Source organism: Chionomys nivalis, chromosome 3, assembly GCF_950005125.1.
Source record: "Chionomys nivalis chromosome 3, mChiNiv1.1, whole genome shotgun sequence".
NCBI classification, from domain to species: domain Eukaryota; kingdom Metazoa; phylum Chordata; class Mammalia; order Rodentia; family Cricetidae; genus Chionomys; species Chionomys nivalis.
Window position 1 is genome coordinate 125,336,754 of NC_080088.1, and position 103,105 is coordinate 125,439,858.

General features: G+C 44.6%; 1 protein-coding gene across 1 annotated transcript; it reads left to right on the forward strand.

Annotated features, from left to right (window-relative positions):
• Window positions 1-19,223: 19,223 nt before the first annotated feature.
• Pitpnb (phosphatidylinositol transfer protein beta) lies at window positions 19,224-72,414 on the forward strand. The gene is made up of 11 exons (XM_057765190.1): window positions 19,224-19,292; window positions 23,359-23,389; window positions 25,988-26,133; window positions 34,069-34,160; window positions 34,775-34,782; window positions 35,412-35,486; window positions 36,418-36,501; window positions 52,315-52,392; window positions 63,967-64,077; window positions 66,668-66,790; window positions 70,628-72,414. The coding sequence occupies exons 1-11, from the start codon at window positions 19,273-19,275 to the stop codon at window positions 70,676-70,678; spliced, it is 819 nt and encodes a 272-aa protein (XP_057621173.1). The 5' UTR covers window positions 19,224-19,272; the 3' UTR covers window positions 70,679-72,414.
• The last annotated feature ends 30,691 nt before the right edge of the window (window positions 72,415-103,105 follow it).

Genomic DNA, 103,105 nt, shown 5'->3' on the forward strand with positions numbered 1-103,105 from the left:
GGAGTTTTGTTTGAGACAGTGTAGGAGAAAGCTTTCTTTCTGGGCCGTCCACTGAGGAGGAAGGTTGGCTCGGTGCTTTCTCTGCCTCTCTGAGCTAGCTGGTTTTCACCACAGCATCTGGCTCTCAAGATTTCATTGATAAAATTGAACTAAGACTTAGATTAAAACAGAAGCCTGGGGATCAGGATGTAAAGCACCTGCCCGTCGATAATGGACTAGCTTTCTAAAGTGTAAGCAAGCCCCTAATCAAATGCTTTCTTCCAGAACAGTGCCCTGGTCATGGTGTTTCCTCACAGCAAAGACACCCTGACTATTTCTGGGAATATAGGTGTGTACCACCACACTCAGCTCTCAATATGTCAAACCAAATACATTTAGAAAAGTTTTGGATTTTGACCTGGTGTTTTTTTTTTCCATATGACTCAAAACAGATGATAGAAAAAGACAAATGAGGTGGCATTAAACTACCAGCTTCTACACAGAGAAACAGGCAATAGAGAGAAAAGACATCTCATCTCTCTACCCAATGGGAACGGGAGACGATACTTACATAACACACATCTGATAAGAGACTAATACAGAAAACATAAAACAGACCAAACAACTCAGTCAGAAGTCATCAAAGGGCCTGAATATACATGTCTCTGAAAAGAGGCAGACAGGGGCTAGCAGCAACGTGAAAGAACACTCGGCAGCATCTGACCCCATGAGAAGGCAGCTACCCTCTGATGCTTTGCACACTTGCTCATTCAGCCAGAGGGACCAGACGGAGGAAATGGGACTCTCATGCTGCACAGAACTCAGGACACAGCAAAGACAACTCTATGACTCTATGACGTATCCCATTTCTAAGCACAACCAAAGCAGAGGAATCGTTATGCTGGCATGCATACTTCCGCATTCAGGGCAGCATTATGTACAATGGACAAAACACTGAATCAAGGTAAGTGTTCATCCACCAATGAATGGATGAAGACAATATACTTCATGATACATAATAAAACCTTATGCAGCCTCTAAAAAGAAAAGATTTTTGTCATCTGCAATGACACAGGTAAGCCTGTAGTTATGTTGAGCAAAACAAGTTTGGCAGAGAGTCAAATATAGACCTCTCCCTTATCCTGGGGGAGGGATAGCAAATCAAGGACTAGAATATCAAGGCAGTTTGGCTGGTGATGAATACACAGGATAAAGGGATGGTTGATGCACTTGGTATAGAACCTCACTCATTACATTATACAGAATAGCACTCAATCTAAAACTTAGGAATTATTGACTTGTGGACTTTTCCATTTACTATTTTGGTCTTTGAGCCAGGTAGTGATGGCATATGCCTTTAATACCAGCGCTTGGGAGGCAGAGGCAGGCAGATCTCTGTAAGTTTGAGGCCAGCTTGCTCCACAGAGTGAATTTCAGGACAGCCAGAGCTACATAATGAGATGTGTCTCAAAAAACAAAAACAAAAACTAAAGGATGACTTTGGCTGACCTCAGGCAAATGAAATGATAGGAGACGGAAACTCAAGATGAGTGGTGGCCACCCTGCAGGACCTCATACACACAAGCTCTAAACTAGCAAGGCCATCCTCAACAGCTATAGTCTGCTAACAATCCCAGGTACGATGACTATTCTGGGTTGCTTGTTCGACTGCATCTGGAATTAACTAAAAATTCAAGTCACTAAAGGGATTTTTCTTTACTCCTTCACTTACTTGTTTCATCTGATGTAGGAAAACCCATCTTAAATGCAGATCACTTGAGGTGGGAGGAGCCATCCTAAATCTAAGCCACATATTCTGGTAGTAGTATAAAGGAGATGGAAGAAGGAAGCACTTGCTCTTTGCTTGGTTGCCCTCATTCTCACTGGTAAGCTCATTCCCTCAGCGGCATTAGAGTTTACTTCTTCAGGATTCTGACATAGACTGATGACCAGCTGAGACATCCAGCCTCAGAGACTTCTCTACTGAATTCTGGGACTTTCCATTGTTAGACAGCCATTGTTGGGTTAAATGGATCACAACCTGTGAGCTACTCTAATACCCTAGACAGACAGATGATGATGACAGATAGATAGATAGATAGATAGATAGATGATAGATAGATAGATAGATAGATAGATAGATAGATAGATAGATAGATAGATGATAGATGATACATAGATGATAGATAGATAGATAGATGATAGATAGATAGACAGACAGACAGACAGACAGACAGACAGACAGATTCATTCGATCAGATGTGTCCCAGGAGAAACCAAAAGGGCAAACTAAGCAGAAAATTAGTGCAAAATAGAGAATACTTTCATTAAAAAATTATGTTTGTGTGAATGTGCCACAGTGTGTGTGTCTGTGTGTGTGTGTCTGTGTGTGTGCGTGTGTCTGTGTGTGTGTGTCTGTGTGTGTGTGTGTGTGTAGGTCAAAGGACAATTTCTAGTAGTCAGTCAGTTCTCTCCTTCTAACATGGGGCTCATGGGGCTCAAAATCAGGCTTTGATGACAAGCACCTTTAGACCTGCTGAGCCAATCTCATCCACCACAATAACATTTATTAGTATCTGGAGAAAGAACTCCAAGTGAGCAGCCAGATATTGGCACTTCTTTTGTGAGTGCCTGTGCCTGGGGGGGGGGGTGCAAATGGAGGCCAGAGGACAGTCACAGGTGTTGCACCTCTGTAACTGTTCACCTTGGTTTCTGTGAGTCAGGATCTGGTTGGCCTGAAACTATATAAACCAATAGAAACCAGGACAGCCTCCTACTTACAAGATCTAACTTTTGCCTCCTGAGTGCTGGGATTACCTTGCTCATTGGTTTGGGGTTCATTTACTCAGCAAGAATGGGTAGCCATCCCTAGGCTGCCCCAGGGGTCCTCCTGTTGCTGCCTCCTCCACACCGGGGTTATAGTTCACACCGCCACACCTGGCCTTACATCAGTAGTGGGGACTCGATCTGGATCCACATGCTTGCTTGCGTAGCAAGCACGTTACAAACTGAGCTGTCTCTCTAGCCCAGCATTCCTTTTGATTTTGAATTTATTTATTTGTGTGTGGACAAACATGTAAGTGTGTGTGCACATGCCACTGCATATGTGTGGAAATCAGAGGACAATCTGTGGGAACTGGCTCTCTCTCCACCATGTCAGTCCCAGGGAGCAAGAAATTTTACCCACTGAACCATCTCATTGGAACATCAGGGTTTTTTTGTTTTTTTGTTTGTTTGTTTAGTTTATTGGTTGGTTGGTTGGTTTTGGTTTTTGGTTTTTGGAGACAGGGTATCTCTGTAGCTTTGGAGTCTGTCCTGGAACTAGCTATTGTAGACCAGGTTGGCTTCAAATCACAGAGATCCACCTGCCTCTGCCTCCCCAGTGCTGGGATTAAAAGCAGGTGCCACCACTGCCTGGCTCCTTATCAGTTTTTAAAATTATGATGTAGATATGACTGAGTTAAGATTGGTCTTCAGATAGGTAGATACAGGAAGCTTAAAGGTTGTAAGAATATTTACTCTGAAACAACCCACTGTTCTGAGTCACATCAGCACAGAAGCAAGTACTCGCAGTATGAAAGGGGAATTCTGAGCCTGACTTAAAGACATGTCAGAAGTTTGCCATTCGCACCCACAGCAACAACACTAGATTGTGCCAGATTTTATAAAGCAGTGCATATTTTCACTGGCCATGACCATGCATTACCAAAAATAAGAGACAGGACGGCTCTCTCCTGTGTCTCCTTCCCTCCTCACCTGCTCCTGAATTTCCTACCTTCACAGATTTCTTGGGGTGCCCTGGTGCCCAGCGAAGCTGCGGTTGATTTGCCCATCCTAGCAACTCTGGATAACTTTTACATGGGCACACTGAAAAGCATTTACTCTGAAATCTCTCCTCGTCACTCTTTAACCTTATAAGCGAACTATTTAAAAAAAAATCTAGCAGAGAAATCAGGAAACTTTTAAATTATGAATGATCAGGAAGGGGGGGATTCAAAAGTCGTTCTACTACTCCAGTCTGACAAACCTTCCCTCTAGCACCCAGACTGGGGAGTGTACGAGCAGAGTCTCTGCAAGTGTAAACAGAAAATGCAATTACATTTTATTGCAAGAAATTTGGAAAACATATTTTTAACAAAGTTAGCTATTGAAAAGTGTTGCCTGAGGCTGCCTGTGAGCAGCTCTTCCCACCAGTGTGAGGTTTAATGGGAGTGGCGCATTGACAAGCAGCACCAAAATGGCATCTTAATTACTAGCCACGTTTTCTGAGGCTACGAGAAAGTAAATGGAAAGAGAAATTAGTTTTACAAATGGCTTCATATATCTTTATGTTATGCCCCCTCTATCAAGTCACAGATGGTTATCTTGAACTTCCTAATATTATAGGCAATTTTCTTTTCCTTGGGCACACCCAAATCCACCACCACTCTCAATTATGTCTGTTTTTTGAATCATTGATATTAGCTAAAGCTGTTTCTCATAATGATTTAAAACTTACTGACCACATGACGTATTCTTTTCCTTGTTAGGTTCTATATATAAAGAAAACTTAAGATTGGTTGAAAGTCCTGGGTCTGCAAGAATGCAGTATACTTGTTGCATGACCCTGTGCAGGTCTTGGCCTGACCTAACTCTAGTGCCTAGTCCAGCACTGTGGTCAAATTTAAGAGCCAGAGTCAGGGGACAAAGGCCATTACTGTTTGTCATGTGATGTTGTTCACATCTTCCTTAAAAGAGAGATGAGGAGTCTGTAAAAAGCCAACAGAATTTTACTTTCACATGGCCAAAAACCCCCTATCAGAAGAACGACCCCACTAGATGTTCTGTCTTCTTTTGCAGGCTCCAGTCTACATCATGTATTGAAGTTTGGAGCCTATCCTGGAACTCGTTCTGTAGACCAGGCTGGCCTTGAACTCACAGAGATCCTTCTGTCTCTGCCTCCCGAGTGAGTGCTGGGATTAAAGATGTGTGCATCACCGCCTGGGACTTTCTCATCTCACAGAACAGACTTGAGGGGGAAAAGCAGTACACAGCAAGGAGAGAAATGCTACAGAAGTGAGCACAGAGGGAGCCTGCTCCAGGTGCTCTTGTTCTACACAGTTGCATGAACCTATCTGAACTCTGTGCTGCCCTCTAGTGGAAGGGTAAGAAGTTTCAGCTCTGCCAACTTCACTATTAAAAGGTAGATACTTTTTACGAGTTATTTTAAAATTCTGTGCCTGCTTTGACCATTGTAACCCTGCTCCCTCAACTTTTCCAAGATCTACCTAACGTGTGAGAAAAGAACAACAAAAACCCTTCAAGATCAATCTTTGTTGCCCAAATAGTCTTGGATAGCCTTCCTCTGGAGTATGGTCGACTTCCACAGGCCATCAACTGACAATAGCTTCCTGGCTAAGGGTGGGACCCTATGCCCAGCTCCCTTCTCCGTGCTGGAATTTGGCTGGGCTTGGCTTGTACAGGCCTTGCTCATGCTGTCAGAGCTGCTTTGAGGCCATATGTGCAGCTGCCATGTTGTGTTCAAAAGCCCTGTTTCTTATAGTCCTACATTAAAGAACAATGGCCCCAACAGGCTCATATATTTGAATGCTTAGTCACCAGGGAGTGGCTGGCTCTATTTGAAAGGATTAGAAAGATTAAGAGGTGTGGTCTTGTAGCAGGAAGTGTGTCACTGTGTTGGCTTTGAGGATTCAAAAGCCCATGCCAAGCCCAGTTTTTTTCTTTGCCTATACATCAGAATGTAGCTCTCAGTCACTGCTCCACCATCTGCCTGCCTTCCTGCATGATGACAATGGACTATACTTCCAAAACTGTTAAGTAAGCCCCCAATAAATGCTTTGTCTTAAACAGTTGTGGCCTACAGAAATGTCTTTGGAGCATTTTCTCAATTAATGAGAAATGTGGGAGGGCCCAGCCCACTGTGGGCAGTGTCACCCCTGGACTGGGAGTACTGGGAGGTACCAGAAAGAAACCAGATATGAGCCCGGGAGCAAGCCAGTAAGCATCCTTCCGCATGATCCTTGCTGCAGTTCCTACCCTGACTTCCCTCAATGACAGACTATGACCAGGAAGTATAAGATAAAGTAAGCCCTTTGATGTCATTATCTCTCTTCATAGTACCTTCTCTATCCTGTCCTGTCCCCCCTTTCCTCACCCAATTTAACCCTTGCTGTTGTGCCATTTTCCTTCAGCCTTTCAGGACTCTACATCCTATTAGAGAGACACCTCATCATCCGTGGTCACTACTGTCCTATTCACAATAGTCAGGAAAAAGAAACACCCTAGATGCCATAAACTGATGAACTCCAAACAAAGCAGGCAACACTGCCACTAGCATGGAGGAAGGCCTGTTAGGACACAAGCAGAAACTGGACGAGATATTTTTCTGTAGCTGTGACAAGATAACAGAGATAACAATTTAAAAGAGGGACTGAGACCACAAACAACAACAAAATAAATGACTATACCCAACACACACTTTTCAATAACTTTAAATAATAATGGCTTTAATTGGCCATCAAAAGATACAGGCTAGCAGACTAGATTGTGATGTAAAGCCTGTCTTTCTTTTGTCTACAAGAAACACACCTTAGTGTTAAGTCAGGAGCTTAGTGTTAAGTGTTAACCCCGACCCCTGGCATCCATCCCAGGCCCCTGGCCAGGGAGTTGCATTGGTCTGGACTCCAAATCCCAGCATACCATTCCCAGAGGGTATTTAAGTGGGTTCCCAGAGGAGGAACACCAGGTTCCGGGTTTGCATGTGCTCCTTGCTTTCCTATCTCCCCGCCACGCTCTTGGTCACCTGAGAGCATTGTATTTAATAAAACATAGGCATTTTTAAACGGTTTAATCTGACCTAATTGGATTTCTTTATGCCAGCAGAGTGGCTTCTCTTAGGATTTTTTTCATAACACTTAGCTTTAAATAGAGGAACCAACTTGAAATGAAAGAATGAAAAAAATTACTCCAAGCAGATGAGACCAGGAAGCAAGCAGGTATTCCTATCCTGATATCTGACTTCAAATTAATCAAAAAAGATTTAAAAAAAAAAACCTTCATTCTAATAAGGGGGACAATTAACCAAGAAGACATTATAATGCTAAATATATATGCACCAAACTCTAGTGCATCCAATTTCATTAAAAGCATACAAGTGGAATTCAAAGCAATAGTGGATGATTTCAATACCTTACTTTCTCCAATAGATAAGTCAACAGGACAACGAAAATATTAGAATTAAATCCCCAAGTGGCTGCATCAGTAGAAATGTTGTAGGTCCCCAAGCAGCGGCAGTGGGCAGTGGATCCCGAGAGCAGCCAGTCCCAGGCAGGTTAGATAGCATACATGGAATTATTTCAGAATTTCTGAACTTGTCAAGATTCATTATGTGTCCCATGTTTTGGAAAGCAGTCCAGAACCATGAGTAGGATGTATATTTGTAGAGATACCTGGTAGACTCATTTGCTATATTGTATTATTAAATTCTAATATTAATTACTTTAACCTGTTGAGCCTAAACTTCTGCCTTTTTATTATAAAAAGAGATGGGAATGTAATGATCTCCCCTGTCAGCTGAGGCAAGCTGATCTTCAGCTTCCAGGCTGAGTCCCTTCCTTTTCCATCTCCCTCTCAAAGAGGCAGCTTCTGACTCTCCCTTCTCCCCACTTCTCCCCTTCCCCTTCTGTTTCTCTCTCTCCTCCTCCTCTCTCTGCTCTTCTCCCTTCTCCCCTTCCCTTTCATAACCCACTAAATAAATATCCAACCTCACTCTGCATGGCGTGCCTATCCATGTTTCTGTCTCTTGCCCACTGTGTGGCTCCCTGAGACCAACCACTGTCGGAGACTCACAGCATGGCTTGTGGCGTGCCCATCTGTCTCTCCTCACAGGACTGGCTACCCTGTCAAAGTCTCTCACCCGCTGGGGCTGGAGCTCCCTGCCTGGGACTTGTTGCCCCTCATGACCCACTGCAACCACTTGGGGAACTGTACTGTCCCTGGCTGCTCTCGGGACCCACTGCCCACTGCCTGCCCTTGCTTGGGGACCTGCAGCATGGTCTCATGGCCCGCTGCCCCCCTGCGCCCCACGGGGAATCTGCAGCATTTTATTTTAACCATTACAACCATAACACTTAAAGTCAACAGCAAACAAATTTCTAGCAAGTAACAACTCATGGAGAATAAACATGAATGATAAAGAAATCAAGAAAGAAGTTTTTTGCCTGGGTGGTGTTGGCAGGGCTTTAATTACAGTACTAGTAAGGCAGAGACAGGCAGATCTCTGAGTTCGAGGCAAGCCTGGTCTACAGAATGAGTTCCAGGACAGACAGAGAAACCACGTCTTGGGGAAAAAAAAAAAAAAAGCAAAACAAAATCAACTTACAAAAACCAGCATCTTTTCTTTTTTTTAATATTTATTTATTTATTATGTATACAATATTCTGTCTGTGTGTATGCCTGCAGGCCAGAAGAGGGCACCAGACCCCATTACAGATGGTTGTGAGCCACCATGTGGTTGCTGGGAATTTAACTCAGGACCTTTGGAAGAGTAGGCAATGCTCTTAACCACTGAGCCATCTCTCCAGCCCCCCAGCATCTTTTCTATACAACAACAAACACACTGAGAAAGAGATCATGGACACAGAAAGAAAATATCTTGGTATAAACATAAACAAGGTGAAATACCACTATAATAAAAACTTTAAATATTGGAAGAGATTCATGAAGACACTAGAAAATGGAAAGACACCCCACACTCACAGATTAGCAGAATTAATGCCAAAATGACCAGTCTACAAAAGCAATTTATATATTTCATGCAACCCCAATAAAAAAAAACACCACAACAACCTTCACAGATACAGAAAACATTCTAAAATTATTATAAAAATACAAAGATCTCAGATAGTCTAAAGGATTAACATTCCAGACCTCAGGATATAACACATATCCATTTGGCACAGGCACAAAAACAGACAGGAGAGCAATGGGACATAGCAGAAGAGCCAAGCATGAGTACACCTAGTATAGCTGTCTGATATTTGACTCGCATGTCAAATACACATACTAGTGAAAAGACAGCATCTTCAACAAACTTTGCTGAGGAAACTGTGTATCCACATACTGGAGGATAAAATAGACCTGTATCTATCACCTTGCACAAAAATTAGCTCCAAAGGGATCAAAGACTTCATTGAGAAACTCAAAACATAGACAGTCCCTACGGGATATAGGTGTAGGAAGGACTTTCTGCATAGAACTCCATTTGCCCAGGAATTAAAGCCAACAATTAACAAGTGATACTTCACATCAAAAAGCGTCTATATAGCTGAAGAAACAGTTAGCTGAGTGAAGAGGAAAGTCACAGAGCAAGAGAATCTTTGGCTGGCTATATATCTGATGGAAGATTGAAATCCAAGATATGTAAAGAGTTTTAAAATATCAAGAAAACAATTCGATAAGGAAAAAAAAGAGTTCTCAAAATAAGAAATAAAACTCGCTAAGAAATACACGTGTTCATCATCCTTAATAATTAGGGAAATGCAAAAGAAAATAAATCTGAGATTTCATCTCACCCCTAGTCAGAATAGTAAAGATATCAAAATAAGAGACAACAAATGATGTGAGTTGTGGGGAGGAGGCCCTGCTGGTGGGGAAGTGGCTAGTGCAGCCACTCTGGATATCAGTATGGGAAACCCTCAAAAAACTAAAACAAAATCTAACATATGACTTGACTGTGCTACTTCTTGTCATGTGCCAAAAGGACTCAACATCCTAGTCCACAGACACTTGCTAAGCCATGTTCATTGCTGCTCTATTCACAACAGTCAGGAAATGGAAACACCCTATATGTCTTTCAACTGGTAAATGGATGAATAAAATATACATATACACATACAGATACAGATACACACACACATACATATACATATACACATATATATATACACATACATATACACATACACATACATATACACATACACATCACATACACATACATATACACATACGTATACACATACGTATACATATACACATATATACATGCATATACATATACACATACATATACACATACACATACATATATATACATACATATACATATACACATACATATACACATACACATACATATACACATACATATACACATACACACATATACATATACACATACATATACATATACACATACATATACACATACACATATACACATACATATACATATACACATATACACATATACACATACATATACATATACACATACACATACATATACATAGTGGACTAGTATTCAGAAGTAAAGAAAAAGAAAAAGCATGAGGATTGCAGGTAAATGAATGAGCTTGAGAAATATATTAAATGAAGGAACCCAGACCCGGAAGGACAAAAGTCACATGTTATCTCTCACCTGTGGTTTCTAGATTCATAAATAACCTGGAGTAATAACAGAACAGGGAAGTGAAAAGGGACCAGAGGAAAGGGAGGGAGTTCTACAGAGTAGAACAGCAGGAGGATACTGGATATATGAAGGGGTAAATGGAAAAAACAGGGAGAAGGCTTTAGTTGGGAAGGGAGGACAATATAGGAAAGGGAAGGAGGAGGGGCAAAAATAAACCCTAAGAATGTTTGAAGAAGATATTTACCTAACGTTACATATAATACACATATGTGGCTTAAATGAAATTACCTCAGTTAGGGTGATAATACTTCCCCAAGAAGTATTAGACTGACTAATAAAATCCCCAGTACAGGGCATCCGTAACCTTTTGAGTTGCTGGTCAGGGGAGTCCAAGAGACTCTCAATACAATATAGCCTATTGCTTTGCCCTTGGTTGCCTCCTAGAAGTTGAAGGTAAGCTTCTATTGCTGAAGACATCATGCACTTAGCTGGAACTGACCCAAAAGCTTCCTCTCCAGCACTAACTTTCACAGTGGTGGAATGTGGCATGCAAGCTGCTAAAGCCAGGAGGAAAGCAATCAACAGATTTGCCCAACTGGGGCATCTATGAACCACAACAATGACCTATAGTCAGACATTTCTCTCCTGCCTGCCAGTTCCCAAATAACCAATAGAGAGGCTGAATATTATTTATAAATGTTCAGCTGGTATCTCAGGCTTGTCGCTAACTAGCTCTTACACTTAAATTAATCCACCTTTAAAAAAAAAATCTATGTTTAGCCATGTGGCTTGGTACCTTTATTAGCATGGTGCATTCACCTCCTATATCGTCTGTGTCTGGCTGGCGACTCCTGACTCTTCCTTCTCCTTCCCATCATCCTTAGTTTGGTAACCCTGCCCATACTTCCTGCCTGGCTACTGACCAATCAGTGAGATATCCCTAAATATGCAACATCTTGGCAGTAACTGTAATGGCTATATTTGGTTCAACTTGACTACACCTACCAAGTGAAAATAAAAGATGCTAGCTTTGACTGGGGCATGGAAGAGAAAAAGACTCTTCAACAGGTCCAGGCTGCTCTTTCACTTGGACTGTATGATTCAGCAGACCTGGTGGTACATGAGGTGGCAGTGGCAGACAAGAATGCTATTAGGAGCCTTTGGCAGATCCCTATAGAGGAATCATGGAGGAGACCTTGGGATTTAGGAACAAGCATTTACCATGCTGCAGGCAGCTACTCTCCCTTAGACACAGCTATTGGCTTGTTATGGGCCTTAGTAGAAACTAAATATTTGACAATAAGCCACAAAGTTGACATGTGACCTGAGATGCCCATAATGAGCTAGGTATTATCTGAACCACCAAGCCATAAATTAAGATGTGCAAAGCAGCAATCCACTATCAAATAAAAATGGCATATATGTGCTCATGCCTGAGCAGATCCTGAAGGCAAAAGCAAGTTATATGAAGAAGGTACCTAGAGTGCTTATGGCTTCTGCTCCTGTTATAACACTGCTGCCAAGCACGCATCTATAGCTTTAGGGGTGTGCCGTATGATAAGGAAGAGATTGTGAGGGTCTGGTTTACTGATGGTTGTACACGTTTTGCAGGCACCATCCAGAAGTGGACAGCTGCAGCATTACAATCTCTGGGACAACCCTGAAAGATGCTACTAAAGTGGGCAGAACTTTGGACAGTACATGTGGTTGTAAATTTTGCTTAGAAGGATAGATGGCCAGATCTGTGATTGTTTACTGATTCATAGTCTGTAGGTAACCAGTGGATTGGCTAGATGGTCAGGAATTTGGAAATAGTATAAGTGAAAAATCAGTGAGAAAGACATCTGGAGAAGAAGTATGTGGATAGATCTCTCTGGATAGGCAAAGAATGAGAAGAAAACCTGTATCCCATGTAAATAATTATCAAAAGGCGACTTCCGCAGAAGAGGAGTTCAGTAATTAAGTGGATAGGATGGCCCACTGTGTGGGCAGTCAGTTCTTCTCCAGCCTTCCCTGCCATCGCCCAGTGGGCCGAAAAACAAAGTGGCCATGGTGGCAGTGATGAAGATCACGCATTCAGATCATGGACTTCCCCTCACTACGGCTGATCTGGCTACAACTGTTGTAGAGTGCCAGACCTGCCAACAGCAGAAACCAACCCTATGACACTATTCTCCAGGGTGACTAGCCAGTGACCTGGTGGCAGGTTGACTACACTGGACCACTTCTTCCATGGAAATGACAACTCTTTGTCCTTACTGGAGTAGATATTCATTTTGGTTATTGGTTTGCCTTCCTACATGTAATGCTTCTGCCAAAACCATCATCCACGAAATTACAAAATTTCTTACACACTATCATAGTATTTCACATGCACTGCTTCTGACCAAGGAATTCTCTTCACAGCCAGAGAAGTTTAACAAATGGGCCCATGTTCATGAAATCCACTGGTCTAACCATGTTTCTTATCACCCTGAAGCAAATGGCCTTATAGAATAACATAATAGCACAACTATGTTATAGAATAACATAAAGACACAATAAATGCCAAGGGGGTCAGTGGCCTGGAGGGCTAGGGCAGGGTTCTCCAGAAGGCAGTACATACTTTCAATCAATGTATTGGCATTATTTCTCTCACAGCAGAATCCACAAGTCTGGGAATCAGGAGATGGGAAGGGAATGGTTTTACTGTCATCATCTATAATAGTCAAGCTTCTAGTCATGTTAGTTAGGTATTCTAAATATATAGAGATATATTTCAGTTAGATTGGTAATCTTCAAACCTTTCAAAGATCTACGGAGATACATTTCAGTTAGATGGTAATATTCAAACCTTTCAAAGACCTATGGAATGTGGCATTTAAATGTTTTAAGAATTTAGGACTTTTCATGACAGTGAGACACATCTGCTCCTAGCAGCACCAATTGCTTCAAGAGGAAAATGGGCATCAAAGAGACTCCTTATGGAGTTTGGGACAAGAAACTGACCCACAGAGAAATGACGGCTGAACTTGCCTAAAGGTGAGACTGTCCTTCAGGGTTCCTGCTTCATGAAAGAGTCTGCAAGAAATTCTGCAGTACACAGAAGAAAGTGACTGACAAACTGCCAATACAGGTGAAACTGTCTTTGGAATTTCTTGCTTCGTGAAAAAGTTTGCTGGATGCTCTGGGCCTATGGGCTAAAGATGGATGCCCCAACGTTACAGAAGAACTTTGGATGACTGTCCAGGTAGTGAGATGTCTCTGTCAATTCTAGAGTTTTGGAAGTTGCTTACAATGAACTTATTGTTTACTTAGGTAATATTATATCCTTCTGGAGTCTTTGGTGGAGTTGAAGAATTGATAGTTATAGTTTTCCTTAGTTACAATAAAAAGTAGATATAAATATTGTAACTGTAATTATTGCTTGATACCTATTTTGTTATATGTAATTTTACTATGTTAAATTTAAAACCTTCATTTTCATTTAAACAGAAAAGGGGAGGTGATGTGGGATTCCCCTCTGTATGCTGTAAATAAATAAAGTGCCTTGGCCTGTTGATAGGGCAGAACTTAGGTGGGGAAAACTAAACTAAATGCTGGGAGAAAGGAGGTAGAGTAAGGAAGACAGACATGCCAAAACTTTGCCGGGAAGCCACTGCCATGTGGCAATACACAGATTAATGGAGATTGGTTAAATTAATATGTGAGAGTTAGCCACTGACTCTGGTTTCTGAGTCAGAGTGGGTTTCTTTGGCCCTTTCTCCCTACAGCACTGTCCTTTGAGGGACATTTTTTAGTATCTCAAAATTTAACATGATATATAATAACCACTGATATTATCTTAATTGATGTTACATTACATGAGAAGCTAGAGATAATGGGCCAAGTGGTGATTTAATTAATACAGTGTCTGTGTGGTTATTTTGGGAGTCTGGGCAGCCGGGAAATGAATAAGCAGTGTCTTACAACATATCTTGTGTTACCATGTCCTGTGATTAAAGTCAATGGGAACAACAACAGCTCAATCCAGGCAGGACGACAAAAGGCATAGACTCTTCAGGAATGATGGTATGGACCACTCCTCCAGGAAAAGAACCAAGACCTGCTGAGGTGTTTGCCGAGGACAGGGGAAATACAGAATAGTAGAGGCAGGAAGTTATAAATATCTTCTAAGGCCACGTGACCAGTTGCAGAAACAAGGATTCAAATTGACATTAGTTACTGTCATATTTTGTTAAGAATGTGTTTGTGTAGATATTTGTGTGTTCTCTTTCCTTAATTCCCTTATCATGTAATGTAACATCAATTAAGATAATATCAGTGGTTATTATATATCATGTTAAATTTTGAGATACTAAAAAATGTCCCTCAAAGGACAGTGCTGTAGGGAGAAAGGGCCAAAGAAACCCACTCTGACTCAGAAACCAGAGTCAGTGGAAAAAATACCCTGGCTCTGAGACCTGAGCCAGTGAAAGAAATACTTTAGCCCTGAACCCAATACCAAAGAAATATACCCTGACCCTGAAACCAGTACCAAAGAAACACACTTTGGCCCTAGAATCAGAGCCAGTGAAAGAAATATGCCCTGGCCCCAAAACTAGAGCAAAAAAGCTAAAAAAAAAAAACAGTGAAAGAAATACAGTTTGGCCCTGAAACCAGAGCCAAATCCACCCCCGATCAACTAATCAGAAGACCAACCAATCCCTGGGCAGAGATCTAGCCAATCTGAGGTCAAAGGACTGAAATCTGACCAATTCCCACCCTGAAAATCTTCTCCCTGGAAAACTCCTCCCCTGAGAAGCCCTGCATAAGCCCTGGGCTGTTCAGGCTGCTGCTCTTCTTCCCCTGCAGAGGCAGCCACTCTCCTGGATTCTTCCCTTCCAATAAATCTCTTGAATGAGGTTTGGGTGAAGACTTTCTTTTACTGGAGCAGAGTGGAGCAGGACTGTAACACTTTCTCTGGGGAAGCCTTCCCCTAACAGACCAGAGGTTTTTGGGGGGCCTAGCTGGGGGAGCCCTCTCCTGCTGGAGCAGAGCTGTTACACTGGAGAAGCCTTTCCTTAGAGCAGGCCTGTAAGCTACTATGCTTACTGTGATGTGTGCTATTCCCTGGCTCCCAACTGCCAGAACTCTTCCACCTGAGCTGTAACACTCAGTATTCCCTGCCCCCCGACTGCCAGGATAGTTTTCCATCCAAGCTGTAGCTCTTAGTTCTCCTTGGCTCCCAACTGCCATGATCCCATTCCATCTGAATCACAATGCTTACAACTGCCACCTGTTCTAAAATATATAATGCATTTGTGGATGTATGTGGATAGTTATACTGTATTAGGCATAATTATGACTTGGTCGTTTTCATTTGGAAATTAAGCATGGCATAAGGAGATGTGATTGTGTGTCAAGTTGACAAGGGGCGAACTTGTGATGGCTATTTTTGGTTATCAACATTATTACACCTGGAATTAACTAAAAACCCAAGTCTCTGGACACACCTGTGAGGGATTTTAGTTAAATCGATCATTTAGCTAACTGTTCTTTGCCTGTCTGCTCTGGCTCTCCCTTCAATGTCATTAGATTCCAACACGGACTAAAGGCCAGCTGAGACATTCAGTCTCATAGTCTGAACAACTACTGGGAACTTTCCACTAGGAGACAGCCATCATTGGACTAGCTAGACCACAGCTGGTAAGCCACTGTAATCAAACCAATATATATGTATACATATATACACACGCATCCACACATATATTCTACCATTTCTGTTCCTTTAGAAAATCCCAACTAACACAGTGACCAACAGCTGTCTAATTGGATAAAAGGCCTGATTAACAGGAGGGAAATTATGCCTGGTACAGGAAACATAGCCAACTACATGCGGCTAGTGAAGCCATGGATATCAGAGGAGACTCTACAATTGCCATTTTACTAAATTAGCATAATCCCTAACTACGTTATACTTATCCTTATACCCGCAGATAAGTGTATACCTCACCCCTTTTCAAAAACCCTCTTGCAGCAGCAGGAGACCATTGCAGAGAACACTGGCCATGGGTGCCCAGCCACAACTGATATGCCAACAACACAGTTCTTGCACTTAAATGCTCAGCCATGAGATGGTGCCTTCTCCTAAATCTCAACATGGCCTCCTAAACAAGACCTGAACAATTCCAATGACATCTGACATCCCACACTTACGCAGAAAATCTCACCCCCACCCCTAGATGAAGATCTATGAGCAATTAACAACTGCACTCCAGACAGAAGCAAGGGGAGAATTAGTCTTCCCTAGGGATGAGCCCTGACTGACTATCCAAATACTGAGTGGTCAACCCTAGCAACTTAAACATGCAGGCAACATTGAATTAACTAACAAGTTGCATTTATTTATACACCCATTCATTTATATGTATGTGTGATAATAATGGCTAAGGAATGAAAAGCCAGGGAGCTGGAGAGATGACTCAGCAAGTAATAGCACTGACTGCTCTTCCAGAGGACTTGGGTTCAATTCTCAGCACCCATGGCAGCTAACAACTGACTCTACACCAAGATCTGACACTCTCACACAGACATACATGGAGGCAAAATACTAATGCAAATGAAATAAAAATAAATAAATTATTTTTTAAAAAAGAATGGAAAGCCCTGGTTTTTAGAAGCAAAGGTGTGGTCAGACATGGGAGGGATAAACGAGGGTGGGGAGAAATGATGTTATTCTATTAAGAGTTGTATGAAATTCCCAAAGAATAAACAAAAACATTAATAATTAAAAAAAAATATATGTGTATGCTTGTATTACACAAGTCTGAGATTTCAGATGCTCAGAGCTGGAGTTACAGGTGGTTGTGAGCTACCTGATGTGGGTGGTCTTCTGGATGAGCAGGAAGCAACTTAACATCTCTCTAGCCCCTTCCTGGCTTTATATTTTAATTTACTGTTGCCAATCACTGGAAGATTTTATATGGTTCACATTTAAAAGACATCAATTGCCATATGGTATGTAATTTTGTTTTTGTTGCAGTGTTGAAGACTGAACTCACCACTTCTGGCACGCTAGGCAAGTGCTCTATAGACAGAGTTACCTCCTTAGCCATTTCATATCTCATTCTCATTCCCTAAAGCAAATCTGCTGCAGATGGTAATCACCTATTTTGGGTTGTGTAAATTGAGTCTCTAAAAGGTTCTTTACCTAAGGGCTCTTTAAGTCAAAGAGCCAGGATTCGGTTCCAGGTCTTCTATTCCAAAGTCCAATCCAGTTTCTCAGATTGGTACGATGGATCCTACTGCTTGGGGCTATTTCCAGTTTTCATAAAAATATTCTCAAGATCATCCAGGAAGGAAAAAAGTATGGTTTGACAGAGTAAGCAAGGTGACTAACATGTGCATTAACATGAAATGCCTATAATGTCTAAAGTTCACCAGTTCCCTGGGAGTCCCACCAAAAGGCCCCTGGATCCCAAGTTATGAATCTCAGCGAGTGGAGATAGGTAGAAGTTTGACAGGTTATGTCCAAGCGCAGTATTCAAGCAACTGTTCAAAACTGGTCAGAGTTGTGTTACATCTGTGTTACTAGTGCACAAAGCCCATGCTGGGCACACTGTGTTCAGGAATCTTTGGATTAGTCTCAGAAAAATCTACCTTTCATTCTTACTGTAATTAACTCTCCTCCTGGAAAGTACATATTGGTAAAACCAATACCTGAGGGGGGCTGGTAGAATTCGCCTAATCCAACTGGGTCTCTATTGTGTAAAAGTTGCATTTGTTGAGGATTAAATGTTTGGCTAGGGGTTTTGTTGAAGGAGCTGCAGGCCACTTCCTGTCACCCAGCTCCCGGCCGCCTGGCTAGCTTATGCCCCAAAATAACAACACACAAACTGTATTCTTTTAAACACTGCTTGGCCCATTAGCTCTAGCCCTTACTGGCTAATTCTCATATCCCAATCAACCCATCACTAATAATCTGTGTAGCACCAGTCTTACTAGGAAAGATTCAGCATGTCTGCCCTGGGGAGCAGCTGCATGGCGTCTAAGCTCACTTCCTCTTCCTCCCAGCATTCTGTCCTGTTTATTCCACCCACCTAAAGACTGACCTATCAAATGGGCCAAGGCAGTTTCTTTATTAGCCAATGACCTTCCTCCATCAGGGTTAAGCTATTAAAAACAATGGTTGTTCTAGCATACCCAGGTTTGGTTCGCAGCACCCGCATGGTATTTGACAACTGTCTGCAACTCTTGTTCTACGCGTATCCAGCGCCCTCTTATGGCCTCAATAGGCATCAGATATACGCACATGAAGCAGACATAAAAGCAGGCAAAGCAGCCACACACTTTTTAAAGTTGGCACAAGAGACCAACACTTCTGGGTTAAAACACTGGTCTGGGTTTCTAGAACACCGTCCTGCTAAATCTGAGGCTGCAAAACCTGGTGTCATCGGCTTCCACGCCTGTGTGAAGCCTCTAAAGTGCACGATGGAAGTGAGATGTCTGTCAGAGGAGATCTTCCTCTGGAAGCAGCAAGGAGATGCCAAGCCAGTCACAGCACAACGCCGTCTGGGACCCCGACTGGAGAACACACACGAAAACGCCCGAGCAGCGGCCTGGTGGACGTCAGACAACGCAGCCCCAGCGCTCGCATAGTCTACGCAAGCGCGGCCCACACCTCACGTGCGCGCCAACGGGCCGCGCAGCCGCAGTGGAGGCCTCGTGCGCTGAGGGTGGGGCGTGGACTAGGCGGAGTTAGCCCCCCGGCGCTCTGACGCAATGGCCTGCGGCGGAAGGGTGCTGACACGCATGCGCAACCAGAGCTCGGACCATTGGGAGGCCGGGCTGCGCATGCGTGCTGAGAGGCCCGGTGGCGGCGGTGGAGGCGGCGGAGGCAACTGTGAGGGTGTTCCCGGAAGATGGTGCTGATTAAGGAATTGTGAGTGGGTCGGTGGGCTGGAGTGAGGCTCCGGGACGCGAGCTGAGGAGGGTCGGTTGGCTCAGTGTGGGGGGCACTCCCGGGACGCTGCGAACCCCTTACTGGAGCCCCGAGGCCCTGTGCGGAGACGCCGCCCTCCGTAGTCCGCGCTTGGCTCAGCGGCGCGGCCGGAGCTCCCGTGAGAGCCGGGAGTGCCCGCAGAGGGGTCGCCCGGAAGTTTATGCCAGAACGCTGGCAGACTCAGTGTACCTGACCCCTAGCACATCGCCCTGCCATCAATCTCTGGCTCCGCACCTCTAAAATGAGGCGACACTGGCCCCACCTGCTTCACCGGGCTAGATGCGGCGTTAAACACATGGTGTGGCAAACGAAGATATCTCCAGGTGCATCGGACTGGTTCCATGATTTTGTTGAAAGTTGTAGCTTCCCCTTTCCTAGAGCCGTGAACATTACAGGAAACCGGTGGCAGGGAATATTCAGCTGTCACCTGAATCAGTGTTCCTTGTGCAATTAGGGATTTCAATGTGACCCATTTTGTTGGTGCTCTTCACCCGCCCCACCACTTTCATTTCAAATTCTTTTTTTTTTTTTTTTTTTTTTTTTGGTTTTTCGAGACATGGTTTCTCTGTGGCTTTAAAGGCCCTAATTTAGCTGTGTAGGCAGCTTATCTGTATTAATGTCAGCTTTGTGTAAACAAACAAAAAATCACTAACACAGTGCCTCTACTTAACACAGCCCAGATTCTATTTTCTGCTCATCTACATTTCCTCTTGCCCATCCCAGCATCACAAGATCCCCTTATTCTTTTGTTGCTCTGCATATAGGCTTAACTCAGGGCCAGTCTGTTTTCTTTTCTGCTTTTTCCTCAAATTAGCTCACCACCTCAGGCAGTTTCTGTTGTTTGTCTTCGTGTTCTCTCTATGGTGTGCACATTATACTCACTCTGATACCTAGCTCTTAGAAAGTCTTTAAGATGGTTAGCAAACATTTGGTGGTTGTTTTTTTTTTAAAGATTTATCTTTATGTGCATGAATGTTTGCCTGCATTTGCACCACATCGTGCAGTGCTTTTGAAGGGAAGAAGAGGGCATGGAGGAGGGTAATGAGCCACCATGTGGGTGATGGAAACCGAACTCAGATCCTCTGAAAGAGCAGCAAGGCCTCTTAGCCACTGAGCCATTTCTCCAGCCCCTCAGCAAACATTTGTTCATGAGTTGATGGCTTACATTTGCGCGTGCGTACGTGTGTACAGGCAGGAGCCACAGCAGGCTTTCGAAGGTTAGAGGACGACCTGAAGGAGTCAGTTCTCTGCCCCCATTAGGGTCCTGTGGCTGGAACTCAGGTCGTATGGAGTTAAGTGCATTTGCCTGCTGAACCATATCTGGCTTGAACAATCACTACTTTTTGTTAGTGACAGGGAACCTGAAAAAGGCTTACTTTTACATTCTTCATGAAACAAAGATTTGCATTTAAAGCATATTCATAATACTGAACTTTGAGCTTGTGTGAAAACTTTCTTCCAAGTGATTTTAATAATGTCTCTTGCAAGCATCACCTCATTTGTTATTCTAGTAGCAGATATTAAGACAGGATACTATGAGACAGACATGACAGTGTGTGTCAGTTGTAGACGTACAACTGAGTATGGATGCCCGTGGAGCCGGATACATTGGCTCCAGTTGGAACTGGACCGAGAGGTGGTTGTGAGTTGTCTAATGTAGACGCTGGGAAATGAACTCAGATCCTCTGCAAGAGCAATACCTCTGAGCCATTTCTCCAGCCCTGTCTTTTGCAGACCTTTACTTTGTGAACATTTAAATGCACTGAGTTAATAAATGATATTTATCCAACATCTGATTATTTTTCTGAAAGCATCATATGTTAAAGTTTTTGATGCTTAGTCTTCATGGTGGTCTCCCCTAGTTTTTTTTTCTCCATCTAGGCTTTTAAGATAAAGACTGTTTCCTGTTAGCGTGTTCTGTGTTCAGCACAGTGTAAGTACTCAGTGCCATTAAATGAAGTGAATTTTCTGTAGTCAACTCCATTCAGTTGGTTTTTGAACACAGACAATGAGTAGGTGGTTCCTGTGTGGAGATGTTGGTAAAATACTATCATAGATGTTTGTCATCTTTAAAACAGCTATTTTTGTAAATAAGAATCAAATAATTAAAAATAGCTTCCAGGGCCAGGTTTGGTAATGCATGCCTTTAATACCAGCACTGAGAGAGATGAACTTTGTGAGTTCCAGGGCAGCCAGGGCTGCATAGTAAGACTCTGTTCTCAAACAAGACAAGACAGGAGACAACTCTCAGGGTAGATTGGTTCCTGCAGTTATCGAGCAATAGACGAAGTTGCCATTAGTGTAAAGTCTTGATTTTAAAGTGTTTGTTGCTGGTTCTGTTTGGAAAAACACTTTGATGGGGATCTTTAGAGAAGTTTGTGAATTTGATTTAGCATTCTAAATGTCATAGCCACTTTTGTTTCATGAAAGAGATTTCTCTGAGAGTGTTGTTAAACATAAATGGACATCTTCTGCTAGTAAGTGTTAAAATTACCCAGCTGTGATTCTTTGGTTTTGTAAAACTTTGGTGAAGACTTCCTTTCTTCCATCTCTTCCTTTCTACAGTCTTACATCTTTGTTCAGTTCTTTAATATTAATAGTAATAATTCTCGAAAAGCTCCTTAGAAGACTTCTTTGCCTTATTTTTCATGTTCCCAGCCACCTACAGATGGTCTTTTGAGATCAGCCATAGCTATGTCACTCTGGGGAAAATCCTCCAGCATTTCTATTGCTTCATTAATGAACTTAATAAATTCTTCATCCTATGTTACAGGCCCTGAAAAAGGTATCTCAATCTCTCTTTCTCGCTTGCCTTTCTCTAGTTTATGTCCTGTGGAATGAGGCAGCAAGTTATTGTGCAGTGTAGGGGCAGAGGGTTTATGGAGGGACTTAACAGCATGTTTGTTACCCATGAGAAATAGAAGTTTGGGACTTTTCTGAGTGTTGGGTGTCCATGGTTTTTAGATCACTGTTACACAGGGTGACAGTGACCTGTACTAGGGGAGGAAATAACAGTAAACCTGTTTTGTAGAAATAAGGGATTTCCTTGTCAAAAATCTGGAGGTAAAAACTGAGGTTCTGAGAAAACACAACGTAGTTGTAGACTTTGAGTTGTTGTCTTGTACTGCGTTATAGTAAGTGGAACTATAAAAATAACCTTGTGATGTCCACTAACCCGAATAGGACAGTGTCAAACACAGATCCACCTTCCACTGGCCCTGCCTTGGGCGGGGTATGGGATTTGTAAGGTGTGAGGCTGTCTCCTTTACAGGCGTTTCTGCTTGTTCTAAAGCCCTTCACTTTTGTCTCAGTAAACTTGAGTAATTAGGTTATGGAGGGACTTTTCTGGAAACAGTCCTTTGTGGACTTCAAGGCATGTTTGTATTCTGAGAGAAATATCAAAAAAAATATGCATAGAAGACCCATGTTGAGTGGCTTGTGACCTCCTATACCTGCAGTGCCATCTGCTGGTTTTTGTGGGTATTCTCTCATACACATAAAAATAAACCTTTAAAAATGTACATGTGTACCAGAGATAGCATGCGTGTGGTGAGTGAGAATGACCTGACCAGAGAGTCTGCAGATGACGGACCTAGCTCATGCTTGCTCACCCTGTGTCTCAGATGCTGTGGCAGTGAAGAGGGTAGCCCTCTAAGTTCAACAATGGCAGTCTTAGACTTGTAGTTGAGACCCTTAGGGTCGTAGGCTTGCAAACACCCTCTCCTATAAATGGCATTCTTATCCACTGTGTCACTAAATTTAAAATTCCAAGCCAGGCAGTGGTGGCAAACGCCTTTAATCCTATCACTGAGGAGGCAGAGGCAGGTGGATCTCTGTCTGCATTTGAGGCCAGCCTGGGTTTCAGAGTAAGTCTAGGACAGCAGGGATACATAGAGAAAGCCCATCTCAAAAAAAAAAAAAAATTACTGAGGTTACATTGAGTCTAGAGATGTGTGTTTTAAAGCTATATCAATATGTAATTATATTCTTTTCTTTTTCTTTTTAGTCGTGTGGTTTTGCCGTGTTCTGTTCAAGAGGTGAGTTGTTTTGGTTCTGCGCATCCCATTGGTGTGGTTTACTGCTCTGCTAGTCTATGCTGCTCTTGTAATATTCATTTGCTTTTGCCTTCTCTTTTAGTGCAGTCCTGGCATCTGGACCCAGGGCCTCAAACATGCTAGGCGAGCAGTCTACCAATGAGTTATATTCTCTGCCTTCATTTTCTTTTTCTTTCCAGTTTTTGTGACAAAATGAGTCATATTACAGATAATTGTAAATAAATTTCTGTTATATTGTCTTATTTGTAAGAATCGGTAGAAAATAGTTTAAACAATGTAGAAATTCTTTCAACATTATCCCAGAAAAATGAGGTTCCTGTCTCAATTTAAGTATTTCCTATGTGAGAGAGCTTGCTGCTGAGAGAGAAGTGGCCTCCTTTACTACTGGACATTTGTCTTTCCGTAGAACTTGCTTTTCTGTAACACGTGTGAGTTGAGCCTTCTCCTGTGGTAACACTTGAGCTTTTCTGATGGTACCTCTGCCTGCCAACCTCGCCACCCCCAAGACCTCTGTTCTACTTTAACAGGTTAAAGTTAAACATTCCCAGTGTATCCATTTATGCTAATTTGTGACCTTATGACTTTACACCACTGGCTTCACTGCTACATGCACCGTAGTTGTTGCTCTGCACTAAAAAGGTATTCTAGATGTGATCTTGCCATCAGCTGACATTGGGATTATGGTCTTGGGCATTAGCGGAAAACCCACATCCTGCAGTACAGGTGTCTGAGGAATTGGCAGGTGTAGCCTAGATCAACCCCAGGGCCCTTCTGAACATGTACATTAGCTCTTCAGCTGACAGTAGACCCAAAGCAGAGAGTTGGATGTCGGACAGAGCAGACTGATAAGCTAAGAAGTGACAGGTAACAGAAGGACAGGCAAAAGCAGAACTGAGGAAAGAAGTGGTTTTTGTGTGGTCTTGAGTACAGCTGTGTGGTGACTGAATAGGGCTGGAGTTTCATCACATCTCAAACCTGCGCTTTGTTTGTACAATTGATTAATTGAACTCAGAGGTGGAACTTGACATTTATTTTGTAGGGTTTATTGAGGCTGGGGGGTAGCTGATTGAAACAACTTATTGAAATCTGGAGTCTTGATATTGTCACCTCAGATTTTTTTTCAGATTTTTGTTATACTCAGATTTAACAAGCATGCCCCCCGGGGATTCCAATCATTTTGTTTCTTCGTGGATTTTTGTTAGACCAAATTTGTCCTCTGTTTTAAAGACATTTTAATCCTGTTTTGAAATCTGACGTATTGAAAGTAGGTTGTGAAGGACTTAAGAATTACGACATTGGCATTAGACTAACCCAGGCAACATGTCAGAAAACAGAGGGAACAGCTTCCCCTGCAGTCCAGATTCTTTTGTTGGTTGGGTTTGGGTTTTTGAGACAAGGTTTCTCTGTGTAGCAGCCCTGGCTGTCCTGGAACTCTGTGAGCCATGCTGACCCCAAACTCATGGAGATCTACCTGTCTCTGCTTCCTGAGTGATGGGACTAAAAGTGTGGCCCACCATGCCCAGCTCAGTCCAGACAGAGTCTTAAGTAGATACTTGGGGGCGCTGAGAAATTTCTTTAATTCCAGCCTTTCAGACACTTCCAAATCAAATTGAGTAATGCTGTTTGGGGGTAGGGCTATTAAGCTAGCCAGCACAAAATTGCATCCCTTGTGAACACCAGATGGGAGTATTTCCTGAACTTTAATGATCCTTTTATTCTCTCAAGTATAATTTTAGCTTTGAATTATGAGTTCTAGAGGTAAAATTTTGTGCCTTTACCTTGAAAATAAGCTTATAAAGGATAAAAATACTGCTTTAAGCTATCTTAATCAAATTTGAAGAGATTGGCAGTAGTCCCATGGTTTAGTCCCTGGAACAAGTGAGCGCATAAGAGCCTCGGTTTTGCCCCTTATGGTGACTGTTAGTGCACGGTTCAATACTGCTGACTCATGGGAACTGCCCTACCACTGAGATCCCTGGTTCACTTTGAAATAGGAATGACTGAGCACTAACCAGCCTTTCATGCTAATGCTTACATGCTTATATGCTTATATTTCTAGAACGTTTGTGCTTATTGGAGAATTTTGTTGAAAAGTTCTGACCTGGGATACCCAATACTGTATCATTTCAGCAGAGCGAGGGCCAAATTGGCACATGTGTCTTTGATCATAGACGAGACCCAGAGCTGTGCTAAAAAAAGGTCTTGAGGCTTTTTCTACCGCACAACATACTCTTCATTACTGAGAATGGAGAGCTAGCGGGTGGCTCAGCCTTAAGGTTACACATCTAAGATGTAAGAAACATAAAAATGTTTCACAGGGTACAAATTCAGGGTTCAAAAGTTGAACTAAGTGCTGACATTCTCTTGACACATAATGTTATATAAGTGAAATATTAGTAAGTTTTGGTTGTGAACCATGGAAATATGTGATCATCTGACATTATCATTTGAGTTCTGTTTTCATGTAAAACACATGCTGAATGGTTTGGACTTTTCTTTATCATCTTTATTAAAGTTTTAACATAGGAAAGTTCTGCAGCCTTTATTGACTTAGTAAAACTCTGCCCTTTGGAATTTCAGTATCAGGTTGGACAGCTTTACTCTGTTGCAGAAGCGAGTAAGAATGAAACTGGCGGTGGAGAAGGGATCGAAGTCTTGAAGAATGAACCATATGAGAAGGATGGAGAGAAGGGACAGTACACACACAAAATTTACCACCTGAAGAGGCAAGTGGGGTTTCCACCTGTGGCCTGCAGTACCTACCTGACAACCTCCTTATGAGTAGGCCTGCTGAGCTATACTATGTGGTGACGGTGTGTTGTGCTTCAATTTATTGTGGACCCCTTATGTTTATACTAAATTATAAAAGAGATCCATCTGTCTATAACAGAAGTTCAAACAGCAGGGCAGACTGTAAAATTAAACCTTCATCTTCAACCTGGAGAGAGAAGATTACTGGTCAGGAGCACTGGCTGCTCTTGTAGAGGACCTGGGTTTGGTTCCCAGATCTCACATGATGACTCACAGCTGTCCACCGCTCTAGCTCCAAGAGATCCAGCACCATGGGTACTAGGCACACATGTAGTACACATATACATAAAGTAAAAATATGTAATTCATCTTCACTCCTTGCCATCAGTATTCTTAAAAGGAGAAACACTTGAAATACTTAAGGGTTTATCCTTCCGGATCCTAGTTCATCCTTTTTTATTTTTTGGTTTTTTTCTTTGTTTGTTTATTTGTTTGTTTTTCTTTTTTAATGTGTATGGGTGTGTAGGTTCTTGACTAAGTGTGAGTGCCAGTGTTTGTGGGGAGGCCAGAATACAGCTCAGTATTGTGCTCAGGATGATGGTCCCCTCTGAGGTAGGGCGTGTATTGATCTGGACTGGCACTGGGATTGTAGGTATAGGTCACTGCTCCTCGGCATGTTGACATGGTTTTGGGGATTGAAGTCAGGTTCTCATGGGCCCAGTATAGTTTATTTACCTATTTCCTACAGGGTAGGGAATGAAAATTATAATTTTAGATAATTTATAGTTTGGTACATTTTTGTGTTATAGCATACTTTCTGGTTGTCTTAGATGACTGTACCTTTAGGACAAAGAAGGATCTACTGGAAAGCCATGACGGTTTCAGTCGTCCTTCAAAGTTCCATATACTAGTCTTCCAAATTTTTTTGTTTTAAATTTTTGCCAGTTTCCATTTTTGATTTTTTTATGAGTATGATTGGATCCCTTGTGCATTCCTCTTAAGCAGGAGTCTTGAATCTTACCCATACCTTTTCCTTCAGATATATATATATATATATATATTTTTTTTTTTTTTTTTTTTAACAATAGAAAATGCATACCTGAGAGTAGAGATGGCTCTGAGTCATTTGCGACCCCCTCCCTGTCTCTTAAGGTTGGGCAGGCTTCTCTGCTTATCTTGGTTTTCTTCTCTGTACATTCAAGTAAATCTTACTTGTATTCCTAAAGCACCTTGAAGTTGTAGATGAACTTAGGTGAATAAGCTTAAGTTTTATCATTTTCTTTTATAAAGTTATATTTGTGTGTGTGTGTGTGTGTGTGTGGTGTGGTGTGTCACAAGAGAGGAGTTGTCTGTGGAGGCCAGAGGAGGGCTGCAGGGTATAGTGATACACCAGATGTGTGTGCTGGAAACTAAACTCTATCAAGTTCTCTCAACCACTGACCCATTTCTGTAGCCTCTCTTTCACCATAATTTTTGATTCGTCCATTGATTCAGTTCTACAGACAACTAAAAGTTACTTACTAAAAGCACTGAACTCCTTCTGGGAGTGCTAAAATAAGCTGGAGGTTTAGTATGTCGTATTGGTCTGTGATAACCCTGTGTAGATTACAGTTCCAGTGTGAAAACATTAGCTTGTTGCATTGCTGTGGCAAAACACCTTGACCAAAAATAGCTGGGTGAGAAAAGGGTTCATTTGACTTACAAAGGGGCATGTCAAGACAGGAACTGAAGCAGACCCTAGAGGAGTACCACTTTAGCAGCCTGCTCCCCCTGGCTTGCTCAGTCCGCTTTTCTGTAGCACCCAGGACTACCTACTCAGGGGTGGTATCTATCCCCAGGGGGCTGGAGGCCCTCCCGCATCAATCATTAATCAATAAAATGTACTTATATTACAGACTTGCCGGCAGGCAATCTGGTGGAGGCCTTTTCCTAAAAGCTCTTATTCCCAAATGACTAGCTTGTGTCAAGTTGATAAAAAACCAACCAGAATACCTCTTGAAATAAATGTGAAATATCTTTTGTTTGAAACCTAAAGGTTCAGATATTAGAAAAATGACATCTTGTTATGTAGAAAAGGTCTATTACTGGGCCATTAGGTATTCATACAGTGTTCCATGTTTTTAAAACCTAATCAGATAAAAACCCTAGAAAGTCATTAAAACGTGAGGAATGTTTATCACTTGCTACTGAGATACGGGTGATTGCATTTTTACGGGAAAGAAGACTATTAAATACCACTTTCGAAACATTTGATTTAGGCAACTCTCCAGCCATAAATAGTAACTCTTAGTTGAGGAGAGCTATAAATATGGTCACTGCAGTTGGTATTATTGCTCAAAAGCTTATTTGGACAGGATGGAACTCTGAAGCTTGGTAGTACCAGCTCTCTGGAGGCCGCCTTCCTGTGTTCCTGGTCTCCTGGAGCAGTGAAGGAGCCAGAGTCACCCTACGCTTTCTGTGTACAGGTCCTGAGACATGGACAGTTGATGAGTCTTGCTGTGTCAGTAAGTGACAGACTTGCATACTCTTTTAATTTCTCTTTTGCTCTGAGTATGAAGTCCCAGCCCCGCAGAACCCATTTGAGAATCCAGGGAGTACAGGTCCCCTGAGAAGGAGCAGAAGGGGGCTAACAGGATGGTGAAGGCTGCTTGACTTTGTGTCCACTCTTACCAGACCCTTCAGCCCCTGTCCAAAATGGTAGCTGTAGATAGAAATACAGGGAAGCATAAAAGGAGAACAGGAGAGAGGGCAACAGTGATGGAACGTTATGGGAAAGATGGCCAGAACGTTGTCATCAATAGAGACCATGCAGACCATTGCTACTGTCAGGGAGCAAGAGGCTATGGGATGCGGGCAGGCCTCTCAGGTTCGTTGCTGTCACACTGATAAGCCACCGGATAACCACGTTACAAAAGGGCACAGATGACTTAGCGTCAAGTAAAGCCTTGATCCTAGGAAAGGCTGATGTCAGTACAGGCCCTTCCAGGCCCTTGTGTTACATTTTAGGTGGTGCCCACTAGCCTTGTTTATAGGCTTAGCATTTAATTTTTTAGTTGTGTGCCCTGTCCCCACTTAATATCGGTAGAATCCAAGATTTTGCTTAGACCACCAACACCTTATTTTATCAAATTGTGACATTCTGTATTTCACTTGACCCACAGTAACCAAAGTCTAGACTCCTTGGCTTCTTGAATATAGCCACTTGTGTATGAAGAAAAAATGCTGTTCAATTATTATTTTGGGTTTTTTTGGTGTTTTGTTTTTTGACTGGTCTCGTGTACGTCGGGTTCCTACTTGCGATCCTCCTGCTCAGCCTCCTTGAGTGTTAGAGCTGTAGACTGCACTGCTACACCGGGCTTCGCCGCTCTTGGCTGTGCAGGACACCTGAGTGTTAGGCCTATCAGAGAAGTGGTTTGCAGAGCTCCCCTATTCCCTGGGCTAATTTTATTTTCTAGGGAGTACCTTTTGAAGCTGCAACAGTTTATTATTATTATGCTACTGTTATTATTTTAAATGAAGTTCCAATTTACTGGTTTTGTTTGTGCTTATCCCAAGTCACTGGCACATGCCACCCTTCACTACTAGCTAGGTCTTTGTCCAGTTGGAATCGATTTTGCCCCACCATTCATTCTGCCCTCTCCTCCACTTGGTTTAATTTTCCACACAGAGCCAGAGTAATCTTAAAATTTGACCCAAGTTGTATTGTTCTCATTCTCAAAGCTTTCCACAGCTTCCATGTAAGACAAAAGATGAGCTTTACAGTCCAGCTTGTTGGCATGCCAACCATCCAGTCTCTGACTGCCCATTCCTCAGCCCTGTCTGGTCATCGTCTTCCTTTGGTCACTACAGTAGCCATGCTAGGAACTGCCATAGTTCAGGCCTCGCTGTCCTGCTGTTTCCTCTCCTGCAACATGCTCTGCCCAGTGGTAAGGTTCTTGGTTTTTGTCTTCCATTGTTTCTGTTTTCTTTCCTGAAGGGACAGCTGTTTTGGGATTGCCCCTGTTGGTTCATTGTTTCCCAACCCCCAGCGTGGCAATTAGTCATTTAAACTATGTAAGTCTCTCTTGTTTTTTCTATTATTCTGTGACAGTTTTCTACCCTGAGCTGGAGAGACTGCTCATTTGTATTGTTGTTGCCGAGGACTGGAGTTCAGTTCCCAACACCCATGTCAGACAGCTCACATGTGACTTCAGCTCCAGCTCTGGGGAATCTGATGCCTTTGGCTTCTGATGGCACCTGCATTCACATGTAGCATTTTTGTCTTTTAGCTGTCCTGTCTGGGAACAAATGGATTTATGACCATTGTTCCATTATGATCAGATCTTAATATAGCCTCCTTTCAACACAGTAGAATAAAATACTGCAGTTGACTTTGATCCCCAGGTTGAATATTCTTAAAGTGTGTGACAGAGGCGTACCTTCTGAGAGAACCTTCATGCTGTGGGCTTCTCTTTGCCAGCCCACATCTAGACAGGGTACTTTGAGGTGAGATCTGCTAAGAACATCAGAAGCAGTCACTGTCTCGTGAATGCTTAGGGAAGGAGAAAGGAGAGAACTTTGAAGCCCTAGTTCCATTTCATAAGTTTATTTACTGTCATTTCCTTTTCTCAGGCTCTCTAAACTTTTAAAGTGATTTTCATTAATCAACGTGATAGAGGAAGATAGATAGTTTAAGATAGATGAGATAAGAGATAGAGGAAAAATGATAGCTAACTTCTAGTTGCCTTGTTAAGAATGTGAAAAATGTCCACTAATGAAGATTTCTTAAAATCTGAATTTAAATTATATTTTGTTTATTCCAGGTACACATTTCCCAGGTCTAGTCATTACTAGTCGTGAAGAGAAGCTTACCCATAAATGTTCTTTTTTTTTTTTTTAAAGATTTATTTATTTATTATGCATACAACATTCTGCCTTGATGTATGCCCACACGCCAGAGGAGGGCGCCAGATCTCAGTACAGATGGTTGTGAGCCACCATGTGGTTGCTGGGAATTGAACTCAGGACCTCTGGAAGAGCAGCCAGTGCTCTTAACCTCTGAGCCATCTCTCCAGCCCCCCATGAATGTTCTTATACTAAGTGCAAACCTATAGTGAGTTTGGAGCAGCTAGCTCAGAAATGGAAATTTCATAACTGAGATTTTAAAAAGGAACTTAAATGGTAGAAGCAGTCTTCTGGAACTATGATAGGAGACAGTCGAGATTTAGGTGGAAAAATATTAGAAGTGGGCATGGTTGGGTCATAGTGCTTGTTGAGCAAAAATAAGGATCAGAGTTCAAATCTCCAGCACTCACAGAAAAACTGGATGTGACTGTGTACACCTGGAACCCCAGCTCTGTGGTGGACAGAGATGGGAGGATTACAGGAGCTTGCTGGCATTCAGTATAGCTCCAGGTTTGGTGGAGCCTTTTTCAAAGGAATAAAGTGGGAAGTCATAGGACAGGGCACTTAGCATTCTCTGGCCTTCTTGAGTATGCACACTGGGAAGTATGCAGGTTTTATACTGGTTTATAGGTATTAAACTTTTTCCACTGTTGGGCCTTGTAGAATAAACTGTTTCTGATGTAATCCCTAGGGAGTTTGGCCAACCTTTTTTTCTAAGTTGACAGGCTGAACAATTGACAGGTTTTTTGCTGTATTCTGAGATGAAGTGTATTCTAATTACACGTAGGTATTACATTATGCTCTGTTGGACCTCACATTGCATAAGGACTGTCGATTCTACTTCTTAGCTGTGTGAGGTTTACACTTGATGTTCTTTGTGTGTGTGCAGTACATGTGCAGGTGAACTTGTATATGCATGCTCACATGCTCATGAGTGTGCATTATGTGTAGAGGCCTCAAGGCAGCAATGAGATGTGTGTGCATGTGTGCCATGGCACACATGGGGAGGTTAGAGGACAACTGGGAATCAGCGTTCTCCCTAAGGATTGGACTCAGGTCACCAGGCTTGGTGACAAGTACCTTTACCCACTGAGATGTCTTACCAGCCCCTACCCTGTCTTCTGAGGCATGCACCAGGAGCTTACCCACTAGGTTATGCTGTCTGACCAGCAAGCCTCAGGAATCCTCCATTCTCTAGCTTCTCAGAGCTGAGATTACAGGCTTATGCTTGACTTTTTACATAGGTTCTAGGGATGGAGCTTGGGTCTCATACTTCTCCCCAACCTGCCTTTGACTTTAAGACAACATTCTTTTTAGTTATCCTGACTTGATATTTCTGAAGTTGGTGTGAGTTAGCCCACAATTTTGAAAAGAATTGACCTTCATTCATTGTTATCTTTGAAGGGCATGAAAGCACATGGAAAATTCTTTGTCTGCCCTCGGATTGTTGCTTGCCCCACCATTCAAACTATATATATTTTTCCTGTGATGTAATTTGTCTGAATAGTGAAACTCCCCAGCTAGGTACTCCACCCGTGTCCTGTCCTTTGGGCCTGGCATTTTGGGTTCTCTCTCTTCATGCCGCACAGCTTTCTGGGTGGTGTGAGGCTTCTCAAGGGTGCTTTGTTTAGCCTCCAGCATTGAGTTTAGGAATGGCTCCTGTTAACTTGCTCACCCTTAATCCAGTCAGAAGTCCTTCCTGGCTCCCAAGTTTTGCTTGCTTTGTTCTCTGTCTTATTAAATAAATAAGTTTGACTTTTACTATGATGTGTAAAGAATATATAAAATGTTTGAAGTTGGGGGTATGATGTACTTTGGCTTCTATGATTTAACATCTGAGTTACTAGCTATCTGAGATAATGGAACAGTACTTGCCTTACGGTGTTCCTGGGACATTTAAATGAGGAAAGCACCTCCCTTTAACCTCGGCAGCCAGTTTTCGGGGCTTGGGGGACTTTCAAAATTCTAGATACATCATAGACATTGTGTTTCAATTTTTGTGACTTTAGGGTAGATAATACAAACTCCAAGTTAGAAGATCTAAGCAGTGTGCCCAGTGTTGACAGGTTAGAAGGTGGAGTTTGAGAGTTCAGTCTAGTCTGTATGGCAGTGTCTCTGTCATAAGCATGTTCAGTTCATCAATATTTTTGTATAAACTGCAAAGAACAGTTTTCTTCTTGTTAGCGACTAGTGCTTTCTGTTTATAAGAGTACATCAGCTGTCTTTGGGTGCTATTCTTGATGGGTTTTCACAAGCCTGTGTGTGCCAGTCCTACATTTAACCTTCTCTTCTGATCACAGTTGAGGCATCTAGCAACAGCCATTTCTTGAACTTACATTTTTCTTTCCTTTCCATTCTTTTCTTTTCTTGTCCAAGTCAGGGTCTCCTACATAGTCCTCGATGTCCTGGAACTCACTGTGTGGACCAGGCTGGCATTAAACTCACAGAGATCTGGCTGCCTCTGTCTCTCGGTGCTGGGATTGAAGACATGTGCCACCATACCAGGCTTTTTTTGGAGAGACAAGGTCTCTCTAATTCATGCTAGTCTCAAGCACATGGAGATACTCCTTTCTGAGCCTCCTGAGGGCTGAGGTGACTGCTGTTTAGACATAACCCTGCTCTTATGGCATGCTTCTGTTGTGGGGAAGCCTGGCCACGTGAATGCCAGTGTTGTGGCAGTGTGTGGGCTGGGTAACTTCAGTCACCTGTGGGAAGTTGATTCACACTCGGTAGATGGTAAGGACCACACACACACATTTAAAAGGGTGGAGATGAAGCTGGGTGGTACAGTGCTTCCCTACCCTACCCAGTACCACCAAAATATAAAATACACACACACACACAGTAACTTTTATATAGCTAAACTTTCTTTATTTTTTAACATTAATTTGCTACTTGATTATTTGGGGATTGAAATAAACTGTTAGTGCTATATAGTTCATCAGATTTAGAATGTGATAACATTTTTGATAGAAACAAAAATGATGATACAGTTGAAAATATATCCAACATCTCTCTCCTTACAGCAAAGTTCCTGCATTTGTAAGGATGATTGCTCCCGAGGGCTCCTTGGTGTTTCATGAGAAAGCCTGGAATGCTTATCCCTACTGTAGAACAAGTAAGCTGGTTCCAGCAGTATTGCATCCTGCTACTTTTATGAGGAGAGGGACACTAAATGCCCTGGTCTTGAGGATTAGACCAAGCAAAGCCTCCTATAGGTTCTTAGGTAGTTGACTACTGCGTGGGTGATGGCCACAGGAACCACTGGTTTCCTCCTTAGATCTATGCATATCCCGTTCCCAGATGACAGCCATATGGAAGTCCTGCTAACTGTTGGCTCTGGAAAGATCAAGTAAACACAGAACTGATAAAGGTCATGTACACCCAGAGGTGTCTGTTGTTGTGCTCCAGCAGCACTATAAGAGGATGCTAAAGATCTATTTCCCAAACTGTCTTCATATATGATGTCATGCTTTTGCAATATTCTTATTAGCATTACTTTAAATTAAGGTAGATTGTTTTCCATATTGCTTTGTACTCCATGATCTAAATTGAGGATTTTTTGGTGTCACTGTATTGGGACCATTTTGAAGATATAAGCTACTAAGTGCTATATGTTTGGGATATGTTATATGTTAATCCACCTGACATTAAATACGGGGACAGGCTGTTTTGACTCCATCTAATTGAAGTTTTTCTTGTTTTGCTGCCCGCCTCTTCTCCCTGCTTCAGTTGTAACGGTGAGTAGCACACAGTATTCCTTAAACTTTCTTTTTGCTTCCTAATGATTCCTAGCTGCTGCTCACTTTTTGCTTAAGCCCCCATTGCTTCATGGCCTGTCCTGTGTCCTCCTGTGCTGTTCCCACCTCATATGTCCTAGGCTTGCCTCACGCTTCTTATTGGTTCTGCTCTGCTTTTGCTACTCCTTTGAATGTCAGAATTGCTCAGAAAATTGCCTGACAAGTGGTAGTGCTTGGATTATGCAAGTGTCGTTTGCTGTACCCAACAAGCCCCAAAAATCAGGAGCTGGGGCTGGAGATTCATCTTGACCATTAAGAGCACTTGCATTAAGATGGTTGCTCTTCTAGAGAACTCAGGCTCGGTTCCTAGCACCCACATGGTGGTTCACAACCATCCGTAAATCAAGTTCCAGGGTCTCTGATTCCCTCTTCTGACTTTGGCAGGTACCAGACAACATGTGTGGCCCATGTTTATAGATGTGGGCAAAACACTCATACATAAAATAAAAATAAATCTAAATGGGGAGTTTATTTGGATTTGGAAAGAGGGCCACACTGGGGTACTGTGCGAGGAAAGACTCCCGAAGAACTGTGAAGGATGCATCACTTTCTTGTTGTGTTCTCTGCAGAATGAATATATGAAAGATGACTTCTTCATCAAAATTGAAACATGGCACAAACCTGACTTAGGAACATTAGAAAATGTAAGTTTCCACTATGCACTGAAAGGGCTGGCAAGTAGCTGCTTCATGGTGGCTTGGTCCACATGTATAAGGCCCTGGGTTTGATCACCAGGCCTATCAGAGTGGTGCCAGCTCACAGTACCAGTTCTTCACTTGAGTGAATAAGGCTGTGGGAAAGGAGATTACTGAAACAGTCCACTCTCCCTAGTGCGATGATGACCCAGGATTAGACAAGCTCCTTGCAGCAGGTCTATGTCATTGGGGTGAGGCAAGCAAGCCAGACACAAATCGGCTTCCTCTATGAGTCCTTGCCTTAATGCTCGAATGGACTCTTCTGAGATTACTGTTTTTATCAGCAGCTCTCTTACATGGACATGGAGCAAGGAGGACGTGGGTGACTCACAGATGGTGCGGCATCCAATCCTTACCTGGGGTATTAGACGGTTTCCCTCTGGTCACCAGAGTGGTTGTTTACTCTCATGTTTATCTCCACTTCACTGTTCATAACAGTAGCAAAATTACAGTTATGGAGTAGCAACAAAAATAATTTTATGATCAGGGGTTACCACTCCATGTGGAATTGTGTTAAAGGGTCACAGCATTGAAAACCACTCTTCTAACCCTGTGCAGCCTGTTGAAGTCTGGTTGTCGTGTTACCTGTGCTAGCATAGAATTTAAGGGTTCCAGGCACTGTGCTTATATCATTTGCATTAAACAGGCAAAACACAAATCACCTCTTAGCTCTACTATAAAATTGCCCTGACAGATTTCTCATGTATACATCCACCCCTCATTGGGGAAGCAATACAAAGAGTAAAAACTGTCTAGATGTCAAGATTACCAGCTGCTATTTTCTGAAATAATAATTTATCCAATACTGTATTCTGAGGTACTCGGGCTAATGTAGTGCTTTCCTGAAAAAGAACACACTAAAGTATTCTGTTTCTCACAGGTTCATGGTTTAGATCCAAACACATGGAAAACCGTTGAAATTGTCCACATAGACATTGCAGATCGAAGTCAAGTTGAACCGGCAGTGAGTACTATTTGATGGCATCTTGATATGTCCTCTTCACATCTCAGAGTTACCTTCTGTCTTTTGTATAGTCTGCATTTCTACACTGAAATGATCCTGGCACTCAGGTCTGGTCTGGACAACACAGGCCCTGGAGGAAGAGAAGGTGATCGTCTCCTGTGCTGTGGGCAAGGAAAAAGTGCCTTACTTATGTTAGAGAGCGTTTATCTCAAGAAGTGTTTCCAAAACACTTTTGTTTACTGCTTTAAAGTCACACAGGTCTTTTATACTTTTTATGTATGAGTAAGAAAGTAAAAATCTTCCTTACTCACTTAGTAACTTCCTAAGTTTTTATCAGCTCAGTTAAAGCTAGTCCTGTTAGAATCATTTATATGATCGTTTAACCAGCTAGCATGCTATTTGGATTATTTTGCTTGTTAAGCTTTTTAAATTTTTTGTGTGGGTTTAATGAACAGCACATGTAGAGGTCAGAGGAACAACTTTCATGAGTTGATTCTCTCCTTCCACCTACACATGGGTTGTTATGGGGTCAAAACTCAGGTCATGAGGCTGACTTTTACCCACTGAGCCATCTTTCTAGCTAGCTGTCTTGGTTTTTACTAAATGTAAGCATCTGTACCTGCCTTTCCTCACTTAATCTCCCTTCCCCATGCCAGGTGAAGACCCTTACTTGTTTTGGTTTCCTGGAGTTGGTAAATACTAACTCAGGCTTATAGCATGCAGGTACTATGTTGATTTTATAGCTGTGATAGCCAAAGATTGAACAACCAAACCAGGGAAGTACCAGCAGAGCAGAAGACAGTGTCCCATACCATTTCTGTTTTTAGTGTGTGGTCTCTGAATTTGAGCAGTGTTGTCAACTCAACAGAATAACTCATATACAAATTATAAAGGTAAATCTAAAACAAGTGTCTGATTTTTGTCAGAAACACCTGGGGTTGAAGTTGATCGTTACTAGGCTGGACACCGCTCTTTTCGGGCCCCTCCCTACTTAGAATTTCAGTGTTGAGCTAGGGTGATGGTTTAGTGAGTATGGTCCCAGTGCCAGACGGCGATGCCTGAGGCTGACCCCTGGGCTCTGCAAACACATGCACCATCACACACCGATAAAAATAAAGATAAATATGTGGGCACTGAATAGTGGGGTGATCCTAATTTGGGTTTGTTTTTAATTGTGCTGTGATATGAAGTTACCTCAATTTCAAGGATATTTTCACCTTTGAAATTATGTAAAGGAGGCTATTTTAATCTGTTCAAGTGAGGATCATTCAAATGGTGTCTGTTCTTTTTGTTGGGGATGTCTTTTAGCCATTATTTACTGTATGTAAAAGAGTGGTGAAAGGAGGAGAAGTATCTAGGATGTGAGAGGCAGTTAGTCAACAGGTTAGCTGGTCACAGATACGGTGGAAGTGCAGTGTGGCGAGCCCTTGGCAAACCCAAGTGTTGGGTGCCCTGGGAACAGCATTAATACGTTGTTATTTGAAGTGATGTGTTGGCCAATCAGAATAGAATGGTGGCACCAACTAAACCTGGAACTTTGTGGTTTGGTAGAATATAGGACATACCTGGCTTTGCTGGGAGCATGAGGAGTTTTCGTTCTTGTCCTAGAACAAGAGTAGACAGTGAGAGTGTGGCCAAGGCGCCTTTTGCTCTGCTGTCTTACAGGTGAGAGGCCCTGCGTTTGCAAAGGCTGCACAGGTGGTTCTGTGGGATGATGTTTGGGCTGGATAGATGATGAAAAGAACGGATTGAACCTGGGCATTGTGATTTGGTGGGGATGGTTGTGGCCGAGAATGCGTACTCTGGAAACAGGTTTTACATTCAATGGCTTTGCCGTCTCTTGGCTCTTTGATCTTTGCCAAGGTTTTGTGACCTCCCTGTGCACAGCTGTTTAATCTTGTGTAAAATGAGGCTGACTACCACACAGAACTAAATATGGGCACTTTGTAGTAACTAGATTGCTATGTGCAGGTCTGGCTGTTATTTCCAGCTGCACTGTGCAGGTGGCTTCCCCAGTGTCACTATACACTGTGTGTGTGTTCACCTGCATATTTTCTCTTAAATTGTATGTGTACAAAGATGTGTGTGTATATGCGCGCACACGCATGTGCATGTAGGTGGCGGAAGGCCAGAAGAGGGTATCAGGTTCTTTGAATCTGGATTACAGGGTGTGAGCTGCTTGGTGTGGGAAACTCTGATCTTCTTCAAGAGAAACAAGCACTTTTTAACTGTTGAGCCATCTCCCTAAGCCCAATTTTCTGTGGTTTTGCTTTTCAGGGTTCATAATTCCTATTTGCAAATTTACACTTCAGATATGAGTAAATGCAAATTTAAAATATATTGAATTTGTAGTAGCGTTTTTTATTGTGATAAAATGCACAAACATAAAAGTTAACTTTTGAATCCTTTAAAAATGTACAATGCAGTGGCATAGTGAGTATTCACGGTCATACAGCCATCACTGTCTAGTTCCGATGGACTCACTGCTGATCACCAGACCCCTATTTCCCATTCCTTCTTAACCCCAGCTTTTTGTGACCACTGGGATTTACCTGTTGGGCATTTCTTGCACCATATGGCCTGTTGTGTCTGGATGCTGCTTAGACTGCATGATTTCAAGTTTTATTTGTATTGTAGCATATGTTGGTGTTCATCTTTTTAGGCTTGACCAAATCACACTGGATGAAATATTACATTTTGCTCAAACTTTCATTACTGTTGGGCATTGTGGCTGCTTTGACATTTTAGTATCGCAGGGTCTTTGGGTCTGTGTGCTTTCTTAGTCCTGATAATGAAAGCGCAACTGATACCATGTAGGATGTCAGATGTAACATTAAAAAAACCTAGCTTGAGGGACTGGAGAGCTGCTGCTCTTACAGAGGACCTGGATTCAGTTCCTAGCAGCCACATTAGGTGGCTCACAACTGTCTGACTCCATTTTCATGGGGATCTGACGCACTTTGGTCTCTGTGAATACCTGGTGCACATAAACTGCCCAAGTACTCACACATAAATAAATAAAAGATACTTTTAAAGGAATGTATTTGCAGTTTTAAAAGGGTAGTGTTGTCATAGCAGGCAATATGTCAGTGCACACTTTGCATACTCAAGATCAGTGGCAGTGCCTTGCAGTCTGGGTAAGTTTAGCCCAGTACCATGATCTAGCTAAATTGTAGAGGTTCACAGTGCTGCAGGGGGCAAAAGGTCACCAAGGACTCAAGCCCAGAAAGGCAAAAATGAGTAGGGTTGCAGTGGTTGAAGGGACTGTGTGTTACACCTTTTTCATGCATGCATCACACTCTCGGGTCACAGTCTTGGTTCATGTGTCTGTCTTTTCTACATAGAAATTGGACCTTGGGAAAGAGTCTTGCTGTTAGCTTGTTCCTTAGGCTTCTGCACTATGCCTGTGGAAGAGCAGGAAGGAAAGGTGAAGGTGCCTTGTTAAGGTGAACCTATGCAAGCTCATGTCGAAAAAAGAAACACGTGGTTTTGGGTTTGCATGTGTGCAAATCTGTCCCCCTGTCATGCTCCCAGCCATCCAGGACCATCGCCTCTCCCCCCCCCCCCCCTTTTTTTTTCTCCAAGACAGGGTTTCTCTGTAGCTTTGGAGCCTGTCCTAGAACTAGCTCTTGTAGACCAGGCTGGCCTTGAACTCACAGAGATCTGCTTGCCTCTGCCTCCCGAGTGCTGGGATTAAAAGCTTAAAAGTGTGCACCACCACCACCACCCCCGCCTGGCGGGACTGCTGTCTATTAAACACAGGCATTTAATTCGGTTTAATCTGGTCTGATTGGAATTCTTTGCACCGGGGAAGATGTTCTGTTAGAAAATATTCCTAACACTCAATACTGGGGCTACAGGTACATGAGAGATGTACATGGCTGCATGGATGTTAGGTCTGAACACTTCCGGTTCTGCTGCAAGCATTTTACCTCTACATCATCTTTTCAGCCCAGTGCAAGCTCATAACAACAAAACTTAAAATGGTTAAGTTTGTTTTCTTTTTGCTGTTCACTTTATAAGAAATGAAACACTAGTAATTTTGAGAAAATAGGTAGTCAAGATCTGTCAGACTCAGGGCATATGCAAAATAGTTGAGCGTAGAAGAAACAAAAATTTGAAAGGAAGCTTGAACCTTTTCACTCCATCTGGTGGGAGTTCTCTGTCACTGCAGGTGGATTTGGTCTAAACATTTCAGTTCAGAGTTACTCAGGCTTGCTCTGTTAGGGCTCACCTTCTGCTGGACTGTTAGGTGGCTCATGTTTCACTCTTGTTGTCTTTCTATGTTTGCTCATTCTTAGAAGCTGTGTTTTACCGTGTATTAAAGGGACTGATCTTGACCCATGGTGTATCTGCATATTTGCTAAGCGTTCTGACGTGTTTGGATAATTGAGGTGGCGTTGTCAATATAACTCTAGAAGCAAAGATTTGTTGTGAAAATCTGTCAGTGTGACTTACTTTCGTAGCATAGTTGCTTTAGGAATCATGTGCATGTAAGTATGGAAGTTATTAGGGGTATTTTGTTGATGCCTTTCGGAAAAATTTTGTAAGACTTGGTTTAGGTGCATTATTTTTTTAATTTATTTATTTATACAATGTTTTGTACTGCATGTATGCCTGCCCTCCAGAAGAGGGCACCAGATCTCATAGATGGTTGTTAGCCACCATGTGGTTGCTGGGAATTGAACTCAGGAACTATGAAAGAGCAGCCAGTGCTCTTAACCTCTGAGCCATCTCTCTAGCCCCAGGTGCATTATTTCTTAAAGAAACCAGTGGGCTGTCTGATATTTCTGTGTAAATATCTCACACAGTTTCTTTTGTTCTTTAGATTGTCTCTACCTTGCAAAACTGACTTCCTCTTTGAGAGAAAGAGGCATTAAAGTATAGTGCCAGTAAGATTTGTACCCTTCAAGAAGTAAGGGTCCTCCTCTGGAGTTCAGCAGTCACAGAGCACACTGTGCCAGCGAAACACCTCTGTCCCTTCACACTCCTTGTCCAAAACCCCTGTGTTCCTGCTCACATTCCCTGCCTTCAGTTTTCTCAGTACCTTGGGCACCACTTGGGCAAGGGCAGCACTGTACTCAGAGGCACACTTTTGATGGGGAGTGAACTTTGCAGTCTAGCTTTGCTGGGTTTCTTTTTCCTGTAGTCGTAGCTGGTTTTGTTGTTGCTGCTGGTGTTTTTAAATGAGGAAGTCAGGAGGCTGAGGGACAGGGTTGCTTGAGCCCAGGAGTTTGAGACCAGCATGGGCAACATAGGGATATCCACATCTCAGAAAAACAAGATAAAAAGAAGAAAGTAGGAAAAGATAAGAGAGGGTGATTTTATTGTGCAGACAGTAATGGATACAGTGCTGCTGCAACCGCTTCCTGATCCTACACATGGGAAATACATGGTGCTGCCTGCACGGCAAAGATTCTGAGCCGCTGTTTGTGGCTTTGTTCCGGTTAAAAAGTGTCCTAATAGATTGTGTGTACAGCATAAAACATCCAAATGTAAGTTTAAAGATTTCCCCCTTCTAAGGTTGTTGTTGATACATAACCACAGCAAAATGTTTGGGTTTCTTTAACTACCCTGATGAGATGCTCACGCATAGCCTCAGCTCATTTCCAGAATGTACACAAATACAGCACTTGACATCTGCTTCTGCTTTGTTTCCTAAGGTATAAAATCTGAATGTGGCCCTTTTAATCATGCCCAGCACTCTGTCTAAGTAGCTTTCCATGATTTGTATACAAAAGTCACTTCCCAGGAGAGGCAGGCTTATGAGCTTGAAGTGTGCACACCACTAACAGCAGAGTCCTTCAGTTTGGAAGTAATTTGAAAGAAATGAGCACAGTTTTAAAAAAGAAATTGGAACCATATTTAAAGGTATTTATGTGAAATGAGAAAGAGTTTGTCAGCCTTTCTTCTGGCTTAATACATGCTGTGTGACTTTATAACTCCCGGGATTGGTCTCTCTTTTCCTTAGTAGAAATGATGAAATGATAATTTAAAATTTTGAAATGTAAAGTAATGCATTTTAGTATGCTTTAAAGAAGTTAGTAATAAGACTATATTAATGATTCAGAAATATTAGATTACTAGAAAGATACGGTGTACAAATACTGTTGTAGTACAGTGAGATGGCTCTCAGATAACGGAGCTTGCTGACAGACCTGAGTTCAATCCCCAGAATGCACATGGTATAAGGAGAGCCAATGCCTGCTAGTTGTCCTCTGACTCCCCACACATGTGCTATGGTATATAAGTACTCACACTTTTACACACATAACACACACACCATTTTTTAAAATATAAAAATATAACTTAATGTGATGTTGCACAATATTTTTCTCCCATCTTAAAATGCAGCAGGTTCAAAGAGAATAATAACATTGTCCCCTTATGTTTCAACATGACTGTGATATTTTTTTATTTGTGGTCAAAGTATTTTTTTGAAATGAGGCATTTCAAAACCAAAAATGGCACAGTTTTAGGGACATGGTGATAGATCACTAAGGACAGGAAGAGGCACCTATTTCTGGATCACAGGAAAGGGTGCACAGAGCGCCCTCCCACAGTGCTCCCCTGCGGAGCCTGGGGCAGCTGTTGCTGTGGCTGGACTGCTTGAAGTTTTCTGGGCTTTACTCAGTGCTATTTGCTCCTTTGAGCCCTTCCCCACCGTGTTGCTACTCAGTGCTTTCCTCCTCACCTGCCGTGTGCCACATCTCCTTCCTTTTCCTGCCTGTCTTTCCCCTGCAGGCTCCGTGTGCTCTTAGAGTGCTGCTTTGCCTTGTGTCCTAGTCCTTACTCCACTGCTGGAGTAGGGTCCTAGGACTGTCAATTCTGGACTCTCAACCCCTGTACACATGCATCTTTTCCCAGTAGAAAAGCTTGTAGGCTGCTTTTTCCACCCAGGGTCTGTCAACAAGCCTGGGGGTGTCCTCTTAGTGGACACAGACCCCTCACGGGAAGTGAGTTGTTGATGACACTCCCCTTCCCTTGAGTATAGGGCTGTGGAGAATCCCATGAGGCACAGCATGCCCAGCTTCCCAGTGACCCTGCTCCTGTACACTTGTGGGAAACTATGTGCTAGCACACAGGAGAGATTAGAAAGAGCAGGAATCTGGAAACACGAATAGTCTCAGTTGGAGATCAAGGCCCAACCTTTACTTAATCTTTATTTGCACTATTAAGGAATTTTCAGCCTGAGGAAGGGCTGTCATTTCTAGCAGTCTTTGGTAGCAGACCCCAAGGCGGGCTGGCAGCTTCGCTTTCTAGAGTTGATTGAGAGAGCTCTATTAGTTTACTTAGTTCGTCAGTCCATCTTCCCTGGTTCTCAGAAACAGACTTTTTGGAAAGGCATTGCTTTTTCTTTTGATTTTGAGTTCTGTTAGACCATGCCTACACTTTATGTATTTGATCTGTAATCTTGGTAGCATATGCTTTACTATACTGTTTCTAGAGAAAAAAATCATTACATAATTTTTTAAAAGAGAAGAATGTCTTTCCTAAACAGTCTGTACTAGGGGTTTTCCCCCTCTTTTTATTTATTTTTATTTTTTTATTTTTGGTTTTCCCCTTTTAAAAATTAGAATAGAATCTGGCTAGAAAAGCTTAATAAATATTCATTCAAGCCATTTGTCAGCTTTTGAGGTGACATTTTTCTTCTAGGTTATCTCACCCAAAGTTCCAGGTTAAACAGTGGTGGGTTGACCCTGATGGCTTGGATAAGCCATCAGTCTGTCCATATAGCTGTGATTTGTCTGTGTGTGTGTGTGTGTGTGCGCGCGCGCGTGCATAAGAGAAAACAGCTTGCAGGGAGTTGGTTCTATCTTAGGAGTTTGTAGCTGATCCCTAATGTGTAAGAGACTTTCAGAAGCTTTGTTCATGATGCATGTGTGAAGGTGGGAGGACCGTGACCCAGCTGCCAGTGTGACACATGCAGGGATAGCCCTTGAAAGGAGGAGAAAGCAGCTCCAAGTCTTCTTGTGCTTGTAAAACATACACTTTCCATTTCATCTCACCAGCCTTTGCTGCACAGTGAAGCAAGCCCTGGACAGGATCTTTCTTTGTAGTGAGTTGTAAAGGGTCCCCCTTTCCTGCCCCACCATCTTCAAAGAGAATATAAATAAATGCAAGCATGGTTGCCATTAAAAATAAATGTGAAAATATTTTCCCACTTTAGTCTGCTGCCTTACATGGTCAAGTACTTCCAGCGTGGATTCCTGGTGTGTTCGGAGACATGATTGGCAGCAGTGCCCTCTTGTGGGAAAATAACATACTGCTTTTTTCATGTGTACATTTCTGTTAAAAATCAGTGTGTAAAAACATCTTCACAAAAAGTACTTTCTGACTGGACTCCACCACAAACCAGGTTTAGAAGAAAAACAGTGGGGAGGGCCAGGGAGGGAAGAATTCTGAGAGCCAGAAAATGGTTTTGAGCAATTCCTTGTTAAATTTTTTTTCAGAAGTCTAAATTATTTTATTCTATGTATTTATTTGAGGAGACTTACTCTGGACCCCTTGCTGGCCCAGATCTTGCTGTGTAGACCAGGCTGGTTCCCAGCCTCCCAGTCCTGGATTGAAGGTAGAGGCTGCTCCCTAAATTGAGCAGGGGCAGAGGTCTTACAGTCCTGTTTTTAGAATGTAGTATTGAGGACAGCAGCCTAATTCCTGCTCTGGGGTTGTGGGTAATGTGTTTGAGCAGGGAACACCCTTTCCCTTCCCTGGGGGCATGACTTAGCCTTGCTGGAGTGCTATGCTGCCTGCCTCATTCCAGAAGTACTCAGAAAACGCAAGCACAAATGATGGTGCTGGAGTCTGCTTTTACAGAAAGGAAATGGCTTTATAGTTTTTAGTAATTTTTATGCCAACAGACCATACAGGATCCTGGATTGAGGAGCTGCAGGGCACAGGGCATTCTCTATTTAACTGACAGCATTTGCTATGGTGTCTTCTGTGATGCCGTCAGTTAGAAGGGAACAGAAGTGTCAGAGCACTGCCAAGCATCTCAGGTGCAATTTGGTTTTAAAATGAATGAGGAGAACCTTTGCTGACAATGGCATGTTTATTGTGTTAAAACTTATTTCATTGATATCTAGACTCTTAAATGCCTACATTGAAATAATTAATTGTATGTGTATGTATGTTTATATATGGAGATGTTAGGGTGGGGGCACATGGTGTACATGAGAAAGTCAGGCAGCATCATTCATTCATTCATTCATTCATTTTGTTTTTTCAGGACAGGGTTTCACTGTGTAGTCCTGGCTGTCCTGGAACTCACTCCGTTGACCAGGCTGACCTTGAACTCAAAAAGATCTGCCTAATTCTTTTTTTTTTTTTTTAATATTTATTTATTTATTATGTATACAATATTCTGTCTGTATGTCTGCAGGCCAGAAGAGGGAACCAGATCTCATTACAGATGGTTGTGAGCCACCATGTGGTTGCTGGGAATTGAACTCAGGACCTTTGGCAGAGCAGGCAATGCTCTTAACCACTGAGCCATCTCTCCAGCCCCCAAGATCTGCCTAATTCTACCTCTCAAGTACTAGGATTAAATGCGGCACCATCACCGTTTGGCTGTTTGTTGATTTCTTGAGATGGTATTTCACTGTGAAGACCAGGCTAGCCTCCAAATCAGAGATCCATGTGTCTCTACCTCCTGAGTACTAAGGTTGTTAAAGGTGTGTGCCATGACACCAGGGTCACAGTCTCTTCATTTTTAAGGGGTATAATATAGTAACATATAGTAATGACAGTGTTAAAATAATAAGTAACAGGGTAATTCTGTACATAAAACATAGCCAAAACAGTAAACTCAGCCCCCTTTGGGGGGAAGGGATGGAGCGGGAACCACAGGCAGTTATTTTAGGCACTGTCAGCGCAAGCATCTGCACTGTACCACAGCAGCATCTCCTTTGGGAGCACCATTTCTTTTCCTTGCTCTGTTGTCATTTGAACAGTGTGTCATATCACATATTTTGTAGTAAACTTTTTTTCCAGAGCTGAAATTCTGACACTGCTATTTCTTTGGTGATCTGCTCTCATAAACAGGGCATTGACTTCTGGCAAGGAAAGGATAGCGTTAGAAAGCAGGAAGAAGCTGCTAGCTCGGTTGTTCTCTAACCTAGCTCTGCCTACCATGATGTACCCCGACGGCTGTAGGTGGCTAGGCTGTGGTGGATACCCACAGTCCATCTGGGATCATCTTGCCACTCCATGACTGTTTGAAGGGTCTCTGTAGAATTAGAAAGAACGAAACAACTCTGTTCACACTTCTCGACCACACTGATTGTGTCTTTGGTCTCCATACAGGTGTTTGTAAATGCGGTTTTAGGGTTCATGGAAAGCAGGATTCGTGGAGGGCTGCATTATAGAATATTTTTAATGCTGTTTTGTTCCTCTGAGGTGCATTCAGTAACAGAAACTAGGCCAACAAGTTATTGACAATTAGTGGTCCTTTGGGACTCTGCTTTAATGAATAGATAAGAATGATTTGTAATTAGCATAATAATTATATGCAAATGAAGGCCTCTGAATTGCTCTAAAACACTTCTGAACTGTTTAAACAGCCCTCCTGAGATCTTGTTACTCTATTAATTTGTGTAGCAAATCTTTTTTTCATAGATCATGCAAAGATAAACTTCAGCCCAGCCCCTATGCTAGTGATTAGGAATTCCAAGGTGGTAGAACCTGAATTAATGAGATTTACTTATACTGTATTAATGGTACTCTGTGGGAACCTGCAAGGGTGAGGAGTCACTGGGGAGATGTAATTAAAAACAGAAAAAAAAGCTGCTGATTGGAAAATAACTGTTGAAATTGGTTTATTAAACAAGTTAGTAAATGTTATTTCTTTCTCTGTTATTTGTTATAGTAACATTCAGTGCAAACACTTTTTTAAACATGCTGGCCTGGAGTGCGGCTTACATTTCGTCAACTCCAGGCATACTGTCGGCCTTGGGATTAGAGACATTTTCTTTTCTTTTTTTCTAAGGGCCCTAATATTTAAAAGGGAGTAGAGTGGTGTCAATAGAGTGAATGCTTGTTATTTGTCTTCACATTTCATTTAGCCTCTCCTAAGCTTTGCTGAATGGAGCACTAGTACCCTTACATTTTAAACTTAGTGAGTATCTCTGAGCTGTTTGAGTAGACACCTAATTAATCATCATATGCTAAAGTAGAACATTTGATAGCGGGATCCTAACGTTTACTTTGTGAAACTCCCTGTGGGCAGCGGGTTATATAGACTGGGTCTGTTCTTTATGAGCAGGTATCAGGGAGTTGCTAAGGCTGGTGCTTTTGAGTAGCTGTTCCTGCTTACCCTCACCTCTGCTAACCCAGGCATACTCTTAAGTGGTTTCTGGTGTCTGGGGCTCATCTTGATTTTCCATGAGCTGTCAAGAAACTCACCTCCTACTCCCTTCCCCATTCATAATCATGAGTTAAATCTGGGTGCAATGACATACTTAGGTTGGCTCAGCAAAGGTTGTATGCTTGTATTTTGGGGGGCAGCCACTAGGCTAAAAAATTCATAAAATTAATATTCTTTGTCTTCAAAATTAATCTGGTTTCTGTTGAGAGTCGTGGTCAATAACAGATGTGTGCCCGAGAGGTAGTGTAGCTTTCCTGTTCCAGGACAGAGCAGTTCCTTAGATGAGTTTAATGACTGCACTCTTGTGACTCCATTGTGGAGACACTAATCCATTTATTTACCATATCGTACTTCAGTTTGTTCGGGGGGGGGGGGGGATCTTGGCTTCCATTCGACTTCATTTTTACTTAAATAAGAGTTTGGGTGATATAGCATTGGTTAGCACAAATTCAATGTTGTCTTACACTGATGCCATTGTGCTTTTGTGTCATTTGAGCACTATTGATGGAGGAGCAAGTACTGTCTTGAAAGGTGCACCCAGCTAAATAATGATGGTTTCACAGGTTCTTATCCTGACCAGGCCTCTGGGCATTGTCTAGGTAATTAAAATCAGATCACAAAAAATGCTAAGCACAATTCACCTTAGTATAATAAGATTTTGCTCCCTTTAAACCTGATTTTAAAACCTTTTTTTAAGTGTATTTCATTGGCCCAGTGAATTTGCTCTTTTTTCCCAAGGATTACAGAAAGTGCATAGCAGATTCAGCCTTCAGAATACCCAGGAGCTGAAGACTCAAGCAGACTGCAGCTGTCTTCACCCACAGTATTCTAAAAGAACTAATGAGATGAGAAGCCTGCAGCTGGTGGCGAGCACAATAAACCATGAGCCAGGGGCTTCTCTTCATCAGAGCCTCCCTTTCCCCCTGGGATCCCAGAGGAGACAGAATACTAACAAAGCCAGCAGGCTGTCTCATTCCACACTATTGCTCATTTGCAGCTGTAATTGGTAGCTGAGGTTGCATTCTGTATGCTGAAACTGTCATACATGAAGGAATATATTTGTTCATTGTGATATGGATATAAATCGACCCGTTTTCAAATCCAGAGACCAAATCAGATACCCAACGTAAAATTCAGCAAGAAGATACTATTCAAAAAAGAAAATAGTGTTTATTGCAGAAATACAAAATTGAGGTTGTGAAAACTGCATCCACTTTCTGCCTTTTCATATTATGCTACTTAATTCAGCTGATTAAACATTTACAGATTCAAACTAACTCACGCAAAATGTCTAGGTTTTGACAAGGTGCATTATTCTCACCTGTCAGGGTTAAGGTGCTATTGTTAATAATTGGGTTGTATTATATTTTTAGTATAATATCTTTAGTGTTTGCTGCTTTGCATTCTTAGAGAAAAAACAAAGAGAAGACCCACTTGGATACTCCTGGTGCTGGGACTGGCTTCTTGGTTTTTTAAAATGTTTGCTTCCTGGGATTACTTACACCGATGGCAGCCAGGGAACAGATCAAAGAGTTCAGTAGGGGCTGGAGAGATGGCTCAGTGGCTTAGAGAACTGGCTGCTCTTCCAGAGGACCAGGTTCACTTCCCATTACCCATATAGTGTGATTCACAACCTTCTGTAGTTCCAGTTTCAGTGGATCCAGTGCCACCTTCTAGATTCTTCTGAGGGCAGTGTTTGCGTGTGGGGTACACAGATACACATCCAGGCAAAACACCCATACACGTAAAACTCTGGTTGAAGTCCAGGAATAGGGAACGTTTATCAGTTCCTTACTGGATGGTGAGCTTCATGATGAAGGCTTGCAGGTGTGCCTTCTGAAATAGTGTCAGACCTGGAGTGACTTTCACAAGGTTTTCGGTTTCTTTAGTTTCTGCATCTACTGCAGAGGGTTTCTGTAGATGTGTGACGTATCTGCCTGCCATGGAACTGGGGTAAAGAAACAGTGAGGTCTCTCTCTATTTTGACCCTCTAGTTGACACCTTTGCTGGTCTGTTGGGGCCGACTTGGAAATGATTGATGCCGGCCAGAGTTTGCTTGGCCCTAGTGCAGGGACCGCCTTTCTTCACTGCCATTGGTTTTCTCCTTTGACCCTAGAGGCGATTGTTTACAGTTTATTTTGTGTTTACTTACTCTTCCCATGTGTACGGGGCAGGTTTAAATTTCACAGCACTCCACAGTTTTCCATACTCAATTCTAAACTCTTGTTTCCCTCTTCCCTTTCACAGTTGAATGCATCCAAAACCAAGGCTTGTCTTGCTGCTGTGGCATGTATTAGCCTTCTGAATTTTTATTATCAATGTCACACAGAACAGTAGTATAACCTATAACTGTCAGCTACTCACGCACAGAAATGTGTTTACTATTCAATTTACTTACAGCTCAGGTTTGGTAAAAATAAAAGGAAAACAGGACTGGTGTGGCCATGGCCACCTCACACCCCAGTCAATAAGAGAAAAAGGGCATGGGTTCGCTCTCATAGGCTGGTGAATCAGCCTTCTGGGCATTAGACTGGTGGTTAGAATTTAGTTGCTGAAATATTTTAAACGTGGTATGCTTTTCTTTCTACTTTATGTTTTATGAGACAGGGTTTGTCTGTAGCTTTGAAACCTGTCCTGGAACTCACTCTGTAGACCAGGCTGGCTTAGAATTCACAGAGATCCGCCTGCCTCTGCCTCCCGAGTGCTGGGATTAAAGGCGTGCACCACCATTCGGCTTCTTTTTACTTTTGAATATGAAGGCCACTTGTCTCTTGGAAGGGGTGTGTTCTTGACTGGTTTTGTTTGGTTTTGATTCTGACTGAATGTTCTCTCTCCTCCTTTGGTAGGTAATAGATACTTCTTGGGATTTTGGGTACCTGTTTTGTTTTGTTTTGTCTTGTCTTGTATGCCACTTTGATCTAGACCGATGCTAGGAACCAGCTCTGTGTTCTGGCCCTTACTGTCCTGTGGTAGCTATTCTGTGGGGTCTTTGATGAAAGGAAATGGTACTAGAAGTGATTGATGTAATGATGCTTTTTTAATTTGGGGGAAAGGTGGGCTTTAATTTCGAGCCTTTGCTCTAGAAGAGAACTGTTTAGAGGCTTATAGGTATGCTTTTGTTCAGGTAGCTTACTTCTTCTGAGTGCAAGTTTTAGGATCCCCTATTTAGTTGCTTCTTTCCTGAGTCGAGAAAGCATGCCAGTTTTAATGATGCAGGTGTGGGTCTATGAACTCATCCCAGCCGGCAGAGCGTGAAATCAGTGCTGTTGTACACACAGGTGAAGTGACTCTGGTTCTGCTTGTCTGCTCCTCCCTGTGTGTCCTTTCTGCATAATGTTGACTGGCCTTATGTCCTGGCCATACTACATTAACTATTTCAAATTATTGAGACCCAGTGAAGCCAGCCAGCTTCATGTGTTTAACAATTTCAGCCCTTTCTTTAGCTTCTGAGACAGTGTTGAGATGACCTCCAGTACAGGGTCACATGTTTACCCAAGCATGCTTCTAAAAAGCTTAGTTTTTTCCCTGATCTTTCACATGGTTTATTTATAACCCTTCCTAGGAATTAATAGCATGCCATATGCATTTACTAACTGGTCTCTTCTAAGTGACCACTTGCCAGTATATTTTCTTCGCTTTGGAGCATGCTCTGTGCATGCTTTGCTTGAATGATTCTTACCAAAGAACTGCAGTTTGCAGCCAGGGTTTCCTCTCAGCCTGGTTTGGGCACTTTCTGCACAGTGTTTGTGCCCTTTGCAAGTGCTGTGGTGCACCCTGGGTCTGTGTTGTGACAATTAGTGAAATTCCTGCCGTTTGTGCACACTCCAAAAATAACTTGGCTCCTGTGGAGAGAGCTGGGGAGAGGGACAGGAACTTCAGTTGAGTGAAATGATTTAACTCATTTTGTACAATCTGCCAGGCAGGATGCTCTGAACGAAACAGAGCTTATATGCATGAGTCATAGATTTTGTGGTCATTGCTGGTTTGCTGACACTGAAGAGTTTCAGTCACCCGTTCCTGCCTTTTATGACCGTGAAGAACACAGATTTAGCCGGGAAGGGAGGAGGGACATGCAGGAACAGGGCCTGTGGTCTGTTGTAGTGCAGTAGTGGCTCACAGTGACAGAAGCAGCCCAGTGCCACCATGTGCAGGTGTTGTCGAAAGTCAGGTGTTAGTTCTTCAGCATGTCTGCTGACTGTTAGCCCTCAAACTCTAATGCTTCACAGCCCAGCAACTGATCTTGGTGGGCTGCTATCACTCAACACTCCTAATTCCATAGTTGAGACAAAAGTTTAGGAAGTAATGGGATACAAACTGCAGGTGCTGTTTGTGGACTGTTTCCCCGTGTGTAAAGGCACAGGGAGCTCTAGCTGCAGAAAGCCGCCTGGCAAGATTAAAAAATGGTTTCTGGTTTTCTTCTTCATCTTTGACTCTGTTTTGCTTTACAGGACTACAAAGCTGATGAAGACCCTGCATTATTCCATTCAGTCAAGACCAAGAGAGGCCCCCTGGGACCTAACTGGAAGGTATTGGCTGCTGACCTTGCTGACAAGTGGAGTCTTGACAACATAATAATTGACAGGTCCCAATTCTTAAAAGAGGTGGTAGTGTTTAAATGAAAAATAAAAACTGCACAGAGGGTTTTCTTTGCTTAAGGACTTAGGACCATTTGCAGTTGGCCTGTAAGTGTGTGCCACATTAACAGAGTCATGATGCCGTGCTGAGGAACCTGAAGAGGGGCAGATGGTTTGCTCTTTGGGGACTGTGACATCTTCTGATTCCAGACAGTAAAGAAATCCATGTTAGATGAAGGTTTGTAGTGGGGTCTAGTTGGCATCTACTCTAAACTAGTTCCTTTCACACAGGTGTTTCCCTGACCTTTTTGGTAGGTAGGTTTCTGGAGAGCTGAACACCAAAGCAGTTTTCGTGGCAAGTGTTTGCATTCAGGTAGAGCACACCTTCACTCCATTCATGAAGTAGGAAAAGCATTTCCACCGTAGTCTTGTTGTATAGTGCACTCCACCAAACGGAATCCCCTGAACAAGGCTTAAGTGTTGGTGCAGGTTATTCTAATTAGTTTGACAGACCAGGAGACACATAAACACCCAAACCTGACCTGAGCAGATTTTTTTACCCACAGGATTTTCTTGGCAGCCAGGGTCTAACTGGCTGGTTACATCAGGAGTCATTACAGTGCTGGCTGCTCCTATAGAGGATCCCTGAATGGCCCTATTATAACTCCTGTTATAACTATATTGTAAACTGTTGCACATCAACTAAAAGGAAGGAGGGATCTGACTTTGTTTAATGTGAAATGAGCCATTGCAGGGTGTGGTCATTCACGGCTTTAATCCCAGGACTCAGGCAGAGGCAGTAGATTTCTTATGAGTTCAAGGCCAGCCTGGTGTATGTAGAGTTCCAGAACAGCCAGGGCTACACAGTGAGACCCTGTCTTAGAAAGGAAAGACAGAATCATAATTTGTCTTATTTTCACATTTGTTTACAGGATAGAGTTCAAAACTCTTCCAACCTAATAACCATGACTAGAGACTTAATACTCAGGAAGTGGTAAATGTCACACAAGCATCATCTGAGTCCACGCTAAGGGTTTGCTCAGTGTCCCCACCCTTTTCCAGGTTTGTAGCTACGTCCTCTAGACAAGGCCAGGCTGGTGGCTCTGCAGGATGTACCCCTCTAGCCCTGCTGAGGTGGTGCCAGCTCTGGCTAGCAGTGCTTTCACAGGGGATGAGAAAGCAGAAGGCTTATGACAAAATACTGAGTTCTTTCACCCAGTTACCAGTGTCTGGAGTATAGGTTTTACACACCTGTCACATGGCGGGTGTCACATGGGTGCGGGGCTTTCCCATGGGTACTTCTAGGAGGCTTTCCAACCAACTGTAGAATTACTTAATGTTTTTTACTTTTGCTTGGCTTTTCTGCGTCTTAGGAAATTAGAATGTGTGTAAATAACTTTGCTTGTTCTTGCTTTGTTACTTTGATGTATGCTTACCCATAGACCTTTATCTCTAGTTGATTATTACTTAAAATTCTGGAGTAGCTTAAGTTTGTTTGGAGACAGGGTTTCATGATGGGGCCCATGCTAGCTGGGGGTCACCACACAGCCTAAGCAGCCCTTGAACACCTAGTGACCCCTACTCAGCCTCATGACACTTAAAATGACAGGCATGAGCCGTAGTGGGCTGTGCCTAGAAAAGCAAGTCCAACAGTGACTTCATGTTGCCCATGCAGAAGGCTCCTCCGACCCATCTGCTTAGTGAGTGATCACTTGCTCACTTCATCCGCGCGGTGGTAGGTGGAGGTATTCATAAGAAGCAAGCAAGTCTTCTGACTGAGCTGCCATGGCTTTGGAATGTTGGGGTAATGAAGAAAAAACAAGCCAAACCACCATATACGGATGTGCAAGGACATAAGGTTACATTCGTGACAATAGCTGAGCACACGTGGGAATAAGCGAGCACCTGTGGGTTTGGTCAGTGGGCATGTGTCCTTACTCTGCCTGGTGGTGCTGGTGACAGGGTGAGAACAGAAGTGTTGTAATAGGAGCAGCGGGCTACGTTCCTGGCACCCGGCCGCCCGCACGGCTAGCTTTATCCAAAATAATTACACAGAAACTGTATTCTTTTAAACACTGCTTGGCCCATTAGTTTTAACCTCTTATTGGCTAGCTCTTACATATTGATCTAAACCATTTCTGTGTAACACCACAAGGTGGCTTACCAGGAAAGATCTTAACCTGCATCTGTCTGGAGTGGGAGGATCATGGCGACCGCCTGATTCGGCTTCTTTCTCCCAGCATTCTGTTCTGTCTACTTCACCTACCTAATTTTCTGTCCTATTAAAGGCCAAGGCAGTTTCTTTACTTAACCAATGAAATCAACACAAAACAGAAGACTCCCACATCACAGCAGAAATGTGTGTGGGCGTGACAAAACAGCTGTGGCACTGCCAGTGAGAGCTGAGGGTATGGCACGTACTCTGCTGTACTGTGCAGGCTGACAGGTAGCCTCTCTGTGAGCCCTCCTTGTATCATCCACCTGCTGCTTCAGCAGCAGGCTGTTGCTTACCAATCTACATTCCAAAATGTGCTCAAGGCTAAGTGAAAACCTCGGGATCTATTTGTTTGCCTACATGTGTGTCTTTAGTTGCTTGGGATCAGACCCAGGACTTGACACGTGTTAGGCAAGTGCTCTGTTCCTGAGTTACACCCTAGTGATTGCTGACACTCCCTCATTTGATACGGCGATACTTCGTATTGTACTTACTGGCTATAGTTCTTTGTCGTTCCAGGTACTATAAAAAGGTCACATTTAACCTCTCAAACTTTACAGTGGGCTAGGTCAGGTACAGGTGCTCCGTTTATAAGTGAGAAATGTAGCCAGAGAAACCCAGATCTGCGGGTCCACAGACCTGAGTCCAGTGATGGGGCAGATCCTTGTCTGCTGCATTTGTCGTGTTGCATGGTAACAGTTGGACTCTGTGCTGAGACAGTTCTGCACACCTCCAGTGATAGGAGCACAAAAGGAGACCCATTCCAGTACTGTGAAGACATATATATTAGGACTTAGATCGTGTAAGCTCTGATCCTCAGTTTCCATACCTCTAAAATGCAGTTGTTAGCACCAGCTTCAGCAGTCATTGAGAGGATTGAATGATATGAGCAAGTGCTGGGCACAGGAAGTGGTGTCAGAAGGTCAAGTTCTCGATCCGTGTGTGTGTGTTGCACTGTTTTACACCACAGAGATCTTCTCTAGTACCAAACAGCCCTGCACACTATAGCTAGGATTGATTTGCCTTTGGTCACCAGTCTGAGCCCCTTGTCCTTATAGTGTTTAATGATTAGTGCTTGGTGTAGGTCAGCCTTCCTTCCACAGCCAGGTGGTGTTGCTGCTCAAGAGATGTTCTCATTTCCCAGGCTTGTCATAGGCACAGGCTTTATTTTTTTCCCTTATGGTATGATACATATTTTTACTTAAAAACAAACAAAACCAGGAATACACTGTAGCCCTAGAGACATAAGCCTGAGTTGTGTGCTCATTTTCCTTCTGAAGAAGGAAATTAAAAGATCTTTGTTGCTTAGAGTTCAACATGAAGTGACTTTGTGCATGCTAATAGAGCAATTTATAACCTGATTAGGAAGTTTGCTTCCAGGCAGAACTGCTGATGAACATCTTATTTCTCCGTGGCATGGTGTGCATACACGCACATGCATATGTATGTGTAGGTTTTGGTTTCTATCTGGAGGGTGTGTTTGTCTTGTGGCACTGGCACAGCCACCTCTCATAAGGGTTCCAATAGTATTTCACGTGTGTGTTCCTCTAAGCTTTACAGCTTCCTGCTTCTGAACCTGGGAGTGTCGGCTTCACAAATTGAAGATTATGGTGTCATTCTAATCCAATGAAAGGCCTAATATCTTTCTTCATTTAAGTCAGACACTGTTGAACAGTTAAGCTTTTATTTCTACAGATGGATGATTGTTAATAGCTAGGAGGTTCTACCAAAGCATATGCCTCTGCAGTGCCAGACATTGGAGCATATGGTAATTGGGTCAGGTAAAGGAGTTGGCCCAGAAATTACGCTGGTTTGATGTGTTCTGGCATTTGGAGGTTGGCCTTTCAGACTCCTGTTCTTCTATACACTGCTTAGTCACATTCTGGAACAGCCCTCATGGCCATTCTGAGTTCTCCAGGCTAGAGAAGGGTGCTGCAAGTTGTAGAGACACCCGTTTATTTCCTCCTTGTCCCCGTGATTGCTGTGTCTTTGTGCCCCATACGTGTGAAAAGATGACAACAGCCTTGGTTGCCAAGGAAATGTAAAGTGTAAGGGATGGGCACAGTGAAGTTAGCGATGAGAGAGCCTGCTGTGAAAGTCCTGTTCCAGGTGGAAACTAGTGGGGAAGGCACCTAGAGCTTCCTCCTGCGCCTCCTAACCAGGTCCTTTTAGTGGCTCTCCTGATGGAAAATGCTGCCTGCCACACTCCCAAATCCTGAACTTCACATGCCTGAGGCCCAAAGCAGCTAAAAGCACGCCTCCTCCCTGTGGTCTCGTGTTTAAAACCCTGACTATAGCATGCAGAACTCAAACTGGTTTCTGGTTAAGCCACATTTTGGATTCTGGGCAATAAAGAGGTCTACAGACATAAAAGATTTTCAGAGGAGATTACACAGTTTGGTGACTTTACTTTTAGCTTGAAGCTTTTTAAAATGCATTCAGTGCTTAGTTTGTATTATACGTGTAAAACTGCTGCCTGCTAGCCTTCACCTTGGTTTGGCTGTGGAATACCTCTGCTTCTAGACAGATCTGCAGGATTCAGGACTCTGGAATGTATGCTGCCTTGTATGGGAAGTGACTTGGCAGAGCAGGCCTCTGGTCAGGCTCTTCATGAGTCTAGTGAAGTGGGACCCTGCAGCTGAACTTGTACAAGATCACTTCCCGATGAGGAAGGGTGTGAACCGTGCCAAGGGAGCATGGACTCTGTTGATCTGTTCACAAGCAGGGGTCTTCCTGTTTGAATTCATTTTCCCTATAATTATGAAATTACCTATGATTAGTTTACCCTTTGGATCTTTTTGAAGTTAAGAGTCTCCACCATGAACCCCCACCCCACCAGAGGTATGTGGGCACCCGTGTGGTGCAGTTGGTGCCTCAGGTCAAAGTGGTCTCCTTGTTCCACCTTCTGTTTTGTGCTAAACCACTGTGGTGTCTGGCAATGCCTGCTGTAGATGTACCCTCAGTGGGTGCTTAGTACAGAATTAGTTAACTGTCATAAACCAATGAAAATCAGTAAGATGTAGAAAAACACAATGTCCAGCCCAGGCCTGTCTGGAAAACTCACAAAGTAAAAGCGGTCTAGAGAAGAGAAGATGGTATACGTTGGAGAATGGGGTTTTTCTGAGATTGTGGTGCACATGCTTGGCATGCGTTTTGTGATCCTGTGTTGACATTTGCTGGTGCACACCCTGGCAGCCCTCACGGCACATTTATTTTTAGCTTGCTTAGTGAGATTTCAGTTGGAAACTTAACACTATGAATTCGGCCGCCAAAACTGAGCATTCTGATTGCCTACCACTGAAAAGCTAAAATGCTGGGGGAGTGTGAACCGCACTGAAGACTGCTCTGCTGCTGCTGCTGCTGCAGAGCGTTGACTCTACTCCAGTGCACCCCATCCCACCCTTGTCCCACGAGATGAGCGTGTGAAGCTAGTGAGGCCGAGAAGGACCAGGTCAGGAGAATGCCCTCAGATGCTTTTCTTTTTATTCTCTTACGTTTGTATATATTTGTTTGTCACAGACTCAAGAAATTTGTTCTTGAGGCTAATGTTGGCTGATTGCTTACCACATAGCTCCACATGCTGCTGCAAGTCATTCAGTCCTGATGTGTGGTTGCTGTGTCCGTTGCTTCCCTGAAGGCCTCGGCCGCATGCCTCAAAGTAACTTAATATGTGCTCTTAAATTGAAAACATGATTTGACTTGGGGAGTTTCATTTATAGTTAGTAACATGAAATGTAAGGAATTCTGTGACTATACAAACTATTTAATGCAATTTTGAAAACATTTTGCAGCTAACTAGTGCATGCTACATTATGGATGAAATTTAAATTATGTGGGGAAAAACATAATGTGGGGTTCTTTGGTTAGCTCAGGACTCTCTTACAGAACTTCTGGTTGTTCTTTTCTTTGTTAGCCAACCAGTGTTCCCCTTCTTTTAAAAAGATTTCCATTTTAATTTTTAATCTTTATAAAACTCACTTACTGGCAGAATAATGGTATTTTGAACTAGCAGAATTAGTCTTAGCTGCAGGTAATGAAATCTTCAGCTTTGGGTGGATTGGAACATTGTGTGAAAGACCTTCATTCTATTCCCGCCCTCTGTTGCTGTTTTGAGAGGCAGTTGTTTTTAAAGCAATAAAGAGGAAACATTGAGACACATTTGTATTGTTTATAAAGAATCAGGAAGCTGTGGCCCTCAGCAGTTGAGATCCCAGGTACCTATTCAGGCCACTACTTGTTTCTGTCTCCTCTTTTTTTTTTTTTTTTTTTTTTTTTTTTTTTTTTTTTTTGGTTTTTCGAGACAGGGTTTCTCTGTAGTTTTTTGGAGCCTATCCTGGAACTAGTTCTGTAGACCAGGCTGGTCTCGAACTCACAGAGATCCGCCTGCCGCTGCCTCCCGAGTGCTGGGATTAAAGGCGTGCGCCACCACCGCCCGGCCTTGTTTCTGTCTCAACTTTGAAAATTAAATGTTTCTCTAATTTTTTTTTTTTTTTTTTAAATAGGGACTAGAGAGATGGCTTATTGGTTAAGAGCACTAGTTTTTGCACAGGACCTGGTTTGGTTCCCAGCACCCACTTGTTGGCTCATGGCCAGTTCCCCGGTTCCAGGGGATCTGATGTCCTCTTCTGATCTCTGCAAACATTAGACATTCATGTACATACATACATGCAGGACACGACTCAAATGCACATAGGAAAAAAAATTGAAAAATTTGTATTATATTTATTGCACGAAAGTGTGTACATGAGCAAACACTTGCATACACTTGTGTTTGCCTGCCACAGCATGCATCAGGGGCAGAGGAAAACTTGCGGGAGTTGATGCTTTCGTATCGTGTGGCATGGAGAGGTTGAAGTTGAAGTCCGGCTTTGCAGCAGGCACCTTTACCTGCTGAGCCATCTGAGCTACACATCTCTTTACAGGAAGGCTCTGGCAGCCCCAAGAATGCCTATGATTTATTTTGCATTGTTTAATCTTAGGAAAAATTTAAACGTGGGCTGGACCAGTCTTATCTGTTAAAGGCCCTAACCTGAAGGCCTGGAGAGACGGCTCAGCAGTTATGAGTACTGGCGATTCCAGAGGACCCGGGTTTAATCCCCAGCACCCACATGGGGAGTTACAACCATGTGTGACTCCAGTCCCAGGGATCCAGTGCTGTCTGTCTGCTAGCCTCTGTGGGTACCGTAAACACTCATACTTACATAAGCAACTAAAATCTCAAATATTTTATGCCCTAACTGAGCTTTCACCCCAGTCTATTTAGCTTTGATGTAAACATCAAAAAGGAGTGGGAGGAGCCCAAGCACACTTACATTGTCATAGGCAAAGAAAAGAGGGCAGTTTGAAAGAGTACCCATAAAAGTTAAGGCAAAGGAAGCCTTTGTCCTAAAATGTGTGACTGAGAGCCAAAATATTTTAAGAGTCAGGTGTTTTGTTTCTGGTTTTTTGATATATATTTTTTTTTATAACAAGGTAACCTTTCCCACCAGTGATAAAATCATGTGAGTTTTGAAAATACAGTGTTGAACCTAAAAGAAAAAACTTGGTTGTTACCCGTTTCACGTGGCCTGGTTCTTTTACAGGTGTCTGGCTATTTAGATGCATCTTGCTACTGGTTTGTCCTTTCTCCCATAGCAGTTGATCTTAGAAAGGTGGCTCTTTCCATAGATACAGTGCAGGAAGCAGAACTACTGTTGAGTTCTGGGCCAGCCTGGCTTTAATGGTGAAATGGTCCTTCGTGACTGTGCATACGGTAGCTGTCATTTAGAAGGCTTGAAAGGTGCTGTGGGTATGGAGAGTATCACTGAGTGGGTTTGTTCTGAATAAGTTAGTATATTTGTATTTGCTTCTCTGATAACAGGACAAATGATAAGAGTTAATAGCTTTCCATCCTACCATGTCAGATTGTGGAACTGTTTAAAGCCCTGTTTGTTTGTTTGAGACAGGGTCTCTGTAACTTTGGCTTTCCTGGAACCAGTCTGGCCTCTGCTTCCTAAGTGCTGGAACTGAAGGCGTGCACCACCACCGCCCATAAAGCCCTATTCTTAATCACTAGTTTAAAGCCTGAATTAAGGGATGGCTCCCTATCAGTCGATTTTAAACAGGAATTACACTTAAAATACCACGAGCATATTAATTATTGAAGGAAAACATGTAGCTTGTGTATTTTTGTCTTTGTTTGATACTCCTTTTGTCATTGCTTTCCGGTGGCTTCAGTGAGGTGCTGGTATCTACCAAGAAGACTACGCCAGGAAGTTGAGGCAGCAGGCCTTTGTCTCCTTGAACAGATTTGAGTGGGTTTTTATTTTGTTTTTAATAACTGCTTATAAATTGGATGGAAAACAAGAAGACTAAAAATAATTGTACCTCTGAGGTATGGGGAGATAGCTTCAAGAACTAGGTTTTTTTTTGGTCCCATTTATTTTTTAAAATAATTTTTAAATTTTTTTAATTTTAAAACAATCTTCTCATTTTACATACCAATCCCAGTTCCCACTTCCTCCCCTTAAAATAATTTTTATAACCCAGTGCGGGCTCTATAAATTGCTGTGTTAATTGGCCTAAGTAGCTTGCCAGCATCACTAGGAAGCATATGGGAAACAGCCTGGTTCATTGTGGAGTCACTGTGTGCTTGGAGTCCTGGCCCACCTGTGGAGGGCGCCTGTGTTGCATTTAGTTCCCTTGCTTTTATAAATTGTGGGAGAATTCTGAAGAGCTGTCATTCTGATGGGTGAGGCTTTGTGGAGAATGAGGTATGCAGCTCTTAGGGTTTTAAGGGAGCTGTTTATAGCTCAGAGTTACCAGGACTTGTCCAAGACGAAAAAATGCTTAGAGCTGTTAGTGTTGCAGGGAGTGTGAACAGGGCCTTGAGTGGATATAGGGGCTTCACACGCCATTAGATGTAAAGGGCATGTTTGGTTTACCATCTGCAGCCTTGGATCTAAGCTTGCTCATCCCTGGTTCACCTCAGTGGATAGTCTAGAAGAGTGGAGCCAGTGAAGGTAGGGGTTCCACACGGCTGGAACCAGGGTGGATCCCGTGCTTTTGACCTTGTACCAGCTAGACCTGCCTGACACTTGAGCCACATTCCGCTCGGGCTCAACAGCACTCATTGGATCAAAGGCCCTAGCGTGTCCTCACCTCATTGTTTATTGAAGATGGCCTATGGAAGGCTCACCTTACGGTCCTTTCTGTAAAGCTTCAAGGCAGGGTGTCCAATAGAAGCTGGCTGACCTCTACCATACCAGATGTCCAGCTTAGAGCCAAGCTTGCAGTCGAGGAGACGGAGGCTGGTGTCAGTTTAACTGGCATGGTAGAAATGAAGGTATCTAGAGAGACACTTGCATGTGTCCCAGTCTGACTTCAGATTATTGAAACAGTAGACTCAGTAGTGGGGATTTCCCCAGGAATCTTGTGCTGAAAGAAGGAAGAGTACCTGTCAGAGGGGGACCTTGTCTTCCAGGAAGATATTCCACAGAGTTCTAACATGTTATCACCACCTTACACAGTAAGACTTCAGGTCGCTGTGGGTCTGCACCTTGTCAGGGCTTATGTGCATAGCCTTAGCCTTCTATTTAAACTTGAGTTTCACTTCAGGACCCCAAAGATGGACTTGAGAGGTTTGCTGCATGTCTTTAACTCTCTTCCCCATGTGATCACATTGAGTAGTCTTCCTTTTTCTGCTTGCCACTATTAAATTGGCTCTTTTTATTGACTTATTGATGACAGGTGTCCAGACCTGACTCAACATAACTTGCTACCCCCATATCTGATAACATCTGTTCATCTTTGATGAACGGTCCCACCAAGGACAACACTATTGAAAATACACATATGTAGCCGGGCGATGGTGGCGCACGCCTTTAATCCCAGCACTCGGGAGGCAGAGGCAGGCGGATCTCTGTGAGTTTGAGACCAGCCTGGTCTACAGAGCTAGTTCCAGGACAGGCTCCAAAGCCACAGAGAAACCCTGTCTCGAAAAACCAAAAAAAAAAAAGAAAAAAAGAGAAAAAGAAAATACACATATGTGGGCTGGAGAGATGGCTCAGAAGTTAAGAGCACACTGATTATTCTTCCAGAGGTCCTGAGTTCAATTCCCAGCAACCACATGGTGGCTCACAACCTTCTATAATGGGATCTGATGCCCTCTTCTGGCATTCAGGTGTACATGCAGATAGAGTATCTTTTTTAAAAATTAAGAAAAATAACACACATTATCTGAATCAGTTTTGTGTGCCTGATAGCACCTAACATGTGGTGATGTGTAAATGGTCCCCACTTAATAACTGCTGAAGCCAGCTTTCAAAGTGAGATGTATTTATACACAGACTAACCCCTCCCCACGGCCGTGTGTGTGGTTAAAGCAGAGTTGCTTACACTTTGTGGCAGATAGCTGCTAGATACCCAGGTGAATGTCTCATCACCCTTCCTAACTCTCCATGAGGGGATGGGGAGTGCAGTCAAGAAACCCAGCTGGGGTAATTTTTTTTCAAGGGGTACAGCTTAACTCCCTAATGTGGCAGTTACATAGCTCAGAGGACAGCTGCTTGCAACATCCCCATTTATCCAAGAAAGACTTGATTTCCACTGACATCATTTGTGTGGATCTCTGGAAACTGGAGCTGCATGCACAGGCCGTTCATGGTGTGTGTTTGCATTGCTGTCTGGCCCTCTGCTCTCACCAGCTGTGCTGCTCCACTTGGAAATGTTTAAAAATACAGAAAATGGTGAAACTCCACAGTGGGAGCTACCTTGTTTTAAGGCTCACTTCTGATAAGACCTTCACCATACATAAGAATTCCAGTGAAGAGGCAGAGGCAGGCGGATCTCTGTGAGTTCGAGACCAGCCTGGTCTACAAGAGCTAGTTCCAGGACAGGCTCCAAAACCACGGAGAAACCCTGTTTCGAAAAACCAAAAAAAAAAAAAAAAAAAATTCCAGTGAAGCCAGCAGTGGTGGCACACACCTTTAATCTCAGCACATACCCATCGTGAAGCAGAGCCAGGCAGATCTCTGAGTTCGAGGCCAGCCGGATCTACAGAGTGAGTTCCAGGACAGCCAGGGCTACACAGAAGAATCAAAACCAAAAAACGATAGTGACAGCAGCTATCAAACTCATCTATGAGATCTCACAACTGGGAAGTAACTTGGTGTGTGGCAGGAGAGGAATACTGGTCTTTTGTTTAGATGATTTCAGATTTCTGAATTAAGCACAAGACCAGTTTTCCTTGTGTGTCTGTGATGTTGTTTTATAGTAGTCAGTCTTGATCAGAACCTGTACCCAAGTCACAGTTTTTCCATTTTCTCATCTAGAAGGAACTGGCAAACACCCCTGACTGTCCTAAGATGTGTGCCTATAAACTGGTGACCATCAAGTTCAAGTGGTGGGGGCTACAGAGCAAAGTAGAAAACTTCATTCAAAAGGTAAATCTGCTTACAGTGGGACTTGCTTATGGGAGATTTGAAAGAAGATGACTATTGGAAAATGGTTTCTATGACAAGCATTTTATCCTTTATGACATTAAAGTTACTGTCACCGTGTCTGTCTGATCCCCTGAAAACATCAAATCCCAATAACAAGATTTTAAGAGACTTTTTTTTCTCCTTCCTCCCTCCCTCCCTCCCTCCCTCCTTCCCTCCCCCCTCTTTCTTTCTTTCTTTCTTTCTTTCTTTCTTTCTTTCTTTCTTTCTTTCCTTCCTTCCTTCCTTCCTTCCTTCCTTCCTTCCTTCCTTCCTTCCTTCTTTCCTTCCTTCCTTTCCCTTTCTTTCTTTCTTTCTTTCTTTCTTTCTTTCTTTCTTTCTTTCTTTCTTTCTTTCTTTCTTTCTTTCTTTCTTTCGTCCTTCCTTCCTTCCTTCCTTCCTTCCTTCCTTCCTTCCTTCCTTCCTTCCTTCCTTCCTTCCTTCCTTCCTTCCTTCCTTCCTTCCTTTCTTTCTAAGGCCTTTTGTGTGTAGATACTTTGCCTGCACGCATATCTGTGCATCGTGTGCATGTGGTGCCTTTGGAAGCCTTGAAGAGGGCATCAGATGCCCTGGAACTGGAGTTAGAAACAATTGAGAGCCGTCGTGTGGATGCTGGAACCCAAACCTGGGTCGTCTGGAAGAGCTGCGTTTTGGTCTTAACCTCACTGAGTCATCTCCCACCCTTACGGGACTGCTTAGGAGAGATGCAGTGCTTATTCAGTGAGCTTTCCAGTACAAAGTCCCTCCCGTGACTAGCCTGTCCGTGAAGAGACCTAGTATCCTGGCCGTTTTTCTGGCACTCACGCTGTCTTGTCTGGAGTGTCTTCTGTAGAGGTCTTGCCAAGAGTAGGTAGACCCTGAATTGGTAACATGATCTAAGGATCCCTATCCTAATTTCTTTTTTAAAAAATGAAGCCTGGTCTACAAGAGCTAGTTCCAGGACAGGCTCCAAAGCTACAGAGAAACCCTGTCTCAAAAAACAAAATAAAACAAAAAATGAAGATAACATAAGCAGTTAGATATAGAAGGGGGATCACGGTGTGATATAAACACATTTATGTATAGTGTTGCCCAACATCACACAGAACAACAAAATACAATAGGTTGTAAATACACAGGAAGATGCGGGAATACCCTATGGCTACTGTTCCTATAGTATTTACCTCCATCATCATTATAGGGATGTCTTTGGGGACTGGAAAGACAGCTCAGTGGTTAAGAGCTGCTTTTCTAGAGCACCTGGGTTTGATTCCCAACGGCCATGTGATGGTTTACAACGATTGGTAATAATAGTTACCAGGCATAGGGGATTCATACCACTTTCTGGCCTCCATGGCGCTGCGGTGCACAGACATGCATGCATACACATAAAAAGAAACCCTAGGAAATAAAAAGATGTCCGTTACCCCCCGGAATGTCACAGTGCTTCTTCTGCCTATTCACAACCATCCCTTGAGCACACTGTGTACGTGCTGGCCTTCTTTCTCACCTAGACATTGTAATAAATAGGTTGACGGTCCAATTTAAAAGTCGCATGTGTAGACATACAATTTTCTGTTCATGGGGGAAAGTTGAAAATTGTTCCCAAAGTGTCGGTTATTGTATGTATTGTATTTTTGCTCTCATTTTTGGGAAAGTTGAAAACAACTTAAATAGTTGGGTATTTAAATTTGATATTTCTATACATGGTTTTCATATATATGTTTTTGTGTGTGCATACACATGGCACTAATGTAGTGCACAGAAGAATTAGTGCTGAGTACATAATGCTTTCATCACTGTCTAAGCACTGGGGTTTCCTTCAGTGCAGCATGCCCTCTGCTACAGAGAGAAGACTGGGTCTGCTTTTATTGTAGAAAAATCCAGTTGACCTTTGCTCCTTGGCATTGAGAACAGGTGTCAGTATATGAAGCCCAGCAGGAGCATATGGAATTCAATTATGCATGCTGTGCGCTCTTGGCTTTTACCAGATCATTAATCCTTTTGCCATTGGAGATTCTTTCCCATTTCTCAGGGAACTTTGAAAATAAGTTTTGAATTATGTTTGTTTGTTATATGTCATTGTGTATACCAGCTGCGTGGGTGTGGAGGTCAGAGGACAGTTTGGGAGTTGGTTCTCTCCTTACACTGTATGAAGTCATCATGCTTGGAAGCAAGCGTTCTTACCTGCTGAGCTGCATTGCTGCCCCTTCACAGGGAATTGATTCCCTGTATAAAATTATGCTAGGCTAGAATTAATGTTGATGTAAAGAATTTTTATTTTATTTATTTCTTTCTTTCTTTCTTTCTTTTTTTTTTTTTTTGCAACAAAGTCTCTCTACATAGCCCTGGCTTTTCTGGAACTCATTATGTAGACCAGGCTGGCCTTGAACTCATGAGATCTGCCTTTGCCTCTTGAGTGCTGGGTTAAAGGTATGTGCCACCACACTTGGCCTAGTTTCTGCTGTGTATAAAGTGGTCTTTTAACTAAGTGCAAGTTCATTTTATGGGCTGTTTGGGGCATGTAAAGTTAATGTATCACTAATTGGATCTTTTTGCCACTTTGTTTTAAAAGCAAGAAAAACGGATATTTACAAACTTACATCGCCAGCTCTTTTGTTGGATTGACAAGTGGATCGATCTGACAATGGAAGACATTAGGAGAATGGAAGATGAGACTCAGAAAGAACTCGAAACAGTAAGACTGGTTGTGGTGGTTGTTTCCCTTTATAAACCTGTAGTTCTTAGCAAGTGTGGACTTGGAGTTGGACAGAGTCACCAAGCCGTTTCTCACCACGTGTATTTTCATCCAGTGGAAGCTTTTGGACACTCCTGAAGGTGGACTAAAGCTTTCTTAACCTGATATATGTTCCTTGTAAAAACACCCCAGTGCTTTGTACTGGGTCTTGGGCATCAGTTTTTCTGCAACAGTACCTGTCTCAGTCCTTTTCATTTTACATCGAGATGCCTTGGGCTCAGCCTGCTCAGCGGTCAGCTCAGCTCCTCCGTAGGCAAGGTGAGGACAGGGAGTCCTTCGAGTTCACCAGTTCCACCTCCCACTTAGCACTAAGCTTTTCTTCCTTGAAGAACTCTAGGCAGATTGCAGTAGTCCTTGACAAGAGGTCAGGGTTTAGTTTCATGGTTAAACTTGCCCTAGCTCCTGCCATAGCCAGTGGGTATCTGCACTCTTCCAAGGCCATTTTCCTTAGCTTCCTCCCACAAGGACTTGGTTTTGATTTTTCACTGAGCCAGGCTTTTCTGCAGTTGGTAGTTCGTTCCCAAAGTGGGAAGTAAATCCAGTGCATGCCTAGGGCCTTCAGGACTTCCACACAGTCACCCTGAGGCCTACTAAAGTTCCTGGCTCTGCAGGCCCTGCAGGTGTGGTATCTGATTATATGAGACTAGAGCCCTCATGTCACGGAGAGTGGTGGGAAGTCAGGCGCTTTGATAGGGAAGGAATGCTGTCTCTGCTATAGCACAATGAAGAATTTTTTGCAGTTGGTTACTTAGGGTGATCAGGGCAGGCCTGCTTCTAATTAGCCTTATACCAATCTTTAGAAAGGAGTAGGCTATATGTTCTTAATAGGGCAATAGAATGTTTTAACCTATCTCATATTTTTATAAATGGATTTTGCTCCAGATTATTTTAGGTTGATTGAGTTTGGAATGTACTTTCCCATAAAGACAACATTATAAAGGGGTTGGTTTTCTCTTGCTGCAGCAAAGTTCTGGGTCTTTGGAGTAGGGTGGTGGAATGATCAAGCCTGGTCTTGCTGCACTGGCCTTCACACCTCTCTCCCCCTGTGCTCCCTTCTTCTCAATAGTTAGGTGCTTCTCTGTAACTGGAGGTTTCTCTCCGCCCACCAGTTCACGATTATCCACTCTGAGGCTGTTTATTACAAACTGTTTGGCCAATGGCTCAGGCTTATTACTAACTAGCTTTTATATCTTAAATTAACCCATTTCTTTTAATCTATGTATTGCCACATGGCCATGATGTTAACTCACATCTTGCTTGTCCTGCAGTGACTGGTATCTCTCTGACTGACTCTGCCTTCCTTCCCCTCCCACCCCTATCTCTCTGCTTGGATTTCCCACCTAGCTATATTCTGCCGGACTATTGGCCAGATCAGCTTCTTTATTAGTCCAATGGTAATAAAACATATTCACAGCATACAGAGGGCATCCCACATCACTCCTTTAAGGAGCAGTCCTGGTGCCACCCCTCCCAGCAGGAACTCCTCCTCTGCTGTACCCTCCCTTCTAGTGCTCCAGATTCCAGAATATTCACTCCTTCTACCATCTACTCCGGAGCAGCTGCTTAAGCTGTAGCATGGCTGCTTCCAGCTAGTGTTTCCCAAAACCTCGGGGTGGCAGAAAACCAGCCTCAGGGAAGAACCTTTGCCCTAGTTGGGCGTTTTGTGTTAAACTGTCAGTTGAGGAAGACTGATCACCTGGTGACCAGGCCCTCGCACCCTGACTCCTTGGACAGAATATGTCTGAGGTCTGCTGCTCCCAACTCTTGATTCTTTCAAAGCCCTCAGCCTGCAGATGTCTGAACACACCGTGAGATCCCCTGGCCTAGAAGTGACAATTTCTGCTCCCACGTGTAGCAGGAATTTCTTCTCATGCCTAGTCAAAGACTCTCATACAATGTAATATTCTTAATTCACAGATACTTTAAGAATTGACTTTCTTTTTATCAAAACACTTTTAGACTTGAGAATACCTGGCCCCTTAAGTTGGGCATAGAAAGGACATGTACATGTATGTAGCCTGAAGTTTGCAGAACTGTAAGAATTAGCCAGGTGGTGGAAGAGAACTGGCCATACCCAGGGGTGGATTGGAGGAAGGAATTGTTGTAGAAATACAGTATTGTTTGTTTTCTTTTTTCTGGTTTTCTGCTGTGAGTTTTTGTTTGTTTGTTTGGTCTGTAAATGTTAGAAATGCCTGCTCTTTTGCTGATTTGTGGGGTTTTTTTTTTCCCATCTGCTGTCTCTCTGTGTCTCTTCCTTTGATCCTTACTCTTTTCAGTAATCCTGAAAGCACTAAGAACCTTCTCTAAAAACAGCCAAGGTAGCAGCACCTTCACATCTTCCTGTCTGATCCAGAGACAGCAGTGAAAGGTGGAGCAGACCATGCCCCCTTCCCCTGAAGCATTTTCTCAAAATATAATGACAACTTCCCTTGGAAATGTATCCCTGATAATTTGCTACCAGACTGGAGACCTTTGTTTAGATGCAGATACAGTTAACTTTTAAGGCTTTTTAAGGAAAACCTCACACAAGTTGGTTGAAGCCAGGACCTCAGAACTCCATCCCTTCTAGGTCTACATGAGAAGCAGACAGCTATGTGGTCATTGCTAGAAAGAACTTCTTTTCTCCACTTGTTTTCTAACCCCTACGTAGAATCATTTTAGCAGCTCATGATTTTATTTTACATTTAGATGCGTAAGAAGGGTTCCGTCCGAGGCACGTCGGCCGCTGATGCCTAGATGAGTCCCCTGTAGGTCAGAGACATTTTCAAACTGTGTAAGTGAAGACCTGGGTAAAAGAATTTCTAAAAACCTGCGCCTTTTGGTGATGGGGAGTTAACTGCTGAGCGCGCCACAGGCTCTTTTCCACATTGATGGCATTCCACTTTTAGAATGAGGAAGTGCCTGTTGTAGAAACTGTGAGCACGTGTGTTTTGTGGACCATTCTGTGGGCCAGGTTGAATGCCATAGTTTCATCCTGCTGTCAGTGTAGTTGCTTGTTTAGGGCACTGTCCTTTTGATAGACAACCGACTAGTGGACCGTCTCTCAGTAGAACACTTTGCGGTTCCCAGGTAGTCCAGCATCTCTCCTGCCACCCTGTCAGGCTAACTTCAGAGCTCACTGTAGGTAAAGTGTTTTCTGTGTGCCACAGTCTCCCTGTTGACTCTATAGTTGACTTCACTTTGTAAGCCTGACACTTTTCTGTGGTATTCCTACCAAAGTCTATGTGCCCACATGACATTACCGTAGGTGGAGCAGAGAGCATCAGATCCACTCCACAGGCATAGGAAAGAATGAGAGCAGCAGACGCTACTGTTCTGTGTAGGTGTCCATGTGCTCAGACCTGCACTGGGCGTCCTTGCTGCTCCCGTCACAGAGCTGCCTTCCCCATATGGACTAAGTGAGAGGTGCTTGGTCATGCAAAGGAGCTGCTATGCCAAACAAGAATTGAGTAACACTTCTGAGATTTCCTGAAAGCTCTTTATCACTCATGTTCATTAAAAACAAAACAAAAACCGTTTTTGGGGGGTTTTTCAATTATTGCCACTTTGATTAAGTACTAACTTTCAGTGATTTTTTTTTTTTTTTTCCTGCTTTGAATTTACTTTTCTCTGATGAAATAAAATGTTTTGCCTTTAACATGGCTGGTCTTTTTGAACAGAAATGAAGTTTTGGGGTGCCATAGTTTGGGGAACATTTTCTACCAAATATTTTCCATATTGAGTGTCTCAGGAGAGCCTATGGCCTAACTTGCTGTTTGCTTCTTTACTTTCTTACAGCTACGGAGTCAAGGCCAAGTGAGGGGAACAAGTGCAGCCTGTGACGAGTGAAGATGCTACCAGTGTCTCTGTGTTGATGTTTCCAGCGTGTGCCTGTGATGACTCAAGGGCACGTGTACACACATACACACATGTCTGCATGTGTGTATGTGTGTATGTCTGTAGCTGTATGTAAAACACATATGGCTAGAGGCCTAGATACACACACAAGTGTATATATGTATGTGAAAACATTGAAGGGATCAGTACAATTTCTCCAAAGTACTGTACCTCTCTTCAGCAAAAATACTAAAGAAAATATTTTCAATATATAAACCTGGAACGGATTTTAATAATCATCAATGTGATGCCCTTGATGGATAAATGGACTGCCATGTGGTGCTGGCTGGCGTGCTTCATGAATGCCAGGTGTGGACCAGTGTGTATAGTTTTGGGTTGTTTCTGTTTTTTCAAATCACCACACATACACTTTTATTTTTATCCCATCAGCAGCAGACTCCTACAGAAAGATATCTTAAGATTGTTAGATACTCCAGTGAATCCGGAGAGTAAACTCTGGATGTTTTGGGTGTATTTGTAACTATTTATTTCTGGGTGGCCACTCTTCCAGCCAAATCCAACAATGTCTGTTGAGTAAGGAGTGAAATCAAAGCTCTTTACTAGATCACCCAAGGGGCGGGGAAATCTTTTTTTTAAAATTGACACTTTTTATTGGATTTTTGTATTTTGAATTTCAAGTATTTTTCTACATCAAATCTAGCAAAAAAAAAAAAAGTGATGACGGTTTGTGATTCCTAATAAACACTAGACAATACTCAGACTCTGTGAGCAAACAAGGTGATAAAGGAAATAACCTTGATGGTATTGCAGGTCACACAGAGCTTTTCTGTTGAGCTCTGTTTCTGGGATCCAGTGTGGAGACTATGCAGACCATCCATGTTGCTCTGAGCACAGTGACATTTAGCTCTTTGCCTGCTGCAGTCCAAGCCAGGGGGAATGCTGATGGTGAGCTAGGAACAGTTAAAGGTGGCACGGGACCGTCCCCATCCTGAGGCCAGCTCCATCCTGAGCATTGCTGCCGACACTGCTTCCTTTTCTTCCCTCTTCTTTCTCCTCTTTTTCTCTCTTTTTTTTTTTTTAAAGGAAGGAACAATAGCTAGGTAAGATTTTTTTTTTTAATTAACTTTTCTGTATAATGCTGTTTTCCCTTGTCAGTCCCAGAAGCCTGACCAGAATCATACTGTTGAAGCCCTCAGGTTACACACTGTCTTTTTAACCTACATCACCCCACAGTCCTCCATCCCCCATAGAACATATCACCCCCACAGTGAGCCCAATAGTAACTGGTTCCTTTGCTGACAGACTTGCCCCTCCTCCCATGTCCTGTGTTCCCACTGCATTGCAATAATACCCTGTCATCCTCGGCAACAGACCCTGGCTTCCATGTGCCCTCTCAAGATGAAGGCTGGTGTTTTTTCTCTGGATACTGTTGGGAGATGGGTTTGGTTACATCAGTGGGAAAGGCACCAGAAGGGTCATTGCCAACCCCAGGCAGTGGAGAACCCAGTCTTTTCCCCAGTGAACTAATTCATGGACAGCCATAGTCACATTGGGAGTTTGGACACACAAGGAAATGAGAGCCTGGTGTGAACTCTACTGTCTTCTAACAGCTGTGGAGATTGAGGGACGTGGTGAATGTCAAATACCTGTTGACTTGGCAGTCTCTTGTGTAAACTACAGTAAAACAAAGTAAGTGAAATTGAAACAAAAATAAATTTGATCACAAAATGCCACTTGTGTGCTTGAATGGCTGTTTCCCTGGCTTGCGTTCTCTGGGTTTCAGCAATCCCACTCTGAGAAGGAGTGTTTTGCTGGTCCTGTGAGATGGCTTGTTCTTGACGTGGGCCCATGCCGGTCAGGTTATCACGTGGTTTCAGAGGTGTTTTCCTGTCCTTATGGGAAACTGAGTACTGTTAGCCTCGGAGTTTGTAAAAATTATTTTTAAAGGAAAAATTCAGAAAGCCTTTGTTTTTAAGTGCTCTGTTGGGCTCTGCTGTCATGTCTTACTGACTTAAGATCGTGTCTCTGGGATATTTCGTCCTTTAGAACTTGGTTGTGTCTCCTGTGCTCTCCGTTGGAGTCAAGGCCTACTGCCTGAGTAGACTTAATGTGCAGGCTGTTTGCGGTTCCTTTCTTAGTGTTCTGTTTCAGATACAGCATCAGCATGCCTGGTGTTTGTACACAGTCACCTGGCGCTCAGCAGAGGTTCTGAGGCAAATTAGGGCAGATATGCATCCCAGTGTGGGAGACAGGCATAGATAGGAACTGGTACAACACAGGTTGGCGTGATAACTCTTGAGGAGTACTGTTGGAGCTTTACGTACTGGGCAAACAAGAAATTGACGAAAGTACTTGCAGGCCCAGCAGCCCTGAGACCTGCTGTGGAGGGCACAGGCCTAGGCAGGTGAGACTCTGTAATTTTTTGACAGATGACAGCTCTCTTCCCTGGCCTTTGGTTTTCCTGTTCCACTAACTTCCCATGCTGCCTTCCTGTGTGTCCAACCCTGCTCAGACCTGTCCCTCAACCTGATGGTGTTTTCAAGTGGCCCAGCCCTATAGACATATCTCCGGAGGTAAGAGCTGCTCAGCTCCCCAGCCGTCCTCATTGAGAACATGCTGACCTTGCTGTTGGTCAGCAGAGCCACTGGAAGTCAGGTGAATCTAGGGTCTGTGGAGTTGCAGGATTCTAGAGCTTGGCTTGGTGTGAGTGGGAAGGAAGAAGAGCAGTGGAGACCCAAGTCCTAGCCCATCTTGTCTGTGGAATGCATTGGACAGACCTGCCCATACGCTGCAGTCTTGTGATCTGATGTGAACAGACTGCAACTGCAGTCTACGTCACATCCCCTCAACAGGTAACAAGTGGGAAAGGAAGACAGGTGTGCCTGAACCTTGCTGTGACGGCCATCCTTTCATCAGTCTGCTGTCGCCGTAGTGCAGGGCTTCTTCACGTTCTGACAGAACAAGCTTCCTGCGCCCTGACAAGCTTATCCTCACAGAGGCTGAAATTCCACACGAGGAACCTTCATGACTACCTCATGGAGTCATGTTCCGCTGAGTTAAGTCCTAAATTCAGATGTGACTGGATTAAGAATGTCTCCATTCGCTAGGTGGTGGTGGCACACACCTTTAATCCCAGCACTCGGGAGGCAGAGGCAGGTGGGTCTCTGTAAGTTCGAGGCCAGCGTGGACTACAAGAGCGAGTTCCAGGACAGGCTCCATCCAAAGCTACAAGAAAATCCCTGTTTCCAAAAAAAAAAAAAGTCTCCATTCCAGCCGAGGTCCTCTGGCTGTCTTAAAACCAGCCTGTGCAGCTCCCATGTCCTGAGAGAATGTTTCTTCCTCTAGAATGCTAGAGGCTGATGGCAATAGCTGCATCCTAGGAAACGAATGAAAACCGTTACAGATCCACTTTGTTGCTCTTGTCCTTCTGTGGGTTTGTCTTGGTGACCCCTGCCTCTCCCAGAAGTACCTGTCCCTAGGTCAGGTGCCGCTCCTTCCAGAAGCTGCTTATTTGGAGCATGACCATCACTGTTGACTAGTGAGTGGAACCCTTAAATCTCACTTCACACCCTATGTTGGTGTGGGCACTCCTGAGTCATCTCTTGTAATGGAAGCTTCAATTATGAATGTCAATTTTCCCCATAGCTGATGTCTGCCAGTCTAGTAGCAGGATGCTGGAGAAGGTGAACAAGACTCTTCCCTTAACCCACAACACAAGGGGCAGCAACTCTTGAGCCTGTCTTTTCTCCTTTCTCCCCAGTCATCAAAGCCAGAGGCCTCAGAATCCACCTCCAGAATGTCAACGTATCGCTAATGGTCACAGTAGACAGGAAGCCTAACTGGTCCCTAAGCTCAAAGAGTGTTCCTGGGTAAAAGTAAGCTGCTGCTGCCCTTGTTCTTCCAGTCCAAGCTGTGTTCTAACCATCCTCATCTCAGAATTTCACATGAAAGCTGGTGCACACTTTTAAACCTAGCACTCAGGGGAAGCAGGCAAGATCTCTTGTCAGTTCAAGGCCAGCTTGGACTACAGAGGATGTTCTGTATCAATCAGCTACACACTAAAACACTGCCTTTTGTTTTTTAAGGGATGTGAGGCTTTGTGCCATGTTTTCTTGTTTCTATGCTTGCAGAAACATCCAGTGACCTTCATATAGTATGGTCCCAAAAGCCTTCATGGTAGGGCAGGTTTGACCAGTTCTCAGAAGTGTATGGGTAGTCTTGGACTCTGCCACAAGAATTGCTCTCTAGAACCTGTGTGATGGTGCCTTGTTCCTGACTCCATGAGGTCCAGAATGCCAATCACCATTAGGTGCCTCATTCTGACGCTAGCCAACAGAGCCAACAACAATCTGCTTCCTTAGCTGAGATATTCAGAGAAATACTAGAAGCATTTTATTTCCAGTCAGCGCAGACCTAAAGCTGCCAGGTGAGACTACAGTGGGTTCACAGAAGGCATTGAAGAAGATGCTGATTAAATTCTTGACGTGTGCTGCTCCTCTGCTGTGGTGCCCCCAACTTGTTGACCTGGACTTTGTGCCGTGGCTTCTGGTGGAGTCTGCCTTAGTTTCTGAGAAGCTATGAGGTGCCTGAGATGCTGTTTGTGTGTTGATCTTTTACTGTATGTTGATAGTAAGATAGCCTTCCGACCATGGGGGGCATGGAGAAACACAACAGAGGAGTAGCTTACAGGATAAAAACAGAAGCTTTGCCTCTGGGTGGCCCATGGCAAGATGTCTCCCTACATCCCTGAATGCTAACAGCATCATTTTAGTACCCCTCTCACCGGTGGTGTGCCCACTTCCCCTCCAAGGTGTGCTAGCATCCACTCCCATGTGTCCTTCCAAGAGAGAACCAGTGACCTCTCAGCTATAGTCCACAGCAGCTGTTTAGAACTGGGGCTGGCAAGCTTTCTGTAAAGGGCTTGGTGTTGAGATTTTGAGCCTATAGTCTTGTACAGCTGCCCTATGCTGCCCCTGTAGCAGGCAAATAGCCTTGAGCATCACAGGGCGAGGGGCGTGGCCCTAATTGCCAATAATTCTCTAAGCTATCTGGTCTCCAAAACTGCTCATGCCCACCAGTGCTGCCATCACAGTAGTCCTCACACCAGCTTTGCAGCTTGATGGCTGCCTGGAAGGCAGGTGACACTGCGTCTACTACAAATGGAGGCAGGTCGCCTTCTAATCAAGGGTCCCTCAGATCACCAGCTTGTCCAGACCGTAGTTGCCTATTGCAGAACCCCAAGCCTCTGGCTACAGCTTTAATGCTCAGAATGTTTTGTTTTTTTGTCATCTGGTTCGTTTGTTTGATTTTTTGAGACAGAATTTCTCTGTATATTCTTGGCTGCCCTGGAACTCACTCTGTAGACCAGACTGGCCTCTAACGCACAGAGACCTGCCTGTCTCTGCCTCCTGAGTGCTGGGATTAAAGGTGTTCGCCACCAGCATCGTAAGAGTATTTGCTCATAAAGTTCTCTGAGGCAGAGCTGAGCTTCTTCATAGTGGCATAGAAACCCTCAGGCATAGTCTGTAATATTCTGGAAGGGGCAGGAATGGGGATGTGCTAGATGCCAGAGTCTCTCACCCAGCATGGCCTCTGGCAGAGTGTAAACAGCCAGGTCTATTCTAAAATTCCACATTTGGAGGCCTCACAGGAAAGGTTGGAGCGGGGGGGCAACATTCTGCTCCTGTTGAGGTCCCTTACCAGTGGCACCTCGTCTCCTCCCACCCCAGCTGGCTTTGTGTTTGTGCTATGGACCATGAGGAGTCTCTAGGATCCTGTTGTGTGTCCCTTCTAAGTGTGCTTGGCAGCATTTGGGGGGGCGTGGCCTGTGAAGACCTGGAGGGAGTTACGGGGAAGCTGTGGGCAGGGCTGTACCACTTTACCAAGGTATAGCTGAAGCTGTAACACATAAGGTCTTGGGGCCACACACACACACACACGCACACACGCCTGGCTAGCAGTGCCTTCTCTGGCTGGAGACAATATCAGTTGAACATCTGGTGGGCCATGAACTCAGTGCCCTGCTGTGTGGGGTCCAGAAATCTTAACAGGATTTCAGTCTTGCTTTTAGCCCATCTTGAAATTGAGGCCAGCCTGTGCATGTTAGTGCTGCCCATGACTGGATGTCACACCCCACACTAGGTCTCTCTCCCCCATGACTGTCATGCATGTGGCTGCCACCATCCCAGGGTGCTGGGATGAGACAGCGACTTGTGTTTCTAAGTGGGATTACTGCTGTTGTCCTGTTAGCCCTGTAAGTGTGGTTGATACCTCTAAGTCATAGAATGGACCTGGCTGCTCACACTGCAAGAGACCATGCTGGGTCCGAGGCTTTGGCATTTAGCGCATGCATCCTATGCCTGCCCCTCTACTTAACTGAACAATAGGTGCAGAATGAAGCCTTGGCCTGTCTGAGCCTTGGTGTCCTGCCAGTGGAAGTCTCTGAATAGTCAGCACCAACATGGAACATGGCTCTGTGACAGGGAACATATGAAAACAACCCTCTTTTTGTGCCCTGATTAGACTCTTAGCTAGAGTCACTAGCCATCCCACTTTACCCAGGACAAAGGACTCCTGGGAGGCCAGGCTTCGGTGCTAAAATGAGGACAGTCCTGAACAAACGGGCCATTGGTCACCCTGTTATGAAACCCAAACACCAGCATTCTTAATTCCAGCAGCTTTTATTAAAAGGCAGATGTAAACACTGAGCCAAATACAGGAGATATGCAATGCTATAACCTAACTGCCCCCAGCTCCACCAGGGCACAGATTGCATAGCCACAAGTAGGAGCAGGGGACTGCGAAGCCAGTCTCACAGGAGGTCTCTGAAAATGCGTAGCTAGGCTAGGGAGAGCCCTCACAGTGCACTGCTCTTCCCAGGTTGCCCTGCACAGTTAGGGCAAGCATATCCAAGCTCACTGAGCTTCCAGCAGTCAAGGACCCCTTCCTGAAAGAGAGCAGGGCCCCCTGGTCAGACCTCCTGTGCTCCCGCCCCTTTCATTCCTGCCCACTCACCCCTAGGCTCCACCCACAATGGTCTCATTCCAGATTCTGAGACCGGGGAGCCCATAGGTCTGTTTTGAATGAATGGAACAGAGAAGCTCAGAATTTAACCCATTCCTTGCTAGCTTGCCTCCTGCTATTAACCATTTCCTGCCCCTGCCTGTGGCATGACCCAGCAACAGTGCTCAGCTATCTTCCGTTTTGTGAGGAAACATTTCTGCTTCATGATTGCGTGTGCTCTCGTTTCTCTCCCGTTATCTTAATGAATTAACTGGGTGCCCGTTGCTCCCCGGCCCCCCGCAGTTTATGAGCTATACAGCAATCACTGCGATCTTCGTCAGCCCCACACAGTTGTTGTACCGGTTCCTATTACAGTAATTGGCATGAACTTTATTCTTTTGCAGAGAGATTCTTTGGCCCGCTGAGACTGCATAACCATCTGCCATAAATTGAGACTAGTACGGCTTATTTTGGTGAATGCAAAATTGGATCCCATTCTTTACTCTGTGGCTTGATTCAACTTCCAGATGGTTAATCCACATGAAGTAATAGGAGTGCACCACGGCTCTGCTTAGCTGAAGATGGAGACGTAATATTTATTTGCTGATGTGGAGGCCTCCAAATGCTGCCCTGTCGGGATGTCAATATATAACACAGCAGCACAGAAATGTCAGCTTGTTCCACAGAAACGACAGCCTCCCTTGAGTTGCCATGGGGGACCCCTTGGTGCCCCCCCCTTCTGTCCTTGACCTAATCTCAAGAGGTTTTGTTCTCTCCTGGGCTGCTTCTTATCAGCTAGGTCTGCCCGTGTAGCTGGCTTCACATCTGCTTTGACTTTAGTGCCTGTGACATTTTCATTAATACTTCTCCAAGGTTGAGCCTTCATTCCAAATACCCTGCAGCTCACAGAAGCTGAAGCTCAGCTGTACCCAGCTGGGTGCTGCTGGGAAACTTGGCCCCAAAATACCAACTCGTCTGCCGGCCCTACCCGGACGAGCTGATGGACACTTTTTAATTGTTACAGATCATACTCACCAGCTACGCTGCAGGATGCAGAGGTAGATCTTGGGGGTGGGGGGTGGGAGAGTGATTTTTTCCACTCTGGGGAATGTTGACTGCCTCTGGGCTTGGCAATGTCTGCTGCCCTGCCCCCTAAACTCCTCCTGGGCCTCAGCATGTGGTACAGGAACGTCTGAAGCCTGCATCTCACCACCTGGGAGTGCTAAAGCTGCAGGCCTCTGTACCAGACAGGTCCTCCAACCCAGTTTACCCAGGGCCGATCTGGTTTAGCCCCACCTCCTGTGCTTCACTCAGAGCTGGGCAAAGGGAAATAGTTGCCCACCCTTGGGGCTTGTCTGTTCTAGATCTGCAGAGAAGACCTCCGGGGCCCATTCTGGAGGTCCTGTGTTTGAGTATGTTTTCTGGGTGATTCCGATGGGCTCTTGAATTTGGGAACCACGTCAGTGAATCTCAAGTGCCCCCACTGTCTACCGTCTTACTATGGCTTTGTATTTTGCGTGCATTTGACCCACAAAGCCATCACTGAAGTCTTTATTGCTCCCTCCCTCGGTTCTCATCTCTGCCTGCCTACCTTTTGCCACTCAGAAGACTGATGGAAGAACTGAGCACAAGCAAGTGCTCGTGGTTAGGGATGTGGACTACACCTACACTCCACCTTCATTTTCAAAGTGCTTGGGTAGACTTGATTGGCAGTTAAATCAAGGAGATTCTAGTTGCCTGGGAATTAGATGTAGACTTAAAAGGGGGTGGTGAAAGCCAAGTGTGGTGGCATGCACCTTTAACCCCAGCACACAGGAGGCAAAGGCAGGCTGATCTCTGAGTTCCAGGCCAGCTAGATCAAAATAGGCCCCAAATAAGTGAGGGACATGTTGGGGAGGGGGAGAAAAATAAAAAAGAAAGAAATGAGGGATATGTGAGAAAAAAAGCAAAACTTGAAAGTTTCCAGATGGGCAAGTAAAGCAGATCTGAGGCTGTACAGCAGTGGAGTCTGCCGGCCCCTCTGCCCATCACACATGAAGTTGTATGCTATGTAGACTCGCATGTGCAGTTTCCAGTCACTCCAGACTGCCGCGTGCCTTTTACAGCAGCCTTTGTCATGTCTGTGCAGGCTGCCTGCACCATGCATGTGGAAAGACTTCAAAGTGAGCCCTCAAAATGCATTATTGGCGCGAGAATGGCAACCAACGAGAAGCTGCCAAAAGTAGCCCAGGGTCCATCCAGCAGGATCAGAGCCTCTGGCTGCAGCCACTGGCTTTAGTGGCAGGCAGCATGTTTGTTCAGGTGGGCTAACTAAAGCTCCAGGGGCAGGCTGCAGCGGAGGCAGTAAAGGTGGAGGTAAGTCAGACCATGGCTCAGTCCAGCTCCCTGGCTGCGGCAGACACACCTTTTGCAGAAGCATTGGTCTTCAGGAAACTCTGGAGATGCTGCCCTTTCTCCCTCAGAGAAGCCTCCTGACTCTTTGTAGACAAGCCACATCCCTGTGAAGATTCCTTGGTGACTCTCCAGGCCCCTCTGTTCTCATCCTGCCCCTATCTATTCCAGCTACACTGCCTCCTGCTGACTACTTTGTGACCCACCACACAGGTCCCTTCAGCAATGACTGATCCTGTTCCTGGGCTGATCACATCCCCTCAAAGGCTCCTCCTCCAATGACTCATTGGGTCCAATGGCCTCTCTTCATGTCTTCCTGAACCACCATTTGGTTCCTCTTAGAGCTAGTCATAGCTTTTTTAAGCCCTTAAGTACAGGAGGGGGAAAGAAAGGGAGAGGGGGGCATTTCCCACTGGACCAGAAGTTTCAGGAGATCTCTGCCCTCGTGGCTGTTATGTATGAGATGAGCAGCCACTATCTTCAGTCTCAGAGTGGGCTGGCAGCTCTTAAGGAGACCCACAATAGCACAAAGATTACGTTTGACTGAACAGGGCTGTTCAGATGTAATAATGGCCATCCGTGTTGTTCTGCCCAGAGCAGCCCTTCTAGAACATTCTGTGTAATTGGAGCACAATTAAGCCTCTGGTAGTGTTTCCCTGGGCCAAGATCTGATTCCAAGCTTACTCAACATGAGCTCTGGTTTCTTTTTGCTAGAACAACAAATCTGGATCCCCCTAAGGCAGACCCTGGGGTCTGGACTGCAGGGGAATCCTGGGGAATGTGACTTTCACTAAAGGAATCTAGTCTTCAGACAGCGGACTGTATACTTAGGGACAATTTCTTGGACTTTGCAGAATATAAATAAGGATTCACACTATGAGATGGGAGGCGCATCATACTCAGCTGGGGCAGGAAGCTGCCCAGCCTGGGCCTCTCAGGCAGTGTAATACCAGATGGAATCGTCCAAAGTGCACCTCACTACCCCTTCCTCCCATTCAGCACTCACTGACCTCACTCGTCCTTCTAGATATGCCAGGCCCTGTGACAGGGAGAGTTTCTTCCATGCACCCCCCTCCCCCCAAAAAAGCTGGTGAACTGTCAGCTACCTGAAAGAATGAAGCTCCAAAATGAGAGGAGGTAGCAGTGGACGACAGGGGATGCTATTCGTGCTCTTGAGAGCTATCTCTGCTCACACTGGACTACAAGCGCACAGGGCATGGCAGCCGACTTCAAAAGGTGACTGTGGTGTGTGGCAGGAAAGGGAACAGGCTAGAGGAGTGAGCTGTCAAGTGGTGACCCTGAGGAAATTGGTTCAGTTGGGTCCCTGGTGATAGAAAGAGTGGGGGTCCTATGAGCCATAACCTGCCTCCCCAGTGGGTCCTCCAAACAATATGGCTGGGGGCAGCTGGAGAGATGGCTCAGGGGTTAATAGTGTTGCTATTATAACCAGAGGATGCACATTCCACAGGACCTGAGTTCAGTTCCCACACCAAGCAGCTCATAACTGCCAGAAACTCCTGCTGGCCTCCAAGGGCACCACATATACTTGCCCAGACGGACGTATAAATAAAAATAAAATCCTAAAAATGATAAACAAACAAAAACTCGGATTCTCAGGACTTCTGTACTCATTAAACTGGCATACAGGTATGGGTAGTACCCCACAGTGGAAGTGACATCTGGGAGCAGAAGTGCTTCCGGTTTCTCAATGCTGCATCCACACAGCCAGCCTCTTTAATCTGGAAGTCCGAACTCCAAAATGCCAGCTAGAACTCTTTCTACCCAAAGCAAGGTTGTTTGTTTCTCCTAGATACTAAATGTTTGCTGAGTGTGGATCAACACAAGCATGTTCAGAGAGTGGGTTTTCAAAAGGTACTTAGCCAAGAAAAGGTGAAAATTTGCATTCTAGCATAGTTTCCTGTGTCCCGAGATTCTAGAACATCTTCTGGTTTGTGTGGAGCTCCCTGTACTGGGTTTTTCGGGTCTCCCATTCTAGCACCCTTCCCTGAAGCTTTTTCCATCCAGAGGCATTGCCCTTCCCATCTTTCCTGGTCTTTCCTGATTCCTCTGCCAGCCTGCTGCATGAGAAGGAGATATTGAGTGAGGTAGTTTCCCTAAGAGGCTTAAGAGTCATTGCTGTCCCTACCAAAGCAGGTCATCTAGCAGGCAGCAAGGCCAGGGATCCCCAAAGCAAGAAGTGCTTTGCAACAAGAACTTCACAAACATCTTGGACCTACAGGTTTGTGTGCAAAGGGGGCATGCAGAAGGAAGGATGGAGGCAGGCTTAGAAGAGCCTAGAAAAGCCTGGCAGGCAGCATTCCATTGCAGAGGGACTTCCTGCCTGCCTGTAACTCTGCAGGATCCATTCAAGAAGGCTGGGGGGAGGAGGGCTCCAGCTGGGAGTCCACAGGCTGAGATAATTAGGGGATAATTGGGGCTGAATCATCTTGGTAGAGGCCCAGGAGGGCGTAGGGTGGGTGTGGGCCTGTAGTGGTTGCTCTGGACCAGTACTGGCTGAGTTCATTCTGTGGCTCATGCTCCTGTAACCTGGCATTCACAGTATAAGCGACTGGCCTTGACACCAAGGTGACCCGCTAAAGACAACACAGACCTCAGGAATGCCTTGATCTAGTACTGGGGCTCAGGGATAAGCACTGGCTTGGCATGTGTGAGCCACTGGTTCCATCCCCAGTTTGTGGATATAACAAAAATAGCGTCTTAACCTGGGGCAATGCCATAGCCTATCAAGGAATAGTACCATGGCCTATTTATTCAAAGAAGTGCTCTTTTGGTATTTCTAAAGTCGAGATGTTATTTGCAGTTGATAATGTCTTGGCTGTGGTGTGCTCTCATGGTAATAGAAAAGTAGTAGCCATTTATGTAAGGCTCAACACGTATCAGCTACCTTGCCATTGAATCCCTCCACCCCTGTGCTCCATGCATACAGATGGAAAACACAGTTCCAAGAGTGAGCCCTGTGCCCAACAGGTGGGGACTCCTGGTCATGTATTCTGACATAGGCACACAGACTTTGAAAAGACAGGATGACACTTTGGCACCCGGAGCATAGTGAGTGCTCCTTGGATGTGGGAAGGTAGGTGGGTAGAAGGGATCCATGAATGGGCTTACAAACACACAGTCCCCATTGCTCCACCCACATCCCTGCCGTCCTGGCACTTACCTGTACACAACTCTATTCTCTCTGGCTGCCTGCCTAGCATGCACCCTGTCCCTCTCCAGGAGCTACCGTTAGGCTATCTTGGGTGTAACCCACACAGTCTCCCAGGGTCCCTAGTACCCCTGTACCTGCATGTCCCAGGCAGCCACCATACATAGCGTTTTTTTATGATTTTTTTTTTAAATGCTGGGAGGTCCCTGGTGGCAATAGGCAGGCAGGCCCACAGAGCAGCCAGTCCCGGGCAGATATGGCTGCCAGTCCTAAGCAGCTCGCGGGGGGGGGGGATTGGCAGGCGGGTCTCAGTGCCTGGTCCCGAGCAGCAGAGGAGGGCCCAGTGGTGTGAGCAGGCGGCGGGTAGAAGGGACATGGGCAGACACATCGTACAGAATAGAATTGAATATTTATTACTTAAAGGAGGGGGAAAGAAAGGAGAGAGAGAGGGAGAGAGAGGGAAGAGAGAAGAGAAAGGAGAGAGACAGAAAAGGGCCCAAGAGAGAGACATGTGCGCCAAGAGAGTACAGACAGAATCTAAGATGGCAGGAGGAGGGCAGGGGTCTCCGGGAGTGGGTGTGGCTTGTCTCTTAAAGACACGAGAACCATAACAGCTTTCCCATCACTTCTTTGCTTCTGACTCTACTTCTTGGGATATCCTTGTTGGGGGAGAGCGCTTGTTTTTCCTGGCCCCCAGCCAGATTAGACCTGAAATAATCACATAGAAACCTTATTAATTAAATCACTGCTTGGCCCATTAGCTCTATCTTCTTATTGGCTAACTCTTACATATTAATTTAACACATCTGTATTAATTTGTACATCACCACAAAGTTGTGGCCTACCAGCACATCTGTCTCTGGCTTCTCTCTGACTCTGCCCAACTTTCTCCCAGGATTCAGCCTAGCTTTCCCTGCCTACCTAAGTTCTGCCTTGCTATAAGTCCAAAGCAGTTTCTTTATTCATTAACCAATAAAAGCAACACATAGACAGAAGGAGCTCCCATACCATTTCCCCTTTTCTGTTTAAACAAAAAGAAAGGCTTTAACTTTAACATAATAAAATTACATATAACAAGCCGGGCGGTGGTGGCGCATGCCTTTAATCCCAGGACTTGGGAGGCAGAGGCAGGCGGATCTCTATGAGTTTGAGACCAGCCTGGTCTACAAGAGCTAGTTCCAGGACAGGCTCCAAAACCACAGAGAAACCCTGTCTCGAAAAAACAAAAAACAAACAAACAAAAAAAAATTACATATAACAAAACAAGTATCAAACAAGAATTACAGTTACAATATTTATATCTACTTCCTATTTATTCTTCAACTCCATCAAAGACTCCAGAAGGATATAGTATTACCTAAGTAAACAGGAAATGCTTTGTAAGCAACTTCCAAAACTCTAGAATTGACAGAGACATCTCACTGCCTGGATAGTCACCCAAAGTTCTTCTGTAACATTGGGGCATCCATCTTCAGCCCACAGGCCCATAGTGTCCAGCAGACTTGTCCATGAAGCAGGAAATTTCAAAGACAGTTCCACCTATATTGGCAGTTTGTCAATAACTGTTTTCTTTGTCCTGCAGAATGTCTGGCAGACTCTTTCATGAAGCAGGAACCCCAAAGGACTGTCTCCCTTTAGGCAAGTTTAGTAGTCATTTCTCTGTGGGTCCTGCATGTCCAGTTAAGCAGTCAAGGCAAAAGCAGTTTTTTGCCCAAATGGCTAATCTGTTAGACCTCTTCAATGCCCATCTTACTCTTGAAGTAGACTGGTGCTGCCAGGAGCAGATTGTGTCCCATTATAATGAAAAGTACTAAATTCTTAAACATTTTAAATGCCATATTCTGAAGGTCTCTAAAAGATTTGAAGAATCCCTAACTAACTGACTGAACTATATATCTAGAAAACCCAACTAACATGGCTATAGTCTTGACTATTATATTTCTTAATTACACATTACATTTTTAAATGAACTGCACAAACACAAATACCTTAATCAAGGACAGAAATATACATATACAGTATAACAAAATTTACCTTAAATTTGTATCAATAAACCAAGATCTATACCAGAACAAATTATTCATCTCTATAACATATCCCCCTTTAAATGTAAACAAATAATTATAAACAATATTTGGGAATATAGGTGTAGTTCTGTCCATATTGCTTCCTGCTCTTTGGGGGTGCTGTTAATCAGGTCTTTCATGGTGTATCCTGTGTGCTAGGTTCATCTCAGTCATCAGTTAGCCCACGTTGAGAGAAGTAATTTTTTGAGGGTCTTCACAGCAACTTTTCAGGGGGTCGCGCTCTATCAAACCATATTAGTCTGGAATGAATCCACAGCTTCTCATCCTCTGTGGAGACAAAAGAAGAATTTCTTTTTCAAGGAAACATATCCTTAGACCCAAATTCTGAAGTCAAGATACCTTCATGTTGGTTTAATTTAGCAGTCCATACAATGAAATGTCTGTACTTCGCTCCTTTACAGTCAAAAAAATTCAAAGAAAAGACAATAATATACATAATTCAGACTCTCTATGTATAGTCCATCTTTACATGGCTTATTTTTCTTTACTCCTTTTAATCTATGACTGTCTGAACTCTGTCTCTTTGAAGACTTTGCTCCTTTTTTATAAAAGCATTAGCTTTATTTTCTGCCCCTCTATACTAGTTTTCTTCTCTCTTCCAAGTCTATGTACATTTATCCAACACTATGACTCATCTGGATTTGCCTTTATTGCATATCTGTAATTCTTTACTGTCCAGGAGCACTTTTTAAAATGCTAAGTGCATCTTAAAACTTAAGCTGTGCCATTACTATGGTATATATGGTACTTCCTGCTTGCTCCACACAGTCCAGCATGGCAGAGCTGCTCGTTCCCTCCCCCCAGAGCCATGCACACTGCCCCATCTCTAGGCACACAGCTGGTCCATGCTGCCACCAAGCAACCCTTAGCACATTGCTCACAAAACACATCCGAATGCTTCGTAGCCAGACGTCCTGCCTGAAAGAGTCAGAGTTCATGCTGGCAGCATGACCCATGGCTGGAAAGCTACCATTTTGAAACTGCAAGGCTGCTACCACTGAATCAATAAGACCTCTCTAAAAGGAGCTGCGGCACGCCACCAGCAAAAAGCAAGAAGCTGTGTTAAACTCTGTATTTTTGTGTCTAGAATTAAGCTCTCTCGGGTTTTTAAGTGGATTTTAGTTTGCCACATTGGCGCCAATTTGTTGGGGGAGGTCACTTGTTCTTCCCGGCCACTTGGCTGGCTAGGGCCTGAAATAATCACACAGAAACCATATTGATTAAATCACTGCTTGGCCCATTAGCTCTATCTTCTCCTCCTGATGTGACAGTCCTGCCTCAAATCTCTGCCAGAGGGTCTAATTTGACACAGTGGCGAAGTTGGCCTCTACATTGAAGGAATGGGCGGTGACAGAGGCTGGCAGGAGGATGAGAGTGGACCCCACAACGAAGCCTGCCCATGCTGGGTGAAAACCTGGAGGCCAGGGGCTGGTGAACACTGAGCCAGAGTAGAGCAGGGTGACGGTGGAGCCTAAGAAACCTCACACATTGTGTGGCAGTCATGAGCCAGGGTGTGGGCTCAGAGAAGCTGAAGGATGCAACAAGACTTTATGCTCAGAGTCAGGTCTATAGGAACCCTTTTCCAAGTCCAACTCTCCTAGATTGCGTACTTCATTGCTTTTCTGAGTCTCGTCTTTCTCCTTGGAAATGAATCCTGTGCCACAGGTCACAGAAGGGATGCACCCAGGAAATAACACACAGCAAGTCTGTTATGTGAAGCTGGGCTCAGAATAGTCCCCTTCAGGGGCCCTGCAGGATCAGACTTGTTAGAGTTTCACGTTCTGTTCCTGTTTTATTGTAAATGGGGGTGATACCCTACTACAAAAGCCCACATGAACAAGATCAAATGTGTAGGAACTCAGCCTCAATGTGCAAGTGGCTTCCTGGCAAACCTTAGGAGCCTCCCAAAGAGACAGGTTCTGACTCAGAGTCTGGGCTCTGGCCTTCTCCCATCTCAGCCATAGGGTGGCTAAGATTAAATGCACACTGCTGTTCCTGATTCTGTAGAAAATCATTTTATTCCTGAGTCACTTTGAGGACTGCTGCAGTGCCTCTGGACAGACTGCCTGGACACACCACTGTGGACCCCAGCAGGTGGGCACTGCCCCTCCCTTTCCAAAGGCAGAGGCTACCCCTGCTTTGGTCAGGACTTCTCCCTGGCCATGCACAGTTTGGCATACAGTCAGAGCTCTCTCACCAATCCACGTTTGTTGAGCACATTTTAGATGGGGCTTCTGACGCACAGACTGAGACTGTTGCAGACTTGTTTGATGTAGGTGGAGGCTGCTTGTTCATTCCCAGCTGCCCAAATTTGAATAATCACACCGAAACTATATTAATTACAACACTGTTTGGCCAATAGCTTATGCATATTTCTAGCTAACTCTTAACATCTTAAATTAACCCATTTCTATTAATCTGTGTATCACCATGTGACTGTGGTCTACTGGAGAAGTTCCGTTCATTGTCTGTCTACTTAAGCACACCTACTCTCTATATATATCTCTGTTCAGATTTCCTGCCTGGCTATATTCTGCCCTGCTATAGGCCCAAAGTAGATTCTTTGTTAACCAATGGTAATAAAACATATTCACAGCATGCAGAGGGAACTCCCACATCACCCTGGGGGCAGGACATGTGGTGATAGCCTATATGGCTAGTCCAGGCTACCTCAGATGTGCACATCCCAGAGCTATCCAGCCTGTGCAGAACAGTGAGGACAGCGCCCCAAGGCAGTCAGGAAGGGTCATGACAGCCTTGCCCATCAGAGGCTGCCACATCTGCTTTCCTCAAAAGGTTCAACCCAGTATGGGGTGATGAGGGTTCCCTGGAGCCCAGAGCCTAGGGATGTGCTGTTGTTACAAGACCCTTGCTTTTTGTAAAGTTTTGACTGTATTTTATGTGCATGAGTGTTTTGTCAGTATGTATGCAGGTATACCTCTTGCTTGCCAACATGTATGTACGTGTGCATACAGCTTGCCTGCTGCCTGAGGAGATGAGAAGAGGGTACCTGAGCCCATGGAGTTGGAGTTACAGATAGTTGGGAACTGCCATGTGGGTGCTGGGAACTGAACCCAGGTCCTCTGTAGGGGCAGCCAATGCTCTTAGCCACTGGGCATCTCTGAAGAAGCCTCAGTTTCTTTTTCCTATCAGTTGGTGGAAGTGTATCTCTTCCTCCTTCTCAGCTGTGCTGTTGCCTCCAGCTGTCCTTCTTCCAACATGACTGCTGAGCTAACAGCTAGACTCACCTTTCCAATTGCGAACTTGACCTTGTAAGTGCTATGTAAGTACTCTCCCACCTCCCCAGTTCCTTCAGGATGAAGTTTCAAATCCTTTAGGCTCCTACCTGACCACAAGGGTGTTTTGTTTCACTACCATACTCCTGCTTATCCTGTTTTCAAATGTTTGTTCCCATTGAAATAGAGCATCCCCAACAATTTAAGTCAGTGTAGTGACACTGAAGCCACTTGCTGAGGGAACCCTCAGGACTGCAAAGGATGGGGCTGAGGAAGCTCAGACTTTAATAGGGTACACAAATGAGAGGCCAGCACTTAGGAGGCTGAAGCAGGAGGATTGTGAGTTTAAAGCTAGCCTGGGCTACGTGGAAAGACCTATATAAAACACAGAAAAAAAATTGAAGGACAACACACCTTCTTCCCTCCTGTCTCCACACATCTTCAAACCTCAGTTGCCCACTGTGTAAAATGGGCTTATGAGACCTAGCTGAAGAGGCAGCCAGGGCCCCTGTGACCATCAGTGAATCAGGGACATTCTTCCCTAGCAACCATATTAGAACATTGTTCTCTTCTTGAAGGTGAGGCTCAAAACTGGGACTGTCAGGCCCAGCAGGATAAGTTAGTAGCATCCGTCTCCTGCATTGTTTGTTCTGGAACAAATGTCTTGCCAGACCAGAACTTGGAAAATGCCAAGTGTGTCCAAAGTCTGACCCAGGGGCGCAGGTTCTGCACAGAAGCGCAAGTTTGGCTTTCAGCACATGAGGAATTGTCTGTTCCCTTTCAAGAGAATGAGAGTGGTGTCAATCTTCACCCTTCAAGGGTCACGCTGTGCCGCCCCTCCCTCCTGTCAACCCCTTCCCTGCACACATGTGATGGCCAGGCTCTGGCTTGGACCTTCTAGACTGCACATCCAAATACTCCTTCAGAGCTGCTGCTGGTGTTTTCCCTTCTGCATCGAGTGCCTAGATTTATTTTGAGCCAAGCAGCTCCTCACCCAAACTCCTCTGCCTCCTTTCAAAGTCCAAGGCTGTGTTCAACCTCCAAGTCCAAACCGCACTTATATAACCCGTGGTGATGCTGAGTGAGTGAGTGAGGCTGGCTAAGAGGTGGGACCCTGTGCTCTCAGCACAGGGGACATTCTGTCCTGTAGAGATGGTTCTGGTGTCTGTGTGTCTGTGTGTCTGTGTGTATTTTGCTGTGTGTCTGTGTATATGTCTCTATGTCTATGTGTGTTTCTGTGTGTGTCTGTGTGTCTGTCTCTGTGTGTCTCTCTCTCTGTGTCTGTGTGTGTTTCTGTGTGTCTGTGTGTGTGTCTCTCTGTATATTTCTCTGTGTCTCTATGTCTATGTGTGTTTCTGTGTGTGTCTGTGTATCTGTTTGTGTGTCTCTCTCTGTGTCTGTATGTGTTTCTGTGTCTGTGTCTGTGTGTCTCTGTGTGACTCTCTCTGTATGTGTCTGTGTGTCTCTGTGAGTGTGTATCTCTCTGTGTGTGTTTCTATGTGTCTTTGTGTCTGTGTATGTTTCTTTGTGTGTGTCTGTGTGTCTCAGTGTGTGTTTCTTTATGTGTGTCTGTGTGTCTCTGTGTATGTCTCTCTCTGTGTCTGTATGTGTCTCTGTGTGTCTCTATGTGTGTGTCTCTGTATGTATGTATCTCTCTGTGTCTGTGTGTGTTTCTGTGTGTGTCTCTGTGTGTCTTCCTCTGTATGTGTCTGTGTGTCTCTCTCTGTGTCTGTGCATCTCTGTGTGTGGTTCCTCTCCTGAAACAAACAAACAAACAAACAAACAAACAAACAGTTCCTTCTGCTCAAGATGTCAAAAAGAAGACTAAGGGAAGGGAAAAGTCCTGGAATAATTTCAGCATTGGGCCCAGATCAAGAATGGCAAATGCTGGGAATATTTTCCGAAGTCAGGCTGTGAGTAGAGTCATCCTTACAGGAAACTGGAGCCTGACCTTGTGTAGCTTCAGGGGTGTGTGCTGGCCACATCCTCCACCATAGGGACAACAGGCTCTGATCTTTCTCACTCACTGAGCCCTTGCTCTTACTCCATGCCCAAGTGACCTCTCCCCCATCTTGGCATCATCTCACAAGTGTGTTGCTATATTAAATCTATTTTCTTAAGAGGCAAATCAAGTTTCAAGAAACAATGATGTTGGAGAGATTTTGCTGGTTCTGAGAGAAGAGGGCTTGAAAGAGGTCATGTGTCCATTACCACATGGTACCACATACAAGCACCTAATCTATGCAGGCTTGCCAAACACCCAGGCAAGGCCCACATTTCAATTTCTCAGCAGTCATCTGAAAACAAGAACAACATTAAAGTCTTTTTAAAGACCTTTAGTAGCACAGTGTCGGGATGTTGGGGCTGTGACAGCCGTTCCTAGAACCAAGTTCCTTACTGGGTCCTTAAGACCTTGATCAACTAATTCCCAAGGGTAGCAAAATTCAGAATTGGCCTCCACTAAACAGCCCAAAATCCCAATGGACTGTCAACACCTATTATTCATGTGAGGGACTTTGCCTTCCCTCTTAGAACAAATTCCAAAGTGCTTCCAAGGCAGAACTCGGTGGAGCCCACGCTCATCCATTCCCTTTGCTCAGCCAGAGCTCTGTTTCAGACCAACAACTTCATATCAGAGCAGTCCACAGTCCAGAGAGACATCAAAGAGGATTTCTTGGCAACCTACCAACCATAAAGGTCCAGAATGGCAGAGGTTGGATGTGATCTGGTCACTATAGCGTCCCCAGCATGGTGTTTGGGAGCTGGTAGAGCTCAAAACATATCTCTCGAGTTACCAAAGAGTGGAGCTAGTCAAGTTTAGGAAGGACAAGATAAAGGCCCCAAAGTGGTACTTCTTTATCTACAGAGCCTGTGAATGTTTCTTCCTGTGGCAAGAGCCATTTTGCAGAGCTAAAGGAACCAAGATGGTGAGGTTGTCCTGCACTATCCTGGAGCTCCAATCTGATGAGTTCGCAACTTGAACAGGAAGTCTTTGGAGAGCAGGGTTGGTGAGGTGCATCTGTGATCCTAGCCTTGAGGAGGCTGAAGCAGTGGAACAACATACTCCAGGACAGCCTGGACTACAGAGCAAGACCCCATCTCAGATTAGTCAATAGAACATTCCTATGTGAAGGAAGTCTGGATGCTTCTGCAAGATGCAAGTTTAGTGACAGACTGGGAACTACCCCAGCAAAGGAACACGGCAGCCACTGGAAGCTGGACTAGGCAGGAGGCAGTTCCTTAGGACTCCAGGAAGGGATGCAACCCTGCTACCACCTTGAAGTTAGCCCAGTGAGACCAATGTTCTAATGTCAGACTTCTGACCTCTAGTACTGGGGGTAGGGGGAGTCAGTCTGTATGCTTCCAAGTCTGTGGTGTTGTGTTATGACAGAAGTGAGTACCAAATATTGTAGAAGGGAGCTCCAGGCTGGGTGTGGTGGTGCATGCCTTTAATCCCAGCACTCCGAGGCAGAAGCAGGCAGATCTCAGTGAGTTCGAGGCCAGCCTGGTCTACAAGTAAGCTCCAGGACAGACGGGGCTACACAGAGAAACCCTGTCTCAAGAAAAGGTGGTGGTGGTGGGGGGGTGTTCCAGGTGGTGAAACAGCACCTGCCAAGGCCTGAGACAGGAAAGGACCTGGCTGTGCCTCAGGGCGCTACTGTCACTGCTCCTATCCTTCTAGCCCAGATCTGGGGCAAAACATCTTGAAGAGTTTTGGAGAGCTCCTTGCTTTGCAAGGTGACCTGGCCCATCCGATGTGAAAAGTGCCTTTTTCCAGAGGATGTATAGAAACCACCAGAGGAGGGAGAAAGATTAGCCGTCAGAACATACCGCCTACTGTCTTCAGGCTGCATACTGAGCTCGCAGGCACTCTTTCCCCTTCTAGTACTGTAGCCTCACTGGCCCAGCACTCCACACCCTGTGACCCCTTATGCCTTGGAACTGTGAGAACTGCCAGGCCGGTAGGGGCAATGACTACAATACCCAGGAGAGTCCAGAGAAGGGTCCCTTTTCCCTGAGGTGAACCAGCATATGGAGTGGGACATGGCTAGGGACTGCATGTGTCTTAGGATGGCCTTTCCAGACACCCCACTGCTTTATTTTCTCAATTATGATAAAGGGAAAGTAAAGAAGTGCCAACCATTGTCAATGGCACAGCTTTGTATCACTGAGCTTACAACTGTTCAGTCACCATCTGCAACCACCAAACACTGCTTTCTATCTCTCTGCCCCGCGTGCCCCCTGAGCTTGTAAGCGCCCCGTCTTTCTGTGTCTGTTCTATGCATCCTCTCTGAATAGAACCACACAGGAAACGAGCTGCGCGTCTCTCACGCTCCTCAGCGCTGAGCTGGCACACTGTATCAGAGCTCCATGCCTTTCCATGGCTGAATACTATTCCATTGCATGGACAGAGCTCATCCTGCTTAATCATCACTGTTGGTGGACGTGTGGGCTGCTGTGGAGAGTTCTAGAAACAGTTGAGCTTGGGTTTTATTGGGATGCCTGTTTTCCTTTTGTGGGGAGGGTCAGCAAGAGTGGAAAGCCAAAGCTTCACTTGCTGAGGAGTCTGAATTAGTTTTTCAAAACCAAGGTCAAGCAGGCTCTTGTAACCTTGGTCCTGAGGGTTAGGGAAGCACTCTATGTCACAGGAGCAACTCAGTGCTCAATGGCAGAGAAGACAGCAGGTGGGAGAGACAAGGGACAGACACGGGGGTGTCGAGTAGGTGCCTATGGTCATCAAGTCAGGAGGAGGAGCATCAGAGGCAGCGTGAGGGTCAGACAGGCCTGTGCGGGGTGGGGGGACATTTTCCTTGGAAGCTAGTGCTGAGCTGTGGGAGGAGCTTCCCGAAGCACCTGCACACCACTGTGGCAAGGAGAAGACTCGCTGCTGAGTGTGTGCAGTTCTCACCTCCTCTCGTTAAGGATAAAGACCTTTACTTAGTTGTGTTCCAACTATTGAGCCAAAGGTTGGGAAAAAGGGAATTTTCTAGAAAATAATAGAAGTGGGGTTCATAGACTGCAAAGACAGCCTTGATTAAACTCAGTAGGTTACAAAACAGCATGAACATGGGAAAGGGACCTGTAGGAACAAGGGGTGGCGTGGGGCTGATGGGGGAGGGACTGAGAATAACCAGAATGCATTATACACAAATATGAAGTTGTCATAAAGGAACATCTAATAAAAATCAAATATTAAATTAAAACATGAAGAGTGATGTCTCCCAGCATCCCCCACCAGCTTTCAGCTTTTACAATTTCCTGTCATTTCCTTAGAGGGGGCGTGGCCTGAATACCCAGTTTAGAGCCGAGGGCTCGCTGTTACTTGTTTTCAGCACTGTTTTATTTATTTATTTTTTTCGAGACAGGGTTTCTCTGTATAGCCCTGGCTGTCCTGGAACTCGCTCTGTTGACCAGACTGGCCTCGAACTCAGCAGAGATCCGACTTTCCTTGCCTCCCGAGTGCTGGGATTAAAGGTGTGAGCCACCACCACTTGGCTAGTTTCATTCCTTTTTATTATTTGAATATTTTAATAAAAACAATTTTTATTATGTATATGTGTGATGCGGAGAATGGCATGCATGTGTGACGGTTTTCATGTGGAGGTCAGAGGGCAACAGGCAAAAGTTGGTTCTTTACTTCCACTGTGTGGGTCCTGGGGCTTGAACTCAGGTCGTTCAGCTTGGCAGCAAGCGTGCTTCCCACCGAGTCATCTTGCTGGTTGCAGCTTTAGTTTCTTTAAGCCGCACCATTTACCTCATCTTCTGTGACTGGAACTCCAACCTGAAAAAACACTCAGCACCAGCCCACGGTAAGCTCTAGAAATCATCTTTGCATCTGTATTCAGTTACTATAAGATGTTATTAGGAATAAATTATATTATAATTTTAAAGTTATAATATAAAATTATAATAAGGTAATCCTAATTATTTTCTAAAAATAATTGTTGCTTAAAAAAATATTTCCTGAGCTAGGCAGTTGTGGCCTTTAATCCCAGCCTTCAGGAGGTAGAGGCAGGTGGATTCCTATGAGTTCAAGGCCAGCCTGGTGTTCCAGGACAACCAGGGCTACACAGAAAAACACTGTCTTGAAAAAAAAAAAAAAAAGTCTACTGTTACGAGAAGAGCCCATGGTCAAGTTTGAACTAAAGTCAAGCATGCATGGTGTTGAGACCTGCCGTTAGCAATCAGCCAGCTACTTTTTGACTGATTGGGGGTGGATGCCTTAAAAACCGCGCGAGCCGAAGGGCATGCCCACAGTAACAGGAATGGAGTGTTTTGTGATGTTATTAGAGAAATACATTTGAAAACAGAACTGAATAGCACAAGCTGAATCTGAGCAAAATGGCCTGACATTTTTGCCAAAGATTTTATGTACTGTTTCTTGGAGAAGCTGGCTACCCCAGGGAAACATTCCAGGGCATTTAAAAGAATCAGCGTGTGCTGAATTGAATGGTGTCCCCAATACTCATGTCCACAGAGAGCCTGAGTGTGCTGTTACTTGGAATCACATTAAAGTTGGCCATAGGCGGAAGGTGTGGCGGCTCAGTGGGTGGAGTACTTTTCCCATTGAGCATGGAGCCCTGGATTCCATGGCCAGTTCTGCATAACAGGCATGATGGTGCACACCTGTGATCCTAGCACTGAATAGGGAGAGGCAGGAGCGGTCACAAGTTCAAGGCTATCCTCAGCTACTGAGTTTGTGGCCTACTTGGGCTAATATGAGACCCTGTCTCAAAAACAAAAGCCTTGTATCAGATGTGTGCCTGGGGTGGGGGCGGGCTTAAATCTAGGGTGCTCTTATGAGGAAAACTCAAACAGAGGCACCAGGAGACAGCCACAAGGTGAGGGCGGATGGATTGGAGCAGTGTGCCCGTCAACCTGGAACCCAGGACTCACCAGGAGGCTCTGGTGTAGGTCCATGTAGGCTCAGTTAAAATCTGTGAAAACAGCTTGCTTTTTGCGGCAGGCCTTTTGCCTTGCCTCTTCCCTTGGTCTCAGTTTTCCCACCTCAGGATCTTACTAGGACCCAGTTTGCATAGGTTCTTCCCAGAGGTTTCTGGATACATTGGGCTGCTCAGAGGAGGGCGGTTCAAAGCTGCGGTCGACTGTAGGAATGTCTGAGGACATGCCGCCTATTGGACAGGTGGCTGCATCTTAGCCAGGTTTTTTTTTTTTTTTTTTTTAAAAAAAAAAAAGCCCTTCAGTGAGCTGCAAAAGGACAGAGTTGCAGAGTTGAGGCTGAAGGAACTGGGAAGGCATTGGGAGGTCTCCAGGGCTTCACAGACAACACTAAAGAACCCGTTTGTCTTCTCCTGGGACAGCACTGGGATGCACAAGTGCTTGTGTGTGACCTGACTTGAGCACACTTAGATCTTGCTGCTGTCTAGGTATGAATTGGGAAGTGGGGTTCAAGACATGGGATGGGTGTGTTTGCACGCATATGTATGTGTACCCCTGTGCACATGAGACACGTGTGTATATGAATTCACACCCTGCAAATGGAAGAATGGAGCCAGGCAGTGGTGGTGCATGCCTTTAATACCCCCCCACACACACACACACACTCAGGGAGGCAGAGGCCAGCCTGGTCTACAGAGCTAGTTGGTTTTTTTTTGTTTTGTTTTGTTTTTTTTTGTTTTTCGAGACAGAGTTTCTCTGTGGTTTTGGAGCCTGTCCTGGAAACTACTCTTGTAGACCAGGTTGGTCTCGAACTCACAGAGATCCGCCTGCCTCTGCCTCCCGAGTGTGGGATTAAAGGCGTGCGCCACCACCGCCCGGCTACAGAGCTAGTTTTAAGACTGCCAGAGATACACAGTCTCAAAAGAAAGAAAGAAAGAAAGAAAGAAAGAAAGAAAGAAAGAAAGGAAGGAAGGAAGGAAGGAAGGAAGGAAGGAAGGAAGGAAGGAGAAAAAAGAATTAAAAAAAAGAAAGAAAAGAAGAGAAAGAAAAAAGAAAAATGTCAGAGTGGAGAATTGTCCCAGGTTTCCCCAGGTTTCTTTCTCTCCATCTGAGACTCCCCTAGGGGTTGGGTGGTGGCTGTAGCCCTGGTAGGAGGAAACCCAGGGCCTGAAGCACCCCTCCTCCACAGTCCTCCCTTTGGAGCGTCTCTGTGTCCCTGCACCCTGCCCCCACTTTCTCCTGGCTCCCTGTGATTTAAGAGGCATTTTCCTTTAGGGTGATATAGATTCTGAGACGCAGCATCCATCTCCGGCTTGGTGAAGCTGCCTGAGTTATAGCAGATTGCTTTCTGTGCGGGGGGAAGGGGCGGAGGCCGCTGGTTGCTTTCTGCTCTCTGAGCCTGGAACATTTGAGCAAACATTCCTGGCTGCTTTAGAAGTTACCAGACCCAGATGAGCTCATCCCAGCCAGAGGTGGGGGCAGCTGGCGCCTGGAGCCTGCCCAGAGCTCCCCAGGTGGCCCGGTGGCAAATGGTGGAGGTGGCTGGGCCTCAGCTGGGAAGAAGGCAGCCAAGACAGGGTGGGCCCCAGCACAGCTGGGTCTGCCTGAATAGGATGAGGTTTTTGCTTAGGGTCCTTCCTCAGAGCTAATGAGGCACTGGCTAGGGACCTCAGCATCTGGGGAAGCCATGGTGAGCAGCCTGGCCCCAGCCCTTCCTGGGGTTACCTCAGGGAGCTACCCACTATGCAGGGCCTCAGGGCCTCCCTCCAATGCAGTAGCTGCTGATTATTGAGTGTTAACTATGTGCAAAGTGCCTGGGCCCCATTCACCCTCCTGATGTTCTTAAGAACTCTTAGTCCTCCCACTTGACAGATAGGGAAACTGAGGCCAGGAAAGGTGTGGTGAATTGTGAGTGGCCAATATGCAAGCCATACCATCTTTGTCTTTGTTGCTGTAGCTGTTTGTTTGTTTGTTTGAAATAGGGTTTCTCTATGTAGCCCTGGCTGTCCTGGAACTCACTCTGTAGACCAGGCTGGCCTCCCAAGTGCTAGGATTAAAGGCGTGCACCACCACCACCCCACCATACTGTCTTCTTGCTGTACACAAAACAGCATTCAGAGAAGGGGTGGTCGTATTTCCTGGTACCTGAAAGACCCCGGGAGTGAGCCTGGTCCTGACTTTTTGGGCTGTTTCTCAAAGCCAGCAGGCTCCTTCCCGCCCTGTCCCATCCTGGCAGTCTGACAGGGCAAGGGGTGTTCCCGAGCCTCACTGCAGTTTCCTTTCCTTCCTAGGCCCTTGGTTTTGTTCTGGGTCTTGCATGTACTAGGCCAGCATCCTGCCATTGAGCTGTGCCCAGCTCCTGTGGTCAGGCAGAGGGAGGTATTCCCCACTGTGGAATACTATCCCCTAAATTCCCTTCTGTGAAATAGGCACATGTATATCCCCTGTCAGGCTTGGCGAGGGACTTGGAACTGACCTCGGAGGGCTCTTGTGGAGAGGAACACCACTTCCCACCACCACTTCCACACCCTCAGGAATTCTTAGGTTCTCACACAGGACGTCATATCCTATCATCTCATTCCATGCTCTGAACACCTCTCCTCGTAGGCACCATTGAAGCCAGCTTTACGAAGGAAACTGAGGCATGCGGGTGCACCTCTTCCCTGGTAGAAGGAGGCAAATATTACTGCAGAACATCTGCCCAGCCCCCAGTGCTGCCACCACACACGGCTGCCTGTCTGTCAAAGACGATAGGACAGGTGGCCCGGGGAACCACTAAGATGAGACAGGTGACCGCTCAGTGGCTGTGGGGGACCTCAGCACAGCCTTGATGCCTGCATTTGAGGAGGTGTAGGAAGGGGTGAAGGAAGGTCAGTGACAAGGATGGTGTGGTCTGAAAGGCTGTGTGAGGGCTGTTTGGAAGCCTGCTTGCCTCTGGGTCCCAGTGGTAGGGAGCCCTTTTGCTACCTGGTGAGAATAGAAAGAGAGGAGCCATGACCGCGGGTCACGTGACACTCTGCACAAGGTCTGGTTTATTTTCTGTTGCTGACCGGGAGTTCTAAGGGAGGCTAGGCCAGGCCTGGAGCTGTTGGGCTTCATTTCCAGCCTGTGGGGCTGGTTGAGTTATTTTGGGATGGGAGCCAGGTTCATCACACTCGGCTTACAGAATGGAAAATGGAAGCTCCTGGCTGGTAACTGTCTGAGGAAGAGGCATCGGTACAGGAAAGGCTTCAGGATCCCAGGGCCTGGATCATCTGAGAGGCCTGGAGCAGCTACCCCTCCCAGAGCTAGGGTGCTGAAGATGAGGGGTGTTTCAAGATTCAGAGGAATCCAGAAGAATCTGTATGCTCAGAAAGGGGACCTGTCCAGGTGATGGAGAAGGCTTGGGATTCTGATACAGTGGGAGGCAGAGGCAAGAGGTTCATCAGAGCTCATTGCCAGGCTTTTCTATCTAGTGAGTTCCAAGTCAGGGCTAAGTTGCAAGACTCTTTTCAGAAAACCAAACAGCAACAACAACACAAAATAAAAATAAAACAAACAAAGCCAAAACCCTAAAGAAAGGACTGGCTCTGGTTGTATTGGGATCCCATCTCTGAAGAGTGGTCCTCCTCAGCTTTCTTCTGTGAGCCTGGCACCCAGGACCTCTGCATGCCCACCTCGGTGCCAACAGCATAAGCTTCAGTGCCAATCGTCAGTCAGCTGGGCAGATGTGATGTGGGCAGTGCTGAACTGTCCTGTGCTACACCGGGAGCTCTGGTGCAGTCAGGCCTGAAGCAGCTAGTGGCTGGGTACAATGCAGTTGAATGGCATATGGCGACAAGAGGGTTTCTGTGGCACAGGGTCCTCCTGGGTGCCATCCGAGGGGACAGTGCTGAAATACTGGGGTCAGGCTGCCCACAAGGAAAAGGTAGAGGGTCCCTCTCTAGGCTGAGGGTCTCCAGGATGCCAGGCTGTTGTTCCCTGCAGACTACAGCTGGGGTTTTAGAGGAGTGGAGCAGAGTTGAGCAGAGTCTTGTCCCTGTACCAGCCGCTTAGCTTCTAGTTCTGGCTGGTTTGTTTTGTGAGTCTGGGCACATCGCTACACCTATCTGTGCTTCAGCTTCCTCCTCTATAACGTGGAGGAGAGTAGTGAAGCCTATTGAATACTAACAGTCTACCTGCCTGCTACCCAATCCTGTCAGTCATCTGCCTACATATTTTAACTACCTATGGATCACCCAATTGTCATACATGTGTCTATATCTGTCTATCTATCCATCTATCTCTATCTTCCACCCATCCATTGTCCATCTATCTATACATTTTTATCCATCATATCCAACACACCTATTATCTATCCATCATCTATCATCCATTGATTCATCTACAATTTCTCTATTTCTCTATTATCTATCTGTTGTCTATCTATCATCCACCCACCCATCATCCATCCATCTATCCATCCACTCATCCATCCATCATCCCTCTACCCACCCACCCACTCATCCATCCATCCATCCATCACCCATCCACCCACCCATCCAGCCAGCCATCCATCCATCACCCATCCACCCACCCATCCATCCAGCCATCCATCCATCCATCCATCCATCCACCCACCCATCCATCATCCATCCATCCATCTATCATCCATCCACCCACCCATCCACCATCCATCCATCTACCCATCCATCCATCCATTCATCCATCCACCCATCCACCCACCCATCCATCCACCCATCCATCTACCCATCCATCCATCCATCCATCATCCATCCACCTATCCATCATCCACCCATCCATCACCCATCTGATACCCATCCACCCATCCATCATCCATCCACCCATCCATCCACCCATCCATCCACCCATCCATCTATCATCCATCCATCCATCCATCCATCCACCCATCCATCATCCATCCATCCATCTACCTACCCATCTATTCATCATCCATCACCCATCCATCCACCCATCCACCCACCCATCCATCCACCATCCATCCATCCACCCATCCATCCATCCATCCACCCACCCATCCATCCACCCATCCATCCATCCACCCACCCACCCATCCACCATTTATCCATCCATCCACCCATCCACCCACCCATCCATCCATCCATCCATCCATCCACCCATCCATCATCCATCCACCCATCCATCATTCACCCATCCATCACCCATCTGATACCCATCCACCCATCCACCCATCCATCATCCATCATCCATCCATCATCCATCCACCCATCCATCCATCATCCACCCATCCACCCATCCATCCACCCATCTATCATCCATCCACCCATCCATCCACCCATCCACCCATCCATCATCCATCCACCCATCCATCCATCCACCCATTCATCATCCATCCATCCATCATCCATCATCCAATCCACCCATTATCCACCCACCTACTATCTATTTATCATTCATTCATCCATCTACAATCTAACATCATCCACCCATCATCCACTATCTATTCACCATCTTTCTTTCTTTCTTTCTTTCTTTCTTTCTTTCTTTCTTTCTTTCTTTCTTTCTTTCTTCCTTTCTTCATCCATTCATGTATCACCCATCCAATCCATCTTTTTTTCTCAACTGTCTGTCTATTCATCTATCTACCCTGTGAACCAGATTCTTTCTTATACTGTCCTCCTCCCCGATACGTTTGTGGATAGATGCTGTGCCTCGTCAGGGGCAGTGGCTCTGAACCTGAAACTTAAAACTCTCATACCCAAGCTGCTCTTAAGAGGGATAGGTGGGCAGATCCTGTGCCACAAGAGGGAATTCTAGTCTATGCACATAGCATGGCATGCTCTCTGCTACCTGCTTAGGGACAAACACAGGACTTCTTCTCTCCCAGGCCTGGTTTCCAAGAAAGCCAAGGATGACTTCTGGGACCACCTTGAAAGGCAAAGAAAGGAATGGTACTTGAGTCTCCAGGGATTTGCTTCTGGTCTTTTGTGGTATTCACAAGGCCCACACATGTCCACCTCCTGATCCAGGTTCTGACCCTTTTCACTCTCCTCATTGCTGCCTGAAACTTCCCACATACTTCTAGCCTGGTGTCTATATTTTGAATGGTCCTTTGGCCTAGTCTGTTTTTCACACTCCTATTCTACCTTCAAAACCTACCTTTGGGGGCTGGAGAGATGGCTCAGTGGTTAAGAGCACTGACTGCTCTTCCAAAGGACCTGGGTTCAATTCCCAGCACCCACATGGCAGCTCACAACTGTCTGAAGATCCAGATGCAGGGGATCTGACACCTTCACACCAATGCACATTAAATAAACTATAGAAAATATTTTAAAAAAACCCTACCTTTGTGAACCCTTTTCTATTTCTTTCCCCTCCATTCACAGCTATTTTAAGCCCTTATTGATGAAATCCTTCTCATGCCAAATAATAGGACTCCTTTGATCTGATTTGACAGTAGAGCCTGTTTTCAACTTTTCTTCTTCTGAGTGATCAGATGGCATACAGTAGCCATTCAGTGGACAGCTAGAAGAAGAGACATACTCAAAAGATATCAAGCATGTGTCGAGAGGTGGGAATTGCTGTCGCTTAGCAACCAGCAGCCTGTGGCTGCAGGAAGGTCTCATCCCTTCGGCCCCACTAGTCAGCTCCTCTGTCTTCTCTCCTGGCTGCACTATGTCTCCTTGGAGGTTTCTGTCTAGGGTACCATCTAGACTGCTCCATGGGCATCCATCATTTCACTGGGTTACTGAGCAAGGCTGAGCGTCTTCCTGCCTTCTTGCATTCCTATGCAGGAGACATGTTGATGACTGGTGACGGAGAGGAGCAAACGCTGAATCACAGGCTCCATGTGAGGTCTGTTGGTTCTGCAAACATGCTCAGTCATACGTTCTACACAAACTGGCTTTGATGTCCCTTTCCAACAATGAGAACAGAAGCTCAGAGAAGGTAGCATTTTGCCCAAGGTAACATGAAGGTGTTGGAGGAGTGGGCTCCTCTAGGATTTTCAGAGGACTCTGCTAAGTGTCCAGGCTCCAGAGTGTATGGGAGATTTGGGGGAATGTTGCCCAGTTTCTAATTTATCTTAATAATAAAAACCTAGAGTCAGATATTAGGGGCTGAACGTTGAAAGATCAGAGAAGCAGAGCAGCCAGTCATTAGTTCTTACCTCTACGAAATCCTCAGACAGAATGGGGTTTCCTGTCTCTACAAGTTCTCAGACTGAATGCCTTGAACTCATCTCCTCCCGGCTTATACTCCTCTCTCTGCCCAGCCATATCCCTTCCTGTCTCCACCTCCCTAGTGTTAGAATTAAAGGCATGTGACTCCTAAGTACTGGGATTAAAGATGTGTGCCACCACTGCCTGGCCTCTATGGCTAACTCGTGGCTAGCTACACACTCTGATCTTCAGGCAAACATCATTTGTTAGAGCACAAATAAAATATCACCATAGGGAAAGGGAAAGAGCATTTGTTGGGGAAGAGCCCTGCTACTTCGGCTCCCTCCCAGGGCAGCCATAGGCAGCTATGCCCATGGTAGTACAGATCTGGCATGGCCCAGGCTGTCTGAGGACTAGAATTTAGGACCTGCTCTTATTTGTTCTCTGCAAATTCCTTGACCAAGGGAGGTATCTGTCAAATGGGTCAGGTCTGGACCTTGAAGGATTGCCAC

Excerpts from the sequence above, each read along its gene's own strand:
- Pitpnb (XM_057765190.1), top strand. The coding sequence starts at position 19,273 with ATGGTGCTGATTAAGGAATT. Across the intron at positions 52,393-63,966 it reads CCCTGGGACCTAACTGGAAG|AAGGAACTGGCAAACACCCC; the intron begins GTATTGGCTGCT and ends TTTCTCATCTAG. Across the intron at positions 66,791-70,627 it reads CTCAGAAAGAACTCGAAACA|CTACGGAGTCAAGGCCAAGT; the intron begins GTAAGACTGGTT and ends ACTTTCTTACAG.